Consider the following 131,742-nt stretch of genomic DNA (forward strand, 5'->3'; position numbering starts at 1 on the left):
AGTAAAATTAATGATCCCTTTTGATAGATAAATGATATTTTCTATAAAATTGCATTACTATCAGTACAAATCAGTTTAGTTATTTGGATGCCCTGTCCCGATGTCATGGTCTAGCGACTTTGTATTAATTGTCAATGCTGCTGTCCCTCAAATTGTCTTTTTCAGAATTTTCTGCTGACAGCAAGACATTTCTCTGTGTCAGCAGTTAATTATACCCCACACAACAAATAAGGACTTACTATGTAGATGTGCATATCGACAGGAAATTACGATTTTTTTTTGTAGGAGTTATGCCCCTTTAACTTAGAATTTTGGCCAAAATATACTACTGCAACAGTTTGTCATCCCAACTTCTCTGAAACCACACAACAGAATTTCATGAAACTTTGTAGATAATAAGGACTTACTATGTACATGTGCATATCGACAGGAAATTACGAATTTTTTTTTGTAGGAGTTATGCCCCTTTTACTTAGAATTTTGGCCAAAATATACTACTGCAACAGTTTGTCATCCCAACTTCTCTGAAACCACACAACAGAATTTCATGAAACTTTGTAGATAATAAGGACTTACTATGTAGATGTGCATATCGACAGGAAATTACGATTTTTTTTTTTGTAGAAGTTATGCCCCTTTAACTTAAAATTTTGGCCAAAATATACTACTGCAACAGTTTGTCATCCCAACTTCTCTGAAACCACACATCAGAATTTCATGAAACTTTGTAGATAATAAGGACTTACTATGTAGATGTGCATATCGACAGGAAATTACGATTTTTTTTTTGTAGGAGTTATGCCCCTGTAACTTAGAACTTTGGCCAAAATATACTACTGCAACAGTTTGTCATCCAAACTTCTCTGAAACCACACAACAGAATTTCATGAAACTTTGTAGATAATAAGGACTTACTATGTAGATGTGCATATCGGCAGGAAATTACGATTCAATTTTTATTGTAGGAGTAATGCCCCTTTAACTTAGAATTTTGGCCAAAATATACTACTGCAACAGTTTGTCATCGCAACTCCTCTGAAACCACACAACAGAATTTCATGAAACTTTGTAGATAATAAGGACATACTATGTAGATGTGCATATCGACAAGAAATTACGATTCAATTTTTTTCTAGAAGTTATGCCCCTTTTACCTAGAATTTTGGCCAAAATATACTACTGCAACAGTTTGTCATTGCAACTTCTCTGAAACCACACAACAAAATTTCATGACACTTTGTAGATAATAAGGACATACTATGTAGATGAACTTATTGCAGGAAATTACGATTCAATTTTTTTTCTAGGAGTTATGCCCCTTAGAACTTAGAATTTTGGCCCAATTATACTACTGCAACAGTTGAAACTTTGTAGTTTATGAGGACATAATATGTTAATTGTGCATATCCACAAGAAAATTTTTATCAGTTGACTTTTGTAGAGTTATGAGTCTTTGAACTTAGGAATCTGGTGAGATTTTGTTTGTCAAGTGACAATGTGGGGGTGTGGGGTATGTGAGGTTCTTTAATTTTTTTATTAAAATTATTTTTAGGGTTTCCCCTTAGCAAATCATGGACTTTGCAAGGGGAAGGGTTTATCATTTTGTGGAGCAAGATCACTGGGTACTTCTACTTTTTTTCCAGTGTGCTATATTCACAAATATCAGTTTAAAGTGTCTTTTATACCATCTCTTGGGCAGGTAACAAGTAACTTTCTAGTGGTATACTAATTAAGTATAACTGATTTTTCTTTTCAGATACTGATAACATGCCTGTCTACATCACCCAGGTATTGTACATATATCAAAGATAAATTAGGTCCAGAAGACAAAGCTACTCTGCATTTTATTGGACCTTATGATATATTAAAGGCAAGGGAGAGGAGCCAGCTGATAAAAGCTTTTCTACGTTTAGGAAACCGACAAAGATTAGGAATACCAAAAGTATAATCTGCCTTTTGTGTTACTAGAATCTGCTCACCCTATCAAAGCTAAAGTGAATACCAAAGTTGATTCATAGTAATGAATATAGAGGTGTAATACCACCAAATCATGGTACGTCACATCTGGTTGCATACGAAAGTAGGTCTTAAAAAATATTCCCTTGAATTTGACCGTTGTAGGTAATTAATCCTACATTTTATTGCAGTAAAACTATTTCTGTGTCATAAACATATGTCTTGGGTATTTCAAAACACCATTATTTTTATTTGTGATTTCTATAGAAAATTTTGTAATCTTGAGGTTACATGGTTACTAAACCTTGTACACAGATAGAATAAGAGGAGAAATTTGATTGGTTAACTTCCAATGATTTTTATTTTCTTATATGCAATGAAATGTTATGTGAAACTTTTTATATAGAACTGGACAGGATAAAACTTTACTCATGCCAAGTATTTCTTTATTTGAAACAAAGATAAATTCTGCACAATTTTTTGAAAAGTGCAAATTTAACAAAGACTAATAGGGGAAAATCAATGATGGTATTACACCTAGAGGTGGAATCTCTTAAAATACATTTATTTTTTAGTACAAAATCTTAGTGAAATTGTTGCCACAACATTTTGTAATTCAAGAACAAAGCAACAAAAAGTTTATTTATACAGCATCAGAGTTATTTTCAGAGCTAGATATAAAGATATGTATATATATTAACATTATTGTGACATAGGAAATGTACTAGAAAATGCAAGAATGGTGAAATTCATCTATTATCCATTACTTATCATCCCCTGTTTGACACATTGCAAGGGACATAGAAATACCCTGCATCCATCCAGTCTTGTAAGTGCTCTCCTGTGTACTATTCTTGCAAGATATTTATAGAATTTATATTGAAGGTCAGCAATGTCTAGAACAAGTTTGAAAAATCAGTGCAGATCAATTTTTATGCCCCCGCCATAGCGGAGGGGGTATTGCGATTAACCCTTGTCCGTCTGTACGTCCGTCCCAAAATTGGTTTCCCTTCTCTAACTTTAGTTTGCCTCCACCAAATGTTATGAAATTTATACACAATGCTTATTACCACAAAAACACAGATCAAGTTTGAATTTTGGTGGCGTCACTTTTACTGTTCTAAAGTTATGCCCTTCTACAAATGGAAAAATTGTTGACTTTTTGGTATCCCTTCTCTTACTTTAGTTTGCCTCAACCAAATGTTATGAATCTTATGTTGTGTTTTGTGTACTATTGTTTGTCTGTTTGTCTTTATCTTTTGTAGCCATGGCGTTGTCAGTTTATTTTTGATCTAGGAGTTTGAATGTCCCTCTGGTATCTTTCGCCCCTCTTATATGCACAATGCCAATTACCACAAAACACAGATCATGTTTCAATTTTTGGGGCGTCACTTTTACCGTTCTTGTATAAAAATTACCATCATGTAACATCTATCAGCCCAGCCCTGACATATAAAAGTATATTTACAGTAAACATCTTATTTATTTGTAAACCTGTTTTCTCTTAACCATACATACAGATTTTATTACTATTTGCCTTTTTAGTTCACCTGGCACGAGGTCCACTGTGAGCTTTTGACATCACTTATTGTCAACTGTCGTCTTCTGTTAAATTATACATAGATCATCTCCTCTGCAACTACTAAACCAAATTTAACCAAACATGGCAAAAATTATCAACGGGATATCTATTTTAAAAAGTGTGTCATCTCAACCTGCCTGCCGACAAACATGGTTCACATGGCTAAAAATATAAGAGCAATTTTTGTCTATTAACTTGAAAGCGCTATAGATAAAGAAAATTGGGCAGGAACAAATATTTCAGAATGATGAGATCTACATAATATCATTTGACATCAAAACTGTCAGATCACTTCTTATACGAGTTATTGCCCTTAATTGAGTTTAGTAAAAAGTTATGTTTGCCTATTATTTCGAATTATGATAGATAGACAGAAACTTTAAATAGCAAAAATGATCAACAAGACAAGAAAATTAATAAATAAGTCAACATTATTGAAATCCCCAGTCAACCCCTTATTGAAGTTGTTGCCCTTTAATGACGATGTTTCCCTTTTTTTCCAGGATTACCAATTTCTTGAAAACTATGATAAATAAAACTTTAAAATGCAAAAATTATTGGCAAGACAAGATCAACAAATAAGTCAATATTTTGCAGTTTTGTCTATTTCCTTGAAAACTATATAGATAGATAAAAAATTGTAATAGAAAAATGATCACCAGGACAACATCTACAGATAAGCCATAATGGCTGAAATCTTTAGTTGATTTGATTAAATTTTTTGAGTTATTTACCATTTAATGATAATTATTACTATTTTTTTTCTTTTTTGCCTTTTATCTTGAAAACTATAATAGATATATAGAAACTTTAAAAACAAAAAAATATTCAGCTGAATAGAATCTACAAATGTGTTAAAATGACTTAAATTGCAAGTTAACTAATAAAGTTATTCTCCTTTTATGATGATTTTTACTTAAAAGTGGCCATTCTGAAAGATGCAGGTGAGCAACACAGGCTCTTTAAGAGTTCTGTTTATTGACAAAAGCATTAAAAGACAGGTGTTAAATTTTAACTGAATGTATTCGACTTTGTTCTTATATCTATATTGTTATTCTTATTTGTGCATATGCAAAAATGATGGCAGTTATTTATACACATTAATAGATAACTTGTAAAAGAAATATGTGATATTTAAACAAAAAATAATCTACTTGATTGTGTTTTACTTTGAATATAAGTTTGCTTTCTATTATTATGGACAATAAAATCAATTCTTACTTTGTTTCTGTTTAAGATGATGAATTGTGCAGGAACATATATATAAATAGTAACAATATAATGCATTGAACTTTCTTGACCAGATTTTATTTTTACCTGAGCCACAACAAAACTTCAGACTCGCCTATAAAATGCTATATTTTTGAGTAACTACACATTCAAATAATTTATTTAATAAATAGTGTTTTTTTATTTTAATCAGTATATTACGGGTGAAATATTCTATATATTTACTAAATTTTTAAAGAGAGTTTTCAATTGCAAAAATTGTACTTGCTAAACATGTAATCAATTTGAATGATTAGTTGAAATCAAGTACAAATACTTTATTTATATATAACTTATCTGAATTTGTAAATTGGTGTGAAATTTTATAGTTATTACTGTTTACTTTGAATCATTTACATTTATAAATATATATTTGTATATACACTTATAACATTCATAACATTATTGCAAAATTAATTTTAATCAATATAAAAATTTCATTTCATTTTTGTATACATTATTTAACGATCATAATTATGTGAACTATCTGATGTTGCTACATTTTGCATTTATTCATCTACATATATGTATGTCTCACCTTGTAACATCACTATCATATTTGAATCATTTATTGTTAAATGTTCATTCACTATTTGTATATATTAAATGAATATATGTGTATAATTTGTAGTTAATCATTATCTTAAAATAAATTTGTAAGTGGTGGTTATATGAGAAAATAAATTTGTAAGTGGTGGTTATATGAGGAGTGTTTTTGATTTACTACAAAATATACTCGTTTTGATGCTGAAATCTAGATACAGGTACACCAGTCTCCATTTTAGTTCTTTAAATTTTGGACTCAAAAAGAGATGTGACAAAGCACAATGAAAATTAGTTTTTTCTTCTATTTTGCAAATTAAGTTAAATGTTGAAGGTTTTTTGGCTAAAGATCTATGGGTTTTATTTCAATTCCTGAATACTTACATAATTATGTTACTTCGTGTGGAATTTTGTTTGACCACTGTCTAACATATCCCACTGTCCACATAGGGTAGTTGGTTTGTCTAGCTAACTCCTACAGTGTTCTAGCTAGAACATTTATATTATGTAGGGTGTTAGTACATATTCTAAAGGTGTGCACATTATCAGGATTTGCATGTTCCTTATATTTTCCACAAATGAAAGGATGTTGAACTTTCTCATTTTTAACTCACTTGGGGTGCACAGAAATGCTATGTTGAGGTATAAGTACATTTAGTGTTTGTACCAAAAATATCAGATGACTTATTAAAGTGTAACCCCATTAAAATGAAGATTGTTTGCTAGTTTCCATGTTTTTACCTGTATACTTAAAACTTATATTATATCGTAAGAAACTGCCATAGGAATTAATAATCAGCAAAACAAGATCTGTAGAACATTGTAGAAAATAAGGTCATAGTGATTGACCTTATATAACACAGGTCCCTGGTGTACATAACATAGGAGGCTGTAGTGCACCTTGTATAACACAGGTCCCTGTTGAATGTAACAGGAGGGTGTAGTGCACCTTATATAACACAGGTCCCAGGTAAATGTAACATAGGAGGATGTAGTACACCTTATATAACACAGGTCTCTGGTGAATGTAACATAGGAGGGTGTAGTACACCGTATATAACACAGGTCCCTGATGGATGTAACATAAGAGGATGTAGTGCACCGTATATAACACAGGACACTGTTGAATGTAACAGGAGGGTGTAGTGCGCCGTATATAACACAGGTCCTTGGTGAATGTAACATAGGCGGGTGTAGTGCACCGTATATAACACAGGACTCTGTTGAATGTAACAGGAGGGTGTAGTGCGCCGTATATAACACAGGTCCCTGGTGAATGTAACATAGGAGGGTGTAGTGCACTGTATATAACACAGGTCCCTGATGGATGTAACATAAGCGGATGTAGTGCACCGTATATAACACAGGTCCCTGGTGAATGTAACAAAGGAGGGTGAAGTGCATTTTATATAATACAGGTCTCTGATGGTTTTAACATAAGAGGATGTAGTGCATTTTATATAACACAGGTCCAAGGTGGATATAACATAGGAGTGTGAAGTGCATTTTATATAATACAGATCTATGGTGGTTGTAACATAGAAGGTAGTTGTACACCATATATAACACGGGCACCTTGTAAATGTAACATAGGAAAGTGTAGTACACCTAATATAACACAGGTCCCTGGTAAATGTAACATAGGAAGGTGTAGTACACCTCATATAACATGGGTACTTGGTAAATGTAACATAGGAAGGTGTAGTACATCATATATAACACAGGTCCCTGGTAAATGTAACATAGGAAGGTGTAGTACACCATATATAAAACAGGTCCTTTGTGAATGTAACGTTTGAGGGTGTAGTGCATCTTATATAACACAGATCTCTGGTAGATTTAACATATGATGGTGTAGTGCAATTTATAACACAGGTTCCTGGTGGATGTAACATATTACGGTTTAGTACACCTCATATAACACGGGTCCATGGTAAATGTAACATAGGAGGGTGTAGTACCTTGTATATAACAGGTCCCTGGTGAATGTAACATTTGAAGATGTACTGTACCTGATATAACACAGGTCCCTTGTCAATGTAACAAAGGAGGGTGTACGGTATGCCTTATATGATATAAGCCCCTGGTGAATGTAACATATGAGGATATAGTGCACCTTTTATTACAGGTCTCTGGTGAATGTAACATAGGAGTGTGTAGTGCACCTTATATAACACAAGTACCTGGTGTACATAACATAGGAGGATGTAGTACACCTTATATAACACAGGTCCCAGGCGAATGTAATATAGGAGGGTGTAGTACACCTTGTATAACACAGGTCTCTGGTGAATGTTACATAGGAGTGTGTAGTGCACCTTATATAACACAGGTCACTTGTGGATGTAACATAGGAGGATGTAGTACACCTTATATAACACAAGTTCCTGTGGAATGTAACATAGGAGGGTGTAGTACATGTACACCATATAAGGCACAGGTCCCTGTCGGTTGTAACAGGATGGTGAAGTACACCATATGTAACACGGGTCCCTTGTAAATGTAATATAGGAGGGTGTACGGTATGCCTTATATGATATAAGACCCTGGTGAATGTAACATATGAGGATATAGTGCACCTTTTACTACAGGTCTCTGGTGAATGTAACAAAGGAGGGTGTACGGTATGCCTTATATGATATAAGCTCCTGGTGAATGTAACATATTAGGATATAGTGCACCTTTTATTACAGGTCTCTGGTGAATGTAACATAGGAGTGTGTAGTGCACCTTATATATTACAAGTCCCTGGTGTACATAACATAGGAGGATGTAGTACACCTTATATAACACAGGTCCCTGGCGAATGTAATATAGGAGGGTGTAGTACACCTTGTATAACACAGGTCTCTGGTGAATGTTACATAGGAGTGTGTAGTGCACCTTATATAACACAGGTCCCTTGTGGATGTAACATAGGAGGATGTAGTACACCTTATATAGCACAGGTCTCTGGTGAATGTAACATAGGAGGGTGAAATGTAGCTTGTATAACACAGGTCCCTGGTGGATGTAATTTAGAAGGAAGTTGTACACCTTATTTAACACAAGTCCCTGTGGAATGTAACATAGGAGGGTGTAGTACACCATATAAGGCACAGGTCCCTGTCGGTTGTAACAGGAGGATGAAGTACACCATATATAACACGGGTCCCTTGTAAATGTAACATAGGAGGGTGTAGTGCGCCTCATATAACACAGGTCTCTGCTGAATGTAACAGGAGTGTGTAGTGCACCTTAAATAACACAGGTCCCAGGTTGATGTAACATAAGAGGGTGTAGGCAGAGGCGGATTTAGGGGGGGCCAGGGGGCCCGCCCCCTTTTGTGGCAAAAGATTTGGCTGATTATATAGGGATTCACTGAAGCATGACTGGAGCGGGCGCCCCTCTTATGCAGTCAGTGGATCCGCCACTGGAAGGTCACCATATATAACACAGGTCTCTGCTGTATGGAACAGGAGTGTGTAGTACGCCTTATGAAACACAGGTCCCTGGTGAATGTAACAGGAGGGTGTAATGCGCTGTATATAACACAGGTCCCTGGTGATTGTAACATAGGAGGGTGTAGTGCACCGTATATAACACAGGTCCCTCGTGAATGTAACAGGAAGGTGTAATGCGCCGTATATAACACAGGTCCCTGGTGAATGTAACATAGGAGGGTGTAGAGCACCGTATATAACACAGGACCCTGGTGAATGTAACAAAGGAGGGTGAAGTGCATTTTATATAATAGAGGTCTCTGGTGGTTTTAACATAAGAGGATGTAGTGCATTTTATATAACACAGGTCCCAGGTGGATGTAACATAGGAATGTGAAGTTCATTCTATATAATACAGGTCTATGGTGGTTGAAACATAGTAGGGTGTAGTACAACATATATAACACGGGTACCTGGTAAATGTAACATAGGAAGGTGTAGTATACCTTATATAACACAGGTCCTTGGTAAATGTAACATAGGAAGGTGTAGTACACCTTATATAACACAGGTCCCTGGTAAATGTAACATAGGAAGGTGTAGTACACCATATATAACACAGGTTTTTGGTAAATTTAACATTGGGGGGGTGTAGTACACCATATATAACACAGGTCCCTGGTAATTGTAACATAGGAGGGTGTAGTACACCATATATAAAACAGGTCCTTTGTGAATGTAACGTTTGAGGGTGTAGTGCACCTTATATAACACAGGTCTCTGGTGGATTTAACATAGGAGGGTGTAGTGCAATTTATAACACAGGTTCCTGGTGGATGTAACATATGACGGTTTAGTACACTTCATATAACACGGGTCCATGGTAAATGTAACATAGGAGGGTGTAGTACCCTGTATATAACAGGTCCCTGGTGAATGTACCATTTGAGGATGTACTGTACCTTATATAACACAGGTCCCTTGTAAATGTAACAAAGGAGGTAGTACGGTATGCCTTATATGATATAAGCCCCTGGTGAATGTAACATATATGAGGAAATAGTGCACCTTTTATTACAGGTCTCTGGTGAATGTAACATAGGATAGAACATCTTACATTATAGTACTATCTTACTTCACAATAAAAACCAATTATACCAAGCATGTTTCAAAAGATAGAACATCTTACATTATAGTACTATCTTACTACACAATAAAAACCAATTATACCAAGCATGTTTCAATAGATAGAACATCTAACATTATAGCACTATCTTACTACACAATAAAAAACCAATTATACCAAACATGTTTCAATAGATAGAACATCTTACATTATAGCACTTTCTCACTTCACAATAAAAACCAATTATACCAAGCATGTTTCAAAAGATAGAACATCTTACATTATAGTTCTATCTTACTTCACAATAAAAACCAATTATACCAAGCATGTTTCAAAAGATAGAACATCTCACATTATAGTACTATCTTACTACACAATACAAACCAATTATACCAAGCATGTTTCAATAGATAGAACATCTAACATTATAGCACTATCTTACTTCACAATAAAAAACCAATTATACCAAGCATGTTTCAATAGATAGAACATCTTACATTATAGTACTTTCTCACTTCACAATAAAAACCAATTATACCAAGCATGTTTCAAAAGATAGAACATCTTACATTATAGCACTATCTTACTACACAATAAAAACCAATTATACCAAGCATGTTTCAAAAGATAGAACATCTAACATTATAGTACTATCTTACTACACAATAAAAACCAATTATACCAAGCATGTTTCAATAGATAGACCATCTAACTTCATAGTACTATCTTACTACACAATAAAAACCAATTTAACCAAACATGTTTCAATAGATAGAACATCTTATAAGCGGGAAACACGAAAAACCATCATGACATTGAGGTATGTTATAGCTCATACTTATGCTTAGGGTGTCTACTACATGCTTGAATCTTTATTTATACTGAAATATGCGAATGTAAGCCAAAAAAATATTTCATCGACCCCTACCCCCAATTTGGATAGCCAGACGCCAATATTGACCATACCTACCCCGGATCTTTTCACCCTAGAGACAAAACTGAGCATGTCATTGGTCTATACAAGGTATCATTTTTACTGTAAAGGCCTTGGCTAACTTTAACATGTGTTTTCCAACATAAATAGGTGCCTCATTAGGCGGAAAACACGAAAAACAATAAAAAAGGCAAGAAAACCAACATAAAGGCAAATATCAATTATAGTAAAAATCTTCCCCCAGCACCGCCCAGACATGCCATTGAGGTATGTTATAGCTCAAACTAATGCTTAGGGTGTCTACTACATGCCTGAATTTTTATTTATATTGAAACATGTGAACGTAAGCCAAAAAAATATTTCATCGACCCCTACTCCCAATTTGGATCGCCAGACGCCAATATTGACCATACTTACCCCGGATCTTTTCACCCTAGAGACCAAACTGAGCATGTCTTTGGTCTATACAAGGTGTCATTTTTACCGTAAAGGCCTTGGCTAACTTTAACATGTGTTTTTCAACATAAATAGGTGCCTCATTAGGCGGAAAACACGAAAAACCATAAAAAAGGCAAGAAAACCAACATAAAGGCAAATATCAATTATAGTAATAATCTTCCCCCAGCACCGCCCAGACATGCCATTGAGGTATGTTATAGCTCATACTAATGCTTAGGGTGTCTACTACATGCTTGAATCTTTATTTATACTGAAATATGCGAATGTAAGCCAAAAAAATATTTCATCGACCCCTACCCCCAATTTGGATAGCCAGACGCCAATATTGACCATACCTACCGCGGATCTTTTCATCCTAGAGACAAAACTGAGCATGTCATTGGTCTATACAAGGTGTCATTTTTACTGTAAAGGCCTTGGCTAACTTTAACATGTGTTTTCCAACATAAATAGGTGCCTCATTAGGCGGAAAACACGAAAAACCATAAAAAAGGCAAGAAAACCACCATAAAGGCAAATATCAATTATAGTAAAAATCTTCCCCCCAGCACCGCCCAGAAATGCCATTGAGGTATGTTATAGCTCAAACCAATGCTTAGGGTGTCTACTACATGCCTGAAATTTTATTTATACTGAAACATGTGAACGTAAACCAAACAAATATTTCATCGACCCCTACTCCCAATTTGGATCGCCAGACGCCAATATTGACCATACCTACCCCGGATCTTTTCACCTTAGAGACAAAACTGAGCATGTCTTTAGTCTATACAAGGGTTCATTTTTACCGTAAAGGCCTTGGCTAACTTTAACATGTGTTTTCAACATAAATAGGTGCCTCATTAGGCGGAAAACACGAAAAACCGTCAGAAAAGCCAAGAAAACCAACATAAAGGCAAATATCAATTATAGTGAAAATCTTCCCTCAGCACCGCTCAGACATGCCATTGAGGTATATTATAGCTCCAACTAATGCTAAGGGTGTCTACTACATGCCTGAATCTTCATTTATACTGAAATATGTGAACGTAAGCCAAAAAATATTTAATCGACCCTAATCCCAATTTGGATCGCCAGACGCCAATGTTTACCATACCAACCGCGGATCATTTCACCCTAGAGACAAAACTGAGCATGTCATTGGTCTATATAAGGTGTCATTTTTACCGTAAAGGCCTTGGCTAATTTTAACATGTGTTTTCCAACATAAATAGGTGCCTCAATTGGCGGAAAACACGAAAAACCATAAAAAAAGGCAAGAAAACCAACATAAAGGCAAATATCAATTACAGTAAAAATCTTCCCCCAGCACCGCCCAGACATGCCATTGAGGTATGTTATAGCTCAAACTAATGCTTCGGGTGTTTACTACATAACTGAATTTTTATTTATACTGAAACATGTGAACGTAAGCCAAAAAAATATTTCATCGATCCCTACTCCCACTTTGGATCGCCAGACGCCAATATTGACCATACTTACCCCGGATCTTTTCACCCTAGAGACCAAACTGAGCATGTCTTTGGTCTATACAAGGTGTCATTTTTACCGTAAAGGCCTTGGCTAACTTTAACATGTGTTTTCAACATAAATAGGTGCCTCATTAAGGGAAAAACACGAAAAACCGTCAGAAAAGCCAAGAAAACCAACATAAAGGCAAATATCAATTATAGTGAAAATCTTCCCTCAGCACCGCCCAGACATGCCATTGAGGTATGTTATAGCTCCAACTAATGCCTAGGGTGTCTACTACATGCCTGAATTTTTATTTATACTGAAATATGTGAACGTAAGCCAAAAAATTATTTCATCGACCCCTACTCCCAATTTGGATTGCCAGACGCCAATATTGACCATACTTACCTGGGATTTTTTCACCCTAGAGACAAAACTGAGCATATCATTGGTCTATACAAGGTGTCATTTTTACCGTAAAGGCCTTGGCTAGCTTTAACATGTGTTTTCCAACATAAATAGGTGCCTCATTAAGCGGGAAACACGAAAAACCATCATAAAAGCCAAGAAAACCAACATAAAGGCAAATATCAATTATAGTGAAAATCTCCCCCCAGCACCGCCCAGACATGCCATTGAGGTATGTTATAGCTCAAACTAATGCTTAGGGTGTCTACTACATGCCTTAATCTTTATTTATACTGAAATATGTGAACGTAAGCCAACAAAATATTTAATCGACCTTACCCCCAATTTGGATAGCCAGACGCCAATATTGACCTTACCTACCCCCGATCTTTTCACCCTAGAGACAAAACTGAGCATGTCATTGGTCTATAAAAGGTGTCATTTTTACCGTAAAGGCCTTGGCTAACTTTAACATGTGTTTTTCAACATAAATTGGTGCCTCATTAAGCGGAGAACACGAACAAGCATCATAAAAGCCAAGAAAACCAATCTAAAGGCAAATATCAATTGTAGTGAAAATCTTCCCCCAGCACCGCCCAGACATGTCATTGAGGTATGTTATAGCTCATACTAATGCTTAGGGTGTCTACTACATGCCTGAATTTTTATTTATACTGAAATATGTGAACGTAAGCCAAAAAATATTTCATCGACCCCTACTCCCAATTTGGATCGCCAGACGCCAATATTGACCATACCTACCCGGGATCTTTTCACCCTAGAGACAAAACTGAGCATGTCATTGGTCTATACAAGGTGTCATTTTACCGTACAGGCCTTGTCCAACTTTAACATGTGTTTTCCAACATTAATAGGTGCCTCATTAAGCGAGAAACACGAAAAACCATCATAAAAGCCAAGAAAACCAACATAAAGGCAAATATCAATTATAGTGAAAATCTTCCCCCAGCACCGCCCAGACATGCCATTGAGGTATGTTATAGCTCAAACTAATGCTTAGGGTGTCTACTACATGCCTGAAACTTAAATTCTACTGAAATATGTGAAAGTAAGCCAAGACAGTATTTAATCGACCCCTACCCCCAATTTGGATAGCCAGACGCCAATATTGACCATACCTACCCCGGATCTTTTCACCCAAGAGACAAAACTGAGCATATCATTGGTCTATACAAGGTGTCATTTTTACCAAAAAGGCCTTGGCTAACTTTAACATGTGTTTTCCAACATAAATAGGTGCCTCATTAAGCGGGAAACACGAAAAAATTTATAAAAGCCAAGAAAACCAACATAAAGGCAAATATCAATTATAGTGAAAATCTTCCCCCCCCCACACTATAATTGGTCTATACAAGGTGACATTTTTACATGTGTCTTCCAACTTAATTAGGTGCCTCATTAAGCGGAAAACACGAAAAACCATCATAAAAGCCTAGAAATCCACATAAAGGCAAATATCAATTATAGTGAAAATCTTCCCCCAGCACCGCCCAGACATGCCATTGAGGTATATAATAGCTCAAACTAATGCTTAGGGTGTCTACTACATGCCTGAATCTTTATGTATACTGAACTATGTGAACGTAAGCCAAAAAATATTTAATCGACCCCTAATCCCAATTTGGATCGCCAGACGCCAATATTGACCATACCTACCCCGGATCTTTTCACCCTAGAGACAAAACTGAGCATGTCATTTGTCTATACAAGGTGTCATTTTTACCAAAAAGGCCTTGGCTAACTTTAACATGTGTTTTCCAACATAAATAGGTGCCTCATTAAGCGGGAAACACGAAAAAATTTATAAAAGCCAAGAAAACCAACATAAAGGCAAATATCAATTATAGTGAAAATCTTCCCCCCCCCCCCAGCACCACCCAGACATGTCATTGAGGTATGTTATAGCTCAAACTAATGCTTAGGGTGTCTACTACATGCCTGAACCTTAATTTCTACTGAAATATGTGAAAGTAAGCCAAGACCAGGCCTGGGGCCATTACATTGCAATGTAATGCATTACATTACAATTACTTTGTGATTCTTCCATTACAATTACAATTACAATTACATTTTTTCTCACATGTAATGCATTACATTACAATTACTTTGCCTGTGAAATGCACTACATTACACATTACTTTTTCACTATAAAAACTAGAAACCTTTCACAAAACAGATTTTTATAAGAAATGGATAAATATTACAGGGGTATATGTAGATATATATACAGTGTTAGTGACTTAGACTTCAAATACTGGTTAATCAATATGTTCATTGAACTTTATTATCATAAGAGGTTCAAAAGTGATGTCATTAAGAGAACAGCGATCAGTTCTGTACACCTTTCTGGCAATACTAAAAAGCCTTTCTACAGCAGCTGATGTGTGTGAAATGGCTAAATACTTGATAGCTGTATTAGCCAAAGAAGAAAGGCACACTGAATTTGACTTCAATCATTCCAGTGCATTGATTGAAATTTCTTCACATGGCTCAGACAAGTAGATGTCATCATGTAATGCACCATACCTGTGTCTATACTCTTTGATGGAGTAGTAGGAGGCATGAAACTGGAAAAGTCACTTTTAAGATTCTTAATTGGTGGTAAAAAATAAATAAATTTTCATATAATTTTGTTTCTTACATTGATCACTTAATCATTATGACATCATTAAGGGATTTCAAAGGAATATAATAAATGTGTCATTAAAGGATTATCTTTTGAAATGCTTAAGGGCTCTGTGAGGACAAACATAATGATAAGATTTGATTGCAATACAAACATTTTGATATTAATTAGATGAAATAACAACACAGACAGGACCCAAACCACAGTTTGGTTTAAAAATGTTGTTTGACATATTCAATCTTTCACTGAAATACATGTATAAATCATGAAAATTTAATCTTCATATTTTTTCCATTCATCTATATAGTTTTGTTTGATAAATTTTTATAAGATTTTTCACTGAACCACCAAACACCAAAATATTTCTAATATCATATTAAACAAATATCAGAAACAAAAACCAAGACTTGATGATTTTTACCATTTTATATTTATTACCTTAAAATGTGTGTTTTAAAGATTGATGTAATTTATTTAATACAGTAATTAACTGTGACAAATTTTTTTTTCATACTTTCTTTTGTTTTTGTTAATATTTTATTTTTATTATACAATATTCTTCAATTTTATGTATTTTACCAATTTGTAATGAAAAGTAATGTACTGTAATGGAGGCATTACATCAATTTTTAACTTAAGTAATCATTACATTACATGTAATTGTAATGCAGAAAATGTGCATTACAAATTACTTTGCATTACATCCCAAAAATGTAATATTACAATGCATTACAATTACAAATTACCATTACCCCAGGCCTGGCCAAGACAATATTTAATCGACCCCTACCCCCAATTTGGAACGCCAGACGCCAATATTGACCATACCTACCCCGGATCTTTTCACCCTAGAAACAAAACTGAGCATGTCATTTGTCTATACAAGGTTTCATTTTTACCTTAAAGGCCTTGGCTAACTTTAACATGTGTTTTCCAACATAAATAGGTGCCTTATTAAGCGGGAAACACGAAAAACCATCATAAAAGCCAAGAAACCAACATAAAGGCAAATATCAATTATAGTGAAAATCTTCCCCCAGCACCACCCAGACATGCCATTGAGGTATGTTATAGCTCAAACTAATGCTTAGGGTGTCTACTACATGCCTGAACCTTAATTTCTACTGAAATATGTGAAAGTAAGCCAAGACAATATTTAATCGACCCCTACCCCCAATTTGGAACGCCAGACGCCAATATTGACCATACCTACCCCGGATCTTTTCACCCTAGAGACAAAACTGAGCATGTCATTTGTCTATACAAGGTTTCATTTTTACCTTAAAGGCCTTGGCTAACTTTAACATGTGTTTTCCAACATAAATAGGTACCACATTAAGCGGGAAACACGAAAAACCATCATAAAAGCCAAAAAACCAACATAAAGGCAAATATCAATTATAGTGAAAATCTCCCACCAGCACCGCCCAGACATGCCATTGAGGTATATTATAGCTCAAACTAATGCCTAGGGTGTCTACTACATGCCTGAATTTTTATTTATACTCAAATATGTGAACGTTAGCCAATAAAATATTTAATCGACCCCTACCCCCAATTTGGATAGCCAGACGCCAATATTGAACATACCTACCCCGGATCTTTTCACCCTAGTGACCAAACTGAGCATGTCATTGGCCTATACAAGGTGTCATTTTTACCGTAAAGGCCTTGGCTAACTTTAACATGTGTTTTCCAACATAAATAGGTGCCTCTTTAAGCGGGAAACACGAAAAACCATCATAAAAGCCAAAAAAACTAACATAAAGGCAAATATCAATTATAGTGAAAATCTTCCCTCAGCACCGCCCAAACATGCCATTGAGGTATATTATCGCTCCAACTAATGCTTAGGGTGTCTACTACATGCCTGAATCTTCATTTATACTGAAATATGTGAACGTAAGCCAAAAAAATATTTCATCGACCCCTACCCCCAATTTGGATAGCCAGACGCCAATATTGACCATACCTACCCCGGATCTTTTCACTCTAGAGACAAAACTGAGCATGTCATTGGTCTATACAAGGTGTCATTTTTACTGTAAAGGCCTTGGCTAACTTTAACATGTGTTTTCCAACATAAATAGGTGCCTAATTAACCGGAAAACACGAAAAACCATCATAAAAGCCAAGAAAACCAACGAAAGTAAGCCAAACAAATATTTCATCGACCCCTACCCCCAATTTGGATCGCCAGACGCCAATATTGACCATACCAACCCCGGATCATTTCACCCTAGAGACAAAACTGCGCATGTCATTGGTCTATACAAGGTGTCATTTTTATCGTAAAGGCCTTGGCTAACTTTAACATGTGTTTTCCAACATAAATAGGTCCCTCATTAGGCTGGAAACACGAAAAACCATAAAAAAGGCAAGAAAACCAACATAAAGGCAAATATCAATTATAGTGAAAATCTTCCCAAAGCACCGCCCAGACATGCCATTGAGGTATGTTATAGCTCAAACCAATGCTTAGGGTGTCTTCTACATGCCTGATTTTTTTATTTATACTGAAACATGTGAACGTAAGCCAAACAAATATTTCATCGACCCCTACTCAAAAATTAGATCGCCAGACGCCAATATTTACCATACCTACCCCCGGACCTTTTCACCCTAGAGACCAAAGTGAGCATGTCTTTGGTCTGTACAAGGTTTCATTTTTACCGTAAAAGCATTGGATAACTTTAACATGTGTTTTCCAACTTAATTAATTGCCTCATTAAGCGGACAACACGAAAAATCATCATAAAAGCCTAGAAAACCAACATAAAGGCAAATATCAATTATAGTGAAAATCTTCCCCCAGAACCGCCCAGACATGTCATTGAGGTATATTATAGCTCAAACTAATGTTTAGGGTGTCTAATTCATGCCTGAATCTTTATTCATACTGATATATGTGGACGTAAGCCAAAATAATATATAATCGACCCCTACTCCCAACTTGGATCGCCAGACGCCAATATTGACCATACCTACCCCGGATCTTTTCATCCTAGAGACCAAACTGAGCATGTCATTGGTCTATACAAGGTGTCATTTTTACCATAAAGGACTTGGCTAACTTTAACATGTGTTTTCCAACATAAATAGGTGCCTCATTAAGCGGGAAACACGAAAAACCATCATAAAAGCCAAGAAAACCAACATAAAGGCGAATATCAATTATAGTGAAAATCTCCCCCCAGCACCACCCAGACATGCCATTGAGGTATTTTATAGCTCCAACTAATGCTTAGGGTGTCTACTACATGCCTGAATCATCATTTATACTGAAATATGTGAACGTAAGCCAAAAAAATATTTCATCGACCCCTACCCCCAATTTGGATAGCCAGAAGCCAATATTGACCATACCTACCCCGGATCTTTTCACTCTAGAGACAAAACTGAGCATGTCATTGGTCTATTCAAGGTGTCATTTTTACTGTAAAGGCCTTGGCTAACTTTAACATGTGTTTTCCAACATAAATAGGTGCCTCATTAACCGGAAAACACGAAAAACCATCATAAAAGCCAAGAAAACCAACGAAAGTAAGCCAAACAAATATTTCATCGACCCCTACCCCCAATTTGGATCGCCAGACCCCAATATTGCCCATACCTACCCCGGATCTTTTCACCCTAGAGACCAAATTGAGCATGTCATTGGTCTATTCAAGGTGTCATTTTTACCGTAAAGGCCTTGGCTAACTTTAACATGTGTTTTCCAACATAAATAGGTGCCTCATTAGGCGGCAACCACGAAAAACCATAAAAAAGGCAAGAAAACCAACATAAAGGCAAATATCAATTATAGTGAAAATCTTCCCCAAGCACCGCCCAGACATGCCATTGAGGTATGTTATAGCTCAAACCAATGCTTAGGGTGTGTTGTACATGCCTGATTTTTTATTTATACTGAAATATGTGAACGTAAGCCAAGACAATATTTAATCGACCCCCACCCCAAATTTGGATAGCCAGACGCCAATATTGACCAAACCTAGTCCGGATCTTTTCACCCTCGAGATCAAATTGAGCATGTCATTGGTCTATACAAGATGTCATTTTTACCGTAAAGGCCTTGTCTAACTTTAACATGTGTTTTCCAACATAAATAGGTACCTCATTAAGCGGAAAACACGAAAAACCATCATAAAAGCCTAGAAAATCAACATAAAGGCAAATATCAATTATAGTGAAAATCTTCCACCAGCACCGCCCAGACATGCCATTGAGGTATATAATAGCTCAAACTAATGCTTAGGGTGTCTACTACATGCCTGAATCTTCATTTATACTGAAATATGTGAACGTAAGCCAAGACAATATTTAATCGACCCCCACCCCAAATTTGGATAGCCAGACGCCAATATTGACCAAACCTAGTCCGGATCTTTTCACCCTCGAGATCAAATTGAGCATGTCATTGGTCTATACAAGATGTCATTTTTACCGTAAAGGCCTTGTCTAACTTTAACATGTGTTTTTCAACATAAATAGGTGCCTTATTAAGCGGAAAACACTAAACACCGTAAGAAAAGCCAAGAAAACAACATAAAGGAAATATCAATTATAGTGAAAATCTTCCCCCAGAACCGCCCAGACATGCCATTGAGATATAATATATCTCAAACTAATGCTTAGGGTGTTTACTACCTGCCTGGATCTTTATTTATACTGAAATATGTGAACGTAAGCCCAAAAAAATTTAATCGACCCCTACTCCCAATTTGGATCGCCAGACGCCAATATTGAGCATACCTACCCCGGATCTTTTCACCCTAGAGACAAAACTGAGCATGTCATTGGTCTATACAAGGTGTCATGTTTACCTTAACGGCCTTGGCTAACTTTAACATGTGTTTTCAAACATAAATAGATGCTTCATTAAGCGGAAACACGAAAAACCATCATAAAAGCCAAGACAACCAACATAAAGACAAATATCAATTATTATAGTGAAAATCTTCCCTTAGCACCTCCCAGACATGCCATTGAGGTATATTATAACTAAAACTAATGCTTAGGGTGTCTTCTACATGCCTGAATCTTCATTTATACTGAAATATGTGAACGTAAGCCAACAAAATATTAAATCGACCCCTACTCCCAATTTGGATCGCCAGACGCCAATATAGACCATACCTACCCCGGATCTTTTCACCCTAGAGACAAAACTTAGCATGTCATTGGTCTTTACAAGGTGTCATTTTTACCGTGAAGGCCTTGGCTAACAATAACATGTGTTTTCCAACATAAATAGGTGCCTCATTAAGCAGAAAACCCGAAAAACCATCATAAAAGCCTAGAAATCCACATAAAGGCAAATATCAATTATAGTGAAAATCTTCCCCCAGCACCGCCCAGACATGCCATTGAGGTATATTATAGCTCAAACTAATGCTTAGGGTGTCTACTACATGCCTGTCTCTTTAACTATACTAAAATATGTGAACGTAAGCCAAGAAAAAATTTAATCGATCCATACCCCCAATTTGGATCGCCAGACGCCAATATAGACCATACCTACCCCGGATCTTTTCACCCTAGAGACCAAACTGAGCATGTAATTGGTCTATACAAGGTGTCATTTTTACCGTAAAGGCCTTGGCTAACTTTAACATGTGCTTTCCAACATAAATAAGTGCCTCATTAGGCGAAAAACACGAAAAACCATAAAAAAGCCAAGCAAACCAACATAAAGGCAAATATCAATTATAGTGAAAATCTTCCCCCCAGCACCGCCCAGACATGCCATTGAGGTATATTATAACTAAAACTAATGCTTAGGGTGTCTTCTACATGCCTGAATCTTCATTTATACTGAAATATGTGAACGTAAGCCAACAAAATATTTAATCGACCCCTACTCCCAATTTGGATCGCCAGACGCCAATATAGACCATACCTACCCCGGATCTTTTCACCCTAGAGACAAAACTGAGCATGTCATTGGTCTTTACAAGGTGTCATTTTTACCGTGAAGGCCTTGGCTAACAATAACATGTGTTTTCCAACATAAATAGGTGCCTCATTAAGCAGAAAACCCGAAAAACCATCATAAAAGCCTAGAAATCCACATAAAGGCAAATATCAATTATAGTGAAAATCTTCCCCCAGCACCGCCCAGACATGCCATTGAGGTATATTATATCTCAAACTAATGTTTAGGGTGTCTACTACATGCCTGAATCTTTATTTATACTGAAATATGTGAACGTAAGCCAAAAATTTATTTCGTCGACTGCTACTCCCAATTTGGATAGCCAGACGCCAATATTGACCATACCTACCCCGGATCTTTTCACCCTAGAGACAAAACTGAGCATATCATTGGTCTATACAAGGTGTCATTTTTACCGTTAAGGCCTTGTCTAACTTTAACATGTGTCTTTCAACTTAAATAAGTGCCTCATTAGGCGGAAAACACGAAATACCATAAAAAAAAGCCTAGAAAACCTACATAAAGGCAAATATCAATTATAGTGAAAATCTTCCCCCAGCACCGCCCAGACATGCCATTGAGGTATATTATATCTCAAACTAATGTTTAGGGTGTCTACTACATGCCTGAATTTTTATTTAAAGTGAAATATGTGATCGTAAGCCAAGAAAATATTTAATCGACCCATACCCCCAATTTGGATCGCCAGACGCCAATATAGACCATACCTACCCCGGATCTTTTCACCCTAGAGACCAAACTGAGCATGTAATTGGTCTATACAAGGTGTCATTTTTACCGTAAAGGCCTTGGCTAACTTTAACATGTGCTTTCCAACATAAATAGGTGCCTCATTAGGCGGAAAACACTAAAAACCGTCAGAAAAGCCAAAAAACCAACATAAAGGCAAATATCAATTATAGTGAAAATCTTCCCCCAGCACCGACCAGACATGCCATTGAGGTATATTATAGCCCAAACTAATGCTTAGGGTGTATTCTACATGCCTGAACCTTAATTTATACAGAAATATGTGAACCTAAGCCAAGGCAATATCTAGTCAACCTCCACCCCTAATTTGGATAGCCAGACACCAAAATTGACCATACCTACCCCGGATCTTTTCACCCTAGAGACAAAACTGAGCATGTCATTGGTCTATACAAGGTGTTATTTTTACCGTAAAGGCCTTGTCTAACTTTAACATATGTTTTCGAACATAATTAGGTGCCTCATTAAGCGGAAAACACGAAAAACCATCATAAAAGCCTAGAAAACCAACATAAAGGCAAATATCAATTATAGTGAAAATCTTCCCCCAGCACCGCCCAGACATGCCATTGAGGTATATTATAGCTCAAACTAATGCTTAGGGTGTCTACTACAAACCTGAATCTTTATTTATAGTGAAATATGTGAACGTAAGCCAAGAAAATATTTAATCGACCCCTACCCCCAATTTGGAGAGCCAGACGCCAACATTGACCATACCTACCCCAGATATTTTCAATCTAGAGACCAAACTGAGCATGTCATTGGTCTATACAAGGTGTCATTTTTACCGTAAAGGCCTTGGCTAACTTTAACATGTGTTTTCCAACATAAATAGGTGCCTCATTAGGCGGGAAACACGAAAAACCATAAAAAAGGCAAGAAAACCAACATAAAGGCAAATATCAATTATAGTGAAAATCTTCCCTTAGCACCGCCCAGACATGCCATTGAGGTATGTTATAGCTCAAACCAATGCTTAGGGTGTCTTGTACATGCCTGATTTTTTATTTATACTGAAACAAGTGAACGTAAGCCAAACAAATATTTCATCGACCCCTACTCAAAATTTAGATCGCCAGACGCCAATATTTACCATACCTACCCCCGGACCTTTTCACCCTAGAGACCAAATTGAGCATGTCTTTGGTCTATACAAGGTGTCATTTTTACCGTAAAAGCCTTGACTAACTTAAACATGTGTTTTCCAACAAAAATAGGTGCCTCATTAGGCGGGAAACACGAAAAACCATAAAAAAGGAAAGAAACCAACATAAAGGCAAATATCAATTATAGTGAAAATCTTCCCCCAGCACCGCCCAGACATGCCATTGAGGTATGTTATAGCTCAAACTGATGCTTAGGGTGTCTACTACATGCCTGAATTTTTATTTATACTGAAACATGTGAACGTAAGCCAAAAAAATATTTCATCGACCCCTACTCCGAATTTGGATCGCCAGACGCCAATATTGACCATACCTACCCCGGATCTTTTCACTCTAGAGACCAAACTGAGCATGTCTTTGGTCTATACAAGGTGTCATTTTTACCGTAAAGGCCTTGGCTTACTTTAACATATGTTTTCCAACTTAAATAGGTGCCTCATTAAGCGGGAAACACGAAAAACCATCATAAAAGCCAAGAAAACTAACATAAAGGCAAATATCAATTATAGTGAAAATCTTCCCCCAGCACCGCCCAGACATGCCATTGAGGTATATTATAGCTCAAACTAATGCTTAGGGTGTCTAATACATGCCTGAATCTTCATTTATACTGAAACATGTGAACGAAAGCCAAAAAAATATTTAATCGACCCCTACCCACAATTTGGATCGCCAGACGCCAATATTGAGCATACCTACCCCGGATCTTTTCACCCTAGAGACCAAACTGAGCATGTCTTTTGTCTATACAGGGTGTCATTTTTACTGTAAAGGCCTTGGCTAACTTTAACATGTGTTTTCCAACATAAATAGGTGCCTTATTAAGCGGGAAACACAAAAAACCATCATAAAAGCCAAGAAACCAACATAAAGGCAGATATCAATCATAGTGAAAATCTTCCCCCAGCACCGCCCAGACATGCCATTGAGGTATGTTATAGCTCAAACCAATGCTTAGGGTGTCTTGTACATGCCTGATTTTTTATTTATACTGAAACAAGTGAACGTAAGCCAAACAAATATTTCATCGACCCCTACTCAAAATTTAGATCGCCAGACGCCAATATTTACCATACCTACCCCCGAACCTTTTCACCCTAGAGACCAAATTGAGCATGTCTTTGGTCTATACAAGGTGTCATGTTTACCGTAAAAGCCTTGACTAACTTAAACATGTGTTTTCCAACATAAATAGGTGCCTCATTAGGCGGGAAACACGAAAAACCATAAAAAAGGAAAGAAACCAACATAAAGGCAAATATCAATCATAGTGAAAATCTTCCCCAAGCACCGCTCAGACATGCCATTGAGGTATGTTATAGCTCAAACTGATGCTTAGGGTGTCTACTACATGCCTGAATTTTTATTTATACTGAAACATGTGAACGTAAGCCAAAAAAATATTTCATCGAACCCTACTCCGAATTTGGATCGCCAGACGCCAATATTGACCATACCTACCCCGGATCTTTTCACCCTAGAGACCAAACTGAGCATGTATTTGGTCTATACAAGGTGTCATTTTTACCGTAAAGGCCTTGGCTTACTTTAACATATGTTTTCCAACTTAAATAGGTGCCTCATTAAGCGGGAAACACGAAAAACCATCATAAAAGCCAAGAAAACTAACATAAAGGCAAATATCAATTATAGTGAAAATCTTCCCTTAGCACCGCCCAGACATGCCATTGAGGTATGTTATAGCTCAAACCAATGCTTAGGGTGTCTTGTACATGCCTGATTTTTTATTTATACTGAAACAAGTGAACGTAAGCCAAACAAATATTTCATCGACCCCTACTCAAAATTTAGATCGCCAGACGCCAATATTTACCATACCTACCCCCGGACCTTTTCACCCTAGAGACCAAATTGAGCATGTCTTTGGTCTATACAAGGTGTCATTTTTACCGTAAAAGCCTTGACTAACTTAAACATGTGTTTTCCAACAAAAAAAGGTGCCTCATTAGGCGGGAAACACGAAAAACCATAAAAAAGGAAAGAAACCAACATAAAGGCAAATATCAATTATAGTGAAAATCTTCCCCCAGCACCGCCCAGACATGCCATTGAGGTATGTTATAGCTCAAACTGATGCTTAGGGTGTCTACTACATGCCTGAATTTTTATTTATACTGAAACATGTGAACGTAAGCCAAAAAAATATTTCATCGACCCCTACTCCGAATTTGGATCGCCAGACGCCAATATTGACCATACCTACCCCGGATCTTTTCACTCTAGAGACCAAACTGAGCATGTATTTGGTCTATACAAGGTGTCATTTTTACCGTAAAGGCCTTGGCTTACTTTAACATATGTTTTCCAACTTAAATAGGTGCCTCATTAAGCGGGAAACACGAAAAACCATCATAAAAGCCAAGAAAACTAACATAAAGGCAAATATCAATTATAGTGAAAATCTTCCCCCAGCACCGCCCAGACATGCCATTGAGGTATATTATAGCTCAAACTAATGCTTAGGGTGTCTAATACATGCCTGAATCTTCATTTATACTGAAACATGTGAACGAAAGCCAAAAAAATATTTAATCGACCCCTACCCACAATTTGGATCGCCAGACGCCAATATTGAGCATACCTACCCCGGATCTTTTCACCCTAGAGACCAAACTGAGCATGTCTTTTGTCTATACAAGGTGTCATTTTTACTGTAAAGGCCTTGGCTAACTTTAACATGTGTTTTCCAACATAAATATGTGCCTTATTAAGCGGGAAACACAAAAAACCATCATAAAAGCCAAGAAACCAACATAAAGGCAGATATCAATCATAGTGAAAATCTTCCCCCAGCACCGCCCAGACATGCCATTGAGGTATATTTTAGCTCAAATTAATGCTTAGGGTGTCTACTACATGCCTCAATCATTATTTATACTGAAATATGTGAATGTAAGGCAACAAAATATTTCATCGACCCCTTCCCCCAATTTGGATAGCCAGACGCCAATATTGACCATACCTACCCCGGATCTTTTCACCCTAGAGACAAAACTGAGCATGTCATTGGTCTATACAAGGTGTCATTTTTACCGTAAAGGCCTTGGCTAACTTTAACATGTGTTTTCCAACATAAATAAGTGCCTCATTAGGCGGAAACACGAAATACCATAAAAAAGGCAAGAAAACCAACATAAAGGCAAATATCAATTATAATGACAATCTTCCCCCAGCACCGCCCAGACATGCCATTGAGGTATATTATAGCTCAAACTAATGCTAAGGGTGTCTACTACATGCCTGAATTTTTATTTAAAGTGAAATATGTGATCGAAAGCCAAAAAAATATTTAAGCGACCCCTACTCCCAATTTGGATCGCCAGACGCCAATATTGACCATACCTACCCCGGATCTTTTCACCCTAGAGACAAAACTGAGCATGTCATTGGTCTATTCAAGGTGTCATTTTTACCGTAAAGGCCTTGGCTAACTTTAACATGTGTTTTCCAACATAAATAGGTGCCTTATTAAGCGAGAAACACGAAAAAACATCATAAAAGCCAAGAAACCAACATAAAGGCAAATATCAATCATAGTGAAAATCTCCCCCCAACACCGCCCAGACATGCCATTGAGGTATATTATAGCTCAAACTAATGCTTAGGGTGTCTACTACAAACCTGAATCTTTATTTATAGTGAAATATGTGAACGTAAGCCAAGAAAATATTTAATCGACCCCTACCCCCAATTTGGATAGCCAGACGCCAACATTGCCCATACCTACCCCAGATATTTTCATTCTAGAGACCAAACTGAGCATGTCATTGGTCTATACAAGGTGTCATTTTTACCGTAAAAGCCTTGGCTAACTTTAACATGTGTTTTCCAACATAAATAGGTGCCTCATTAGGCGGGAAACACGAAAAACCATAAAAAAGGCAAGAAAACCAACATAAAGGCAAATATCAATTATAGTGAAAATCTTCCCTTAGCACCGCCCAGACATGCCATTGAGGTATGTTATAGCTCAAACCAATGCTTAGGGTGTCTTGTACATGCCTGATTTTTTATTTATACTGAAACATGTGAACGTAAGCCAAACAAATATTTCATCGACCCCTACTCAAAATTTAGATCGCCAGACGCCAATATTTACCATACCTACCCCCGAACCTTTTCACCCTAGAGACCAAATTGAGCATGTCTTTGGTCTATACAAGGTGTCATGTTTACCGTAAAAGCCTTGACTAACTTAAACATGTGTTTTCCAACATAAATAGGTGCCTCATTAGGCGGGAAACACGAAAAACCATAAAAAAGGAAAGAAACCAACATAAAGGCAAATATCAATCATAGTGAAAATCTTCCCCCAGCACCGCTCAGACATGCCATTGAGGTATGTTATAGCTCAAACTGATGCTTAGGGTGTCTACTACATGCCTGAATTTTTATTTATACTGAAACATGTGAACGTAAGCCAAAAAAATATTTCATCGAACCCTACTCCGAATTTGGATCGCCAGACGCCAATATTGACCATACCTACCCCGGATCTTTTCACCCTAGAGACCAAACTGAGCATGTATTTGGTCCATACAAGGTGTCATTTTTACCGTAAAGGCCTTGGCTTACTTTAACATATGTTTTCCAACTTAAATAGGTGCCTCATTAAGCGGGAAACACGAAAAACCATCATAAAAGCCAAGAAAACTAACATAAAGGCAAATATCAATTATAGTGAAAATCTTCCCCCAGCACCGCCTAGACATGCCATTGAGGTATATTATAGCTCAAACTAATGCTTAGGGTGTCTACTACATGCCTGAATCTTTATTTATACTGAGACATGTGAACGTAAGCCAAAAAAATGTTTAATCGACCCCTACCCACAATTTGGATCGCCAGACGCCAATATTGAGCATACCTACCCCGGATCTTTTCACCCTAGAGACAAAACTGAGCATGTCTTTTTTCTATACAAGGTGTCATTTTTACTGTAAAGGCCTTGGCTAACTTTAACATGTGTTTTCCAACATAAATAGGTGCCTTATTAAGCGGGAAACACGAAAAACCATCATAAAAGCCAAGAAACCAACATAAAGGCAAATATCAATCATAGTGAAAATCTTCCCCCAGCACCGCCCAGACATGCCATTGAGGTATATTATAGCTCAAATTAATGCTTAGGGTGTCTACTACATGCCTGAATCATTATTTATACTGAAATATGTGAATGTAAGGCAACAAAATATTTCATCGACCCCTACCCCCAATTTGGATAGCCAGACGCCAATATTGACCATACCTACCCCGGATCTTTTCACTCTAGAGACAAAACTGAGCATGTCTTTTGTCTATACAAGATGTCATTTTTACCGTAAAGGCCTTGGCTAACTTTAACATGTGTTTTCCAACATAAATAAATGCCTCATTAGGCGGAAACACGAAATACCATAAAAAAGGCAAGAAAACCAACATAAAGGCAAATATCAATTATAATGACAATCTTCCCCCAGCACCGCCCAGACATGCCATTGAGGTATATTATAGCTCAAACTAATGCTAAGGGTGTCTACTACATGCCTGAACCTTAATGTATACCTAAATATGTGAACGTAAGCCAAGACAATATTTAATCGACCCCTACTCCCAATTTGGATCGCCAGACGCCAATATTGACCAAACCTACCCCGGATCTTTTCACCCTAGAGACCAAATTGAGCATGTCATTGGTCTATACAAGGTGTCATTGTTACCGTAAAGGCCTTGACTAACTTTAACATGTGTTTTCCAACATAAATAAGTGCCTCATTAAGCGGGAAACACGAAAAACCATCATAAAAGCCAAGAAAACATTCATAAAGGCAAATATCAATTATAGTGAAAATCTTCCCCCAGCACCGCCCAGACATGCCATTGAGGTATAGTATAGCTCAAACTAATGCTAAGGGTGACTACTACATGCCTGAACATTAATTTATACCTAAATATGTGAACGTAAGCCAAGACAATATTTAATCGACCCCTACCCCCAATTTGGATAGCCAGACGCCAATATTGACCATACCTACCCCGGATCTTTTCACCCTAGAGACAAAACTGAGCATGTCATTGGTCTATACAAGGTGTCATTCTTACTGTAAAGGTATTGGCTAACTTTAACATGTGTTTTCCAACATAAATAGGGGCCTCATTAAGCGAGAAACACGAAAAACCATCATAAAAGCCGAGAAAACCAACATAAAGGCAAATATCAATTATAGTGAAAATCTTCCCCCAGCACCGCCCATACATGCCATTGAGGTATATTATAGCTCAAACTTATGCTTAGGGTGTCTACTACATGCCTGTCTCTTTATTTATACTACAATATGTGAACGTAAGCCAAGAAAATATTTAATCGACCCATACCCCCAATTTGGATAGCCAGACGCCAAAATTGACCATACCTACCCCGGATCTTTTCACCCTAGAGACCAAACTGAGCATGTAATTGGTCTATACAAGGTGTCATTTTTACCGTAAAGGCCTTGGCTAACTTTAACATGTGCTTTCCAACATAAATAAGTGCCTCATTAGGCGAAAAACACGAAAAACCATAAAAAAGCCAAGAAAACCAACATAAAGGCAAATATCAATTATAGTGAAAATCTTTCCCCCAGCACCGCCCAGACATGCAATTGAGGTATATTATAGCTCAAACTAATGCTTAGGGAGTCTACTACATGCCTGAATTTTTATTTAAAGTGAAATATGTGATCGTAAGCCAAAAAAAAATTTAATCGACCCCTACTCCAAATTTGGATCGCCAGACGCCAACATTGACCATACCTACCCCGGATCTTTTCACTCTAGAGACCAAACTGAGCATGTCATTGGTCTATACAAGGTGTCATTTTTACCGTCAAGGCCTTGTCTAACTTTAACATGTGTTTTCCAACATAAATAGGTGCCTCATTAGGCGGAAAACACGAAAAATCATCATAAAAGCCTAGAAAACCAACAAAAGGCAAATATCAATTATAGTGAAAATCTTCCCCCAGAACCGCCCAGACATGCCATTGAGGTATATTATAGCTCAAACTAATGTTTAGGGTGTCTAATTCATGCCTGAATCTTTATTCATACTGAAATATGTGAACGTAAGCCAAAATAATATTTAATCGACCCCTACTCCCAACTTGGATCGCCAGACGCCAATATTGACCATACCTACCCCGGATCTTTTCATCCTAGAGACCAAACTGAGCATGTCATTGGTCTATACAAGGTGTCATTTTTACCGTAAAGGACTTGGCTAACTTTAACATGTGTTTTCCAACATAAATAGGTGCCTCATTAAGCGGGAAACACGAAAAACCATCATAAAAGCCAAGAAAACCAACATAAAGGCGAATATCAATTATTGTGAAAATCTCCCCCCAGCACCACCCAGACATGCCATTGAGGTATATTATAGCTCCAACTAATGCTTAGGGTGTCTACTATATGCCTGAATCTTCATTTATACTGAAATATGTGAACGTAAGCCAAAAAAATATTTCATCGACCCCTACCCCCAATTTGGATAGCCAGACGCCAATATTGACCATACCTACTCCGGATCTTTTCATTCTAGAGACTAAACTGAGCATGTCATTGGTCTATACAAGGTGTTATTTTTACTGTAAAGGCCTTGGCTAACTTTAACATGTGTTTTCCAACATAAATAGGTGCCTCATTAACCGGAAAACACGAAAAACCATCATAAAAGCCAAGAAAACCAACGAAAGTAAGCCAAACAAATATTTCATCGACCCCTACCCCCAATTTGGATCGCCAGACCCCAATATTGACCATACCTACCCCGGATCTTTTCACCCTAGAGACCAAATTGAGCATGTCATTGGTCTATACAAGGTGTCATTTTTACCGTAAAGGCCTTGGCTAACTTTAACATGTGTTTTCCAACATAAATAGGTGCGTCATTAGGCGGGAAACACGAAAAACCATAAAAAAGGCAAGAAAACCAACATAAAGGCAAATATCAATTATAGTGAAAATCTTCCCCAAGCACCGCCCAGACATTCCATTGAGGTATGTTATAGCTCAAACCAATGCTTAGGGTGTGTTGTACATGCCTGATTTTTTTATTTATACTGAAACATGTGAACATAAGCCAAACAAATATTTCATCGACCCCTACTTAAAATTTAGATCGCCAGACGCCAATATTTACCATACCTACCCCGGATCTTTTCACCCTAGAGACCAAATTGAGCATGTCATTGGTCTATACAAGGTGTCATTTTTACCGTAAAGGCCTTGACTAACTTAAACATGTGTTTTCCAACATAAATAGGTTCCCCATTAAGCGGAAAACACTAAAAACCGTCAGAAAAGCCAAGAAAACCAACATAAAGGCAAATATCAATTATAGTGAAAATCTTCCCCCAGCACCGACCAGACATGCCATTGAGGTATATTATAGCTCAAACTAATGCTTAGGGTGTCTTCTACATGTCTGAACCTTACTTTATACTGAAATATGTGAACCTAAGCCAAGACAATATCTAGTCGACCCCCACCCCCAATTTGGATAGCCAGACGCCAAAATTGACCATACCTACCCCAAATCTTTTCACCCTAGAGACAAAACTGAGCATGTCTTTGGTCTATACAAGGTGTCATTTTTACCGTAAAGGCCTTGTCTAACTTTAACATATGTTTTCGAACATAATTAGGTGCCTCATTAAGCGGAAAACACGAAAAACCATCATAAAAGCCTAGAAAACAAACATAAAGGCAAATATCAATTCTAGTGAAAATCTCCCCCCAGCACCGCCCAGACATGCCATGGAGGTATATTATAGCTCAAACTAATGCTTAGGGTGTCTACTACATGCCTGAATCTTTATTTATACTGAAATATATGAACGTAAGCCAATAAAATATTTAATGGACCCCTACCCCCAATTTGAATAGCCAGACGCCAACATTGACCATACCTTCCCCGGATTTTTTCACTCTAGAGACAAAACTGAGCATGTCATTGGTCTATACAAGGTGTCATTTTTACCGTTAAGGCCTTGGCTAACTTTAACATGTGTTTTCCAACATAAATAGGTGCCTCATTAGGCGGGAAACACGAAAAAACATAAAAAAAGGCAAGAAACCAACATAAAGGCAAATATCAATTATAGTGAAAATCTTCCCCCAGCACTGCCCAGACATGCCATTGAGGTATATTATAGCTCAAACTAATGCTTAGGGTATCTACTACATGCCTGAATTTTTATTTATACTGAAACATGTGAATGTAAGCCAAAAAAATATTTCATCGACCCCTACTCCGAATTTGGATCACCAGACGCCAATATTGACCATACCTACCCCGGATCTTTTCACCCTAGAGACCAAACTGAGCATGTCTTTGGTCTATACAAAGTGTCATTTTTACCGTAAAGGCCTTGGCTTACTTTAACATATGTTTTCCAACACAAATAGGTGCCTCATTAAGCGGGAAACACGAAAAACCATAAAAAAGCCAAGAAAACCAACATAAAGGCAAATATCAATTATAGTGAAAATCTTCCCCAAGCACCAGCCAGACATGCCATTGAGGTATATTATAGCTCAAACTAATGCTTAGGGTGTCTACTACATGCCTGAACATTAATTTATACTGAAACATGTGAACGTAAGCCAAAAAAATATTTAATCGACCCCTACTCCCAATTTGGATCGCCAGACGCCAATATTGACCATACCTACCCCGGACCTTTTCACCCTTGAGACCAAACTGAGCATGTCTTTTGTCTATACACGGTGTCATTTTTACTGTAATGGCCTAGGCTAACTTTGACATGTGTTTTCCAACATAAATAGGTGCCTCATTAAGCGGGAAACACGAAAAACCTTCATAAAAGCCAAGAAACCAACATAAAGGCAAATATCAATCATAGTGAAAATCTTCCCCCAGCACCACCCAGACATGCCATTGAGGTATATTATAGCTGAAACTAATGCTTAGGGTGTCTACTACATGCCTGAATCATTATTTATACTGAGATATGTGAATGTAAGGCAAAAAAATATCTCATCGACCCCTACCCCCAATTTGGATAGCCAGACGCCAATATTGACCATACCTACCCCGGATCTTTTCACCCTAGAGACAACACTGATCATGTCATTGGTCTATACAAGGTGTCATTTTTACCGTAAAGGCCTTGGCTAACTTTAACATGTGTTTTCAAACATAAATAAGTGCCTCATTAGGCGGTAACACGAAATACCATAAAAAGGCAAGAAAACCAACATAAAGGCAAATATCAATTATAATGAAAATCTTCCCCCAGCACCGGCCAGACATGCCATTGAGGTATATTATAGCTCAAACTAATGCTAAGGGTGTCTACTACATGCCTGAATTTTTATTTAAAGTGAAATATGTCATCGAAAGCCAAAAAAATATTTAAGCGACCCCTACTCCCAATTTGGATCGCCAGACCCCAATATTGACCATACCTACCCCGGATCTTTTCACCCTAGAGACCAAATTGAGCAAGTCATTGGTCTATACAAGGTGTCATTGTTACCGTAAAGGCCTTGACTAATTTTAACATGTGTTTTCCAACATAAATAAGTGCCTCATTAAGCGGGAAACACGAAAAACCATCATAAAAGCCAAGAAAACATTCATAAAGGCAAATATCAATTATAGTGAAAATCTTCCCCCAGCACCGCCCAGACATGCCATTGAGGAATAGTATAGCTCAAACTAATGTTAAGGGTGTTAACTACATGCCTGGATCTTTATTTATACTGAAATATGTGAACGTAAGCCAAAACAATATTTAATCGACCCCTACTCCCAATTTTGATAGCCAGACGCCAATATTGACCATACCTACCCCGGATCTTTTCACCCTAGAGACCAAACTGAGCATATCATTGGTCTATACAAGGTGTCATTTTTACCGTAAAGGCCTTGGCTTACTTTAACATATGTTTTCCAACTTACATAGGTGCCTCATTAAGGGGGAAACACGAAAAACCATCATAAAAGCCTAGACAATCAACATAAAGGCAAATATCACTTATAGTGAAAATCTTCCCCCAGCACTGCCCAGACATGCCATTGAGGTATATCATAGCTCAAACTAATGCTAAGTGTGTTTACTACATGCCTGGAACTTTATTTATACTGAAATATGTGAACGTAAGCCAACAAAATATTTAATCGACCCCTACTCCCAATTTGAATCGCCAGACGCCAATATTGAGCATACCTACCCCGGATCTTTTCACCCTAGAGACCAAACTGAGCATGTAATGGGTCTATACAAGGTGTCATTTTTACCGTAAAGGCCTTGGCTAACTTTAACATGTGTTTTCCATCATAAATAAGTGACTCGTTAGGCGGAAAATACGAAATACCATAAAAAAGCCAAGAAAACCAACATAAAGGCAAATATCAATTATAATGACAATCTTCCCCCAGCACCGCCCAGACATGCCATTGAGGTATATTATAGCTCAAACTAATGCTAAGGGTGTCTACTACATGCCTGAATTTTTATTTAAAGTGAAATATGTGAACGTAAGCCAAGACAATATTTTATCGGCCCCTACCCCCAATTTGGATAGCCAGACGCCAATATTGACCATACCTACCCCGGATCTTTTCACCCTAGAGACCAAACTGAGCATGTCATTGGTCTATACAAGGTGTCATTCTTACCGTAAAGGCATTGGCTAACTTTAACATGTGTTTTCCAACATAAATAGGGGCCTCATTAAGCGGGAAACACGAAAAACCATCATAAAAGCCAAGACAACCAACATAAAGGCAAATATCAATTATAGTGAAAATCTTCCCCCAGCACCGCCCATACATGCAATTGAGGTATATTATAGCTCAAACTAATGCTTAGGGTGTCTACTACATGCATGAATCTTTATTTACACTGAAAAATGTGAACCCATACCCCCCAATTTGGATAGCCAGACGCCAATATTGACCATACCTACCCCGGATCTTTTCACCCTAAAGACCAAACTGAGCATGTCATTGGTCTATACAAGGTGTTGTTTTTACCGTAAAGGCCTTGGCTAACTTTAACAAGTGTTTTCCAACATAAATAAGTGCCTCATTAGGCGGAAAACACGAAATACCATAAAAAAGCCAAGAAAACCAACGACCAAGATGGGTAAAGTGTTTTTACGTTTTTAATTGAGGTGCCAATTTGGGGTAGGGTGACCCTACCACTTCCCCTCTTTAATTTAAAAAAAATCCCTGTGGCAAAGGTTTTGTCCACATAAGGTACAACTGATAGGTTATTGCATAAGGTTGCATGAACCAAAAGACCCGGGTGGGTTAAGTTATGGAACGTTTTTCAATTGAGGTCCAAAGTTGGGGTAGGGTGTCCATAGCAACTCCCTTCTTTAATTCATTTAAAATTCCCGACGACAAAGGTTTTGTCCACGTTTGGTACAAAAGATAGGCAATTGCTTAATGTTATCTGGACTTTAAGACCCGGGTGGGTAAATTCAATGAACTTTTTTAATTGATGTCCAAAGGTGGGATAGGCTGATTTTTCCATTCACTTTTTTAATTCATACAAAACTCCCTACGGCTAAGCTTTTATCCACATTAGGTACAACTAATAGGCAATTGCATAAGGTTTCCTGGACCTAAAGACCCAGGTGAGTTAAGCTATGGAAATATTTTGATTGAGGTCCAAAGTTAAAAGAATACATGTCAGTTTTCCAAATCCCATGTACAGAATTAGGATAAATCATGGATATCTATATATTAATAGATAAAAAAAAAGAGGGACGAAATATACCAGACGGACAGTCAAACTGCCAACGAGGTTCACGTTTTGTTTTTCTTATTTTAATTGCTTCACGGGAATATAATATACGAAATTTTTATATTTAGAGAGCTTATATTTTTCTGCATTTTTTAAACTCGTCTATAAATAAAACTAACCTTTGAAGTACATTATCATAACATTAAAATAAATTGCAAAAAATACCAAGTAGTCCAAAATCAAGATATTTATAAATATCTTCGAAGTTGGGATTGAGGACTTTGTTTTCCTAAAACATATCTTTTTTGCAGTTTAGCAAGGTTCTTAAATTGAAGAAAATACAGTTCTAAAATTTATATTGTTGACTTAAAATAAGAATTGTATGTATAGTAAAAATAAATGTGGCGTTTGTTCTGTATAAACAACATACATATTCGATTCGTTAAGTTGTCACATATTTATACGCATAATTTCTACATGACGTAATAAAAATAAACAGCCTCACAATTTTGGGTTTTCCAGAATTTCCAGAATTTGACAAATCTGTGTGTTTTTTCAAAGTGAATAAACAAAGACACAACTTATGGAAATAGAGGTAAGATACAATTGAATTGTACAAACATATCAATTGTTTTAGTTTCATTTGAGTTTTAACTTATTTCCTGATATTTATTCGTTGACGTAATTTGAAAAGGTTTCATCGAAACTATTTTTACATTTCTCTCATGAACAGTTTCCGGTTAATTGAAAAGTATATATATTCACCAAAGTAGGCACGGGGTTTAAGTATGCATTTCCCTGCAAATATATTATATTTTTCTATGAAAAACTTATTTATTCTTAAAGGCTTTTACATTATCTTTCAGATGCACCAAAAATTAGCTCAATTGCGTTTATTTTAGTTAAACTTCGAAATTTGAAGACGTATATATGATGACGTATGCGCTTGCATCAAACTATAACTTACGTGTACGGTCTTTAATCATATATATCTCAATTAAACATGTATATCTTGCTTTTAACATTGGGTTGTCGGATTTTTCAGAATTAGTGCCGACCTGTTGAATAATTTGACTCCTTATCAATTTTACTATAACTACTTTAGTTTCTGAAATATAAGTCAAAAACTGCATGTTATCCTTATTTTCTATTTTAGCCGTCACGGTCACGTTTCTTGGCCACAAAAGAATCAAATTATATACCTTAAGCAAAATACCATAAGGACCAATATAACACGTTTACATCAAGAGCAAGTAAAAACAACTGAATCACGATCGAGTTTTCGGGCCTTTACTCACAGGCACTTGTTTCTGTCAATATGGGGTTTACTATCCATACCCGTACTAAAATTAAAAATCGAGTGATTTTTTAGTACGGGTATGGATAGTAAACCACATATTGACAGAAACAAGTGCCTGTGCTGAAATGTTATTGAATATAGATATATATATAGTAACAGTATCTATCCGTCACTCCAACTGCCCAAGGCGTTTTGAACGCAAATGCTGTGAAACTGTTTGACAAATATCTTTCAAACTTTTATGGTTTGTATGCCATCATATTTAAAAAAAAAAAAAACAGAAAAACACAGATGTGGTATGATTGCCAATTAGACAACTCTGCACAAAAGAACAAATGACACAGAAATTAACAAATCTTTATAGGTCACTGTAAAGCCTTCAACAATACGCAAAGCCCATGCCGCATTGTCGGCTTTGAAAGACTCCAAAATCACAAATATGAAACCAAACGACAAAACTACATGTATATTAATGTAAAAACAACTGAACGAAAAACAAATGTTTAACACAGCAATAAACGACAACTGAATTACAGGCTCCTAACTTGGTACAGACAAATATATACAAAATGTGGCGGGGTTAAACATGTTAGCGGAATCTCAACCCTATACTTAATTCGGACAGTGATGTAACAGCATAGCATATGAACGAACTATATGTCCATTCTCAATTTTATAAAATTGTGTTGAAAAAGGCTAAATACATATAAGAAAACACATGGACCTGACATGGTACTTGTACATTCCAACAACAAAAAGTACATATCTGAGAAGACTCGCAGTCAGTGACAGCTAGTTCAAAGCAAATAAAAAACAATCGTGCATCAAGACTAAATTATCAATCACATCCAATATACAATGGATGGATGCAGTGGAAAGACGTCATATAAACAGTTAGAGAAAACCATTACCTTGTTCAACGCCAAGATACATGCGTCGACAGATGGTAGATCCATTAAAGTGCATATGTATATAACAATAGTGTCTAGTCTGCTATTAATTTACGGTAGCAAAATCTATATTTATACCAATAACAAAATGTTGTGTCCTAAGTAAACGGATGCCCCATCTGCACTATCATTTCAATGTTAAGTGGACCGTGAAAATGGGGTATAATCTCTAATTTGGCATTAAGAAGATCATATCACAAGGAACATTAGTACTAAGTTTCAAGCTGATCATGAAAAACTTCTCGACCATAATCTTTAATCTACCTGGACCAACAATCTTTAACCTGAAGCGGGACGAACGAATGGACGGACGGACGAACAGACGGACTGACGCACAGACCAGAAAACATAATGGCATAAATGGGACATAAAACCAATATTCAAATACAGAGATGAAATGCTAACATTTAGAATAAGTTTATTTAAAGGGTCAATAAGCTTATAGCTATGGAAGAATAAAGTACAAGTTTTAAGTTATTTGTGGTAACGAAATCCCTAACTTAATAATTTACCACTAATACACATAAATTACGTTTGTTGAAATCTAAAACCTCACAACAGACACGAGCATAGTGGATGTTAAAAAGGTATTATCAAGAATTCATATTCATTAATTTTTATAAATTTAAAAATAACAGTTTGCAGTATTTGCAATATTCTTCGAATTATAAAGGGGTTTTCTTCCTCATGTGTATATTATAACCGTAGCCGTATTTTGGAATTGTTTACGCAATGCTCTTAGATTTTAAATTTATTTAGAATTCTATTTTTCTTTTATTTGAGTGCCAACTGTTTGTCTCTTATAGACGAAACGCGCCTCTGCTATGCAACGTTTTGTCTTGATATAATTTTTTTAGTCAACATTTCTGCGTTATCATGAATATCACTGATATAAATGTAAACATAGTCATATTTTTAAACTTACAGTTGGCGTAATTCTGAATTCTTGTAAATCCTAAAGATTTTTTTAACTCAAGCAAAACTATTTACCGTAGTCGTATTTTGGAAAAATCTGTGAAAAATTATTGACCCTCTTCTAATTTATACTTGATTTGGCTATTTAACTTTTTTTTTATTCGAGCATCACTGAGAGTCTTATGAAGATGTAACCCGCGTCTGGCATGCAAGATCTTAGGCCTAATACTTTTTTGAACAGGGATAAATGAAAAAAAATCAGACTTCTAGTACAAATGTATGTACACAATACATACTGCTTATAGTTGTAATTATTACATAGTTTACCTACCATCTTTAAATAAATTGGCATTTGTATGTTGTAGATAAAAAACACATCTGTGAACAGACTGTAACACTTAGTTATGTCCAGTAAAGAGGCTACTGCAGACAAAGAGTTTCACCGAAAAAGTTCTTGTCTACGTCAAATGAAAAATCTTACTGGTAAACAACCTTACAAATGTGATGAATGTTGTAAAGAATTTAGTAGCAAAGGCAATTATAATATACACAAGAAAATCCATACTGGTGAAAAACCTTACAAATGTGATATTTGTGGAAAAGGATTTGTCCAAAACAGTAACTGTAAAGTTCATTTGAGAAAACATACTGGCGAAACACCTTACAAATGTGATAAATGTGGAAAAGTATTTGGTCATAAAGGCAATTATAATATACACAAGAAAATCCATACTGGTGGAAAACCTTACAAATGTGATATTTGTGGAAAGGAATTTTGCCAAAAAAATAACTGTAAAGTTCACATGAGAACACATACTAGCGAAAAACCTTACAAATGTGATGTATGTGATAAGGAATTTGGTCAGAAAGGCAACTATAATGAACACATGAGAATTCATACTGGGGAAAAACATTTTAAATGTGTTTTTTGTGATCAAGAGTTTCACCGAGAAAGCACCTGTCGAATTCACATGAGAAAGCATACTGGTGAACAACCTTACAGATGTGATGTTTGTGGAAAACAGTTTCGCAGAAAAAGGAATTGTCTAACTCACATGAGAACACATACTGGCGAAAAACCTTACAAATGTGATATTTGTGAAAAAAAGTTTGGCAAAAAAGATAGTTGTCTAATTCACATGAGAACACATACTGGTGAAAAACCTTACAAATGTGATGAATGTGGTAAAGAATTTAGTGCCAAGAGCAACTATAATGTACACATGAAAAAACATACTGGCGAAAAACCTTACGCATGTTATATTTGTGGAAAAGAATTTGGCCAAAGCAGTTCTTGTCGTACACACATGATAACACATACTGGCGAAAAACCTTACAGATGTGATGTATGTGGTAAAGCATTTGGTCACAAAAGCAATCGTAATAAACACATGAAAATCCATACTTGGAAAGATAAGATGTGATATTTTGAAAAAGAGTTGGCAGAATCAGTAATTGTCTGAGACATACAAAAACACATACTGATAAAAGATGACCTAAAATGTGACGTATGGGTACAAGCTTTAGTTCCGACGGTTATTATCGTAAAGACATTATAACCCATACTTGTGATGAATAATTGCATGCACATTTACCTGTATCGGTAAATAATTTAGTGGAAAAAGTCACTTTTATAGGCACACGAGAATTCGTGAAATTTACAAAAGTGGTGTACATGTGTTGAGTGAAGGATTAAGTGACAATAGATACACGAGAAATCATGAACGTTATGATCTTTACAAGTGTGGTATGCAAAAATTCATACATGTGATGACCTTTATACAAGTATGTCCTTCCGATTACGTTCATATATATATAAGGCAGCAACCATTTGATTTTCTGGGGTTTTTTTTGGAAAAGTTTTTGGAGAAAAAAATAATTTGTTTTTGATTCTAAGAAAAAAAAATGTTTGTTTCACCCTCAGCTGCCACTATATGTAATGCTAAAATTGAAAGAAAAAAATTGTTTGCGACTTGTCGCGAAAAAAATAGATTGTTTTTCGCTGCAGGCGAAAAAAAAAATTTGTCCAGAAAAAAAAACATAGCCCCCCCCCCCCCCCCCCCCAGAAAATCAAATGGTTGCTGCCTAACACTTGTACTCAATTTTGGTAGGAGTATGTCCTTCGGATACATTCATTTAACACTGATACTAAGTTTTTGTAGGAGTATGTCCTTCCGATAATATTCATATAACACTAGTACGAAGTTTTTGTATGAAATGTCCTTCCGATAACGTTCATATTATATAACTCTGGTACTCAATTTTTGTGGGAATATGTTCTTCCGATACATTCATTTACTAAGTTTTTGTAGGAGTACGTCCTTCCGATAACGTTCATATAACACTGGTACTAAGTTTTTGTATTAGTATGTCCTTCCGATAACGTTATAAAAAGACTTGAACTTACTTATTCTTGGGCTAGACCCAAACAAAACGTACATATAGCACTTTTACTGCCTACTAGAGGTATATGGTAGTATCATATGTTTTTTTTTTAAATTATTTGATGCCGTGGGATTGGGATTTTTAGCTTTAATGTAAACCATGTCCGGTTTTTAACTTGTATTTACAGCAAAGATAGCCAGTTTTGTGTTCTGTAATATACTGTAACAGTTTAATTTTTCATGTCCGGTAGCATCGTTATTTCTCAAAACATCTTCCGAACAATATCTGGACGGTGTCGTGGGCATGTACAATTGCCAAACCACACATGAACGTTCTTTAGTCTTCGTAGATCTAATCCAACTTGAAGTCTTTTTGAGTCTACGACAAGCAGAACATGATATTTTATTATACCATTGAATATTGAAGCCATAGTCATGATGACGTCAAGATCGATTACTTGATTGGTGTTCCGTAAACGTAGCCGCAGAACAAAAACGCGAGAGCTACTTTTGAATATTTCTACAATTTTAAGTAGTTTTCCACTCACAAACACAATAATATTTTCAACATTTATTAAACTATTTTTTTTTTACTTTTATGTTGTTTTAAAATATCAATTTGACTTGAATTTGGGACCCCGCTAACATGTTTAACCCCGCCACATTCAAAATGTATGTGCCTGTCCCAAGTCAGAAGCCTGTAATTCAGTGGTTGTAGTAGTATATATTGTGTGGCAGCAGCAAATATTTTTGCCACGTTGACAAAAATTTGTTCCCGCTAGCAAAATTGTATAATATATTTGTTGAATAATATCAAAATATTGGATTTTAAAATTTGTAGAAATATAAAAGACTGTTTTGATTTTTTCACACGTTGCATTTTGCAGACGTCAAGAAAATTACATAATATAACTGTTGTATAATATTAAATGAAAATTTTGTTTTTTCACTTATAAAAGAATGTTTTGATTTATTTTCCATCGCATTTAACATATAGACAATTTAAATTGTTAATATTTTGGATAAAGAAGTTAAAAGTAAAACTGAAAAAATAGAAGATTAAATGACTTCGCGTTGAGAGAAGAAATTTTATAAAACTTTTAAGTTTCATTTGTAACAAAAATGAATAAGAATTGAAAATATATTAATTAACCCTAACCCTAGCGTATATTGTAAAAACTATTATTATTATTTATTAAAACAATCCATACTCAAACATTAATTAAACCTTATCCATCTACCACTCTTATCCCAACCATATATCACGGAATTAATTACCCCTAATTTATTCCCTAATTAGACTATTGTTTTTATTTCTCATCCGGGTATTTAATTCCTCAAAATATTTGCAAAATGTCACCCATCAACACCATGTTTATATTCATCATCATTTGTTTCACAATGTCAGCTGTTTCATGCTCGCATGAATTGAGAGATGTATGCACAGTGGAGGGGGATACTCTCCATTGCAGATGGACTGGAGCAGGGCTCTACAACACCAGAATCCGACTAGATGTAAAGAAAGTCGTATTCGAAAGATTTTTTGTTGCCGGACAATTGGACCTTGCAAATAATAGAGGCCTGCATTCAATTGAGATCAAACAAGGAAATTCTAAATGCAGCAATGTTTTAGCAGCACCAGAAACAATAACAATTGTTAATGGTATACATTGTGATGTAAGTATATAGGAAATTAGAAAAGAATAACAGAATAATAAGAGCTTTAAAGTAATCACGTAGTATTGTCTCTATATGTAAAGTGACTAGAAACAACCTAAACTATGAGCAGATCTTATATATTATTTATTAATTTTATTGTGTAAAACATTTCTTACATTATGTATATTTTTTTTTTACAGAATGGAGTCATAGCTTCTACAACAACAACAGCAGCAACAAGAGTAACACCAGGATCCACATTGTCAATCGGCACCACTGATAAACAACTGGTAAGCATTTATCTGATATTTTTTTAATTAAAACGTCCGTTTTGTTTTCTATTTTTATTAGGAAATACATGTACATGAACGAGTCAATTTGTATTCTCTATAGTATAGTGCTTAAAAACAAATTAAAATGTGAAGGATAAGATTTTTTAATATCAACATTTTCATGAAATACATGATTTTATTTCTTTATTTCAGAAGTCAACACCACATGCACAGGAGGAAGACAAGGGTCTAGATAATATTAAGATCATTCTTATAATGATTTTTGGTAAGTATCTAAATTTAATTTATTTATTTGATTGACAAACAATATAAAAATAAAATAAATAAATAAAATAAAAATATATACATGTTCTAATAAAAACACTTATTTATAAATAAGAAAAAGATGCGGTATGAGTGCCAATGTATTATAGATCAAAGTATGACCTTCAACACAGAGCAAAAGCTCACACCAAACAGTAAGCTATAAAGACAATTCAAACAGAAAAACCAATGGTCTAATCTATTTATATATATCAATATATTTTATAATTTTTAAAGTAAGTGACATATTCAAATTTATCTTTACAGCATCTCTAGCATGTGTTATGCTCTTGTCGCTGATGTTATTTTGCATCTGCAAAAAGAAGAGAACTGCAAAAACCAATTTCCGCCAACACCAATTCTCCTTCAATGTCGATGCAGATTCACTATCCGAAATAGAAATTGCAGATTTTGTTAATACACCAAAAAAAACTGTTTAAGTTAATATCTATCTCTGTATTTACTACTTTTTAATTTGTAGAATATATCCTCATCGCAATTTATGAAAGGCTTCAAGAAATTATAAATTATTTTTTTCCACCACGTGAAAATAACAGACGAGTAGCCCCAGCACAACAACAACCACCAAGAATATTGAGAAGATCAAACAGGATATCTATTCGGCCACAGAGACTAACCTATGATTAATTTTCTAAACTTTTAAATTTTATGAAATTTTTTAAATTTTTTTTCTAAATTTTATATTTTTTTTATTTTTTTTTTTCTAAATTTTATAATCTTTTTTCTAAATTTTATAAACTTATTTATACACTGTTATCTAAATTTTAATAATCACTGATGAGGATGTATTCTACAAATCTACTTATATTATGAAAAATTATATCACCAAAACTTTTCAATTTTCTTTCATTTGATTTATTTGGATTAGTTACACTTTATTTTAATTAAAGAAAAGATTTTGATTATACTCGCATTTCTCTACTCTCATTTTATTATATTGTAAATAGTAGTATACATGTAGTTTGTTTTTATAAATTCACCTTAGTTTATATGTTTCATGCTCATTCAAACCATAAATTTCATTATAAATCTATTCTTTTCATTAAATAATCTACTTTCTCTGGTATTAAAGTTCATTATTAATCTATTCCTTTCATTAAATTATTCTTTTTAGTTTTCCATTTACATATGTTTAGTTTTGTAATAGAAATAAATTAAATTAAAAAACAAATATGATTGGTATTATTGTATATATGTAAATAATATATATATGTATATAATGTTTGGAGAACTTTTTGTTTTTATGTTTACTTTATCATCATTTTCATCTTTGGAATTTTTTCATATGAGAATTTACAGCATCCAAATTTAATTACAACATATTATCGCATATTTTATCATATTGTGTTTGCTTAAACTTTTTTTCTTTTGTTTTTATTACTTTTTATAGTGCTATATGATTAAGTTAAACCTAGAGATAAATATATAAAAATTCTTGATTTGTAACCGCTGTCATGGTGCTTTCTATAACATGTTTTATGTGAAAAAAAATGGTGCATTACAAATGATGTAAGTTTTTTATAACCAAATTTCATTTGATAGTTCTCTTGTTTATATTATTTACAATTGTTATATAAATAGTGCAGAAAACTTGATTTGTTTTGAAACTTACTATGTTGTTTCATGGAATAAAGTATTTGTATTTGATATGTGTTAATAAATTAGACTTTTCTTAAACTTTTCCCACTGCATTGCTACCCCAATCAATGTGGATGATTACCAGTTGACACCATTTGTATATCATCTAGAAATTTGCAAACAAAAACTTTGCTTAATTAATTTTTATCTACTTTAAATTTATTAATTATAAAAGAAATATGGTTTAATTGCTGATGAGACAACTCTTCAAAGAGGTCAAACCACAAGCTTCAATCTCAAATCTTGTCAAGAAAATGAAATATTTACACAGGAAAAAAGAAGCTAGCTGAAAAAAAAGTCATGAACAAAACAAGATTCACCATTTACAATGATCCAAAGAAAAGAAAAGAGCATATCTAGAAATTTGCAAAACAAAAACTTTGCTTAAAACATTTTTATCAACTATTAATTATAAAAGATGGTAATCCACAAGCTTCAATCTCAAATCTTATCAAATGAAATATTTACACATGGGAAAAATTAGCTAGCTGCAAAAAAGTCATGAGCAAAACAATTAACTACGATCCAAAGAAAAGAAAAGAAAAAAGTAGCATGTAGGGGGAAAAATAGAGAGAGAGAGAAAAAGGAGATATGATCCACCATTGAAAATATGATCCAAAGAAAAGATGATCCAAAGAAAAGAAAAAAGTCGCTTATGTTCTAACGAAGGAAAAAATAGAGAGAGAGAAAAAGGAGATAGGATTCACCATTGAAACTATGATCCAAAGAAAAGAAAAAAGGTGTTTTAACGATGAAAAAAATTAGAGCGAGAGAGAGAGAGAAAAAAAAAGGAGATAGTAATGAGATGTAAAAATAATCGTCAAAATCCAACTCGATTTACCATTGAAAATATGATCCAAAGAAAAGAAAAGAAAATAGGTTTTGTTTTAATGAAGGAAAAATTATATATAGAGAGAAAAAATAGTAATGAGATGTAAAAAATAACCATCAAAATCCGGTTCGAACAAATCTATAATATATAATTGATCTTAAATAAAAACAATCAAAATTTATTGAGTAATGATCACTTTTCAAATTTGAAAGGTGATAAACACTTTATATTTAAACTGATGAACTAAGATTTAATGTAAACAGAAGGTGTATTATCCAAATACTGCCGCAATATTGGAGATCAATCTGACATGAAAAATCGCGATCGGGACAGATCTACACTGAAATTACATATGAATTAATAAAATGGTGTAACATGGATAATGGAAGGTTGGCGAGCCTTTAGGAGTAAATAAGTGTTGGAAACTATTATTCATAATTTAATGAAACGGAAGCTTTATTCCTTTATTAACGCGGTACACTCAATTCTATCATAAAGCGATAAAAATGATGAACCAGGTTGAGTACATGAGGGGATTTGGTGGAGAAGTAGAGCGGGCTGAGTTGAATTTTGGAAGAAAGAAGAACATTGCGGTTACACCGTACAAGGGATATGTTTATATCCACATAGGCAGTTTAACAAGTAGCAGAAGCATAACTCTTGGGACTGATGAGTTTAAAGAGCTATGCAATCTGAAGCCAGTTCTTTTAAAAGCTGAGGCAGAAATAAAAAAACAGGTTAGTGATTTCTAATATTTAGCAGTAAATATTTACATGAACATATAGCTAAATTATTATCGTTCAGCAGCAAATAGTTGAGCGTGATATATATTTTATTCTCTAAGAAATAGGAGCGATCTACAAAATTATTTTAAAGTAAGATATTGCGAGTGTTTAATAAAAGCACCAGCTGCAGATGTTTCACCTTATATGTTTTTTCGTAAATTTCACTACTGCTAGTAAGTACACATAATTTTCAAAGTTATTGAAAGCGAGTAAAAACTATATGATAAACGTTCTAATTATCCTTCAACAGCAAATAATTGAACATAAATATATACTTTATAGGTTTAATATACAACAAACGTTTTAGTTAAAAGTAAGTTATTGATAGAGAGTATTTACAAGCGGCTTGCGTTCAGCTGCAGATATTTCACTTGTTTCTGGGTTGATTTCACCACTGTTAGTATTAATTTTCAAAGTTATTGATAGCAAGTAAAAAATGTTTTGATAAACGTTCAGTTGCAGATATTTCAACATTTTTGTTTCTAGGTAAATTTCTCAACCGCTAATAAATACGAATTTCTTTCCCACAGCAAACGTTGATTTATATGATTTCTTACACGTTCAATTGTTTTTATTATATATTAATTTTTTTTAGCTGCAAAAACCTAGCAGGAAAAAGAAGGTTATAGTTGTTGAAGAGGAAGAAGAAGAAGAAGAAGAAGAAGAAGAAGAAGAAGAAGAAGAAGAAGTAGAAGAAGAAGAAGTAAAAAAAGTTACTTTGAAAAGAAAGGTAAAACAACTTTTGTTTTTTTTTTTCTATGTAAATCAAAATAAGTAGTTATAATTTTCAAGTTTATGAATTTAAAGTAATTATCCAATTAAATGTACCATAAAAAGAAAAAAAAAAAAAAAAAAAAAAAAAAAAATTGAAAACATTGAAATAACTTTAAAATTTTAAGATGATTTTCTATATTATGATATTCTTATTTTAGAGAAAGGTGATTGCTATCAGCGATAGCGATGAGGAGGCGGGAGTGTCAGAGTCGGACGTCAGAAAGGTGATTGTTGCAGCAGAATCTGGCCCGTTCAAGGGGCTAAAGAAGAAAAAGAAAACAGCTGGAGCTGGATTCATACTTTCTGAAGCAGTTGAAGATGGCGAGTGAAGATAACACCAGTAAGTGATCAAATTTTTATTCTGTTTCTAATATGTTCTTATATACAATAGTTAGGATAGAAATCATTTATAACTTAGCAACATTTTTCCAATCAAAGATTGATTTATCAATATGTGAAATACTCGCTTTAAGATAAAACCATTGCCTTTGATTTAAAGCGATCTCATTTCTAAGAGGATCATTTCTCAATAATACAAACAGTTCACTATTCAATATACATGTATTTACAAAAATATCTTCAGATAAAGCAAAAGTGTCCATTTTATTACAAAATAAATCGTTTCCGCTACTGTTTCGTTTAACATCATCAGATATGAATGGAGGATCATTTTCACTGTTTAATGGCCCATTTATTAATATAACTGCTAGAGTTATCGAACAGAATAACAATCCGACAATTTTCATCTTTGCACCAAGCCAGTGCAGTTGTGGAAACTGGTCACTGATTTCAGCTGTATCCATATTGATAAAATTGTAATCATGCTCATCTGTCATTTTAAGTGAATATTCTTCCACATTTGCACTACTCAATTCATCCTTTTCATTTATTTTAGAAATCTCCATTATGAAATCCAATTTCTTAATACAGGTGTCGCACTTTGTTCATTTGTTTTCATGCATGTATCTGTAGATTTATGATGTGAAAACTATTTTACTAGAGTTTATGTATCTTATTTATTTCTTTTAGCCAATCAGAACAGAAAAAGGACAATGGGAGAAGAAGTAGAAAAAAAGACACTGAGTGAAAAACGAAAGCGGTCAGCTCCACCTTCATTAAGAACTTTATCTGTTGCATGTATTTATAATAAATTAACAACAAAATGTGATATTCAAATGAGAGATTTTTTTTGTAAAATTCCCTCACCAATTTTAATTATTTTTATGGATTATGCAGACTTTCAATTTGTTTTAAATCCTGGATTTGCCGAATTAGATGTGTTTAATGCTGCCGAGGAAATTTTTGATCAAAGATATCAATTAAATAAAATGATAAGGGAATGCAGCCATTTCACATCTGAAGAGATATTCATTCATTTAAAGAACGTCCCAGGGTCTGTTTTAAATTCACTCGGACTTTCGTTCAATAGGGAGAACTTTTCCGATATTTTAAGGAAAATATTAAACATGCGATTTTCACGTGTTTAATTTACCAAAGAATATGTCTCATATATTTTAATCTAAAATTTAAGAAATTTATTTGTAATATTTTCATCGTGTTTGAAGGTCTTTTTCCCCATTGCACAATGTATTTCACTGGTGCGTTTGAAGGTGTAATTCCCCATTTTCATAATTGTGTTTAATTTACCAAAGAATATGTCTCTTATATTTTAATCTAAAATTTATTTGTAATATTTTCATCGTGTTTGAAGGTGTTATTCCCCATTGTCCAATGTATTTCACTGGTGTGTTTGAAGGTGTTATTCCCCATTTGAAGGTGTTATTCCCCATTGACATAATGTTTGAAGGTGTTATTCCCCATTGTTCTAATGTTTGAAGGTGCTATTCCCCATTGTTCTAATGTTCGAAGGTGTTATTTCACATTGTCCTATGTTTGAAGGTGTTATTCCCCATTGTCCTATTGCCTTAATGTTTGAAGGTGTTATTCCCCATTGTCCTATTGTCATTATGTTTGAAGTTTGTTTGAAGGTCCATTTGGGTTTTAAAGTTATGTATTTTCATTGGGGTTTTTAAGTTAAAGTCGCCATTTTACCATGCTACTCCCCATTGCCCTATGTATTTCACTTCCCCAGGTTGATAGCAAACGGATAAAACTTAAATATGTTGATATATTTTATTATAAAATCATATATTTATTTACATGAAATAAAATATTATATAATTATTGTACAGTGTGTTTTCTTTTTCTTGAATTTATTACGGATATGGATTTTTTTTTCAATTTACAATTGTATTAATGTTTTTCTTTTAATTTTCTATGAAAATATGCTAGCGAATGCACATTATCATCCAGCAAGTGTCTCTTGTCATCATATGGTGATAGTCCACTTTTCACAACCTTCACCATGTGAATCTGATGGTTGAAACTTCTCAAAGTGTACATATGCGAGAGTAGTGGAGAACAATTGAACAAGGTGTTTTTATATTGTTCGAATCTAACATTTCGGGTTTTAATACCCTTTGCTACTACAGTTTCCTTGTCGTCTGCGGTGATAAAACTATACATTTTTGCTCTTAGTCCGATATATTCCACCATTTGAATGGACTTGCATTCATCTTTGAATAAACCAATAATCGATTTCCTGTCTTTGGTGTAAAGAGGGTGATCAGCTGGATAATTTGAAAAGTCATATAGCTCACTGTTTAACGACATGTCTCTATATATGTCATCAGTTCTCACATGCATAATGAAACTGTCAGTATCTGTGTAACATAATGTTACATTCTCCTTGTATAGTTTTTTCATGTGGTTGTAGTAGTAATCAACCATGTGCGCCTTTGACAGATCGAGAATCATTTGTCCTAGGTAAATTGGTTTGTTGAAGAAAATTTTTGTTTTGGTTTGTAGCACGCCGCACAAGTGGTCGTTGAATATCTTAAAGCTTTTAAATGATGATTTTGCAGTAAGTTTTTGAAACTTATCCCACCTATGACAGAGAGAGAAGTTGATATGTTTCCGCAACGATTCCATTGATTTACCGAAAATAGCATTGTTGCCATTTTTAAAAAGTTTTTGCTCGAAATTGCTAGTAGCCTTTTTCCTCATTTCGGTATTGAAGTCAATATACTGTTTCAACCATGGACGCTGTTCAAATGAAACTATATTGTGAATCTTCTTCAAAACCAAACCTAGTTTGAGGTATAACTTTAGATTCACATAGTGCAAGATGTAATGCTTTTTATCTTTCAAAGTAGCTAGCAATTTGGTGCTCGGTTGGTATTCTTTCCCATCATCATTTGCTTGCTCATACAGATGACGTGAATGAGGTGAAAGCATTTCATTTGTTATCACTCCTTTTTCAACTGCAAGAGGAAAATCATTGTGAAGATCGTGTAAGTTATCTGGGTAATCCAAATCGCATTCAATGACATATCCGATGTCAGCGTTATTGGATACATTTAAGACATTGAAATCGTTTATTTCCTCTTCTGACAACCACTGGAATTTCCCCACAGCTAATGGCATGCTCATGCTTAAACCGTATAAATTGTTCGCATCTACATACATCAAGTATGAAGTTGGTAAAGCTGGATCATAATTGCTCAAGTAGGGATTGTTTGCTTTTGCATGTCTGCAGCTCACCATTGTTAAACCTCCTCGTATACTCTGCTCAAAGAAGAGCCACATTGTAGGATCTGTCAATAGCTCAAGTCTCACACCAGTCATTTTCAATGCAGATTGCCAGGAAAGCCCTGGAAGAGTGTAATAATTTGCAGGGTCGAGGGAATAGTTCGTTATCCACTTCTTCCTGAAAGTTTCAAATACATCAGCTAATAATAGAACGTCAGTTTTTAGATAAAGATCGTGATATTCGCCTATATTCTTAATATTCATTTGATTCCATACCCGTTGCGCATGTTCATACTCGGTTTGACTAATTGTTTTCTCTGATAAATTGCTGTAGAATTTGTCTATAGAGGGTAATTCAGTTTCATTGAACCTTGCTGCATTGTCAATGTATTCGTAAGGATATGTTCCTTTTTTCAACAAAAGAGCAATCCGCTTATCATCATCAAATTCTTTTGTAAAATGTTTAAATGTTTCTTTCGGATTCTCCTTAGACATTGACGATACCAATTCCTCTAGTGAACAATTCAAAAACTGGTATGAATCGATAAAGCGCAGATTGGATAGGTTGAAACTGATGTACTTTTCTGCATTCGTGGCTATGCAGCCAATTTCTTCACTCTTGAAAATACCTATCGAGGAACAGATTAAATGTGCATCAAACTGTTTCAGGTTATGAAATATAACTGGCACGAATGTGTGTTCTTTAAAATTAAGATTGCAATCTCTGCATGAAGCGCCACGAAATTTACCTGAAACATGTGCATGGTCTCGAACGCGGATAGTGGAATCTGTAAATTCTTCCATGCAAATGTGGCAATGTGTACTTGATTGAAAATCTTCCTCATCTTCAACAGTCATGCACAAGGGTTCAGGATTGTTCAAAATAGCCTTTATACGTTTATTTTCGTCAAGAAGACTATGAAGGAAGTGTTCACTAACATTTTCACCTCTATATATTTTAGGTGGTTGAGTGTATCTGTCATCGATGCAAACAACTTGATAACCGTACCCGCATGGTATCAACTTTGTTAATTTCGTTGTGCTGGTTCGATTATCTTCTGACTCTTCAGTAACCATAGGTTCGCAAAATGTTTCCATGTCAGCATAAATAACAAATGATGTTTGTAACTGTTTGGCGTGATCTTGAAATGTTAGTATATCGTCTACCCCCTTGGTGGGATATGTCACATGTTGAGCTTCAAATTTTGAGCAGTATTTTATATGTTTCTCTAAAGTATGTTCACTGGTGAAACCTGATAAACAGAATCTGCAATACTTATGACTGCGTCCCAAGCATTTTGTTCGATATAAAAGTCTATTGAGATCTGTAATCAAACACCAGTGACTTTTATTCCCACTTTTCAAATACAATAAGTCAACTTCATGATGAGCTTCTCTTAGACCTGTTACATGGAGGGGGAAAAATTCACCCTCTTCAAATCCTAACACCATTACTGAAATGTTATTCTGCCTTTCAAATTTACTCACAAATGATGGTGCAACGGGCAATTGTATACCTTCCATGTTCAATTCATGTTCATATGGGATGTAGTGATGCACTTTAGAAGGGTCACCTGAACACGTAGGATGTATGGATGCTATAATAGCATATACAAAACATTTTTCATCTAAGTTTCTTATGTTGAGTAACGCTCTGGTTGCAGCAAGAGTTCTTGGTAGGGGTATATACGATCCACCGCCTAAAGGTTTATATTTAGCTGTATTAATCTCAATGTGTTTAATATGATCTAATGACCAACCGCTCCCATTTCGTATATACTCATCAAAACTTTTGAATATTTTTTGATATGTCACATTAATATCATGTTCATCATCTATATTTGCTCTATCAACTAGATTCGATGTCTTCGAGATAAAATGTGCATTATTCTTTAAATCATTACCACCTTCACCTCCATTCGGCTTGATCATTTGCACAAGACAATTCATATACCACTTAATATGACCGAGTTCATCACACATCTCTTGTAAATGAGTTTTTACCTCATGCTTAATTCCAGATAAAAATGCTAGAAGATCATACTTTTCCCCATTATCCTCATTCGGATAAATGAAACGAGCTCGTGCTATTCCCAAGAGAGCAGACTTATCCACACTTTTATGTTTGATTGTAGTATGTGAATTTGAATCAGTGTTTCCTGAACCAGTCTGATAAGTTGTATGATCGATGTTGCTATGTTTAAACAAATTTTCCGCTGAATCAAAATGTCTATCACATTGTCGACATGGAAATGTACAACTGTTTCTCTGGTGTCTCTTCAGTTTGGAAGGGTGATCAAACAGAAGTTTACAATAATAACATGAATAGACCTTAACCGTAAGATTTGATCTGTTGTCATTATCAACACTCAATCGATCATTTAACTCTCGCAACTGCTGTTGATATTGAGGGTTACTGTCAGGATAAAGACGCAATAAATCCTCGCAGAAATGATCATCAGCCATGACAATTGTGATATCAATAGCACTTTCAACGTTTTATATATACTACGCGATCGTGGACTAGAACTAATAGGCGAACATATGTTATCTAAATATTTATTTTATTAATTAAATTTAAAGGTACACAGTGTAAATATACAAATAGACAATATATTATATACATATATAAATATAGACAAATTTAAAGAAAAATACAAGTGATTGATTGAAGTCTCCAATAGTTTTAAATAATCCACTTCTTCATTACAAATGAAATGATAACCATTTACTCTTTAATCTTTTGCGATTTTGCGATTTTTCCACATTTCTTAAGAATTTTTCAGGAGACATCTTGATAGCTTTACCCTCTGCTGCACCATCATATTCATCAACATCCATCCTATTTTCCTCTTGATTGTCTGATTTTGATCGATCTACAGTTTCTTTTAAATTTTTCAATTCTGTTTTTTGCAAAACCTGACCACTACCATGTTGTTTGGTTACATCTTCTTCTAGGTTTATTTCTGTTTTTATACTGTCACTATCTTTACCATCATATTCCTTTTCTTTTTCTTTCACATTAACAATTTCACATTGGTTGGACATATTCATCAATCTTTCATATTTCTCCTTGGGTAATAGTATTAACTCCCGAGTCATAGTATTTGAAAAAAGATGATATCAATGTTGGAATAATAACAATTATCTTCAGTAAACGTTTTCTCCTCAACTGAGGTGTTATATTATTAACTACCACAGCACGAATGAACTTTGCAAAAGTTGAAAGATTCCTTTTAACCCTCTCAGACAATGGTATGACGCTTTTTAGACAGTTGAATACTATTTCTACTAATAGTTGTAATTGTCTGTGGTCCGTGCTTTTTATGATTTGAGCAGATTGTTCAGGTGTAGTGTTCGCCAATAATTTAAGGAAGCTTCTACTTGATTCTTTTAAAATCATTTTGGTTGATAAACAATCGTGTCCTCCCCCGGAAAAGGATTTGCGCGCAACTGATATTCAGGGTTTGAACCTGGTGCTATATCCACTATCAAGCAATTGTATGGTCTGCTAATTGCACGTTGGTAAACGTCCATGAAAAAGCGAACTTGACCTGGAAACATTTGTCGAGCTAAAGATTGTATTTGCAGTGAATCTCTACCATTTTTGAAAAGAAAAAAGACGTGAGAATTCAAACTGATTGATCGCATAACCTTCCCCTTCTGATATAAATTTTGTAGTATAAAAATAATTGATGTTAAGGTGTGATGACTTAAAACGCAATAAATCTTCTGCATCAGTTTACAGTCCACTACTTCATCCATTTTATCATCAATGATCCATAATGTGTGTATATCCTTATCAACAAGAAAATCACTTTCATCAGGCAGTTCCAGTTGAAATGAAATGTTGGAGACAGTTTTTTTCAATTCATCGAAGACATCTTGCCATATGCTGTAACAGTAGTATATCTTCTGAGGTGGTATTGTAAACATTTCCTGAGCGTTCTCTAATAATCTTTTAATGTATGTAGTTTTTCCTGAACCCGTTGGACCGACACATATTGAAGTCATGGGTGTTTGAAATTTCACCAAACTCATGATGATCACCTCTTGCTCGAATGATGATTGTTACCATGTGTCTCATCATTTTAAACACTTTTTCATATGCAGTGTGAATAGGTTTTACCAATCACATTGAAAACAAAGATGTCGTTTGCTTGATGATTATCACTGAAAAAATCGTGAATGTTAGTTAGATCATACTCTCTACATAAGAGTGATAAGATGAAAATGCAATATTGACCGCATACTGATGAATTCTCACTCTGTAATCGTTTTTGATTTATTTCCAGAGATATCGCATTGTGTTCAAAGAATTTTAAGAAGTGACGTGAATAATAATCGGGAGAGTGTGCGAAGCTGTCGAAAAATATCCCTCTTCGTTCCTCATTTATGAAAAAGGCGATCCAGTGTGCACCATTCTCAAAATGATTTTCAGTGTTACAAATAAATCCCATGGGTCGATTTCTCACTATCTTAGGTATCTGATCTGCTGCAAATATACCAACAATTTTATCCTTCATTAGTTCATCACAATTAATCATACACTCCAATTGCATAGTGTTCATTCTTGAATTATGATGTCTCGAGTTTGAGTTATTTCAAAATATCCACTAAATTCACTATAAATGATTATAGTTGTTGGTTCAGTGAGGGGAGAATCAAATGTGCATTCCAAATTGACACGTTCATTCCTTTTCAATGTTAAATAATCTAAACCTTCAAAAATTGGTTCCAGTTGAAAGGCATACAAGGCATATCCTTCAGAAAAACTGTCTCTGTTTAATCCATTACCACAGTCTTGCAGAGTTTTCCCAGCAACCTCAAATAGATTGCGAAATGCAACAATGGATGATTCTCCACTTGACGAGTCAAATTTTACTCTGACAGGATTCCCGGAAACTGGCACTCCCTCAACTTTAAGATTTATTTCACTTAGGTGGCAATGTTTGAATGTCCACGGACATAGTGAGTAGTCACCTGCTATGTTTTGACTCCCCGTAAAGGCTATCAATACCTTATTGGGTCTATTATTCTGGAATATGTTGTTGAAGTTAAAACTTATTTGACCAGCTGGAAGTGAAATTGTGCGAACATCATTTTGCACAATGGGATATTTAGCGTTTACTGTCCTGAGTATAGAATCGTGGCCATATACAATGCCGGGGTGAACGTGGATCTTTGCTATTGATAGATACATATCTTCAATCTCAAGGTAATAATCAGCATCTTCATCAACCGACATTAGATAAAATTCTGGTCTCGATCTGTAGAATTTCACAGTAACTCCTACTTGATTTAATATGTAACGATTCATTGAAAACAGGGGATGGAAAATGTTTCCTTCAAGATCAACAGTTTTACCATTTTTTATGTATGCTGTTCTTCTGTAGAGCCCAAGATTTGATCCTGTGTTACAATCTGCATCATCCAATGTTCCTTGATGATCGTCTATCCATAATTGACTTGAGAGCTGCGATTCTTTAGCTTCTTTCCCATATTTCAATAAAGTTTGCATATAAGCTTTGTAAGGGTAAAATCCTGTTGAAGATGTGACAATTTTATTTTGAATTAAAACATCTATTTGATTAAATAATGCATGCAAAACATAGTTCACAGGCCCGCAATTAACGTCACTGCTATCTGCTATGGTTCCATCTCCTCTTTTAAGTCTTAGACGTACATGCATTGTTGATTTACTTAAGTCTAGATACTCTGTTCCACCAGATATGTGAAACTCTATTGGCGATGTCTTTGTAAAAGTTGCAGCTGGTCGAATATGTTCATATGTGATTCTTGTGACTGCAGTTTGATGACCTGGTAGATTGAATAAAGACAACTGACTTGGTTGCAGCTCATGAAATGTTTCAGGATTTATTTTAGCCATTTTGAATTTTACTGGAAAATATCCTTTTCAATTAGCTGATTCTTTAATCTTTTTTTCACACTCTGTACACTTCCTTTCTTACTGTTTGTTTTATTTTTCCTTCCTCCTTTCTTTGTCTTTTTCGTTTTCTTCTGCTCCCCTCTATGGCTTTTTCTATTACTGTTTTGTAACTTCCCACGTTTGCGTTTTATCTTTTTCACAGCTCGACTAATTTCCGACTTAGCATTTTCCACCTGCTGCTGTGCATGTGTTACAAGTTTAATGGGTGATTGCGCATGTGGTTTACTTTGTGGTAATGTGATTGGTTCCATGAAGCTAGCTGCTGAATTAGTGAGGGAACCACCACTCTGGATAGTTCTTCTGTATGAATTATTAAGATATGAATTGTGATGTTTGTCATTCGCTAGATTTTCATAGTACATTATCCATGTCCTAGGGTCTAGCACATATTGAGAATTGTTCAATTCCATGATTATCATGCAAAGTATGGATACGACCTGAAGTGCAGTGTAATCGACACTGGATTTTTTAAAAATGATGCATGACTCCCTTGCATGTCAGTAATAAAGAATTCAATGTCTCTTATTTCACTTTTCACCACTGGAATGTATGCAAGTTGATCAAAGTGGTAGTATTCAGTTTGAGAGCAGCAACATATTCGCTTCAATAAGGGTTGTTTGTTACCATCGACTATTACATCACCGCATATGTTTGCATATATATATAGATCATTATTTGATGATAATTTAATATCAACTAATGCGACTTTCCATTTTGATTTCATCACTATTGGCGTCTGAAGATATGTACGGAATTTGTGTGGTCTGTTATGTGGGTAAATGTCTAAATTTTTGTTACTGTTAATGACCATGTAAAAGCTCATTTTAAAAGTCAACAATATCTCTCTCAGGAATCCACTGACAAAAACGTTTATCCCAATCCTGGAATTTTACATAACCCTCACGTTGACCATTCCGCCTTCGCCATTTAAGCACTTTCTCAACAAACCACAATGCGTCAGCCTCCTTTTTCACACGCTGCAACTCTGTATAATTGAAATTGCCTACAACTTCCTTGTCCAAAAAATCTTGTACTTTATAAAAGATTTTCCCATGTATTAGAAATCGTCTATATATTTTAAATATTTCGGAGGTCCACTGTTGCTGATAAGCTCTTTGAAACGGTTTCTTCAAATGGCTCAGTCTTACCATGTCATTGATTTTAAAATGAAACTGTTTCCCTCTTTTACGTTGTACTTTTAATGTTTCTTTCTTTTCTCTGATTCGTTTTTCTTTGGGTGGAGTTTTAATATACATATATGCCCACAAATCATATTTGTTTTTCTCATTCACATCTTTTGGAGCTGTATTATTTAAACTTTTATGTGGCGTTGCATTATAACTTGCTACCAAATTTTGTAGAACATTGAGATAGCTATAAGTTCTATGCTTTGTAAAATATCGGAACATCATCCTCCGAAATGTCAAATTGACCCTCTCTGCTATTGACGCTTTACTACTGTCGGAATTTAAATAGACATGATGGTAAATGTCATATTTTTTAAACACACGTTTCAAATCTTTGTTTTTGAATTCAGTTCCCGCATCTGTGGAAACCTTCAAAGGGATTTTACCATGTTTGAAGATTTTTTCAAATGCATCAGCTACTGTCTTCCCAAACTTGTTTTTTAATGGATAAATCCATAAAAACCGTGTGAAAATATCGATAACAACCAACAGGAAACGTGTCTTATTGTTATATTTCTGTATGTTGGATACATCCATAAGGTCAGCATCGTATTGCTCATACGGTTCCGATACAATTATTTTCACTCTTTTAATTCTACGTTTTACAGGTTTTTGTAAATTGTAGTCGTCTATTTTTTCCATCCATTTCCTGATCTTGTATACGCTTGGTACATTTCCATCTCTTGATGTCTTCAACGTTTGATAAATTTTTTCAGCACTTAGGTATGCTCCCCCATTTGCTGTATTGTAATATACATTCCTAAGTTTTTCATCTAAATCATCATTTTCCATTGTTAAAAATAGGTTCCAAATCTATCATTTTTTCAACTTTATCTATTATGCGAGATGCTCTGTGCGGTGTTTTCAATATAGTATTTTTCCAATCTGTTGATTGTAAAAATGTAAGTTGATAGTAGACTCTCACATTATCTGGAATATTTGATTGTCTGACTAAATTAACAAAATCGGTGTACACTTTATCTGTTTCTACTTGATAAAAAAAATCCCATGCATTTCCTCCACTTATGTGTTCCACTTGATTTTCCTTCTTCAGAATGTCAAAAACTGACTTTGCATATATTATATCGAATATGTTATCAAGTCTGGCTATATTTTCACATGATTCTATCTCATCCATGTTTTATTAATAATAATAATAATTTATAATGTATGATATTTTTGTTTGGGTTAGGGTTAGGGTTAGGGTTAGGGTTAGGGTTAGGGTTAATTATTATATTTACCAATTAAACTTTTATCAAATTAAAGCTCTCAAATTGTTTTAAATGTTCCTTTTACTACTTCCATATCCAGCATATCAACAATTTAAATGATTGGTAATGCGTTAAATTGTTTAATGAAATGAAAATTTTTTTTAAATGTTCAATTTACTTTTACTACTTCCATATCCAGCATATCAACAATGTTAAATTGATTGGTAATGCATTAAAATTGTTTAATGCAGTGAAAAAAAAAATAAAAACATTCTTTTATATTTTACAAATTAAAAATCAATATTTTGATATTATCCAACAAATATATTATGCAATTTTTGCTGACGGGGGCAAAATTTTTGTCAACGTGGCAAAAATATTTGCTGCTGCCACACAATATATACTACTGGTTGTCGTTTGTTTATGTGTTACATTTTTGTTTTTCGTTCAATTTTTGTGCATAAAGAAGGCCGTTAGTTTTCTTGTTTGAATTGTTTTACATTGTCATTTCGGGGCCTTTTATAACTGACTATGCGGTATGGGCTTTGCTCATTGTTGAAGGCCGTACGATGACCTATAGTTGATAATTTCTGTGTTATTTTGGTCTCTTATGCAGAGTTGTCTCATTGACAATCATACCACATCTTCTTTTTTATATTTATATGAGTATATTAAATAAACATGTTTATACCAAGCTAAGTCAGTTTATATCTTGTTTTTCGTCTGACTATACAAAAGGAGAGGAGAGCTACTTTGATAGATCAGGTTGACTGATAAGCTGTCTATATAAAGTAATGTGACAATGCATGGCATGAAGACATCACCAAATCACCGTATGCAATACTCAAAAAGACATCCAGAGCTTACCATATAGTCATCAACTACCCACCAACAGGCCGTGAGCTTTGGTTGGCTCTTAACTCAAATCCAAGAGCACAGCAAAATGTCAAAATATTCTATTCAAACTGGGTGACCTGTGAGAAAAACTTTGAAATTTTCCAAAGAAATACACACACCACTCAACTTTTAATAAGGAGATTTGGTATTAATGCAAATGAGTCATGCCACATCTTATCTTTATATGGTATTGAACTTAGAATTGAAAATATTGTTTACCTACATTTTGATTTATATTATTATCCAGTGAAGAGTATTCTTAATTTTTCTTAAAGGGGCACTATAGCTACGAAATTTAAAAAAAATCCAATATCTTTTTTTTTGCTCAATCAATATAAATGAAATGCAAATAGTGAAATAATAATTAGCTTTTAGCAGCCAGTATGGTTCAATTTTGTCAAAATAAGCTAAAAAAAACACCATTGATTATGAATTATTCACTTGCAAGTGAATAATTCGACATCATTGAATCCGTATTCATGTGAACTTCAATTTAACCCATTAGCTTGAGATGGATAATACGTGAATTATATGTGTAAAGTTATTTAAAGGAAAAGAATGTCAACATTGAAAGTGAAACAAAGATAAATCATTTAATTGACTGATTCGATCCACAAAAATCATTCTTATACAGGTAAAAACGATGATAAACATTTATTTTTCATCTATAATATGGAATTAAATAGACCTAGAATAATCCAACAGCACGAGTTTACTTAATCTATTTATAACTATATTTATGTTTACATCGCTTATATGGCCATCGCATAACTTTAGAGGTCAACTCGATAATTAATTAGATGGCGTCTGGACTAAAATACACACGAAGCATTTTCATGCTCGTGCCCTGTTTATTATTTATTTTAGACTTTCAATAGTTAATAGATAAATGTTTTACATTGTTATAAATAAAATATGAGAATTTGATTAAAATCGGTGAACTTGAATTTGACAGCTAGTGCCCCTTTACTGCATTTTATATATATACTAAAGCATCTCTGGTAGGTTGATATTAATAACATTTTCATCTAAAGAAATTTCAAAACTATTATTAAAAACTAGCAAAGATTAGTCATGCATACCTTTTAGTAATAGCTTGTTATCATAAGCAAGGTATGTTTGCTGAGGATTTTTTTTTTAACATGTAGCAATACAAAATTTGTCAAGATTTTTTGTAAATCAAGGCAAATCCAAATAACTGAGAGGCAGAAGAAACCAAAGGAAAATTCAAACCGAACTAAGAAAGCCAGGGCAAAAATTCCTCAACATGGCCAGCAGCCATTTCCAAAACACCACAATGCAAACAAAAGACTGAGAATTAAAAGTCACAATAGGTGTTCGATAGTGGAAAATAGTCCTGCTGCACCTGAGGCACCCATCACATGATAGTTACAGACGACAACAAAAAAAGTTTCCCTGGAAACACAAAAAAAGTTTCCCCTGGAAAAACACAAAAAAACAGTTTGCCCTGAAAACACCATAAACAATGTTTCCCCTGGAACACAAACAAAAAGGTTTCCCCTGGAAACACAAAAAAAAATGTTTCCCCTGAAAAAAAAAAAAAAAAATTTCCCCTGTAAAAACAAAACAAAAATAGATTGCCCTGGAAACACCCTAAAAAATGTTTCCCCTGGAAACAAAGAAAAAATGTTCCCCCAGGAAACACGGAAACTGATTGGAATTAAATCTGTCCTTAAAACATGAAAATACAATCTTTCAGAAGCAGAGAAACCAATACTAGACGACATCATTATAGATTAACAAGTAGTTAAACAATAATTACTAGACAAGTCTGGAAACACAAAAAAAAAGAATGTGTTCCCCGTGCCAAACACATAAAAAAGAATGAAATGTGTTCCTTGGAAACACTAAAAATTTCTGAGATAAATTAGGAGGGGAAAACATTGACAATTAGTCAAAAAAAAATCTAGACAAACCCTGGAAACATAACAAAATGTTTCCTCTGGAAACACAAAAATAATATGTTTCCACTGGAAACACAAAATTGACCCCCTCCTAGTAATATTATGAGTGTTCATAGTTTATATCAAATATCTAATAAATATATTCAAACATGAGGATAAAATGTTTGGAAAATTGTACTGACGGACAGAATGACAAACTAGTAATCACTAGTGAATGCATACTTGTTTGACATATAAACAATGTTCCCCTTCTATATACTAGAATTATTTTGAAAATAATTAATCAATCTATGAAAAATGAATATCACCCCTTTTCTTAAAATTTAAACATTATTAATAAATTATCTGTGATTTGTGTTACGTAATGTAATCAGTATACAGTGTCTGCGAAGAATAACGGTGCACTATTTTGTGCGTATGGTTTTAATTTTTTTTTTGTGCAGACCGGATATTCGCTACTGCTCATTCCTCATGGCGTCTAAACAGCCGCCGCGTAAATTGTTGCGGAAACGTCCACGTCCAAGTTATAACGAGACGACTTCGGACGATGAAGGGCATAATTGTTCGTCATCAGGAGACACTAATTTTAGTAATGAATCACGTCCATTCGGTGCTTTGCCAAAGAATGTTTCAGATTGGACGATATTTGATCTTGACAAATTAGCCATATTCTACGACCGAACTGCTAAACCAACACCATCCGATGTTCTTCAGTTAGTAACAGACAAAACTGGTTTTTATGGAAATTTAACAATAGAACAACAAGAAGTTATGAAAGTAATTATAGATAACCTTGACTTTGATCTCAAAATAGAAGAACAAAAATTGAAACAACAACAGTATGTGGAAGGAATTATCACGGAGCTACGTCTAACAGAAGACAAATTACAAAAACAGATGGAACCCATCTCGTCGCATAAACAGTAAGTTTCAAATTCCGAATCATTTCTACCTGTGGCTGTAAAACATTTTGGCAAAATCAAATAACAAAACATATAAAAAACGAATGGACAAGAACTGTCATATTCCTGATTTGGTACAGGCATTTTCAAATGTAGAAAATGGTGGATTAAACCTGGTTCTATAGCTCTAACCCTCTCACTTTAATGACAGTCTCATCAATTTTCGATATATTTACATTGATGCGTTAAATAAACAGACACAATAAATAAAATAGTCAAAATATGGGTACCTCAGTCATCATCATATAACAATTTTAAAAGGAACAATTTAACAGAACACAGAAACATCTACTATAGACGAACACGGTATCGGGACCGTTCGCCCTAGTAACATGTTCGCCCTGGGTCCGTTTGCCCTGAGTTCGTTCGCCCTTAGAGTCCGTTCGCCCTACTAAAAATATTAATATTCAGGGCATTGAAGTTGAATAAACTTAATCAGATATATTTCTATGGTATATATTCTTGAAATTTATGGAAACATGGAAATATCTAAAAGTTTATGGCTTGTTAAGGATCATTAATTTATTGTTTTATGACAAATTAATTCGGATCACTGCTTATCGTGATACCTGTCTTTTGATGGATTTATAATATAAAAAACAAATTTGTTTTGATAATATATTCAGCTTGAAATTAATTTAAAAAAATGTACGAACTGTAAAACGGATTTACAAGTTCATTCATTAAAATACTCTGAGACTAGTCTAAGTTATACTGCATACATTAGTGAATGACTGAATACAATTATTTTGTTAACAAATATCAACAAAGATAAATACATTGTATTCCAGTATTCTACTGCAATCAAAGAGAAAATGATGAAATTGATTGCGGCAATATCAATATTCGGTGATTTTTTCAACAAACTTCAACATATTTTATTCAAATACTTAAAAGTATGCCACTATAGACAACAATTAGTAAAAAATAAAAATCAGGGCGAATGGATCCTGGGCGAACAGGTATCAGGGCGAACAGGTACTAGGGCGAACGTGAATTAGGGCGTACGGACCCGGATTCGACGAACACATTCATTAATTTGAATGTCTGACGTCTGTAAATTTTATACGTCACATAAATTTGTCGTTCAATGTGCATACAAACAATTTTAAAATTTACATAGGAATGTTAGCATACAGGGTTAAAAAATCAAAAGTATGTAAGAATATATATGTACATGTATGTCTTCAGTGGGACTTAAACTTGAGTCTTTTTTAAGAGGGGAAACAAAATGTGTGGGCATGGAGCTAGTTCAGCTTTGGTTTATTCAGCCATGTAATAAAAGAAGTTTCAGTCATGCTTTTATTTTATATTTATCAATTATGGACTTTTGAGGAGGTCAATATATATGTTACATGTATATATGGACCTGTTCAGATTATATTGACCAAGGATGAGGTATGAGTGTCAATAATATAATTTATAGCTAAGAGCTAAGATGTCCATAATTAACATAATTTGACTGAGTCATTTGTGAGTTAAAGTCCTTAATTTATTATATCAAAAAGTTGTACATATATGTTAGACTCAGATCGACGTCCGTTCCTCAAATCAACTTCCAAATGTGACGTCACAATAAATAACATTCCAAATCAAAGGCTAATTTTATGCCTATCTAATCGACATCCATTTTTTGGCATTCTCTAGTCAATGATGCTGATTTTCAGCTTCTCTAATCAACATCCATTTTGGACACAGAATACAAAACTGAAGTGAACCAATAGCAGCTGAAACATTTAAACCTTTAAACATATTACATGTATTATGAGAGACAAATAAGATCTATTTAAAATGAAATGTGTTTTTTTTTAAATTATTACATGTATACTAGAATTTAAGTAGGTTGTGATATCAATTTTTAAATTTTAGAGATCGGTATGATTTCCAGAGGGAAAACTATACACCACAGTTCAAATAAAATGGATGTGAGGAATTATAAACCATACCGCTTTTCAACAATGATAAAAACCCTTACCACAAAGGCTACATGTATATATAAAAGGCCACGACATAAATAATGTAAACAATTTAGATAAAAAAATAAATGGTCTTTATAAATTTTTTTCTGTAAAACAAATATGACAGACATAAACCATCGAAAAACCATTGCACTGTAGGTCCATACAAAATATGTTGGGGTTAAATCTAAATATGCCAATTTCTTGCATTTAAGTTTCACTCCAGGTGTTAAACTCAGAAATTTTGTGAAAAAAACCCCTTACAGAGTCCAAATTATAATACTTTCTGTGTCTCAAAACAATTGGCTGTGCTTCTTTATAAGGGCCCCGCCTAAGGCGGGTCGCCCTATAGTGATCAGTCTGTCTGTCCGTCCGTAACACTTTAACTTTGTGCCCGCTCTATATCTTGAGAACTGTTATGATTTCAAAGTTTATACTTGACATCCATTTTAACCAACACCAGAGGGTGTGTCAAGATGTATACATGTACAACTTCCTAGGTCAAAGGTCAATGTCAAAAACTGGTTTCAGTTGACAACCCTGTGTCCTTTGGTGAAGACTGTGCCCGCTCTATATCTTGATAACCGTTATGATTTCAAAGTTTATACTTGACATCCATTTTAACCACCACCAGAGGGCGTGTCATGATGTATGTACAACTTCCTAGGTAAAAAAAACTTTGGTTTCGGTTGTCCCGTGTCCTGTGGTGAAGATCGTGTCCGCTCTATATCTTGAGAACCGTTATGATTTCAAATATTATACTTGACACGCATTTTAACCAACACCAGAGGGTGTGTCATAATGTATGTACAACTTCCTTGGTCAAAGGTCTGTCTGTCTGTTGGTCTGTCCATCGCTAACAAATTTGATCCACACTATATTTTGAGAGGACAGCTGTTATTATATCATACTTTATACCTGACAAACATTTTCAACTTAACATATATATTAACCAACACCAGAGAATGTGTCATAATGTATGCATCCTAGGTCAAAGGTCAGTCTGTCGGTCTGTCCATCCGTTCGTTGTTCTTGACAAATTGTGTCCGCTCTACCTCTCGAGAACCATTAATATTTCATGCTTCATATCAGATTATCCATACAACTTATTTACCCAACGTTATTGACAGCGGGGCGCACAGAGATGGCTCCCATCTCAATAGTATCTAGTTTGTCTACTGTTAAAGACTGAATAAAGCTCCTAGATTTTGATTGATTTTCTTTGTCGTTTGGTTGCTTACTTTAAATTGCCATACATTTACATGCATGTAATTTATTATTATTAATAGGAATGACACACTTTTATGTGGATCAATTGGATTAAATTTTTATCAAGATTAACATTAAAGTTAGTTAGGGGTACTACTTGTATAAAGTTATTTTTATTTACTTGAAGAAGTGTAAAAAATATACACATATAAGTTAATAAATAATGTTTGAATAATCTCCCCTTAATTTTCTCAAAAATTTACTTGTACAAGTAAATTTTTCTAACAATCCCACAAAGGTCATCAAGTTTTGAGATGTAAATTGATGCCTTTAATGATTTTTCCCAGGTTTGCTCAATTTTTTTATTAAGAGTTAAATGTTTCATCTCATTAATTCAACAAAGAAACTGATTGCACAAAGATCTTAAGTATTTGCACAAGGCCTTCAAAAATTGCTCCTTGGGGGCTTGTAAATGAGCAGTGTTCTGAAGATAACAGACAAATGGGATTTTCATTGTCCATGAAATTACACTTAAATGATTAGTATAGACATCTGCAAAGGGCAGATAATTTAAAATTCTATTAGAGCAAAGATTCATAAGATCAATAATAGAAGATAGGATGACTTTTTATACGACCTCAAAAATTGAAAATTTGTTCGTCGTATATTGCTATCAAGTGGTGTCGTTGTCTTCGTCGTCGTCGTCAGAATACTTTTAGTTTTCACACTCTAACTTTAGTAAAAGTGAATAGAAATCTATGAAATTTAAACACAAGGTTTATGACCACAAAAGGAAGGTTGGGATTGATTTTGGGAGTTATGGTTCCAACAGTTTAGGAATAAGGGGCCAAAAAAGGGCCCAAATAAGCATTATTCTTGGTTTTTATACGACCGCTAAAATTGAAAAATTTTTCGTCGTATATTCTTTTTTTACATTTTTAGCTCACCTGGCCCGAAGGGCCAAGTGAGCTTATGCCATCACTTGGCATCCGTCGTCTGTTGTGGTCGTCGTCTGTCGTCGTAAACTATTTCAAGAATCTTCTCCTCTGAAACTACTAGGCCAAATACTTCCAAACTTTAACTGAATGTTCCTTAGGGTATCTAGTTTATAAATTGTATCCGTAGTTTTGATTTATCAACAAACATGGTCGCCATTGCTAAAAATAAAACATAGGGGTCAAATGCAGTTTTTTGGCTTATATCTCAAAAACGAAAGCATTTAGGGCAAATCTGACATGGAGTAAAAATGTTTATTAGATTAGGTCAAGATCTATCAGCCCATTGTTGGGTTGCTGCCACTTAATTGGTAATTTTAAGGAAATTTTGCAGTTTTTATACGACCGCAAATTTTGAAAAAATTTTCGTCGTATATTGCTATCACGTTGGCGTCGTCGTCGTCGTTGTCGTCGTCCGAATACTTTTAGTTTTCGCACTCTAACTTTAGTAAAAGTGAATAAAAATCTATGAAATTTTAACACAAGGTTTATGACCATAAAAGGAAGGCTGGTATTGATTTTGGGAGTTTTGGTCCCAACATTTTAGGAATTAGGGGCCAAAAAGGGCCCAAATAAGCATTTTCTTGGTTTTCGCACTATAACTTAAGTTTAAGTTAATAGAAATCTATGAAATTTTGACACAAGGTTTATGACCACAAAAGAAAGGTTGGGATTGATTTTGGGAGTTTTGGTTTCAACAGTTTAGGAATTAGGGGCCAAAAAAGGGCCCAAATAAGCATTATTCTTGGTTTTCGCACAATAACTTTAGTTAAAGTAAATAAAAATCAATGAAATTTAAACACAATGTTTATGACCACAAAAGGAAGGTTGGTATTGATTTTGGGAGTTTTGGTCCCAACAGTTTAGGAATTGGGGGCCAAAAAGGGACCCAAATAAGCATTTTTCTTGGTTTTCGCACCATAGCGTTAGTATAAGTAAATAGAAATCTATGAAATTTAAACACAAGGTTTATGACTATAAAAAGAAGGTTGGTATTGATTTTGGGAGTTTTGGTCCCAACAGTTAAGGAAAAAGGGGCCCAAAGGGTCCAAAATTAAACTTTGTTTGATTTCATCAAAATTGAATAATTGGGGTTCTTTAAATATGCCGAATCTAACTGTGTATTTAGATTCTTAATTTTTGGTCCCGTTTTCAAATTGGTCTACATTAAGGTCCAAAGGGTCCAAAATTAAACTTAGTTTGATTTTAACAAAAATTGAAACCTTGGGGTTCTTTGATATGCTGAATCTAAAAATGTACTTAGATTTTTGATTATTGGCCCAGTTTTCAAGTTGGCCCAAATCGAGGTCCAAAATTAAACATTGTTTGATTTCATCAAAAATTGAATAATTGGGGTTCTTTGATATGCTAAATCTAACTGTGTATGCAGATTCTTAATTTTTGGTCCAGTTTTAAAATTGGTCTAAATTAAAGTGCAAAGGGTCCAAAATTAAACTAAGTTTGATTTTAACAAAAATTAAATTCTTGGGCCTCTTTGATATGCTGAATCTTAACATGTACTTAGATTTTTGATTATGGGCCCAGTTTTCAAGTTGGTCCAAATCAGGATCTAAAATTATTATATTAAGTATTGTGCAATAGCAAGTCTTTTCAATTGCACAGTATTGTGCAATGGCAAGAAATATCTAATTTCACAATATTGTGAAATAGCAAATTTTTTTTTAATTAAGAGTTATCTTTCTTTGTCCAGTATAGTAAGCAAGAAATATCTTATTGCAAGAATTTTTTTTAATTGGAGTTATCTTTCTTTGTCCAGAATCAACTTAAATCTTTGTTATATACAATATACAATGTATATTCACTTTTTACTACCAACTGATAAATTTAAATAATCTTTACCATTCAGTGATAACAAGCAGTTTTTTTACATCTTAATATTTCATGATGTATTTAAATGAGTAGTAATTGTTGCAAACTCCATTAGAATATTTTAATTAAAATTAGTTTTGGAATAAGGGAAAGGGGGATGTGATTAAAAAATTGGGTTCGATTTTTCTCATTTGAAATTTCATAAATAAAATAAAAAGAAAATTTCTTCAAACATTTTTTTGAGAGGATTAATATTCAACAGCATAGTGAATTGCTCTAAGAGAAAACAAAAATTTTAAGTTCATTTGAATACATTCATTCTGTGTCAGAAACCTATGCTGTGTCAACTATTCAATCACAATCCAAATTTAGAGCGGAATCCAGCTTGAATGTTGTGTCCATACTTGCCCCAACTGTTCAGGGTTCAACCTCTGCGGTCGTATAAAGCTACGCCCTGCGGAGCATCTGGTTGGTCATTATCTTGAATATTATCATGGATAAAGATAAACTGTAAACAGCAAAAATGATCAGCAAAGTAAGAGCTACAAATAAGTAAATATGACACAAATTGTCAATTGACCCCTTTAGGGGTTATTGTCCTTTAATGACAATTTTTCACAATTTGTTCATCATATTTGCTAACTTTAAAAAATCTTCTCCTCTAAAACTACTCAACCAAATTCAACCAAACTTCAACTGAATTATCAGTAGGGTGTATAAAATAAAGTTTGTGTTTTATTTTCTATTTCGTCAAAAAATATGTCCGTCATGGCGAATAATAGAACACAGGGTAAAATGCAGTTTTTGGCTTATATCTCAAAAACTCCAACATTTAGAGCAAATAAGACAAGAAGTAAAAGTATTTATTAGGTCAAGGTCTACCTGTCCTGAAATTTTCAGCTGAATTGGGTAACTGTTTTTTCAGGTATAATGCCCCTGAATTGATGATTTTAAAGAAATTTTGCCGTTTTTGGTTATTATCTTGAATATTATTGATACAGATAAACTGTTAATAGCAAAAATGTTAAGCAAAGTAAGATCTACAAATAAGTCAATTTGACCAAAATTGTCAATTGACCCCTTAAGGAGTTATTGCCCTTTATAGTCAATTTTAAACAATTTTCATAAATCATGTTGACTTACTTTAAAAAATCTTCTCCTTTGAAACTGCTGTATCAATTTCAGCCAAACTTAGGCTAAATGAGTTTCAGAGTATCTAGTATAAATTTTATATTTTATTTCCTTGTATGTCAAGAAACATTTTTTTTTTAGCTCCTATGGCTAAAATAGAACATAGGAGAAAATGATTTTTTTTTGCTTTTGAAGAAAATAGGACGATTCAAAGAACATTTAAATAAATTGAAAAGCCAAAATAATCATTGATGAGAGATTTAACCAAAAAAATTAAGGTGAGCGATTCAGGCTCTTGAGAGCCTCTTGTAATATTTTATGATGTATTTAAATGATCATAAAATGAAAGCAAGTATTTCGGAAGAACTCATCACCCGCTTTAAACCGTATGACATTGAAACTGCATCTACACAGCATGCTTTAGCGTCCTTACTTGATCCGAGGCATAGAACACTTAACTTTTTCTCCCCAGAACAAAAAAAAGTCGCCATTGAAATGTTAGAGTCCAAGTTAGACGATGTGCCATTAAAGCCCGCAGTTAAAACGTCATGAAAAAACCTTGGAACTGAAGTTGACAAGCAACCAGCCAAGAAACAAAGAGTCCAACGATCTTTGGACTTTCTTTTGTTTGACACCGACGAAGATACATCCTTTCAAGATGAATCGGAAATGTCCTTATACATCAAGGAGCGTGCTGTGCAAGATTCAAACCCACTCGAGTGGTGGAAAGAAAATAATTGTAAATTCCCCAGACTCTTTGTGTTAGCTAGACAATATTTAAGTATTCCTGCTACCTCTGTTCCGTCAGAACGAATCTTTTCATGCGCGGGTCTCATTGTTACTAAACTGAGAAATCGACTATCTTCCTCTGTAATCGACCAGATAATATTCCTGAATAAAAACTATGTACCCGAGGAAAAATGTGAATAACTCTTCTTTCGTTCTTTCTAAATGTACATACTTATAAATTTGTTTTTTTTGTAATTTATTACATATTGAAATCCTAATTGTGTTAGTGTTTGCATTATTGTGTTATAATACCCTGGGATAAATGTCAATTTATTGTATCATAAAACCAGTCATTCGTGAAGTACTTTGTATAAGACTTTGAACATCAACGTAACTACCGGTTAACCGGTTAATCGGTCGAACGATTATTCGGTTAACCGGTTAGGCATAATACTTAATATGAAGATTTTGTTTGAGAAATGAAATACACGTAATTGTAAATACTAAGATTGGTGAGATCAAAGAGTATCATAGAAAATAAGTGAATTTTTACAGATCTGAGCTAGGACTTAAGGGTTCAGAGCTAAAAGGGGCTAAAACGGACTTCTCTTTTTTTTTCATGAAATTTATATTTTTCATCTTATTTTCATTTTGATTTTTTCATTGTTTTCCTTATGAACTTCTGCACTGATAGAGTCTCGAAGGATTTAACGTAGCTTGTACCGTTTCCGAGCTATTTGGGGCCAAAGTGGTGCTCAATCCCAAAAAACAAACTTTTTTATTTCTCGTCCAATTTCAAAGGTTTTTTTTTTCTTTAGAGTCCTTATGAAATTTCCAACAGAGAATTTTAGCTAGGACTTGCAGTTTTTCCAACCTATTAAGGGCCAAAGTGGTGCTTTTTAGTACTAATGAAATTTCTGTGTCCAGCAAATTACTGTGTCAAACATATTATTGTGTCCACTTTAGAAGTGTGTCAACACTTGTCGATCATTGCGGTCATATCATGGTGCACTCGGCCAAGCTCTTTATTCTTGTATGTCGTTCATGAATTCAAAAATGCTTCATCCAATTGAACTGAAATTTTAAAATTAGGCTGGTAATGTCTGGTTACCTTTTTTTTTTCCAATTTTGCGATGTGTCCAGAGTTATGGGACTTTGATTTTTAAAAAAATGCCATATTTCTTGAATGTCGTACAGTAACTCAAAAATGCTTCATCTGATTAATCCGAAAATTTTAAAGAGAAAAGATTCCTGCATGGGATGATATAGTTTTTTGACAGAGAGTTTTATTCCAAAGTACAGAAATTTTGCTCTAAAAGTTGGGTAATTTTTGTTTTTATAGAAATCTACCGCAGAATTTTTCACTTCATGACGCAATTTCACGCCTACCAATCTCTCTCATTCACCACCAAATGTGATGCAAAGAAATTAATGAGAGAGACATCCGGAGCTGAATGAGAGAGATACATTTTAGATCAATTAGAGGTAAGTGTGTAAATTAAAACCTCTTACTCAAATTGTTTTAAAAATCAGAGAATGCTATTCTGTGGCAAATTCATTTCTCTATACTATCACGTGAAATGACTGTTTCAAGTTTCAGTTATACATCAAAACCTGAAATCGTCTTTCTGGAGACCTTAATTATCATGTTTACCTGAATCAGTCGACATTGCAAAAGCAATGCGGTGTCTGCCTTTTTGATTTTTCTCTATTTTCGGTATAACTTTACCATTTGCATCTCAATTTGTAAAAATAGAGGAAGAATACCTGGAGTGTTTTTTATAATATGGTTTTATTTTTCCAATGGTGTATATGATCAGTATTTTCAAATTTGCTCATTGATAAAGGTAACTTTTGCATGAATGGTGACTTGGCTTAGAACGGCATAGGCATGAATAAAAAACGGTCATAATACAAGACACAAATTCACTGTGGTCACCTCAAGTTTTTCAACAGGGTATCAAGCTCTGAATGACCCCGACAAGATTTAAAAAAAATATATATCGAACAGTATAACACATTAGTTTGTCACAACATCAACAAACATACAAAATAGAACTACTAAATGTACCCATGGCCAATATTTTCCTGCCTTTGAACTGGTGCATATGCATGCGAGGGGTTAGACAGATGTGGCCTTTGGAAAAATAAATCCATACTATAAAAATTCGTTAAGGTTCCATGGAATCAGTGATAACATGTAACTCTTAATTTGTTGATCTTCAAAAACTGTCCTGAAGAAAAATGTTCCCCACCTCATAATACTTAATAAGAGTCTCTGATGACGGAAAGATTTACAACAGACTGTACCAGAATGTAAATTGACAAAAAATAAGTCTTATTATCAATCAATTTTGGAAAAATCTATATTGTTGTTAAATTTTGATAAAAACACTGTACTTTTATCACTAAAAGCTTTGGTACTAGTTTCAGTTAGTTTCATGAAGGTTTGATATAAATATTGATAATTAAAAACTTTAACAATACACTACCCTTTAATGTGAAATGCAAAAAAAAAAATTAAAAAAAAACAAACCTAAGTCCATTTATCAGTACATTGTGGAAAAATAGATAAATATTTTTAGGTACAATTTCTTGATCATAAAGGTGCCTCGATCCAATTTAGAAGGAATTCCAAAGAGACATGCCGATAAAGTAAACGATGTTTAAAGAACTTTAACTACAGACTGAACCTAAATGTAAAGTGCAAAAAACTTATTCCAATTACCAGTGAAATTCAGAAAGAAAATCTTTTTTTTTTCTCAAAATTTAGTTTTGAAACATGCTATATCTCTTGATCATGAAGAAGCTGCTATCCAAGTTTCAAATGATTTGATTAAGATTTGATGAAGTCATTGATGTTTGAAATTTTTTTTAACCATAGCGTGTACAAAAGAATGTAGGACAGAAAGTCACAGGACAAAAAGTCACAGACAAAAAGTCACGGACAAAAAGTCACAGGACAAAAAGTCACAATTTAGTTTTTAGAATATTTTTCTTTATAAAGCAAGAAAAAATAATTTAAAAAATAAAAGTTTTGTTTTTTTCTTGAAGTGTTAAACTTAAAGCAACTTTGTAATTAAAAATTATTCAATAAATATCAATAATGATCAAATAATTGTTATGAAAACAAGATGTCATCATGACATGGTACTTAAATGGCTTCATGGTGCCAAGAAATATAATTTTTGAATGATTAAAATTTACTATTTTTTTATTTAACAAAGCTTATGAACAATGTCCTACACTTCAAAATGAATAGATGTAATAAAAAGATAATATTTCAAGATCTTTCTTTTATATATTCAAACAATTGTCGAAGGATTAATTGTGACTTTTTGTCCTGTGACTTTTTGTCCTACCTAATTTGTGACTTTATGTCCTGTGACTTTTTGTCCTGTGACTTTCTGTCCGATTGGGATTGGGATTGATACACTTTAATAGAACAAGGACTTGTATAGGCTGTTTAGCATTAGTTTTTTAATTTTTGAAGTTGAAAATTATGTTACAGGGCACAAAGGTATCTTTAAATTTATTTCTTACTGAAAATCTAAAGCTATTAAACCATTGATGTGGGTTATACATCCAGTGAGTGGGAAGATGATGATCTCAGAGGTAGAGATTAACTTATAAAGATCAGTAGCCAGCTGGGCTACGAGACCTGAAAATTGCGCTTTTTGTTCAGAAATGGCGCATAGAGTGACACATGTAAGCTCCCACATGGCGCACAATATGTTTCATTTTGTATCTAAATGTTAAGATATTGTAAAATGGATATGATATATAATATATAAAACACCCGGCCCATTGAACCTTTTACTTTCAATTCAATATCAATGTTCTAATATCACATACTACATGCAATAAATCAACTATATTTGGTGTATGGACAGTGTTCAAGCTAGTCCTTTTCACAGGGCGGTCCACCCGCCCTTACCCGAGTGCCGCCCTGTGCCCTTTGTACAGTTTCCAGGGCGCCCTGCCTTTTTTTGAAGATGGATTGTATATTATTTTGTTCGTATTGATATGATCCGCCAATAACGAAATTTTACCTGGCTTTCTTTACGACTCCAAGCTAATCAACAGTAACATCAGGTGTCACAATCTGTTGTTCTAGGTTATCCGTTTATTGGATGGGTCATTAATGATCATCAACATTAATTCATTCAAATAGAATCGGTCCTGCTTCAGGTTAAAGTTTTTGGTCAAGGTATAGTTTTTGATGAAGCTGAAGTCCAATCAACTTGAAGCTTAGTACACTTGTTGCTTATCATATGATCTTTCTAATTTTAAAGCTAACTCAGACTTTTGACCCAAATTGCATGGTCCACATGAAATAGTACATAGTACACATGTTCCCTTTGATATGATCTTTCCAATTGTAATGCCAAATTAGATTTTTTACCCCCTTTTTTAATGGTTCACTAAACATAGAAAATGATAGTGCGAGTGGGGCATCCATGTACTATGAACACATTCTTGTTAATACTTATTTTCACTGTTCACTATATGATCCTAACATTGTGCATTTACAGCTGTTTTTTGCTGTATTGCCATTAAGCACGTGCACAGCAGAGGTAGAACAATCATGCATAATACACCAGTTACTTCTAAAAATACAATGACAGCTAATCACCTTAAGACAGTACAACATTTCTTTATACATTATAATTTAAAAGCAGGTAATCCAAACATAACATTATACTTAAAACCATTAACAAGGAAACCCTTTTAATTTGTGATCTTCCCTTATATTTCCATTTCCGCTTGTTTTCCCCACTAAAATGTTATAAATATAAATAGATTTTCTACACCATGATGTATAACACACCTACCTTTGTTGGGTGAAATCATTATTTCATAAAAAAAAATATGGCAAGAGTTGTACACATGAGAGCGCTTAGTATACAATTTCCCAAATAGTTCATGTTTCAACGGGCATTATTCTTTTTAAAGTAAGTAATCCACACTGATTTTTGAACTCGTCCAAGATAAAGCTGATTTAACCTATGAGCCCAAGACATTGCTGATTTAACCTCTGATATAAGTTGTTTCTATGTACCCTTCAAAGCATTGTGTGAGAGGAAAAAAGGCATGTGACATATACAATATGTACATGCATGGTAAGCAATGGTAATTAAAAAAAAAACTGTCCACATAATTCGCAAGCCTATACCAATCAATCAAAATCTTTAGAAAAAATCTAGGACAAGTTTTATGATAAATGGGTCTCATTGGGGTCTAAGCGTGACGCGGGATTGCCGATTATTTTGTAAGCGTGAAACGTGAAAGTCAAATTATTGTGTCGTGAAAACGGGAAATGAGGTCTAGCGGGATCCAGGAAATGACAAAAAAATGAGAATTGCTTACGTACATAGTGTAAGCGGGAAACGGGAATGTGACAAAACAGTAAGCGGGATCCGGGATCGGCACACCCCAATGAGACCCCCTGATAACAAAAAGAATCTGCAGCTTATCGTTCAAACTTTTGAACAGGACAGGAGTCAGAAAATGTCTCAAAAGCACATATACTTTAAAAGGGTAAAGAAATAATCTTCTACCAATCTTCTGAAAAACAATATGAACTGACGGCAACGCCTATTCACATTAGGAAAAAAACAAATTATACAACGGTATTATATAGTTAACATGGTTAAGAATTAATCTAAGAAAGTTTCAATAAATTCTAAAATTTTAGAAGAAATGGAGGATACACCATATACACTCCCCATATATAGCAATGAACAGTCAAATATTTGCTAAGCGAAAACCCAATTAATTTGTGGAAGTTTGTTTGAACGAAATTCATTCACTGGTTTAGAAAAGTATATTTACGCAAAAAAGAAGCAGTTGGTACATATAGCAAAGAATACAATTTTCTTAAAAAAAGAAGAGAGGAAACAGCTAGTGCAAACATTTTTAGATATTAGAAAGTTATTAGAATTTCTTTGAGAACAGTGATACTAAGTTGTTAACAGAAATACTTTGTGGTGAAAGAAATATACACATACTTTGTAAGCAACTGGGATTCTAAGTATTATCATCACAACTTTGGACAGCCTTGGTTTTCTTGAGATACACATCAACACTACTTCAAGACTGGAAGTGCAAAACTATTCTACCTACATATACCCAGATATGATAAATTAATGTATTGCCATAAATAGTTTGGAAGGCTTTGTCTTCATGAGGTTCATATTATTTGAACCTAAAGTATAGACCAATTAAATTTTCATACATACTGTAAATCGATGCCTCGTGTAGAGAGTGCTACGGTCACTGCAAGATAAGAACCATTGTAACAGCTCTTTGAAGGGTCCATATCCAATTAACCTTCATTTTCCATTTGCAGTCCAAATTGCCTCGAACTTTCAAATCGGTCTACATTAAGGTCCAAAGGGTCCAAAATTAAACTTAGTTTGATTTTTACAAAAATTGCATTCTTGGGGTTCTTTGATATGCTGAATCTAAACATGTACTTTGATTTTTGATTATGGGCCCAGTTTTCAAGATGGTCCAAATCGGGGTCCAAAATTTAACTTTATTTGATTTTAACAAAAATTGAATATATGGGGTTCTTCAATATGCTGAATCTAATCATGTATTTAGATTTTTAATATTTGGTCCTGGTTATCAAATTGGTCCACATTGAGGTCTAAAAGGTCTAAAATTGACATTATTTGATTTCATCAAAAATTGAATTCTTGGGGTTCTATGATATGCTGAATCTAACCTTGTATTTAGATTTTGGATATTGGACCATAGACCACATTCATTTGGTATATATTACAGCTAGGACCTTGGTACTCGTTTAATACATATACATGTACATCTATTGGGAAATATAAATTGACATCAGATTTACACTCAGGGATTTGTGTAACGTAGTAGCATATTAATTTTGTGTTTCTATTTTTTTGGAGGTCAAACGACCCCGATGACTTCCGTACACTATATACAAAATTAATGGCAAATCATCGGCACAGACCTGTCTAGTGTACAGTCAAGCTATATTTTTATCTATTGTGGTCTATTAGACAGATATTGGTAAATTTATTTTTTCACAAGGGCAAATAAATACACATTTGATATTTGATTATCAAAAACATCTTCAAATACAGCAAATATGACATGTTGACATGTTGCCACACATTAAAAAATGTTTTTGAAAATTGCTTTACACCTTTTGGGAAAATATTGTGTACGCGTTTTTCCAAGGGCAACTAATCTAAACGAACGACCATTCTGCACCTGAACAACCGCTACGGTAAACCGTCAACAAAAAGATGCAAACAATTAAATCATTGAACACTGTCATCCTGAAGAATATACTACACTGTCAGTATACAGGACACCAATGTCATTGTGATTTGCACATCTTAAAATTTTCAATTATGTTTTATATAGTTTTGTCTGATTGTAGAATATTCTGTACAAAATACCGTCAGACATAGTGAAAAAAATATATGATAGGATATGTCTAAGGCGTTACGCGCGATATGTTCGTACATGTAAGCGTAACACAACGTCGCGAATATTTCGTAACGTTCAAACCGAAAATTCGACTGAAACGTTGTTTTTAAGCAAGTGCGACATTCTTGTAAGACTCGGCAAAATCGACGGTGCTTTTTAACTACTTATCGAAAATTGATGTATTTCAGTTTTTTGAAAATTTAAGAAAAATAACATTTTAAAAAATCATAAATTCTACCATTATAAGAGCAGTGATAAGCAAACAATGGACGTAAATTTGAGTTGAGTTCGTTTTTAAGTTAAAAAATGGCGGTGCGACAAACTTGTAAGCCTTTGAAAAATCGCTCATAAATTACCATATATCATGTTTCAGGATATTTGTCTTTAAATTCATAAAATTAAGCAAATTAACATTGATGTAGTAAATACAAATACTACACTTTTTTCATTTTAGATAAATATTTTTTGATTCTCAAATCTGGAATCCCAATTTTTTTTCCCGCGGGACAGATTTGCCCTTTTAGTATTGAACGCGTTTTTTTTTCTATGACGTCATCATAACGTCATAAAAATGCATAAAGGAATGGAGGAACTATTCTGTTTAATAATGGAAAAACACGTTTTTCAAAATATTAAATAGTTTTGACGAAAATCATAGTTTAGTGGTTACAATAACTGAAATATGTTACGCGGGACAACCTAAAAATAGCCGTTTTTTTTAAATGAAGTTTCAACAATTATTTTATTTGTTTTTTATTTTAAAAAATCGTTATTTTTTAAAATACGTACAATGAGGGGGAGGACAGGGGTAAGGGAGACAAGGAGAAAGGGGGTAGGAGAAAGGAGAAAGGGGGTGGGAGAAAGGAGAAATGGGTAGGAGAAAGGAGAGGAAGGCTGGGAGAAAGGAGAAAAAGTTGGACAAAAAAATAAAATATGACAAAATAAAATATCTCTCTTTTTTCCGGTAAATTAAAAAAAAAATAAGGAGAAGAGGGGTAGGAGAAAGGAGAAGAGGGGTGGAAGAAGGGAGAAGGGTACCCCCTGTCCTCCCCCTCTACAATAGCAACTACTCAGAAGTTTTATAAATATTTTTCTCTAATTTTTAGTCAATTTATCCCTTTCTAGTGCACCCATTGTATAAAAAAAATCCACGTGTGCTTCGTTTGATCTCAGTTCTTCATTGGTTAAAATCCGATTATGACGTCGAATTTTCTTGTTTTCCTCCGAATTTCCTATTGTGACGGCATGAAAAAAAGGCGACCATGCCTGATGACATCACATAGAAAGAACACATCTTTTTGCAGATCAGTCGCAAAGAAGGAATAAGTTTGCCTGCGTATTGTTAGAAAATCATTAGATAAACAGATTCCACCACCAAATCTCGTGTAATACGATATTTATCCACTCTCGACAGTTAAATTTTAAATATTTCTTCTTCCGAATACGGGAGTAGACTCCTAGGTAGGAGTGTAAAACGCTCGGCGAGTCTCGGGTTTAGTCGCACACCAGTCGTGTCCAATCCGGATCTCAAAAACCGATTCCGATATGCAGTTTATTGTATAATAGATACGTCAGCAAAACCAGTGTACACATCATGCACATATTTAATGGATTTGTCATAAGGCGCTAACAACAAAACGCAACGATAAGAATAGGAAACACAACCATAAAAATAATTATGGAGGAATGGTGAGACAGTGGCGGACCCCTCCCCCCCCCGTATTTTCCACCTTTACCAGATGAACCACTTCAGTTGGAAAATCCTCTTGAAGTGTAGAATCCCTTATTGTTGATTATTCACTATTGCCGTATTGGAGGGGGAGGACAGGCGTAAGGGAGACGGGGAGAAAGGGGGTAGGAGAAAGGAGAAAGGGGGTGGGAGAAAGGAGAAAGGGGGTAGGAGAAAGGAGAGGAAGGCTGGGAGAAAGGAGAAAAAGTTAGAGAAAGGAGAAAAAATAAAATATCTCTCCTTTTAAAATTTTTTCTTATATTTCAAGAAAAAATATCTCAAAAGGAGATGTTTTATTCTAATGGGAGAAAGGAGAACAGGGGTAGGAGAAAGGAGAAGATGGGTGGGAGAAGGGAGAAGGGTACCCCCCTGTCCTCCCCCTCGTATTGGGCTATTCCAGAAATAATCCATACCCCCCTATAGTCCAAATAATTATGACGTCTTAAAAGGCTATTATAATTTTTTTCTTTGACGCCTTACATCGACGACGTTAATGTAAGGCGTCAAAGAAAAAAATTATAATAGCCTTTCAACAGGTCGGGACCACTACCTTATATGGAAATGCATAAATTAGCATACTTATGTTCTCGCACATGTAATTGTTTATTTACATGTGACGCAATTTATTTTTACCTAGGTTTTTGACCAATCCACTAAATGAGTTACAATGCATGATGGACTACTACGTGTTTACAATCAACCAAGAACACGTGTTATTTACTGAAAACAACACATTTTTTCGTGCAATGCGGGATTCACAATTTCGCTTAGTTTTTCATTTTGTGTATCCTTATTTATAGTTCGTGATATAAAGTATTACTTCCATGCTCAGATTAACGAAGAGTTGTTTCTATGCGAAGAAAAAAGGGTTTGAATTACCCGATATATAGCCATTAACATCATGTTTGATGATGGCACAGAGATTTCATGTATTGTTCCACCAGAAGCAACGAAACAACTGCGAAAAAACACAATTACCCATGAGACAAACTTACTGGTGTAAAGTAAGCCGTCGATAACAGCCGGAGTACAGTAATGTTTGTATATATAGATAATTAAAGGCAAATATGGGATCCTTGAATTTTGTGTTCGTAAAAAAGGCGAAGAAATATTTACATACATGGCAGTGTTAACAAAATCTATAAGTATTTTTGTTGGTCACATTTCAGTATATGGGACTTCCAAATTGTTCCCTTTTTTTAAGGTAGTGAAGTAAGCAACTGTAGTTTCAGTTTGTTCGTTTTTTAACGGGCTCAGACATTTGACAAACTGAATAAAATCATTACAGCTGATTTCTTAAACCTACAAAGTAAAACTTTGGTTGGCTTGCTTGCTTTGTTTGTATAGTTGTTTATACAAGCTTTGAAAATAAGATTGACATCTTTAAACAATATATATATATATATATATAGGCATAGTTTAACTTGTATATTTTATATTTTGTACAATATACAAACAAAGCAAGCAAGCTAACCAAAGTTTTGCTCCACATGCATTAGGAAATAAGCTGTAATGATTTTATCCATATGTATGTGCGACAAGATGGAAAATTTGATATGTTTTGTGAAAATTGCAGCGTTGGATCTATAATAAAAAAGAAGATGTGGTATGATTGCCAATGAGACAGCTGTCCACAAGAGACCAAAATGACACAGAAATAAACATTTATAGATCACCGTACGGTCTTCAACAATGAGCAAAGCCCATACCGCATAGTAAGCTATAAAAGTCCCCGAAATGACAATGTAAAACAATTCAAACGAGAAAACTAACGTCCCTAATTATATAAAAAAAATGAACGAAAAAAAAATATGTAACACATAAACAAACGACAACCACTGAAATACAGGCTCCTATACAATATATTTTTTTTTGATGAGATAGATTTCTTGTCCTTTTATATATTTAATTGAGCCGGTTTTTTTTTTGTTTTTTTTTTTGTTTGGATTGTTTTACACAAGTAATTTTTGGGTCATTAATAGCTTACTTTTCAGCATTGGACCTATGACTGCTTACTTTACTAAATTATGTCTTTGTTGGAAAGATGTCTCATTTAGTTTAGTTTAAACATATTTATTTATAGTGGATTGGGAAACAAGTTTTCCAACTTATATTAATCCCTTTCCACTTTGCGGGATGTCTCATTTGGCACTCATACGTCATCTTCTTATTTCTATATACAAAGCACGTTTTAGAAAAAAAAATAATAGGTAATATGGCACCCACTATGATCCAGAGACTTTTAATATTGGAGATATTTTACATATGTCAACAGGACAGCAGCCGAACGATAAAAAACCTCTGAGGTATATTTTGTGATAAAATTAGCAACAAACGATATTATCGATGGATGAAACTATAAAAAATGTATTGAGCTAAATACCGTACCCGCTCAGTGGCGGATCCAGGGGGCGGGGGTTCAGGGGGATGGACCCCCTTTTTTGGACGATCAGTGCATTTGGATGGGGACATGTAGTTGGAACCCCCTCCCCTTTTGTCCAGGGTTAGGACCCCCTTTTTAAAATGGCTGGACCCGCCCCTGCCGCTTTCATAACACTTCTTTTTAGCATACTGAATATTATGATGTTCTTACTATTAGTTCAGGTCCTGATAAAAAAAAAAACACATTCAGTACAGAAAGAAGTGTTTCAATAAAAGTTTCGTGTTTTTCTTGGCAGAAATGATTTTGCAAGACACTATACAGGTTTAAAAGAGCTCAAATGATTTTCTTACTGGACAGTGATCACTTCATTGTAAATTTCACTGCGTCGTGAAATTAATGCAGGTTCAATTCATAACAATGCACAAAACCGGTTCAACTACTTTTGCAAGGCGAAAAAGAAAGTCGAATCGTGAAGCCAATAAACAATATTTTTTTAATCTGAGCATGCAAATTGAAGATTACGTTATATATTTTACATTGAATATATTTGCAGAATAAAAACTTTGGTAATGAGAGTCCCAGACAATATATTAATTGACTGTTTTCCCACTAATTCCACGTGTTTTAAGTAGTTGTTTACTCGTAGTAGCCCACAATGCATTGTAGTTCATTGAGTCGATTGGTCAGTTTTTCAAGGCCATATTGGCCTTGTGTTTTGGAAATTACTATGCAAATATATTCTGACGTCAGAAAATCTAGAGTTCTCGACCTGTTCAAGACGTCATAATTATTTGGACTAACCCCCCTATAGAAGGTTAAGGATTTCCAGAAAAAAATCTGTTAAAATCTCAGATTTTCAAGAAAATATTCTGTAAGTTGTCAATAATTTCCAGATTATTTCAAAAATTCTAAAAAATATTCCAGGAAAAAAATGAGAATAATACTAAAAATTCCAAGAAAATATCCTGTGGAAATAAATATTTCCAGACAAATTTAATTTCCAACAGAAAAATTCCAGATAAACAATTTTCATGAAACATATAAGTTTTAATATTGTTTTTTTTGTGTCATACATGTAGATGATTAGATCAAACTGGCATTCATTCAGTGTATGGCAGCTGTATGCTTACTTGTTTTTGTTTAAATGTCTTTGTGATCAAGTTCATCCATTTCAAATGTACAATCATTCAATGGATAATTTATCTTGGGTCTTTTTATATTGTTATGATACATTACGGTCTCTGGTAAGGGTGAAGGTTGGCTCCTGTTGTAATGTTTAAAACACTACATTTTTTTATGCACCTTTTCTAAATCAGATGCCATTGACATTGTTCAGTGGTTGTCATTTGTTGGTGTAGTAACTTGTTCATGTTTCTGGTTTCTTTTTTTTTCATATAGATTCCACAGTTGGTTTTCTGTTATTTTTGGGGCCCATTATAACTTGTTGCTTGGTGTGAGCCAAGGCTCCATGTTTTTGACCTATACCTGTTAACTTTTTATGCGCTGTGATTTGGGTTGAGAGATGTCTCATTGGTATTCTTACCACATCTTCTTGTTTATACATGTAGGACTCTAAAGTGCGATGGTCACGCTAAAGTGCAATGGTCTACGCTAAAGTATGACGGTGTCTCACGCTAAAGTGCAATGTTTGTTTGTTCCCTAAAGTACGATGGTACAGCACGCTAAAGCGCGATGGAACAAAAGAGAAAGATTCAAGGGCACTAATGTCAAAAACAAGTCTTTTTGCGAAATCTAGTTTGCAATGATTCAACATATATACAACTTAGATTGACAACTAATACAAATAAATTTTGGAAAATCACTTGGATCATTTTGAATATCAATGTTTAGTGAGAGTTTAATGTCTCTAGCATATTTTGATTTTTCGTATGATAGGTGGTGAGCAGTTCTCTTTTCTGTAGTTCCACATAAACGACAGTTATAGTCTGGGTCCATTTTTTACCATATCTGTTGACAAAAAAAGACTATTTTGGATTTGTTTTAAAGGGTTGAAGGGTAGAAAAAGCACATCATAAGTTGTGATTGAAAGTTGTTTGTCTTACGTCCAGTGGCATGTATTTCATTCATATTTCGGGACTGTACATATTGAAAATTGAGCCGATTTAATCAAGATTTAAAAAAAGACAATTTTATTATAGAGCAATTATAAGACTTACAAATGTACTCCAAATCCAGGGCTGGTTTAACACCATGTTAAATAAGGCTTTACGTATATTATTATATACAGTGGCGGATCCAGAGGGGGGTTCCGGGGGTGCGCACCCCCCTTTATTTTGGCAGATCAATGCATTTGAATCGGGACATATGTTTTGCACCCCCCCTTTGCCCTGGGCTAGCACCCCCCCTTTCGAAAATTCCTGCATCCGCCACTGATATATGAAATATCCTGACTGCCAAATATACATCACTGATTTCTGATTTCATGGACATAAATATGTTAAGTGCACTGTAAAACAGTTTCAGTTTACGTTTTTGAAATAGACATTAAACCTTGTTTTTTAAGTGCATATATAAAGTATAAGATTTACAGTAGAAGTTGATAACTTTAAGATTTGTCCTTGTGAGAAAACAATACTCGGGTCATAAAGACTTTTTTTAAATCTTGGCTAGTATATATATTGGCATAGTCATACATGTTCAAATGATAAAATACTGACCATGGCTTTATATGATCGGAAAGGTCTTTCAATTGCGGGTAGACAAGAAGTTTTTATATTCACAATTAAAAAGATATTAACCAACATTATATAAATAGCTACACAACGAAGTGAGATCTCTGTTTTCTTCTTCTGTATTTTGTTGATGTTGGTACTTGTTCGATTAATTTTCGTATTTTAAACTGGAAATTTCTACTTTCCAGGGTTATCCAGTACCTTAACTATATAGACTACTCGAAACTTCACAGTAATTATTTTTATCAAATATATTTATTTTTAACCGGCGGTAACCGGAACACACCTTAATTACGATTTAAACTTAACCCACAAACTAATGAAATATTGTCACTCACCACTTCAAAACGTTGTAGTATTCAAAGTTCTCGTCCGATTTTCTTGTTTTGTACATCAGTCGATTTGTTTTGAAAAATTGAATAATTCTGAAAGACCACAGACGAGATTGAAATAAACAAAGGGGTTTTCCGACAGGTATTAGAGATAACCTTTCGCAATAAAAACCATGTGATGATAAGAAGTATGTCTGGTCAATTTAGGACGGCGGCATCGCACATGGTCACAAAGGGCTATTAACGATAACATACTAATTAGTCAGTTTCCATATCTTTTCTACAGAGCTCCCCGGGTTATAAATAAGTGCTAACAAATCGTTGTAGTTCCTGTCAATATAATACTTCCATGGTTCAACATAAATAGATTGTTATATTGGTTATCAAAATCAGCTAGTGGCAAAATCTTCTGAGTTTTGAATTTTATAAGCTCCAGACATCCCCCCTTTTTTTTGTAAAACAAAATTTTTGTTTAGTATGTATGTTATCTTTATATTTATATTATAAAATCTTCAATATAAATTTGAATAAGAAATGACTGATTTTCTACAAAAAAAAATTGTATACTGGAATGAAATTTGAGAAGTTATCAAAGGAGTAGGTTCAGTAAGACCCCTTTTTGGCTCCAAAATTAAGCAGCTTTGCAAAATTGAGCAAATGTAATCTTTTAGCTATTTTTTGGAAAGTAGAATGCTTCTGCTACATAAATATGTGCTGTTTTTGACAATACAATGTACATATATCGTGTACTAGCATCATAAAGTCATGCTAAATTACTGAAATCTTCACAATTATAGCATTTTAGTTAAATTTTAGACAGTTTCCGTCTAAAGCTTAGATAATGCAGCCTCTAATGAAGAGAAGTTATGTATACAGCATTACGGGTAACGAGGGTAAAGGGGCGAGTTTCTTCATATTTTGGCTTGGTAAATATGAATGTCATGTGAATATTCTGAGACATTTATTCAGGAGATTAAATATTTTCTTTGGTAATATCTTCTGACATCAGACTCGGACTTCTCTTGAACTGAATTTTAAATGTGCGTATTGTAAAGTGGCCGCATTCGTGTTCATTCATAATATTAAAATGTAAGTTGTATTTGATGATAATACATAACATATATAAAGGTTGAGGATGAACACGGATGCGGCCACTTTCATTTTTGACGAAAACCATCTTAAAAGTGACGTTTTTTGGCATATTTGTTAGATTTTTAACCGGATTTTTGTGACAAAAATGTCGGTTATTGATTTGGAGATGTACGGCGGGCGGGCGGGCGGGCGGGCGGCAATCAAATGTTGTCCGTGCATTAACTCATGAACCGTTCAATCAAAGCTTTTAAAATTTTAATATGTTGTTACTGACAACTAAATGAAGGTCAAGTTCAATAATGGCGATTTTGACTTTTACTGTTCAGGAGTTATGGTTCTTGAAAGATTGAAAAATGAAGTTTCCAGTCGTGTCCGTGCATTTACGCATGAACTGTTCTACTAAAGCTTCCCAAATTTTAACATGTTGTTACTGATGACAAAATGGAGGTCATGTTTAATAATGACGATTTTGACTTTTACCGTTCAGGAGTTATGGTTCTTAAAAGATTGAAAAATGGAGTTTCCAGTTGTGTCCGTGCATTTACGCATGAACTGTTCTACCAAAGTTTCCCAAATTTTAATATGTTGTTACTTATGACAAAATAGAGGTCATGTTCAATAATGGCGATTTTGACTTTTACTGTTCAGGAGTTATGGTTCTTGAAAGATTGAAAAATGGTGTTTCCAGTCGTGTCCATGCATTTTCTCATGAACCATTCAACCAAAGCTTTTGAAATTTTTATATGTTGTTACTGATGACAAAATGGAGGTCAAGTTTAATAATAAGGATTTTGACTTTTACCGTTCAGGAGTTATGGTTCTTGAAAGATTGAAAAATGGAGTTTCCAGTCGTGTCCCTGCATTTACGCATGAACTGTTCTACCAAAGCTTCCCAAATTTTAATATGTTGTTACTGATGACAAAATAGAGGTCAAGTTCAATAAAGACGATTTTGACTTTTACCGTTCAGGAGTTATGGTTCTTGAAAGATTGAAAAATGGTGTTTCCATTTATGTATTACTGAAAAATTATTACACCAGGGTTTTCGATATCACAAACTGGTCAAAACATTTACTAAATTTTATCACCGGTATAAGGAAATAATTCGTAAATATAACTCAACATGCAGACATCTTATACGTTCAGGTATTTCACATCCAAAATTTTATGGAAATATTCTTTATAAAGCACAAAAATGTCAGTATTCTCCTCAGAAACTAACAAAACCTTTAAATAGACTTATTAAAAGGGGATATAGTTACGATACTGTTGTCAGGTCATTAAAGATTGCATATTTTGGCTTTAACATTGATTCACTGATAGGGTCTTTGCATCGGAACTAAACACATTTATTTCTAAAAAAACAGTTGTTGGCATGACACGGGTTATGTTCTTCTCATATTTTTTATGATAGTATGATACTAAACCCCTAACGGGAGGGATTGTACCTGATATTCATATGATGAAGACATAATCTTTCAATCAGTTTAATTGAGGTCTGGAGCTGGCATGTCAGTTAACTGCTAGTAGTCTGTTGTTATTTATGTATTATTGTCATTTTATTTATTTTCTTTTGTTACATCTTTTGACATCAGACTCGGACTTCTCTTGAACTGAATTTTAATGTGCGTATTGTTATTGTTTTACTTTTCTACATTGGCTAGAGGTATAGGGGGAGGGTTGAGATCTCATAAACATGTTTAACCCCGCCGCATTTTTGCGCCTGTCCCAAGTCAGGAGCCTCTGGCCTTTGTTAGTCTTGTATGATTTTAAATTTTAGTTTCTTGTGTATAATTCGGAGTTTAGTATGACGTCCATTATCACTGTACTATTATGCATATTTTAGGGGCCAGCTGAAGGACACCTACGGGTGCGGGAATTCTCGCTACATTGAAGACCCATTGGTTGCCTTCGGCTGTTGTTTGCTCTGTGGTCGGGTGGTTGTCGCTTTGACATATTCACCATTTCCTTTCTCAATTTTATTTCCAGTCGTGTCCGTGCATTTTCTCATGAACCATTCAACCAAAGCTTTTGAAATTTTTATATGTTGTTACTGATGGCAAAATAGAGGTCAAGTTCAGTAATGATGATTTTGACTTTTACCGTTCAGGAGTTATGGTTCTTGAAAGATTGTAAAATGGCGTTTCCATTCACGTTGTTGCATTTACTCATGAACCATTCAATCTAAGCTTTTCAAATTTTTATATGTTGATACTGATGACAAAATGGAGGTCAAATTTGATGTTGACAATTTTCACTTTCACCATTCATCAGTAATGGTTCTTGTGATATTGCCAGGACACAAATAAATATTAATAAATCCGGTTTGCTGTCGTTGTGACAGCCTCTTGTTCATATTTAAGCTTCAATCGGAGCGTTTTTAATGACTGATCAGTTAAAATCTTTTACATAAACTAATCGAATCAATTGAAATATACACTTAAGTGTTTAAAAAGTGTCCTAAATATCTCGTTAGATGAAACTGAAATTTGGGGCCAAAATCGGCCCTTACCGGACCTACTCCTTTAATGTTCTCATACCACAGTCACAATTTGAAAATGTTTTCTCCAAATACAAATGGTTTTTAAAAAAATTATAAATTAGTTCACAATACATTACAAAATAAATGTGTCTCTAATCTCATATAATTTCCTGTACATGCAGTTTTACAATTTTCTATTTGTCGCCTGCAACTAAAGTGGCCAAATCTAGACATCTAACAATCCTTCTTTGGGGAACGATTTATATAATTTCTCATTGTTTTCAAATTCCTGTATTTCTTTACATGTTATAATTTCCTAAAACATCATGAAATTAAAGAAAATTACAAAACTTTTAAACAATTGTTAAACTCTAAATTTGTATAATATGAATGACATTTGATTTTTTAAATGTATACATGTTTAACATTTTTAAAGTTAAGATAAGTTATGGAACTGAAAGATGATACATTATGTATATATATTCAAAACATATTCATATAATAGATGTAATCATATTAATCCACTTAGACAAATAGAGTCAATGTATTATAATGATTGATAAATAAACGGAAAAAATAACAATTTAAATAATAAAAAAATAAACTTTTCTAATTTTAAAACTGAGACTAAATATTTATTTTTGCAGAGCAAGGGATTATGGATACATAGTTCCTAGTATTTATCTCCTTTGTCTTATAACATGTGGTTCAAGTAATTGCATGTAGTATATTATGATATAATTAAAGTCCACAGAAATGGCCATGTGTTCACAGTGGGACTTCTTTAAAGCTTTTTAATTACTGATTGTTTGTCAACTAGATGGCTAGATAAAATAATCTTCAACCTCAACAACTATGAAAAGCAGTAGGTCCTGGTGTGTGGTTTCTCACAAATTTCAATACAAACATACTTGTAGAGAACATAAATCATTGTAAATAAAACCCTATAAATCCAGATAGTGAACTATGATTTTGTTTTTATTTTAAAACCATTAAAACACTGACTTGTAAATAGTTGTAAAAATCTTGATTTGTTATCAACATCCAGTATTTTTACTTAGTCATTTCTTTTGATTCTTCATTTCTTAGTATGGATGTTTTGCATTTTTTATCATAAACCTTATAGCTGCATTAAAATATGACTCCTTCACAATAAAAAACAAACTTGAAACAAAAAGATAACTATGGGTCTATAATCAAGTTTGATTACAAAATCAAAAGTTAAATATAATTAGTGGAATTTGGATGTTAGAACCATTTGTTATGTTTATAAAGGTTTTTTTTTTATCATTTTTGTCATGAATAAATTATAATATACACAGTATTCATATCAATTTAATTTCACTTAGTTCTAGAAATGCAAGTTTCAAAATATTTTTTTTAATCACAGGCATTTATTTTCTGAGAATTTTTTCCCTTATGCCATGACCATAACCATGATAACACATGTTTTATGAAAATGCAAAAAAGCAAACAAGTTCTATAATACCAATATACTGATATACATGCATGTACATGTAACTTCCATGGTAAAAGAAAAGAGGGGGAAATATTATTATCTCAATCTCCAATTAGAAGTTGTGAATTGTCCCAATAAGATTACAAATGTAATAGTAAACATGTCATGTGGTGTTGAAAGTATGCATTTCTTTTGAAGTATTATCACTATCAATATCTACATGAATATCATATCCCCTCAATGTTATGTTAGAAGCTGAGGTACATGAACAAATGTACATTTTTTTATTTTTTTTTAGGTCCTATTGCAAACAATTTCAAATTTACAACTCTCAGACTTAATAGATATAGGAAGATGTGGTGTGAGTGCCAATGAGACAACTCTCCATACAAATAACAATTTAAAAAGTAAACCATTATAGGTTAAAGTACGGCCTTAAGTTCAGTACTGACAACTCTGGCTTACAACATGTATGGACACACTTTATACATGTAGTATTAAAATAATAAAATGTGGTATCATTTCCAAATTGCCAATAAGACTACTCTCCAATAGTTAAGATAATCATGCCATCTGCTGTGGGTATTTTTCAATTTTCACATCTTTTGATCCACTGGAAGGCGTCAAAGCAAAAGCTTAAAATAGCTTTCCTAGACATCATAATTATTTGTACTAACTCCCCACCAGAGATCAAAAGATACAAAATTAACCACTTAAGAATATCGTACAGCCTTCAACAACGAGCAAAAACCTATTAAACCACTTTAAATTTCTGGTACATTGTTTGTAAAGATACATAGGGCTTTAGAATTACCTAATGAACTACAGATATACATACAAGCACAAATTTATCTTAAGTTTACTGAAAGCGACTAGAATCCAGATTTTCCATGGAATTTTTAAACTTTTATTGTTGCCTTCTATAGGATGCTCTGGATTTCCAGAAATTTTCTAATAACAACAGCATAATTTTCCATGGAATATTTTAATTTATCTTTTTGCCTTCTATAGGACCGACATGGAATTCCAGATTTTTTTCTGAACCACATCCCAAATTTTCCATGGATTTTTTTCTGAACCCCATATACCTTCTATAGGGGGGGTATGGATTATTTCTGGAATAGCCCATTCACTACATGTATCTGTAGCATTAACATCCTGACACAAATATGTGTGCAATACGCATTGCTGAAATGTGACGTTTTTCTCCTCAAAAGATGATATTGTTGTAACAAATCTGTGTTTATTTTTTTTATAGTTTATGAGCATGGCACCTACATCCCCATTTATCTTGTTTGAAGAAAAATTGATGGAAGTCATCAAAAAAACACCAAAGACATCACCCCTGGAGATATATATTTTAAAAATATATCTGGAAATGAAAACAGAAACTGACATTGTTCAGGTTTGTACTATAGTCATGATAGTAGGATATAGACTGTCTGATGGACATGCATGACAATTTTTTATACCCTGTAAGAATATAAGATGGTCCCAAATGTTTGTTTGTAGACTGTTAACATCATGTAAAAACTTGAAGGCATTATTTGACGTTTTTATACCCCATCAAATGAAGTTTGTGTGGGTATATAGGAATCACCTCTGTCTGTCTGTCTGTCTGTCCATCCGTCCTGCTCATTGTCCTGAGCAGAACTTTTGTACCTTAGTACCTACATTGTAGGATTATCAAACTTGGTATGTGGATGAATCATATACGGGAGGTGGATGTGTCACGAATGAAATTATGTCACAATGACCTTGACTTTGATCTTCATGATAGCAAAACGAAGATGATGTGTCACGTACCAAATTTAGGTCAATGTGACCCTTGACCTTCATGATAGTAAAATGTCATCCACTTTTTTCTTTATAATTTTTAAAGCTTTTCTTCTTCATGTTCTTCATGTCATAGCTTTTGTACTGTAGAGCCTAGGTGGTTGTATCATTGGCATAGCTTTTGTACTGTAGAGCCTAGGTGGTTGTATCATTGGAAGATGAACTTCTTGCGATATCAGATGTAAGTCTCATGACTTATAGGGTTAGGCAAGTGAGAGGGAAAAAGGGGTGGGGTATAGAGTTGTGCTCATAGTTTCAAGTTAGATTTAATATGGAACAAGAATTTCATTGCAGACTCAATACACATGATACATTTACAAGTTTAACTTCATACCCTTGGGAAGGAGATTTGAAAGAATTTTGACACGCATCTTCATCAGTGATATCTCACCCATTATTTCATGATGTTATTATTATACAATTTTATTTCTATCTATTATTCAATTTTCCGTATTTAGCGCCAAAGTTCGGGAGCGGAGTATCACTAATAAGCATCAGTTCACACAGATTTCTTGTTTTGCTCTTGCATACATATATTATTATTTAGTGTACAGTTTTGTAACTGCTGAATATTGATTTTCATGTGTGTTATCTTTAGAGTAGGAACCAAGTATGACAGTCCCCCTCTAGATGAGAAGGACAGTTGTGGACAGAATTCAAGGAAAAGGAAAGAAAAGAATAGACTTTACACCTGGATAAAAAATTTCATAACAAGAAAGACGTGTGCACCTGTGGAATCTTGTGAGTTTATGATGTTTATCATGTTTATATGCACATTGATTTAAGAATTGAATGCATATTTTTTGTACTTAATCGGCGTGTAAAAGCGTTGACCGAAGCACATTTTATATAAAGCGTGGAAGCCCTTCATACAAAAAATGTGTGCACGTTCAACGCTTTTACACGCCCATAAAATGCAAAAAATCTGCATTCAATTCTTAAAATTACATTTTCAGTCAAAAAAAAACCAAAATCACATCAAAGTTCAAGGCAATATTTTTTCTGCGCCAGTCGAGTGTTTCGTCTATAAAAGACTCATTAGTGACACTCTTATCTAAAACTATGCAAATCCAAATCACTATGAAGTTGAAGAGATTATAAACCCAAAATATACCGAAACAGGGAACCAAAATAAGACCAAGGAAATCCTATGCCTTGAAGTAGAAAAACTTTATTGTTTTAAACAATTTCAAAATTTATAACAGCACATTTAGTTTGATGAATCACGTCAGCACCGAAGTGTTGACTAGCGGAGCGGGTTAACCTCTAGGAAGAATACCTCCACCAGCAGTGAAAACCATCATGGTGTTAAAAAAAAAAATCACATCAAAGTTCAAGGCAAGATTTTTTCTGCGCCAGACGCGCGTTTCGTCTATAAAAGACTCATCAGTGACGCTCTTACATGTATCTAAAACTATGCAAATCCAAAATCACTATAAAGTTGAAGAGCTTATAAACCCAAAATATACCGAAACAGGGCACCAAAATAAGACCAAGGAAATCCTATGCCTTGAAGTAGAAAAACCTTAGTGTTTTAAACAATTTCAAAATGTATAACAGCAAATTATGAATTTCCAACATAGTGTATTTTAACAGATTTGAGCTAGGACTTACATTTTCTGAGCTATAAGGGGCTAAAAGGGGTTAAAAAAGACTTCTCTTTTTTGTTCGTCAAATTTTTATTTTTCATCTTATTTTGGTTTTGTTTTTTATGCCCCGCCACGAAGTGAAAGGGGCATATAGATTTACCCTTGTCCGTCCGTACATACGTATGTACGTCCGTCTGTCCCGATCTTGGTTAAGTTTTGCGTTAAGGTCCATTTCTCAGAATGTGATAATGATGTACCAATGATATTTCATCAGTATATTCTTCTTAAATAGTACTACATTGATCAACAACATTTGGGTCAATTTGACCTACATTTCATGCTTGATTGACTTCAATAACTTTTTTCATAAATGACCATTGTGAAGAAACCTATTGTAATATATGAATGATATTTCACCACTGTGGTGTTCCTATGTAGTGTAACACAGTTCAACAGTTCAGCATCTTTTGGGTCACTATGACCTACATTTTATGCTTGAGTGATTTTGGTTAAGTTTTGCGTTTAGGTCCATTTCTCAGAACCCTATGGTAGTGCATCAATGATATTAGACTGTTGTAGTGTTCTTGCTTAGTGCAACACAGTTCAGCATCTTTTTGGTCAATATGACCTACATTTTATGCTTCAGTGGTTTTGGTTATGTTTTGTGTATAGGTCCATTTCTCAGAACCCTATGGTAGTGTATCAATGATATTAGACTATTGGTAGTGTTCTTGCTTAGTGCAGCACAGTTCAGCATCTTTTTGGTCACTATGACCTACATTTTATGCTTCAGTGATTTTGGTAAAGTTTTGTGTCGAGGATTATTTCTCAAGAACCTAATGTAGTATATCAATGATATTAATGTATTGTAGTGTCCTTGCATAGTGCAGCACAGTTCAGCATCTTCTAGAATACCATGACCTACATTTTATGCTTGAATGATTTTGGTCAAGTTTTGCATTTACTGCCATTTCTCGGAATCTGTGGTAGTGTATCAATGATATTACACTGTTGTAGTATTCTTGCACAGTGCAGCACAGTTTGACCTCTTTTTGGTCACTTTGACATATCTTATGCTTGAGTGACTTTGGTTTAAATTTGCCATACAGCTCTTTTCAGCAGCATTTTGGTCAATTTTTACATGAGACAACATGGAACCTCATATTGATCTTAATGGCAGGGCATCTGTGGCTTACAGACACATTTTCTAGTTTTTCTTTATGTTCCTTATGAACTTTCGCATCAGTAGAGTACGACAGATTTAGCATAGCTTTTACCGTTTTCGAGCTATTAGGGGCCAAAGTGGTGCTAAATAAAAAAAAAACCAAAAAAAAGTTTTTTTATTACTAATCAGAATTCTCTGTCCAGCATATTACTGTGTCCAGCATATTATTGTGTCCAGCATATTATTGTGTCCACTTTAGTAGTGTGTCAATGCTTGCCCAAATGAACACCTGTTCGACCACTGCGGTCGTATCATGCTGCGCTTGGCGTAGCTCTTTATTTTGGTAATGCTTCAACCAAATGATAATATCTTTGGTATGTAGCCTTATTATGAAGAGTTACAGATTAAGTTAGAGTTTGGTGACGGTTCAATGATTTTCACGGAAGCTACAGCCCTTGGACATAGAAAAATTCAATATCAAAGAAATTGTAAATGTAAAACCACTGGCAGTGGGGCTAAACAAACCAAATATAAAACATACAAAACAATAAAAAGTAAAAGACATAGGTTAAAGGTAAAAGTGGTCCAAAATATAAAATATTTCTATACATACAAAATTACAGTGAATTATAAGTATTCCACACTTTTTTTTGTAATGTTCAACCAATTGATTTTATTTTTGGTATGTGGTCTTATCATGAGAAGTTACAGATTAAGTTCTACTTTGGTTGTGGTTGAATAATTTTTACGGAAGTTACGCCCTCGGACTTAGAAAATTACAGTGAATTTGAAGTTTTCAGCACTTTTTTATGTCCCGCCACAAAGTGGTCGGGACATATAGTTTTACCCTTGTTTGTCATTCTGACTTGTTGCGCAACAACCAGTTTTCCAGACTTTTTTACTAAACACCTTGAGATATTGAACTGATTTTTGGTATATAGATATTTATTGATGTTACAGATTGAGTTTGAGTCTTGTTACGGTTCATTGATTTTCACTTTTGTCGTTCAAGAGTTATGGGACTTTGTTCATTGAAAATTGACATTTTTCACAAAAACTCAAGTTTACTTTGACCAATTCTTACTAAATTTTAACATGATGTTACATGTAGGTCCTATGTAGAGTAAATGCCTTTGGTTTTTGTTATTTTCCCTATTGTCCTTTTAGAGTTCTGGAGTTGGGAGCGGACTAAGTAACTTACTTTTTTTTTGTGAATAACTAAAGAATATTTTTTTCCTATTTTCATTTAGATTTTTTTTGGTTCTATATTTAATTTATTATTTTTTTCATTATTTTATTAAATTTTATTTTTATAAAAATAATTGTCTGTTTGCTTTTAAAATTCACATAGTGTTTCTTCTTTTGTTTTGTTTGAAATAGACATGATCTGATAATTACAGTCGAATCTGCTTAATCCGACACCTGAATATTCCGACATCCTGTGAAATCTGACAAAATTTACTGGTCCCGAAAGTTTTCTTTAACATTCTTTGTTAAAAAATCTTCTGTATTCCGTCACCCGTCTACTCCGTAATCCGACAGCATTTTCAAGTCCCAGCCTTCATAAGTACTCTAATTATACTTGTTTAATCCGACCCTTTGATCTCCTTAATCAATTTATAAACAAGGTAATCATAATTCAGTCAGGTGTATTTCATGCATTTTTATTAAAGGTAATTTAATCCATTACCTGTGTACACAAATATCTTGTTATTTTTTATTGATCGGATAGGAAATTTGAGGCTCAGTACGGGATAAAAACATTTCTACAACATATGGAAAATATATAAATCTTAATACATACTTTTCATAATGTCTTTCTTAATTCAATGTGAGTAAATTGTTGGGGAAAAAAATCCAGACGAAGAAATATTGCTAATTGGACTGTGAAATGATTTCATTTTGACAGTTTAATTTATGTAACCAGTGTCGAAGACGATATTCCGACTAAATGATACAAATAACCATGACTGGGAAAATAGTTAAACAATTGATGAAGACTAACACTGTAAATGTTCTAAGAACTTGTCAATCTCACTGAAATTTATCGTACTAAATATTTACAAGATCTTGGGAATTCGTACTTGACGTGGTGTAATGTTTCATAAACACTATTTTTCTTTAAAGGATCTCCTTAGTAAAACCTATTTTGGGTGTTATTGCCCACGTTTGTATCTTACATGCTTATTTCACTTTTATCAAATGTGAAACCCGAGTATTCCGACACCCTGTCCAATCCGACATATTTCTCTGGTCCCGAGGTGTGTCGGATAAGACAGGTTCCACTGCATATGTTTTGAAATGAACTATAAAAAAAATTCGGAATGGGCGTATATTGCACTTGTGGCGCAGCTGTTTATTCTAATTCTGATTTCCAATATATTTCAATAATAGTGAACTACCAACATAATCGTGGCAAGCAAGTTAGACTGTCAAGAAAGTAAGCATATCAAACACATTACTGTATGAAGCAAGCTACTGGTAACACAATTCCTGTGTTGACCACAATATAGGTTATTGAGTAGTCAACAAAGTAGGTTGTTGAGCACCTCAGTTTGTATTGATAAAATTATCTGTAATTTCAAATGTTATTTTGGACTGTCAATTAAGTCATTTTAAGCTTGAGAGGCAAAATAAACCTTTGCAAAAAAAAAGCTCAGACCTGTCCTCTGTTTATCATTGGATGAAAATCTTATATTTTCAGTTAAAGAAAAATGGACCAGATTTGCAGATGCAAATCCATCTGTGGTGATGCAGTACGTCATAAGTAGGCCCAGGGTAATAGAACAACTGCAATGCATTTTGGACTCTGATTCAGGTAAATTTAGAGTTTTACCAAAGAAACAAATGGAATTGTGAATTCAAAAACATGTGTTTTTGATTTCTGTTTAATAATTGAATGATTAATTGTAATATGTTTTGCATTAGTCCATGATTGCAGAATATTTAATTTATTTCAGACAACATGTATGAAAGATGAGCATTGTTGATTGCTTTATAGATTATTATTAGGGTAATGTGAGCTTTTGCCACCATGAAACATCTATCATAACTTATCACACTTTAATCTTCCCCTCTGAAACCGCTGGGCTAAATGGAATCAAACTTGGCAGGATGCATCTATGTAAGGTCTGTTATAAAATTGCCTCATTTCGTCCTGATTGGACAACAAAATTGGCTGCCATGGGCAATTCTTGATGCTCACCTGAGCCTCTAGTTTTTTTTTTATTCAGTCATCTTCAAAATTGTTACTAAAAGAATGCATAGATCACACACAAAAAATTAAAACGGCATTAAAATTGCTATATTTAGCCATTGATATGTTTGGTTAAGACTATCCAGGTAAGCAATTTATGTTAGTTAATGAAATATCTTTCCTTATTCAGAGAAAGAGTTAGAAATAGACAGAGAAGAAGATAGAAATACTCAGATGGAAGGTGTAGAGGCAGAAGAAGATTTTGAGAGGGAACAGTTCATCGATTCAGAAGAGAATATTATCAATGAAGAAGAGGGTATAAATATTGTCAAGTGCTGTTTTTATCCCCGCTGCTAAGCGAAAGCGGGGGGATTATGTCATGTATGTAATGCAGTCCGTCTGTTTGTATGTATGTAATGTCATGCAAAATCTCAGAAACTAGAAATGATGGAAACTTGAAACTTGGTAGCATGTTAGAGTATGTGATCAGGGTATGAAATTCATGCCCTAGGGCAAATTTATGAGCGAAATTTCGTTTTTGAGATAGGCAGAAAATGGTGAAATCTTCCAAAATATTTACAATAGGAAGTTGGTTCCAACAGTATGACCTCCCATTATGGGTACCAAGTCTAGCAGTGGCATGGTATTTTGCCTGCAAGCCCTGAGGGCATTTTCCTAAGGGTTAAAAATAATGACAAAATCGATTCTGCACGAACTCCTCTTACACCTTTCATGGTAGAAACAAGAAAATTATAAGTGTATAAGTAGTACTATGAAAGTTGTCTGTGTCGAAGGTTTCGGAATTTTGAACTTTGCCCTTAGGGCAAAATGATTTCCCACCAAATGATTAATATGCGACATCTTTTGGTATGATTATGATCCAAGCAACTAACTTTTTATACCACCGCAAAAATTTTGCGTTCGTATAATGGTATCGCCCCTGTCCGTTGGCGTCGTCGGTGTCGGCGTCGTCGTCGTCGTCCAGATTAATGGTTTCCGGACAATAACTTAAGTTCTGATAGAGCAAATGCTACGAAATTTTAACACAAGGAATATAACCACAAAATACAGCTTGGGATTGTTTTTGGGGGTTATGCCCCCGCCGGTTCCTGAAATAGGGGCCAAAAAGGGCAAAATAAGTGTTTATATTAAATATGATGTAGAGGATTTATTTTTATGCCCCACCTACGATAGTAGAGGGGCATTATGTTTTCTGGTCTGTGCGTCCGTCCGTCCGTCCGTCCGTTCGTTCGTTCGTCCGTCTGTCCCGCTTCAGGTTAAAGTTTTTGGTCGAGGTAGTTTTTGATGAAGTTGAAGTCCAATCGACTTCAAACTTGGTACACATGTTCCCTATGATATGATCTTTCTAATTTTAATGCCAAATTAGAGATTTTACCCCAATTTCACGGTCCACTGAACATAGAAAATGATAGTGCGAGTGGGGCATTCGTGTACTGAGGACACATTCTTGTTTGTTCAATTTTAATCAAATTTTTTTCATAATGTTCCTTATGAAATCCCGCAACTGTAATATTGCAACGGATTTAACATAGCCTTTACCGTTTCCGAGCTATAAGCGGCCAAAGTGGTGCTAAATCCCAAAAAACGAACTTTTTTATTTCTTGTCCGATTTCAATGGGTTTTTTTTTTTTGATTCCTCATGAAATTTTAAGCGATTTGAGCTAGGACCTACGGTTTCGGAGCTACAAGGGGCCAAAAGGGGCTAAAACTGCCTTCTCTTTTTTGTTCGTCAAATTTTTATTTTTCATCTTATTTTCATTTTGTTTTTTTCATTATGTTCCTTATGAAATTCCGCACCGATAGTATGTCAACGGACTTAACGTAGCTTTTACCGTTTCCGAGCTATTAGGGACCAAAGTGGTGCTAAATAAAAAAAAAAAACTTTTTTATTTCTCGTCCGATTTCAACGGGTTTTTTTTCTTTGGATTTCTTATGAAATTTCCAACTCAGAAAATTTTTACCGATTTGAGCTAGGACTTACGGTTTCTGAGCTACAAGGGGCTAAAAGGGCTAAAACGAACTTCTCTTTTTTGTTTGTCAAATTTTTATTTTTCATCTTATTTTGGTTTTGTTTTTTTCATTATGTTCCTTATGAACTTCCGCACCGATAGTATGTCAACGGATTTAACATAGCTTTTACCGTTTCCGAGCTATTAGGGGCCAAAGTGGTGCTAACTCCAAAAATAGAACTTTTTTATTTCTCGTCAAATTACAACATTTTTTTTGTTTGGATTCCTTAACAAATTTCCAACCCGTTTGATTCTCTCTAAATTTAAGCTGGGACTTACGGTTTCCCTGCTACAAGGGTCTTAATTTCTGTGTCCAGTATATTACTGTGTCCAGCTAATTACTGTATCCAGCAAATTACTGTGTCCAGCAAATTACTGTGTCCAGCACATTATTGTGTCCACTTTAGTAGTGTGTCAATACTTGCCCAAATGAACACTTGTCGACAACTGCGGTCGTATCATGCTGTGCTCGGCGAAGCTTTTTATTATGTATTAGTATAACAGTTGGAACAATACTGTATGTTTGGATTCCAAATATGGCAATTCCAACTTTGGTAAATTTCCTGAAAGTCTCAAAGACTGTTTAAATTTTGGAAATGTTCCTTGAAACTAATTGTGTTTTACAATAACATATAAAAAGATATGCACACTTGGATTTTTAAAAAATGCCAATTCCAGTTTTAAGAAAATTCCTGAAAGTCTCAAAGACTGGCAAATCTTTGAAAATGTTCTTCAAAACTTACTATTCTTACATTGCAAAAACAAACAAAATATTTTTGAATGTTCAGATTTCCATTTTTGGTAAATTTCCTGAAAGTCTCAAAGACTCATTATTTTTTCAAAATTTAACTTGCAATTAATCTCTTTTGCTACATTTTATTTATTGGAATTACATGGAACACTAAGATTTCAAAAAATTGCAATTCCAAGTTTTGTAAATTTTCTGAAAGTCTTAAAAAGACTGCTTGATTTTTGGAATCATTCTACAAGACTTACCATATATATATATCATAAAAACTAATGAAATGTTTTGAAATGCTCTGATTCCAAAAGTTGCAATTCCAACTTTGGTAAATTTCCTGAAAGTCTCAAAGACTAGTTAGTTTTTGAAATGAAACTTTTACGCTGATGCTTGTAAAATGGGTTAAAACAAGTCCAATGTTTAGTGTGGTATAATAAAACAATTATGTCCTTCATGAAAAGTTAATATCCAAAATTGTTAAATCTCGAAAGGGGGAATTTCCCTTTGGCTATGCCCGCAGGAAATAACCTCTTCCTCGATTTATCAATTTTGGATACAGTAAAACCTGTGTAAACCGGCCACCTCTGGGACCGTCAAAAAGGGCCGATTTAGGCAGTGGGTCGGTTTATTCAGGTTTTCAGATTGACAGGAAGTCAGTGGTTCATGACGTCAGATATTTTACAGAACTGCATATTTCATGCAATTAACAAATAATAAGCTTGTATAGTACAGTAGATTACTGACATATTATAAATTAGTGTATTGAATAATAGAAAATTCTGAAACTAATTTTATTTAACCTAGAGTGCCGATGATTTGAACACAATATATATTTGGACATGTCCCTGCTTTTTACCATTTTTCTACGAACGAAACATCTTCAATCATTGCTCTCATTGGTATGAGAAAGTTAAGAAATCCATCATCTTTGGAATTTGAAAAATGATTCATACATTTAATGTTTGTGAAGAAATACTCATATGAAGTTAAAGTTTCTGGCTCGTCCGCTTCATTTTCACTTTCGCAGATTTTGTTTGCGTCGGAATCTCCACATTGTTTGAATTGATAAACACGAGTTGTTTTTCTGTCCATCATAAGTTTCCTCCGTAGGCATTGAAGATTAATTTTCCATAGCAGTTATTTCGTTTCAAAAGTGGTCGGATCTCTGTCGACTTGATCAGTTGATTGACATCAATCAATACCGTTATGATAAAAGGCCAAACCGGTTTTGACAGGTAATAATTAAAGTAATTTACTGTATTGGGACTAGATAATTAGATCGGAATTCCGAATAGACAGGGTCCGGTTTACAAGGGACATTTTTGCAAAGAATATTAAGGGAAGGAAGTGGGACTTTAATTTTCGGCCGGAATTGACAGGAAACTGGATTACTCAGGGTCCGGTTTTCACAGGTTTGACTGTATTAACTTTCCATGAAGGTCATAATTGTATATTATACAATTTATGACTTTTGATGAGGTGGATACAAGGATTTATTTACCTTGTACAAATATTTCATGTGATTAAGGTCAATATTTAAGAAATAGTTCAAGACACTGAGGGCCTTTTGGAGTGGCCTGCCAGTCCATATATTACAATTTGGCCTAAAGTTTCAATGAACAATTTCTTTAATTATACTTTCAACTGTCCTTTACAGTAACATGACTATCAATCTTTATTTTTAAAATTTTGTAAAAAAAAAAAATGAGTCTTTCATTGATATTTTATTGTAATAATTTGATACATTATTTAGTTTTACCCCCGCTTAAAAAAACGGGGTATATAGTATTCGTTGTGTCCGTCCGTTCATCCTTCCGTCCCTAAACTACTGAAGGGAATTCCATGAAACTGTCAGAGAATCTTTGTTACATGTTCCCATTGTGCACCTCCTAATTTAGATTTTGATCCTACCAATTTCTGCGGTTTCCAATAGCAAATCATGGACTTTGTCTGTCCCTTCGTCCGTCATACTAAGCCATCCTGTTTACGGACTTAGTACATATATTAAACATATGGCTGTTAATGAAAAACATGTTCGACTGTATTGACTAATATCTCAAAAACCATTCATTGCAAACAGAGAAAATGTGACAAGGACAAAAATGTTCAGAATGACAAGATCTATTTAATTTATATTTATGTCAAAATTGTTGGATACTCCTGCATAGGGGTTATTGGCCATAAATGACAGTTTTTGGCAAATTTGAATGCTTTTGGCTATTATCTCATAAACTATTATCACTGTGCTTAAACGGCTGTGGGTAACTTAAGTTACCCACAGCCCAATATGGCGGCGTAAAATAATGCGATTTTAATTTTATCAAATATCTTTAGATTTACGCATTAATAATTCTTTACAAGTTGTCAATGTATTGTATCTAAGGCAAAATAATCAACTGAAAACAAAAAATGTAATGCATTTTGTCTTAGCTTAGCGTAAGAACAATTTTAAAAATGGCAAAAGATGTCCGTAACTTTTCTTAACCGAAAACTCTGGCTGTGGGTAATTTTTCTGTTGTAGCCTTTGGATGCATAATTTTTGCGTATATAAGGATTCTTTATACATAATGATCTGACATTTGTTTTCCTTTTCCACGGACACCGAAGAAAATGACACTCACAAACATGGGGATAATACCAACTTAAGCGCTTAACTTTGGTCCGTTTAGCTGTGCTGGATGTACAAATACACAGTCAGGTCCGGTCAGATTAGGGACATTAAATCCGATGCCTCGTATAGGAAGAGTGCCACGCTCTCTACGTTCATGAAAATATAACATAAAATTGCGTACCAATACAGGATAATTTGTACATTAAACATGCAATAAACTTCAGCATTTCAGCTACTGCAATTTACAATCATTAGATCTGCAAGTTACACGCATCTGCTTTACAAGTTAAGGGCATCTAAACTGTAGAAAAAGCAGCAGGTACACGCATCTTACAGCTCACTAAGAGCTTTAAAAATGAAATAGCTAGACATATAATAAACATGATTCTGGTCTATATTAAATCTTGAGACACTGACCTTTTCCTAAATTGCAAAATTCAACAATTGTAACAATTTTATAGGCTTAAAAGCTAGAAAATATAATGCCCATATTTTCGTATGCCATCTACGGCTAACCGTAACTGCATTTACGGGCATCGGCTTTATACCAGTGATTTTCCACTATTAACAGCTACCGAAGGAGAGACAGGGTTTCAAAGAACTCAATAAATCATTATCCCAGTAGAAATTTTATTTTCAACTGTTTGAAGAAAAACAACAATGTGATCCTGGCAAATCTATTTGAAATTACATATATGTAATTGCACTATGTTTCGATGAGTAACACAAGTAAATAATGAAGAAAGTTTATTAACCCAACTAGTCCTGGTTTCTTAAAAAATAAGGCTAAGATATTTTCATTGTTTCAGTATTAATGTACGGTTTATTCCCTTTTGTAATTTCATCTGAAAATTTGAATATTGGCACCGCATAGAAGAAAAACATTTAAGCTACATGTTCAGATTTTTCGGCTTCTTAATATTCATCTTAAACTAGTTGATGAAGGACAGCCGTGGTTTGTTATTGTAAAAATGTATGTTGCAGTACTGTGTTGCTGTAATTTTATGAGTAAAACAGACAGAGTGATATCACATATAATCTAGAATAAAAAATGTTGAAGGGGTTTAGTGTTTTGCTTTAAGGGATCGTTTCGAAAATTGGAACTTCTGACTATGAATTCCCCTTGCCGTTTTTGGGAATAAGTAAGGCGTTAACCTTTACTCTTTACTGTAACTAAATGTAGTTGTATACCAACTTACGATATTTCATAGCTTACCTTTATATTTTTGTGTATAACAATATAAATTCTGAGAAAAGTTAAAGACACATCATGAAGTTACGGACATCTCTGTAAATTACGTAAAAAAAGTTACGGATATCTCTTGTAAAAGTTACGTACCTCTTTTGGACTTTTAAAATCAGTTGTTTTTCGACTTATTGTTTTATACTTAAGTTATTTCTACTTTTATTAGTGCGGGCGAAACTGATATACATCTTCTTGAAAGCTTTATCTTCGTTAAACAACTTTGTTTTGCTTTAAAATAACTAAAATCTATATAAACAGAAGATGTCTTGCGCCATCTTGGGCTGTGGGTAACTTAAGTTACCCACAGCTGTTTAACATGTTTAAGCACAGTGATTATAGATAGAAAAAAAAATATTTTAGATTGCAAATATGTTCAGCAATAAAAGCTCTACACACAGTTCAAATGACCACTTGTTATTGGATTTATTGCCCTTAAATGTTTATTACTTGTTTATTACCATATCCTCTATTTTTATATTTTCACTGATTTTAGTACTTTAAAAAGTATCTTTTAAACTGTTATAGATATATTGAAAGTTTGAACAGCAAAAATGTTAAGTAGGACAAGATCTAAAAAATACAGCCAGTGGGTCTGAAATCATCCTCAAAGGAAGATTTAGACAAATTTGAAAACAGGTGAGCGACACAGGCTCCTTGGAGCCTCTAGTTACCTTTCTTGCAATAGTTACTAGCTGGTTCGTGTCAAGCGCAAAATTATTATGATTTACATTCAGAGTGGAATTGGTAACGACACGGACACATAAATATTCTGAAATATAAAACAGCAATACAAGACTTGACACAGCTTGTTTTTTTTTTTTTGTCAGATCATACATTATTTTTTTTATTTTGGTCCTGGTAATGAAACATCTGTCAAATATGATATTCATCTTTTGCAGATCTACCAACAATGGAAACTCCAATTTCCTATCCAAAAAGGAAAAGAATTCCTAGAAAAATATATACTCCAAGCAGCAGTAAAGTAGCTGAAAAGCAAGAAAACAAGAAAAGTAAGAATTGCTGATTTGTATTATTGGTTTCTGTTTTGGTCACTTAGCCTGAAAGGCTTGCAAGTTTTTGCCATCACTAAGCATTTTCATCCATTATTTATCGTCTGTCTGTTGTCCATCCATCCATAATTTATGTTTTATTTTGTTCTAAAACATCAAACGGACAGATGGATCAGTATAAACAATATGCCCTTCACTTATTGTCACGGTGGCACGAAAAAGGCGTCTAATTTTCCATCTAGTTGTAATTTGACCATGTCATGAATATTGTCCAAGTCCCTTCCAACAACAATCGTCAATTTAAGGAAAAAAAATCCAGTAAATTTTCAAAAGTTGTAGGCTAAAAAATATCTTTAAACCTGAATTTCTTTTTATATTAAATAAAATTGACAATTTCGATTTTCAGTTATGTCAAAAGTAGTCATATTTTTTCCAACAAAGTGAATTTTTACAGATTTGAGCTAGGTCTTAAGGTTTCAGAGCTAAAAGGGGCTAAAACGGACTTCTCTTTTTTGTTCATGAAATTTTTAATTTTCATATTTTCATTTTGATTTTTTCATTTTTCATTGTTTTCCTTATGAACTTTTGCACTGGTAGAGTCTCGACGGATTTAACGTAGCTTGTACCGTTTCCGAGCTATTAGGGGCCAAAGTGGTGCTCAATCCCAAAAAACAAACTTTTTTATTTCTCGTCCGATTTCAAAGGTTTTTTTTCTTCTTTAGAGTCCTTATGAAATTTCCAACATAGAGAATTTTAGCAGATTTGAGCTAGGACTTGCAGTTCTTCCAACCTATTAGGGGCCAAAGTGGTGCTTTTTAGTACTAATGTAATTTCTGTGTCCAGCAAATTACTGTGTCAAGCATATTATTGTGTCCACTTTAGAAGTGTGTCAACACTTGCCCAAATGAACACTTGTCGACCATTGCGGTCGTATCATGGTGCACTCGGCCAAGCTCTTTATTCTTGTATGTCGTTCATGAATTCAAAAATGCTTCATCCAATTGAACTGAAATTTTAAAATTAGGCTGGAATTGGTAATGTCTGGTTACCTTTTGTTTTTTTCCAATTTTGCGATGTGTCCAGAGTATGGGACTTTGATTTTTATAAAAAATGCCATTTTTCTTGAATGTCGTACAGTAACTCAAAAATGCTTCATCCAATTAATCAGAAATTTTATAATTAGGCTAGAATAGGTAATGCCTGGTTCTCTTTCGTTTTTTTTCTGATTTTTCTATATGTTGTTCTAGAGTTGTGGGACTTTGGTGTTAAAAAAATGCGTTTTTCTTGTATGTTGTACACTAATTCAAAAATGCTTCATCCGATTGAATTAAAATTTTAAAATTAGGCTGGAATTTGTAATGCCTGGTTCCCTTTCACTTTTTATTAGCTCACCTGACCTGAAAGATCAACTGAGCTATTCCCATCACTTGGCGTCCGTCGTCGTCGTCCGTTAACTTTTAACAAAAATCTTCTCCTCTGCAACTGCCAGGCCAAATGGAACGAAACCTAGCCACAATCATCCTTAGGGTATGATGTCCATGTCAGTCAACCAAGATGGCCGCCAGGGCTAAAAATAGAACATAGGGGTAAAATGCAAATATTGACTAATTTCTTGAAAACCATTGCAGATAGAGAAAATCTGACATAGGCAAAAATGTTCAGAATGTCAAAATCTACCTAAGTTCCATTTATGCCAAAATTGTCGGATGCCCTCGCAAAGGGGTTATTGCCCATAAATGATGATTTTTGGCCAATTTTAACGTTTTTGACTATTTAAGAAATAATTCATGGCAGCCATGGTTTATCAGAGATTTTAACATGGGTTGCATTGTTTGTGTAAAATTTTAATCCCGAGTGTTAGTGAGGGTTAAAATTTCGCAAATAATAATTTTCTCCTCTGAAACTACCAGGTCAAATGGAACCAATCTTGGCCACAATCATCCTTATGGTATCTATTTTTAAAATTATATCCGTAGTCCTTGACGGGCACCAACATGGCTGCCAAGGCCAAAATTTAATAGATGTATATCATGCTAAAATTGTCATATTTCTTGCATTTTATATATAAAAAACCTGTACTCAATTTCCTTTTGTTTTCACAATTCCCTTTATTATCCAATGCTACATACTATTATGCTGCGATTGGTAAGCACCTATGTTTCCATGAAGTGCCAGCGCTGCAGGTCCAGAGCCAACTTTGCTCTTGTTCTTTCCCATTTTCATACTTAACAAGTTTTCTTTTCATGGTCTGTATGTTTATATTATTGGCAAGTGTTAACTAGAGATCAAAAGAGGTCAGGGCATCAACTTAATCGGAATAAAAATTAGCATGGTTATAAATGCCACTTGGCTAAGTACATGTAATTAAGACAATATAAAAGAAAAAACACACCTGTCATATTTTAAATTTCTCTTTAATTACCGTTATCAGTGCCAGCTAAGTAAATTAACAGTAATAATTATACCCCCGCTCCGAAGGAGAGGGGGGGTATAGTGTTTTACCTCTGTCCGTCCGTCCGTCAGTCAGTCCGTTGTTATGATATTGTAATTATTATGTTTATTTATGTTGGCCTAATTTGTGTTGTATGGCCTGATAGTTGTTTACCAAATAATCTTATAACTGTGCAGTTTAGGAATCACTGGAACAATCACAGAATGATTGGAACTTTCTAGAATGATCCTTATAAAAGATGCGTAATTTAAACTTCTACGTTATTCCAGAAACTTCCGTTGTAACTTTCCAGGATTTTCCACAATGTTCCATTATAGAGTGTTCTAGAATTTTCCATGACAACACTATATATACAGACACTAAAGTTAAACTCTCATAATTAAACTTGGACATAGACATTGATAGACATTAGTATTCATAGCATTTGGATTGACACTTTTATTCTAAAGACAACATCATACTGGATTGTGACATTAGTAGTGAACGTAATATTCAAATTGGATTCCGAAAGATTTCCGGATACAGATAAAGATAACAGATTGGACTCATATTTTGACAGTTAAGTTAACAGTAATATTTGTTTAATACCTTTTGTAAACTTTTGTATATTAAATGTTATTAAATTTTACTATTGATTTGTGTCTTTTGTTGGCTACAATTTAAAGGCGATTTCTGGCCGTAACAGAAATTGGGGGCTCGTCCGGGAGAACGAAAATATCTTATTCAAAATTTATTCAATATTTTTATTATAACTAGCCAACAAAATTCTACAAAATGGCATTTGATGCCGGTAATTTTTTGAAAACGCCAGACCTGGAGAGTTTTGATAATTTAAAGAAAGAGGAATTAGTGTTGCTTGCTAAAGAACTGAAATTAGTTTTTAAAGTATCTATGAGAAAACAAATTATAAAAAATTTGGTTATAGACAAATTAGTTGACGCAGAAATTTTAGGTAAAGAGGCTCTTGAACTTAAGGTCGAAAATATTGACGCCTTTAAATTAAAACAGCTTGAATTAGAACATGAACGCAAACTAAAAGAACTGGAAATGAATTTGAAGGAGATGGAGAAAAGAAAAGAAGATGAATTTAAATTAAAACAGGCAGAACTGAAAATGAAGGAAAGATTGGAAATGGATAAAAAGGAAAAAGAAGATGAATTTAAATTAAAAGAACTTGAAATGAGGGAAAGGCTAGAGATGGAGAAAATGAAAATTGAAATGGTCAAAGAAGAAAGCAACACTAAAGTCCAGTCGAAATCAGAATATTTTGATGCAGCAATATTTTGTGAAAAAAACAGTCGATAAATATTTTCCACAGTTTGAGAAAATTGCTCATAGTTCATTTGTAGTTTGAATTGGCCAAAGCCATATTGGACTACAATGCTACAGAGTGTTTTTGAGGGTAAGGCCGCTGAAATATACTCCGCACTTCCATCAGAAAAAAGTTCCGATTATGACACGGTGAAACAGGAAGTTTTGAAAGCTTATGAGCTAGTACCAGAAGCATATAGACAGAAATTTAGATCTTATAAAAAGTTTGATTCACAAACCTATGTGGAATTTGCTCGGGAAAAAGAAGATCTATTTGATAAATGGCTTACGTCAAAGAAAACAGATAACAATTTTGATAACCTAAGACAATTGATGTTATTAGAAGAGTTCAAACAATGTGTTCATTTAGACTTAAAAACACATTTAGACGACAAAACTGTTGAGACAATACATGATGCAGCTGTTATTTCAGATAATTATACTCTTTCACATAAAAGAAGTTTCAAGGGTCAAAATGTTAATACTTCAAGTGGAAATTACAAAAATCAAAGCACTGAGCGTACTGATAGTAAGCCTGTTGCACAGAATAAGAGTCAGTCCAGTTATAATATGTCTAGTCCAAAATTTGATACTTTTGAGAAGAAGTCACTGACTTGTGCTTATTGTAAGAAGATTGGTCACCTGATGGCTGATTGTTTTAGACTTCAGAAGAAGAATGAACGAGATAATAAGCCGAAGACCAGTGCTTGTACGACACCTTATATTACCAGTACATTGGAATGCCCTGCGCGTCAGGCTTTTAAGTCCAGTTTTTGTGATTACATGGAGGAATATAAACCCTTTATGTCTGATGGGTTTATTTCTATTGTTGATGATACCACTCTTCAGCCTATTAAGATTTTACGAGACACTGGAGCTTCTCAGTCTTTATTGTTAGAAGGTGTGTTGCCTTTGTCCGAGAAGACTTCTGTTGGTGCCTCCGTTTTGTTACAAGGTGTAGAGTTGGGTTGTATAGATGTTCCTCTCCATCGTATTTATCTGAAGTCAGATTTGATAACTGGACCAGTTATTGTGGGTGTTCGTCCTAATCTCCCTGTTGAGGGTGTTACATTATTGCTAGGAAATGATCTAGCTAGGAACAAAGTGGTTGCAGAACCAATTGTTACCAGTGAACCGGTGGTGGATGTTAAATCACCTGAAGATGATGCTGAATTGTATCCAGCTTGTGTTGTTACTAGGGCGATGGCTAGAAAACAACAAAATGAGAATTTGCAAGAAGACAAGTTTGATTACATGGACCTTTCTGACACTTTTATAGCTGATATTGAAGATCCTGGTAACTCAGAAAAGGCTATTATAAAACCACCTAGTGTTAACAAAAATGTTATTATGCCATGGCCAGATGTGAACAGCCATTCATTAGACCGAAATAATTTACTCGAAGAACAACATAAAGACCCTGAGGTTCTTCAGCTCAGCCAGAGGGCTCAACCACAGGAGGAAGCAGACAAAGTGGCCGAATGCTATTACCATCAGGACAGTATTTTAATGAGGAAGTGGAGGCCTCCTGATGCTACCCCAGAGGAGGAATGGAGAGTGATATACCAAGTGGTGGTGCCTAAAGTTTATAGACAAGAAATTATTGGTCTTGCCCATGACACCCCCTTGGCTGGACACTTAGGTATAAGGAAGACTTGCCTTAAGATCTTGCAGCATTTTTACTGGCCTAAACTTAGAAATGATGTTGCAGAATACTGCAAATCATGTCATATATGCCAGGTTGTTGGTAAACCTAACCAGAAAATACCACCAGCACCTCTTCTGCCTATTCCAGCCTTTGACGAACCTTTCAGCAGAGTTCTAATTGACTGTGTTGGACCTTTACCAAAGACCAAGACTGGAATTGCATATTTATTGACAATCATGTGTACATCTACCCGCTTTCCTGAGGCTATTCCGCTAAGAAATATCAAGACACCTACTATTGTCAAAGCACTTATCAAATTTTTCACATTAGTAGGACTTCCTAAGTCTATACAGTCCGACCAGGGATCAAATTTCATGTCAGGTCTATTTCAGCAAGTAGTGTACCAGTTAGGGATTGCTCAGTATAGATCAAGTGCGTACCATCCAGAATCTCAAGGTGCCTTAGAACGTTTTCATCAGACATTGAAGAACATGATTAGAACTTTTTGTCTTCAATTTGACAGAGACTGGGATGATGGAGTTCACTTTCTACTTTTTGCAGTCCGAGAGGCTGTTCAAGAATCCATTGGTTTTAGTCCCTTTGAGTTGGTATTTGGCCATACTGTAAGGGGACCGTTAAAATTGATTAAGGAAAAGTGGCTTACTGAACATACTGACTTGAATCTTTTAGACTATGTATCTAGATTTAAAGAAAAATTGTATACTGCTTGTCAAATTGCTCAGAAAAACTTAAAAAATGTACAGAACAAGATGAAAATATGGTATGATAAAGATGCCAGGGACAGAGTTTTTGAGCCTGGTGATAGGGTACTTGTATTTTTGCCAGTCCCTGGACATCCTTTACAGGCTAAATATTGTGGTCCTTATACAATAGAGAGTAAAATTAATGATTTGAATTATATTGTAAAAACTCCAGGTCGGCGCAAACAAAATAGAGTGTGTCATATTAATATGTTAAAACCATATTTTGAGCGTACTAATGTTCTATGTGATAGTAAACCAGTTGCCACTTTAGGCATGGTTAAATTTGAGAACAATCATGACAAACCAGATGTAATTGAACCAATTTTTAGTTGTAAAACTATGGAAGAGACAGTTAGATTGAAAAATTCAGAAATTTTGTCAAATTTAGATTCAAAACTTGCACATCTGTCTTTTGATCGTAGAGAAGAAATAAAAACTTTGGTATTTTCTTTTAAAAATCTTTTTCCAGATGTGCCAAACAAAACCACTGCTGTTTGTCATGATGTTGATGTCGGAGATGCTTGTCCAATTAAGCAACATCCTTACAGGCTCAATCCACTCAAACTTGAAGTTATGAGAAAAGAAATTAAATATATGCTTGACAATGATATTATTGAGCCGAGTAACAGTGAATGGAGCTCTCCTTGTCTCCTTGTGCCAAAACCAGATAAAACTTTTCGTTTCGTGACTGATTTCAGAAAAGTAAATTCAGTCTCAAAATCTGATTCCTATCCGATTCCAAGGATAGACGATTGTATTGACAATATTGGTCAAGCAAAATTTGTGAGCAAATTTGATTTATTGAAAGGTTATTGGCAAGTTCCATTGACACAGAGAGCTCGTGAAATATCAGCTTTTGTTACACCAAATGGCTTATTTCAATATACTGTAATGCCATTTGGCATGAAAAGTGCTCCAGCTACATTTCAAAGAATGATCAATAATGTTATAAAAGATTTAGACCGTTGTTATGCTTATATTGATGATCTTATTGTATGTAGTGATAGCTGGGAACAGCATTTAACACATTTATATGATACCTTTGATAGATTGTCAAAATCAAATTTGACTGTTAATCTTGGTAAAAGTGAATTTTGTCAGGCCACTGTTGATTATTTAGGGCATACAGTTGGCCAAGGTCAAGTAAAACCTATTATGGCTAAAGTGGAAGCTATTTCCAAATTTCCACCTCCTACAAATAGAAAACAACTTATGAGATATTTAGGCATGATTGGATTTTACAGAAAATTTTGTTCAAATTTTGCTACTGTTGTTCAACCATTGACTCATCTTTTACGGAAATATTCTAAATTTATCTGGAGCGGAAATTGTCAAAAAGCTTTTGAAAATAGCAAATCACTTTTAATTGATAGTCCAGTTCTGATTACTCCAGACTTTGAAAAACAATTTAAACTTGCCGTTGATGCAAGCGATGTAGGAATAGGAGCTGTTTTATATCAAGAGACAGATGATAATGTTGAAAAACCTATATCATATTTTTCTAAGAAATTAAATAAACATCAGAAAAATTATTCAACTATTGAAAAAGAGTGTTTTGCAATGTTGTCAGCACTTCAACATTTTGATGTATATTTGAATCCCACTGTATATCCTATTCTTGTTTATACTGATCATAATCCTCTCACCTTCATGCATAAAATGAGAAACAAGAATCAGAGGTTGACTAGGTGGAGTTTATTGTTACAGGAATATGATGTAATTGTAAAACATATTAAGGGTAAAGATAATGTAATAGCTGATGCTTTATCTAGAGCTTATTAAATCACTTTGTATATATTATGTATTTTTGTTCATATTATTCATGATAAGTTTTTGTTACACTAAAACTTCTTTTAAGGGGGGAGGTGTTATGATATTGTAATTATTATGTTTATTTATGTTGGCCTAATTTGTGTTGTATGGCCTGATAGTTGTTTACCAAATAATCTTATAACTGTGCAGTTTAGGAATCACTGGAACAATCACAGAATGATTGGAACTTTCTAGAATGATCCTTAAACTTTCCAGGATTTTCCACAATGTTCCATTATAGAGTGTTCTAGAATTTTCCATGACAACACTATATATACAGACACTAAAGTTAAACTCTCATAATTAAACTTGGACATAGACATTGATAGACATTAGTATTCATAGCATTTGGATTGACACTTTTATTCTAAAGACAACATCATACTGGATTGTGACATTAGTAGTGAACGTAATATTCAAATTGGATTCCGAAAGATTTCCGGATACAGATAAAGATAACAGATTGGACTCATATTTTGACAGTTAAGTTAACAGTAATATTTGTTTAATACCTTTTGTAAACTTTTGTATATTAAATGTTGTTAAATTTTACTATTGATTTGTGTCTTTTGTTGGCTACAATTTAAAGGCGATTTCTGGCCGTAACACCGTCCTCTGTCAGTCCATCCGTAACACTTTTTTGTAACACTTTTCTCAGCTACTATGTATTACAGCTATTAGATATTTGGTATCAAGCATCAGGTTGGGGTGCTGTACCGTGTAAGTGGTTTTCAGGTCTGGTGCTCATCTACTTCCTGTTTACAGACTTAGTACATATATTAGACATAGGGGTATTAATGAAAAATTTTCATTACACTTTTCTCAACTACTATGTATCACAGCTATTAGATATTTGGTATCAAGCATCAGGTTGGGGTGCTGTACCATGTAAACGGTTTTCAGGTCTGTCGCTCTTCTACTTCCTGTTTACAGACTTAGTACATATATTAGACATAGGGGTATTAATGAAAAATTTTCGTAAGACTTTTCTCTGCTACTATGAATCACAGCTATTTGATATTTGATATCAAGCATCAGGTTTGGGTGCTGTACTGTGTAAGCGGTTTTCAGGTCTGTCGCTCTTCAACTTCCTGTTTACGGACTTAGTACATAAATTAGACAGGGATATTAATGAAAAATTTTCGTAACACTTTTCTCAACTACTATGTATTACAGCTATTTGATATTTGTTATCAAGTATCAGGTTGGGGTGCTGTATTGTTTAAGTGGTTTTCAGGTCTGCTGCTCTTCTACTTCCTGTTTACGAACTTGCAGATCCTATAATGATATGGTTAGCGGGGGTAGACTTTTGTGAGTAATAGCTCACAGTTCATCTTGTTTAATATTTAATTCCTATCTTGAACCTGTAATAATAATGAATTAATAGAAGTTGTATCACTCAAAACTGGCAAGAGAAAAAGGAAGGCTCCTTCAACTTTCACACCAAGTGATTGGTAAGTATCAAAAATGTAAGTACACATTGATTAACTTTGGTTAAAAGTTTACGTCCGAGTTCATTTCTCAGATACTATGTGGCCTAGGATCATGTAATTTGATGTGGGGATGTAACTTTGCAAGCCTGTCAGCATCAATACCAAAATAGGTCAATTTGACCTCCATTTCATGCTTGATTGACTTTGGTTAAAGTTTACGTCCGAGTTCATTTCTCAGATACTATGTGGCCTAGGATCATGTAACTTGATGTGGGGATGTAACTTTGCGAGCCTGTCAGCATCCATACCAAAATAGGTCAATTTGACCTACATTTCATGCTTGATTGACTTTGGTTAAAGTTTACGTCGAAGTTCATTTCTTAGATACTATGTGGCCTAGGATCATATAACTTGATGTGGGAGTGTAACTTTGGGAGCCTGCAACATCCATACCAAAATTGGTCAATTTGACCTACATTTCATGCTTTTATTGACTTTGGTTAAAGTTTACATCCGAGTTCATTTCTCGGATACTTTATGACCTAGGATCGTGTCACTTGATGTGGGGATGTAACTTTGGGAGCCTGTCAGCATGCATACCAAAATAGGTCAATTTGACCTACATTTCATGCTTGATTGACTTTGGTTAAAGTTTATGTCGAGTTCATTTCTCAGTCACTATATGGTCTAGGATCATGTAATTTGACCTACATTTCATGCATAGTTGACCCTCCTTAGGTAAAGCTCTTACTTTTATGAATTATTGTGTTTTATAGGTTTGTCTTAGGTACAAAGAATGTTGCAGATGAGGCGAACTTTGTAATCATGGATTACCCTATGTTTTAGCAAGGCACATTCACTGATCATACAAGGTTAGTGCCCTGAGGGGCATTTCTAGAATTATACAGGCCCTGGAGATAGTTTTTGATTTGAAGGAGAATTCAATTTGTGTTTCTTTGGACATCTATAACAGCATCCTGTTACAATTATATCTTCTTAGGTTTTGCTCTTTTGATATAAATTACATGAGTTAAAAAGTAGTCTTAGATTTAGAGTGCACTTATTGGCAGTTATATGCATGTATTACTTTTGCTTATATAAAGAGGTTTATAGCATTGTATATGAAAATCTCTGTTAATATCGACCTACAGGGGATGCATGATGCCTTGATTTATAAAGGTAAATCTAAATTTATAAAGGTTTGTTGTTATCTTGAATTGTGTCACATTTTCTTGTTTAGGGGCTTTTTACAGCTTACTTTATGTTGTGGATTCTTGTCCATTGTTGAAAGCCGTACGGTAACCTGTAGATAAATTTTTATTTGTACTTGGAACCTTTCCAGATGACTGTCTCATTGACAATCATACCACATCCTCTATTCTTATAACTAACTTGATAAGAAAATATAAAGTGCATCTTGAAAAAAAGCCATGGGATAAATATCAAAAAGGGATGTAGCTAGTCTATATTGTTATTGATATGCTTGTATTATACGCCTTAAATCATACTTTTCCTATAGAATATTCAAAATCTGCACTTCAAACTAATGAATTACACTATACAAAGGATGTATACGACAAAAGTTTAATCACATTATCAGCTGAAGTTCTGTTCACCCATAAAACATGGACAGTTGAAGATTTGGAAATTTTCTGAAAATACTGTGTAAAATTAATATAATAGTTAATACTTGTTTCATATGACATTTTACTTGCTTGTTTGTTGTGTATAAGGTATTGTTTTTTATTTCTTTGGTCAACTCACCTTTTTGTATATTATTTTATGTATATAATTTTGTTTTGAGGACTCCCAATAGATTAGCTAAATTGTATGGGGTAATCCTCAGTTGGTAGAGTATTTTGTCTTGCTTCTACAGTTTTCAGGCATCAAATTTTTATTGTATTTATGTTCATATATATATGTAAATACTTGCATGTCCTAATGCTTAACTGGCAGGTCGAAACTTTCCTGGTTCAGTTTAAATTAAACTTAGAATTATTTATTTTTATTTGTTGTCAAATATTAAATATCCTCTGAATACAATTTTTGAAATGAAAATAAAAATTGATGATTTTTAAAAAATTAAAAGCTCAAGTTTGGAATAGTTATGTACATTAACAATTATGTACTAACTTTTAGAACCAGGAAGGTCTCAGGGAAAGTCAGATGATATAGATATTTCTTGAAACCATGAATTTGATTCCTACCCTGACTGATGAGACCAAATGGAAGCAAATTTATAGGTATATAAATTTCTAGTTTTAAGCTCACCTGACCTAAAGGGCCAAGTGAGCTATTTCTATCACTTGGCGTCCGTCGTCGTCTGTCATCGTCAGTCCTTTAACTTTTTCAAAGATCTTCTTCTCTGAAACTGCCAAGCCAAAATGGAACCAAACTTGGCCACAATCATCCTTAGGGTAACTAGTTTAAATGTTGTGAACGACATTTCTGCCGGACAACCAACATGGCTGCCAAGGCTAAAAATAGAACATAGGGGTAAAATGCAAATATTAACTGCCATCTTGGAAACTGTAACAGATTGAGAAAATCTGACAGGGTGACAAATGTTCAGATTGACAAGATCTACCTTAGTTACTTTTGAGTTAAAATTGTCGGATGGCCCCCGCATAGGGGTTATTGCATATAAAAGACTATTTTTGGCCAATTTTAATGTTTTTGGCTATTATCTAATAAGTTTTAATAGATAAAAAAAAAATTAAAAATTGCAAAAATGATCAGCAATAAAAGCTCTACAAACAAGTCATTGATCACTTAATATTAGTGTTGTCAACGGTTAACCAGTCGAACGACCGAATACCGAATACCAAAAACGCTTACCGGTTAACCGGACCTTTTTAAAATTTTAATAAAATTGATGTAAATGTGTACTGAAATCATTAGTAAATAATGTGAAATGATTGTACGAATTGATTGGTACTTGATTAGACAGATCAATTGTTCAGTTTATTGATTAATCTTGTTAACCTTGAAAACATTTAAATTTTATTACTTAATTAGCACATAGACAACTTGTCTGTCAGCTCCGGGCAAGTATAATGTAAACATAATTAGCATATTAAGTTTATTTTTAACAGTTGTAAGCTGAACATGCTGAATAAATTTTACGATTTAGTTTATTTCTTCACTTTGACTTTATATTGTGTGTGCGTACATGTAAATATGCCACCTCCGTCATCTAAGGCTTGGTCTTTTTTTAAACGTAATGCCGACTCCAAAATAGTGAAATGCAAACTATGTGAAATGGAATTAGTCTATACTGGTGGTACAAGTAATATGCTGAATCATCTGAAGTTAAAGCATCCCAATGACTTTTCTGAAACGCCTGAGAAAGTTAAGCAGTCATCGGTTTTAGACTTTGTTCAGACACCCAAATCTAGAAGATTTTCGTCTACTCAATCTGAACTAATAACAAATTCAATAGTGGATATGATTATATTGGATAACCTACCCATTCGCATTGTTGAGGGAAAAGGATTTTCAAAACTTATGTCGATAATAGCTCCAGAATTTAAAATTCCGTCTAGAAATACTATAAAATCCAGAATAGAAAAGTCATATAGTGACAAAAAAGAGAGTTTGATTAAAGAGTTAAATCTCATTGACAGCGTATCCCTTACTTCTGATACATGGACATCGAATGCTACAAAAAGCTTTTTAACAGTCCAGAACATCACGTTGACAAAGACTGGAATTTACAGTCAAATGTGCTTGTTACTCGTGAAATGCCTGAACGCCATACAGGCGAAAATCTTGCTGAACGACTGAAATCTACAATTTCAGAGTTTGAATTGGACGGTAAAATTGTGAGTTCTGTACATGACAATGCTAGGAACATGAATTGTGCATCAGAGAAATGTGACTTTGACGATATGAGATGCTTTGGTCATACCATTCAGCTTTGCATTAAACCATGCTTGGAAATACCCGCTATTGCCAAACTTACTTCACATGCTCATAAGTTAGTGGGACATTTCAAGCATTCAACTACAATAACTGCAGAAATGAGGAAAAGACAAAAGTTGTTCGGACTAAGACAGAACGAACTTATACAAGACGTAGTTACGAGATGGAATTCGACTCAGCTAATGATTGAACGCCTATGTGAACAACGCAGAGTTATTACGGATGTAATGCTAGATACAACTGTTACTAAGAAATGTGACACACATATGCTTCTCAAAGATCATGAGTGGGATTATCTGGTTGAAATTTCCGCAGTATTGAAGCAAATGTCTCATGTTACAACATACATGTGTCTGGAAAAGGACGTATCAGCCTCTGTAATGCTTCCTATTGTCAACGGACTCTTAAAAAAACACCTAAAAAACTCTGAAGAGGATAGTGCTCTTGCGCATAAAATGAAAGCAAGTATTTCAGAAGAACTCATCACCCGCTTTAAACCGTATGACATTGAAACTGCATCTACACAGCATGCTTTAGCGTCCTTACTTGATCCGAGGCATAGAACACTTAACTTTTTCTCCCCAGAACAAAAAAAAGTCGCCATTGAAATGTTAGAGTCCAAGTTAGACGATGTGCCATTAAAGCCCGCAGTTAAAACGTCATAAAAAAACCTTGGAACTGAAGTTGACAAGCAACCAGCCAAGAAACAAAGAGTCCAACGATCTTTGGACTTTCTTTTGTTTGACACCGACGAAGATACGTCCTTTCAAGATGAATCGGAAATGTCCTTATACATCAAGGAGCGTGCTGTGCAAGATTCAAACCCACTCGAGTGGTGGAAAGAAAATAATTGTAAATTCCCCAGACTCTTTGTGTTAGCTAGACAATATTTAAGTATTCCTGCTACCTCTGTTCCGTCAGAACGAATCTTTTCATGCGCGGGTCTCATTGTTACTAAACTGAGAAATCGACTATCTTCCTCTGTGATCGACCAGATAATATTCCTGAATAAAAACTATGTACCCGAGGAAAAATGTGAATAACTCTTCTTTCGTTCTTTCTAAATGTACATACTTATAAATTTGTTTTTTTTGTAATTTATTACATATTGAAATCCTAATTGTGTTAGTGTTTGCATTATTGTGTTATAATACCCTGGGATAAATGTCAATTTATTGTATCATAAAACCAGTCATTCGTGAAGTACTTTGTATAAGACTTTGAACATCAACCTAACTACCGGTTAACCGGTTAATCGGTCGAACGATTATTCGGTTAACCGGTTAGGCATAATTGTTCAATTTGACAACACTACTTAATATGAAGATTTTGTTTGAGAAATGAAATACACGTAATTGTAAATACTAAGATTGGTGAGATCAAAGAGTATCATAGAAAATAAGTGAATTTTTACAGATCTGAGCTAGGACTTAAGGGTTCAGAGCTAAAAGGGGCTAAAACGGACTTCTCTTTTTTTTTCATGAAATTTTTATTTTTCATCTTATTTTCATTTTGATTTTTTCATTGTTTTCCTTATGAACTTCTGCACTGATAGAGTCTCGAAGGATTTAACGTAGCTTGTACCGTTTCCGAGCTATTTGGGGCGAAAGTGGTGCTCAATCCCAAAAAACAAACTTTTTTATTTCTCGTCCAATTTCAAAGGTTTTTTTTTTCTTTAGAGTCCTTATGAAATTTCCAACAGAGAATTTTAGCTAGGACTTGCAGTTTTTCCAACCTATTAAGGGCCAAAGTGGTGCTTTTTAGTACTAATGAAATTTCTGTGTCCAGCAAATTACTGTGTCAAACATATTATTGTGTCCACTTTAGAAGTGTGTCAACACTTGTCGATCATTGCGGTCATATCATGGTGCACTCGGCCAAGCTCTTTATTCTTGTATGTCGTTCATGAATTCAAAAATGCTTCATCCAATTGAACTGAAATTTTAAAATTAGGCTGGAATTGGTAATGTCTGGTTACCTTTTTTTTTCCAATTTTGCGATGTGTCCAGAGTTATGGGACTTTGATTTTTAAAAAAATGCCATATTTCTTGAATGTCGTACAGTAACTCAAAAATGCTTCATCTGATTAATCCGAAAATTTTAAAGAGAAAAGATTCCTGCATGGGATGATATAGTTTTTTGACAGAGAGTTTTATTCCAAAGTACAGAAATTTTGCTCTAAAAGTTGGGTAATTTTTGTTTTTATAGAAATCTACCGCAGAATTTTTCACTTCATGACGCAATTTCACGCCTACCAATCTCTCTCATTCACCACCAAATGTGATGCAAAGAAATTAATGAGAGAGACATCCGGAGCTGAATGAGAGAGATACATTTTAGATCAATTAGAGGTAAGTGTGTAAATTAAAACCTCTTACTCAAATTGTTTTAAAAATCAGAGAATGCTATTCTGTGGCAAATTCATTTCTCTATACTATCACGTGAAATGACTGTTTCAAGTTTCAGTTATACATCAAAACCTGAAATCGTCTTTCTGGAGACCTTAATTATCATGTTTACCTGAATCAGTCGACAATGCAAAAGCAATGCGGTGTCTGCCTTTTTGATTTTTCTCTATTTTCGGTATAACTTTACCATTTGCATCTCAATTTGTAAAAATAGAGGAAGAATACCTGGAGTGTTTTTTATAATATGGTTTTATTTTTCCAATGGTGTATATGATCAGTATTTTCAAATTTGCTCATTGATAAAGGTAACTTTTGCATGAATGGTGACTTGGCTTAGAACGGCATAGGCATGAATAAAAAACGGTCATAATACAAGACACAAATTCACTGTGGTCACCTCAAGTTTTTCAACAGGGTATCAAGCTCTGAATGACCCCGACAAGATTTAAAAAAAATATATATCGAACAGTATAACACATTAGTTTGTCACAACATCAACAAACATACAAAATAGAACTACTAAATGTACCCATGGCCAATATTTTCCTGCCTTTGAACTGGTGCATATGCATGCGAGGGGTTAGACAGATGTGGCCTTTGGAAAAATAAATCCATACTATAAAAATTCGTTAAGGTTCCATGGAATCAGTGATAACATGTAACTCTTAATTTGTTGATCTTCAAAAACTGTCCTGAAGAAAAATGTTCCCCACCTCATAATACTTAATAAGAGTCTCTGATGACGGAAAGATTTACAACAGACTGTACCAGAATGTAAATTGACAAAAAATAAGTCTTATTATCAATCAATTTTGGAAAAATCTATATTGTTGTTAAATTTTGATAAAAACACTGTACTTTTATCACTAAAAGCTTTGGTACTAGTTTCAGTTAGTTTCATGAAGGTTTGATATAAATATTGATAATTAAAAACTTTAACAATACACTACCCTTTAATGTGAAATGCAAAAAAAAAAAATTAAAAAAAAAACAAACCTAAGTCCATTTATCAGTACATTGTGGAAAAATAGATAAATATTTTTAGGTACAATTTCTTGATCATAAAGGTGCCTCGATCCAATTTAGAAGGAATTCCAAAGAGACATGCCGATAAAGTAAACGATGTTTAAAGAACTTTAACTACAGACTGAACCTAAATGTAAAGTGCAAAAAACTTATTCCAATTACCAGTGAAATTCAGAAAGAAAATCTTTTTTTTTTTCTCAAAATTTAGTTTTGAAACATGCTATATCTCTTGATCATGAAGAAGCTGCTATCCAAGTTTCAAATGATTTGATTAAGATTTGATGAAGTCATTGATGTTTGAATTTTTTTTTAACCATAGCGTGTACAAAATATGATGTGCAATATACTGTCCATTTGCCAATAAAATTCAGAAAAAATAATAAAACTTTTTTTTCTCTCAAAATATTGTTATAGATAGTGCCTCCTCAACATAAAGTCACTGTCTAAATTTCAAATGATTTCATAATGATTTGATTAAGTTATTAATGTTTAAAGGAATTTAAACACAGGGTGTACCAGATGTTGATCATCACAACGCCGACGACGACGACGAAATTAAGGAGCGCTACGTCTCGCCTTCATGACTTTTGTTGCAGGCGGGACGGACAAAAATTGCTCTTGGTAATCTTCCTCTATTTTGATAAATTACATGAAAATGGTAACTTTATTATCAGAAAATAGAGAAAATCAAAAAGGCAGACATCGCATTGCTTTCGCAATGTCGACTGAACCAGGTAAACATGATAATTAAGGTCCCCAGAAAGACAATTTCAGGTTTTGATGAATAACTGAAACTTGAAACAGTCATTTCACATGATAATTGTCGAACACTTTGATATAAGCATAAAGAAATTTGTTGTCCTCTCATGCACCACCACTTTTCTCCTGCATCACCACTAGTTCTCATGCATCACCACTAACTTCAAAGAATGATTGAGAGAAAACGGATAGAGTCTGACACTTGATATGACATGGTAGTGATACCTTGCTGGTAAACTTTCTACAACAGTGAAATTGGTAAGATAAGATTAGATTAACATTGATTTCTGGACAATTGTTTGACTTTTTTTCTTGTATTTCCATTGACATGTTTGTAGGAGAAAACGTCTTACGTTGTCAGTTTTGTGTTTACATGCAAGCAATGAATACCAACGTATAGAGAAATGAATTTGCCACAGAATAGCATTCTCTGATTTTTAAAACAAATTGAATAAGGGGTCTTAATTTACGTACTTACCTCTAATTGATCTAAAATTTATCTCTCTCATTCAGCACCGGGTGTCTCTCTCATTAATTTCTTTGCATCACATTTGGTGGTGAATGAGAGAGATTGGTAGGCGTGAATTTGGGAACACTCTATTTTTCCCAAAAATATTTCATACTTTAAAATTATATGACTGAAAAGAGGAAACTTCGAGGCATCCTATGATATATTTTTCTTTAAATTTAGTTGAATATTTAGTTCAAAAATATATAATGAAAAGTTCAGTTTTTGAACCCCAAAAATTTGATGTAAATTTCCGTTAGTGGGGTCACGTCAGTAAAACTAAAATCACACTGTAAATATTCTCACCTGCATAAATTTTATATGGTTACAAAGCCAATATTAAGAGCTTTATCCAGGTTAAATTTCATAATAGTAGTGTGGAATTTAACAGGTAAACTAACCAGTTAAAGTTACGCAATTTTCTTGATTTCTAGTATTCCGCCGCTCGTTAATCATCGATAACTTCAATTGTTTATTGGAAGGTTTCTTGACATTTTTACGACCTCTTTTCACAAGAAAACTACCCCTCATGCCTTTATTATTTTTCTAAAATTAGGATTTTATTGTTATGCGAAAGAAAATTTAATCTTGCAAATCAGTAATAAATCAGCTTCCCTGCATAATTTTTAGAATAATTTTATGATGAGTAAATCAAAAGTTATAGGTGAAAGTTTGAGACACGACGTAGAAAATTTACTGTTGTATCATAGAAATACTGAGAGATTCAAATCCCAATCGTTTTATATTGATCCCAGTTAAAATCAAATACTTAAAATATGCAGAATCCACATAGAGCCACAGATTAAAATGTCTTTAACAATTTTAAATAAAATGTAAAACAGTCAATAAATTTTAAACATGACTTAAAATGAAAACAAATTCATGCAATGAGAGAAATAGAAGGAAACATAATGAATATAGAATCAATATAAACATGCTCATATCAAATAAGAAATATAAATTACTTAAAATAATTATCAGCCATCATTGAACTTACGTACTATGGGGTTCATGGAAGTAGGAAATTTAATTTCAATGTTACAATAGACATATAATTTACATTTAAATATATTAAGTTCAAATCTGTATTTTGCCTTAAACGCATGAAACTACTTACAAGATTTACAGATCCAATACGTTTGTTTGGGCACACATTTCAGATGGACACATTTGCAGATGGTGCCACTCTAGACAGCAATCACATGCCAGAGTTTCCTTAACACCAAGTTTTTGTTTACAAGCAAAACAATCCCATTCATGATGCTCCTTATTCTGAATCATCAATTCTTTTAACAATAACCAGCCATCGTCAGTTAAGATGTTTGCGTATTCTTAGTGTGTTTGGCATTTTCATCTAAAATTTTGTAGGATACATGTCCATATAGTCACTAAACATCAGGCTAGTCTATCAATTGAATGATTTTATATTTCGACATAATGATTTTTTTGGGTCAAAGTCAATGCACCATTCACGGGATTTATTCCAAGACCGAAATTTGGAAATTCGTATACGTTTCATCTATATGGCAGTTCGTACTAGGAGCCCTGGGACTCGCCGTACGAATTGTTCGTACGGAGAGCCACTTGCATGAAAAAATTGACATGAATTCGAGTAATCAGTAAATCTGAACATAGATAATAAATCTATGATCTGAAGTTTTTTTTTATGATTTTACTGTTTCTTGTAACATCAACGAGAACTTACAATCTCCACGTAGGACATACCAAGTACGCTTTTGCTGTGTTTTTTTTACAATAATTGTGCAGTATAATTTAATAAAAAAAAAAATGAAAACTAAAATAAGACAACAAAAACTTTTAAAATGTCTGACCTGTAACGTATCCTTTCTGGGGGTGTTGTTGTTCTGTAAATTCCTCCACTGGCTGGAGAAACACTGCATAAAATTTGGCAACTATCTATTAAAATCTAAAACTGAGAATGTAGGGCAAGCAGGATGATCCCTACTAGAGTCTCATTTAATACCAAAATGTCTATAGTTCACAGAATATGATCATCTTAGTTCACTTAAAATGGATGTTCAGTATTTTGCTACGGGTAACGTGAAGTGCATAGCAAAGTCCTCTACTGATTTCTTCAGGGGTGTTAATTACGGGTGTCCTTTAGGAGTCATTATATGTAACACGCTTGTTGTTTAAATGCGTATGAATTTTTGACATTTCAATTTTCATTTTTGCGTCCGATGACCCTAAAAATCCATAAATGTAATGTACACTTCATTAGATTTAAACAAATATATTGCGAGCCTTCTTTTGAACTGCATGATTTTGAATTTTGTTTCTCTTACCCCTTTTGGGTCAATTCCAAGGATTCTGAAACGGGGATTACATATGAAGAAAGCCTTCTCATTTTCCTAGTAATTTTTAGCAATACCATTTTTTTAGAACACGACAAAAGTCTTAACTGGTTTATTTTTTCAGATCTCAAAAATATATTTTCTTTTAAATTTTACATGTTACTATCCATTGAAAATGGACAGTCATATAGGATACTTAAAAATACTTTGTCGTCGCCGTTGTCTGGACAAATTAGTTTTTTTTTCAAGAATCTGAATGACACCCTCCTCCTTCTTTCCGGCACTTTTAATCTTAAAAAAAGATAAATGAAAATATAACAACAGCAAATAAGCAAATAAATAAAATAAATAAAAACAAAACGAAAAAACAAAATCTAAGCAAAATACAACAAAAAACAAACACACAGTGCCCAGTCCCCTTTCTTTGCTTTCAAAGTAAGTAAGTCCCTTATAGAACTGAAATTTTAAAAAAATGATTTACTTTAGAAATGAAAGATTGTTTGAGATGTGTTGTATTAACTTCGATATTTTTTTGGTAGGGGTGTGCCATTTTTGCCTCAAAAAACGTACCCATTTTAATATAACATTCACTGAAATTCAGTACCTATAGTTATATAAATATTTAAGAAAGAATGACCTATACTTAAATACAATATTTAAAATATGACGTCAAAACGTTATTGCAGATCAAACCAGGAGACAAATTTCCGGGGTTCATTTGGGAACTTATTTGAAAGGTGAACTTTCCAATGAATTGATTAAATTTAATATAATAATTGACCATTAATAATGTAACATTCTCAATAGCATATTTATATATCAAACTCTGACCCTGTAAACTTGATTGTTGTTTTTCGTTTATTTTTTCTATGTATTTCATGTTTTAGATAGTATTATGTATTTGTATTTGTTTTGTTATCTTGTGATTATCATTGGACTATAATTGTCTATGTTCTTTATGTTGTGAACTTGTTTGTTTTGCGTTGACCCTCTTTTGGGTGTATGATGCAATAAAATTATTCTTATTCTTATTCTTATTCTTATATGATATGTAGATCATACCCCAAATCAATATACAGTTATCCAACGTAAATGCATTATTTATCCCGTAACAATAATAATACTGTGACCTATAGACATGGTGTCAGAGTCAATCTATCACAGTCAGATGATTTATCCTGTAACAATAATGATACCTTGACCAATAGAAATGGCGTCAGAGTCAATCTATCACAGTCAGATGATTTATCCTGTACCACTAGTGATACTGTGGCCAAAAGACATAGTGTCAGAATCAATCTATCACAGTCAGATGATTTATCCTATAACAATAATGATACTGTGACCTGTAGACATAGTGTCAGAATCAATCTATCACAGTCCGATGATTTATCCTGTAACAATAGTGATACCTTGACCAAAAGAAATGGTGTCAGAGTCAATCTATCACAGTCAGATGATTTATCCCGTAATAATAATGACACTGTGACCTATAGACATGGTGTCAGAGTCGATCTATCAGTCAGATTATTTATCCCGTAACAATAATGATACTGTGACCTATAGACATGGTGTCAGAGTCAATCTATCACAGTCAGATGATTTATCCTATAACAATAATGATACCTTGACCAATAGAAATGGCGTCAGAGTAAATATGTCACAGTCAGATGATTTATCCTGTACCACTAGTGGTACTTTGGCCAATAGACATAGTGTCAGAGTCAATCTATCACAGTCAGATTATTTATCCCGTAACAATAATGATACTGTGACCTATAGACATGGTGTCAGAGTCAATCTATCACAGTCAGATGATTTATCCTGTAACAATAATGATAATGTGACCTATAGACATAGTGTCAGAATCAATCTATCACAGTCAGATGATTTATCCTATAACAATAATGATACTGTGACCTGTAGACATAGTGTCAGAATCAATCTATCACAGTCCGATGATTTATCCTGTAACAATAGTGATACCTTGACCAAAAGAAATGGTGTCAGAGTCAATCTATCACAGTCAGATGATTTATCCCGTAATAATAATGACACTGTGACCTATAGACATGGTGTCAGAGTCGATCTATCAGTCAGATTATTTATCCCGTAACAATAATGATACTGTGACCTATAGACATGGTGTCAGAGTCAATCTATCACAGTCAGATGATTTATCCTATAACAATAATGATACCTTGACCAATAGAAATGGCGTCAGAGTAAATATGTCACAGTCAGATGATTTATCCTGTACCACTAGTGGTACTTTGGCCAATAGACATAGTGTCAGAGTCAATCTATCACAGTCAGATGATTTATCCCGTAACAATAATGACACTGTGACCTATAAACATGGTGTCAGAGTCAATCTATCACTGTCAGATGATTTATCCCGTAATAATAATCATACTGTGACCTATAGACATTGTGTCAGAGTCAATCTATCACAGTCAGATTATTTATCCCGTAACAATAATGATACTCTGACCTATGGACATGGTGTCAGAGTCAATCTATCACAGTCAGATGATTTATCCTGTAACAATAATGATACCTTGACCAATAGAAATGGCGTCAGAGTAAATCTATCACAGTCAGATGATTTATCCTGTACCACTAGTTGTACTGTGGCCAATAGACACAGTGTCAGAGTCAATCTATCACAGTCATATGATTTATCTTGTAACAATAATGATACTGTCACCTATAGACATGATGTCAGAAACAATCTATCACAGCCAGATGATTTATCCTATAACAATAATGATACTGTGACCAATAGAAATGGTGTCAGAGTCAATCTATCACAGTCAGATGATTTATTCCGTAATAATAACGATACTGTGACCTATAGACATGGTGTCAGAGTCAATCTATCACAGTCAGATTATTTATCCCGTAACAATAATGATACTGTGACCTATAGACATGGTGTCAGAGTCAATCTATCACAGTCAGATGATTTATCCTGTAACAATAATGATAATGTGACCTATAGACATAGTGTCAGAATCAATCTATCACAGTCAGATGATTTATCCTATAACAATAATGATACTGTGACCTGTAGACATAGTGTCAGAATCAATCTATCACAGTCCGATGATTTATCCTGTAACAATAGTGATACCTTGACCAAAAGAAATGGTGTCAGAGTCAATCTATCACAGTCAGATGATTTATCCCGTAATAATAATGACACTGTGACCTATAGACATGGTTTCAGAGTCGATCTATCAGTCAGATTATTTATCCCGTAACAATAATGATACTGTGACCTATAGACATGGTGTCAGAGTCAATCTATCACAGTCAGATGATTTATCCTATAACAATAATGATACCTTGACCAATAGAAATGGCGTCAGAGTAAATATGTCACAGTCAGATGATTTATCCTGTACCACTAGTGGTACTTTGGCCAATAGACATAGTGTCAGAGTCAATATATCACAGTCAGATGATTTATCCCGTGACAATAATGATACTGTGACCTATAAACATGGTGTCAGAGTCAATCTATCACTGTCATATGATTTATCCCGTAATAATAATCATACTGTGACCTATAGACATTGTGTCAGAGTCAATCTATCACAGTCAGATTATTTATCCCGTAACAATAATGATACTCTGACCTATGGACATGGTGTCAGAGTCAGTCTATCACAGTCAGATGATTTATCCTGTAACAATAATGATACCTTGACCAATAGAAATGGCGTCAGAGTAAATCTATCACAGTAAGATGATTTATCCTGTACCACTAGTTGTACTGTGGCCAATAGACACAGTGTCAGAGTCAATCTATCACAGTCATATGATTTATCTTGTAACAATAATGATACTGTCACCTATAGACATGATGTCAGAAACAATCTATCACAGTCAGATGATTTATCCTATAACAATAATGATACTGTGACCAATAGAAATGGTGTCAGAGTCAATCTATCACAGTCAGATGATTTATCCCGTAATAATAACGATACTGTGACCTATAGACATGGTGTCAGAGTCAATATATCACAGTCAGATGATTTATCCCGTAACAATAATGATACTGTGACCTATAGACATGGTGTCAGAGTCAATCTATCACAGTCAGATGATTTATCCTGTAACAATAATGATACTTTGACCTATAGACATAGTGTCAGAGTCAATCTATCACAGTCAGAAAAAAATGGTACTGTGGCCTATAGACATGGTGTCATAGTCAATCTATCACCATTAGAAAATTTATCCTGTAACAAAAATGGCACTGTGGCCTATACACGTGGTGTCAGAGTCAATCTATCAGTCAGGTGATTTATTCTGTAGCAATAATGGTACTGTGGCCTATAGATATAGCGTCAGAGTCAATTTATCACAGACAGATGATTAATCCCGTAATAATAATGATACTGTGACCTATAGACATAGTGTCAGAGTCA

The 131,742-nt window shown here is 34.2% G+C and overlaps 10 protein-coding genes across 14 annotated transcripts in view; 7 read left to right on the forward strand and 3 right to left on the reverse strand.

The window, feature by feature from the left end:
* LOC139502321 (uncharacterized) overlaps window positions 1–5,508 on the forward strand; it is a 23,134-nt gene extending 17,626 nt beyond the window's left edge. For 2 of the 3 annotated variants that reach the window (XM_071291761.1, XM_071291760.1), the window contains one exon: window positions 1,757–5,508. In XM_071291761.1, coding sequence (XP_071147862.1) covers window positions 1,757–1,948 — 192 coding nt within the window. In that variant the 3' untranslated portion in view covers window positions 1,949–5,508. The remainder of the gene's footprint in view (window positions 1–1,756) is intronic. The other variant, XR_011658788.1, reaches the window with a different exon arrangement.
* A 31,425-nt stretch (window positions 5,509–36,933) lies between these two features.
* On the forward strand, window positions 36,934–41,651 carry LOC139502320 (zinc finger protein 227-like). The gene is made up of 2 exons (XM_071291759.1): window positions 36,934–37,038; window positions 39,974–41,651. Exon 2 carries the CDS (start codon window positions 40,013–40,015, stop codon window positions 41,030–41,032), a length of 1,020 nt encoding a protein of 339 aa, XP_071147860.1. The 5' UTR covers window positions 36,934–37,038; window positions 39,974–40,012; the 3' UTR covers window positions 41,033–41,651.
* A 1,072-nt stretch (window positions 41,652–42,723) lies between these two features.
* Window positions 42,724–45,915, forward strand: LOC139502325 (uncharacterized). 2 transcript variants are annotated; one of them, XM_071291771.1, is made up of 4 exons: window positions 42,724–43,669; window positions 43,852–43,941; window positions 44,137–44,209; window positions 44,729–45,915. In XM_071291771.1, exons 1-4 carry the CDS (start codon window positions 43,346–43,348, stop codon window positions 44,893–44,895), a joined length of 654 nt encoding a protein of 217 aa, XP_071147872.1. In that variant the 5' UTR covers window positions 42,724–43,345; the 3' UTR covers window positions 44,896–45,915. The 2 variants fall into 2 exon arrangements, with proteins under 2 accessions (XP_071147872.1, XP_071147871.1); XM_071291770.1 differs by having other exon boundaries at window positions 44,515–44,868.
* Window positions 45,916–46,034: 119 nt separating this feature from the next.
* Window positions 46,035–49,473, forward strand: LOC139502326 (ABC transporter F family member 4-like). The gene is made up of 4 exons (XM_071291773.1): window positions 46,035–47,475; window positions 48,119–48,253; window positions 48,456–48,637; window positions 49,327–49,473. The coding sequence occupies exons 1-3, from the start codon at window positions 47,245–47,247 to the stop codon at window positions 48,624–48,626; spliced, it is 537 nt and encodes a 178-aa protein (XP_071147874.1). The 5' UTR covers window positions 46,035–47,244; the 3' UTR covers window positions 48,627–48,637; window positions 49,327–49,473.
* A 1,077-nt stretch (window positions 49,474–50,550) lies between these two features.
* On the reverse strand, window positions 50,551–54,354 carry LOC139501948 (uncharacterized). The gene has a single exon (XM_071291254.1). The coding sequence runs from the start codon at window positions 54,352–54,354 to the stop codon at window positions 50,551–50,553; it is 3,804 nt and encodes a 1,267-aa protein (XP_071147355.1).
* Window positions 54,355–56,455: 2,101 nt separating this feature from the next.
* Window positions 56,456–57,778, reverse strand: LOC139501952 (uncharacterized protein F54H12.2-like). Its single transcript, XM_071291263.1, has one exon. The coding sequence runs from the start codon at window positions 57,776–57,778 to the stop codon at window positions 56,456–56,458; it is 1,323 nt and encodes a 440-aa protein (XP_071147364.1).
* An 884-nt stretch (window positions 57,779–58,662) lies between these two features.
* LOC139501953 (uncharacterized) lies at window positions 58,663–59,817 on the reverse strand. Its single transcript, XM_071291264.1, has one exon. It carries the CDS (start codon window positions 59,815–59,817, stop codon window positions 58,663–58,665), a length of 1,155 nt encoding a protein of 384 aa, XP_071147365.1.
* Window positions 59,818–63,488: 3,671 nt separating this feature from the next.
* LOC139502327 (uncharacterized) lies at window positions 63,489–92,924 on the forward strand. Of its 2 annotated transcripts, XR_011658790.1 has the most exons (3): window positions 63,489–63,981; window positions 73,215–73,357; window positions 92,774–92,924. XR_011658790.1 is itself a non-coding variant. In XM_071291774.1 (2 exons), the coding sequence occupies exons 1-2, from the start codon at window positions 63,530–63,532 to the stop codon at window positions 92,778–92,780; spliced, it is 459 nt and encodes a 152-aa protein (XP_071147875.1). In that variant the 5' UTR covers window positions 63,490–63,529; the 3' UTR covers window positions 92,781–92,915. The 2 variants fall into 2 exon arrangements, 1 of the variants encoding a protein (XP_071147875.1); XM_071291774.1 differs by lacking the exon at window positions 73,215–73,357 and having other exon boundaries at window positions 63,490–63,981; window positions 92,774–92,915.
* Window positions 92,925–93,509: 585 nt separating this feature from the next.
* On the forward strand, window positions 93,510–118,251 carry LOC139501954 (uncharacterized). Its single transcript, XM_071291265.1, has 7 exons — window positions 93,510–93,532; window positions 93,950–94,092; window positions 98,810–98,923; window positions 99,492–99,617; window positions 106,830–106,940; window positions 116,315–116,381; window positions 117,137–118,251. The coding sequence occupies exons 1-7, from the start codon at window positions 93,510–93,512 to the stop codon at window positions 117,204–117,206; spliced, it is 654 nt and encodes a 217-aa protein (XP_071147366.1). The 3' UTR covers window positions 117,207–118,251.
* A 1,756-nt stretch (window positions 118,252–120,007) lies between these two features.
* LOC139501955 (E3 SUMO-protein ligase ZBED1-like) lies at window positions 120,008–120,949 on the forward strand. The gene has a single exon (XM_071291266.1). The coding sequence runs from the start codon at window positions 120,008–120,010 to the stop codon at window positions 120,947–120,949; it is 942 nt and encodes a 313-aa protein (XP_071147367.1).
* Window positions 120,950–131,742: the final 10,793 nt, after the last annotated feature.

This window comes from Mytilus edulis, chromosome 13 (assembly GCF_963676685.1).
Source record: "Mytilus edulis chromosome 13, xbMytEdul2.2, whole genome shotgun sequence".
NCBI classification, from domain to species: Eukaryota; Metazoa; Mollusca; class Bivalvia; order Mytilida; family Mytilidae; genus Mytilus; species Mytilus edulis.

Bases quoted from the DNA above. Each gene is read 5' to 3' on its own strand.
- LOC139502320 (XM_071291759.1), top strand. From the start codon at position 40,013: ATGTCCAGTAAAGAGGCTACTGCAGACAAAGAGTTTCACCGAAAAAGT.
- LOC139502325 (XM_071291770.1), top strand. From the start codon at position 43,346: ATGTCACCCATCAACACCATGTTTATATTCATCATCATTTGTTTCACA. The intron at 43,670-43,851 runs GTAAGTATATAG...TTTTTTTTACAG, and splicing joins TTAATGGTATACATTGTGAT to AATGGAGTCATAGCTTCTAC. The intron at 43,942-44,136 runs GTAAGCATTTAT...TCTTTATTTCAG, and splicing joins GCACCACTGATAAACAACTG to AAGTCAACACCACATGCACA.
- LOC139502326 (XM_071291773.1), top strand. From the start codon at position 47,245: ATGATGAACCAGGTTGAGTACATGAGGGGATTTGGTGGAGAAGTAGAG. The intron at 47,476-48,118 runs GTTAGTGATTTC...AATTTTTTTTAG, and splicing joins AGGCAGAAATAAAAAAACAG to CTGCAAAAACCTAGCAGGAA. The intron at 48,254-48,455 runs GTAAAACAACTT...TTCTTATTTTAG, and splicing joins AAGTTACTTTGAAAAGAAAG to AGAAAGGTGATTGCTATCAG.
- LOC139501948 (XM_071291254.1), bottom strand. From the start codon at position 54,354: ATGGCTGATGATCATTTCTGCGAGGATTTATTGCGTCTTTATCCTGAC.
- LOC139501952 (XM_071291263.1), bottom strand. From the start codon at position 57,778: ATGGCTAAAATAAATCCTGAAACATTTCATGAGCTGCAACCAAGTCAG.
- LOC139501953 (XM_071291264.1), bottom strand. From the start codon at position 59,817: ATGGAAAATGATGATTTAGATGAAAAACTTAGGAATGTATATTACAAT.
- LOC139502327 (XM_071291774.1), top strand. From the start codon at position 63,530: ATGGCGTCTAAACAGCCGCCGCGTAAATTGTTGCGGAAACGTCCACGT.
- LOC139501954 (XM_071291265.1), top strand. From the start codon at position 93,510: ATGAACTTCTTGCGATATCAGAT. The intron at 94,093-98,809 runs GTGAGTTTATGA...TTATATTTTCAG, and splicing joins GTGTGCACCTGTGGAATCTT to TTAAAGAAAAATGGACCAGA. The intron at 106,941-116,314 runs GTAAGAATTGCT...ATGAATTAATAG, and splicing joins AAAGCAAGAAAACAAGAAAA to AAGTTGTATCACTCAAAACT.
- LOC139501955 (XM_071291266.1), top strand. From the start codon at position 120,008: ATGGACATCGAATGCTACAAAAAGCTTTTTAACAGTCCAGAACATCAC.